General features: G+C 33.2%; 3 protein-coding genes and 1 non-coding gene across 13 annotated transcripts; 1 reads left to right on the top strand and 3 right to left on the bottom strand.

Moving 5' to 3' along the window:
• Positions 1–1,252: 1,252 nt before the first annotated feature.
• Positions 1,253–16,140, bottom strand: LOC117684676 (galactoside alpha-(1,2)-fucosyltransferase 2-like). Its single transcript, XM_066067494.1, has 3 exons — positions 16,069–16,140; positions 14,164–14,212; positions 1,253–2,292 (listed from the first exon to the last, which is right to left on the bottom strand). The coding sequence occupies exons 2-3, from the start codon at positions 14,189–14,191 to the stop codon at positions 1,313–1,315; spliced, it is 1,008 nt and encodes a 335-aa protein (XP_065923566.1). The 5' UTR covers positions 14,192–14,212; positions 16,069–16,140; the 3' UTR covers positions 1,253–1,312.
• A 24,428-nt stretch (positions 16,141–40,568) lies between these two features.
• On the top strand, positions 40,569–55,732 carry LOC105317425 (uncharacterized). Of its 2 annotated transcripts, none has more exons than XR_010707936.1 (9): positions 40,569–40,644; positions 42,552–42,692; positions 43,096–43,181; positions 43,432–43,535; positions 43,755–43,921; positions 44,687–44,965; positions 45,441–45,573; positions 51,226–51,334; positions 54,718–55,732. It is a non-coding gene; the product is annotated as an uncharacterized protein (transcript). The 2 variants fall into 2 exon arrangements; XR_010707935.1 differs by having other exon boundaries at positions 51,226–51,379.
• A 4,721-nt stretch (positions 55,733–60,453) lies between these two features.
• LOC105327892 (galactoside alpha-(1,2)-fucosyltransferase 2) lies at positions 60,454–82,097 on the bottom strand. Of its 7 annotated transcripts, none has more exons than XM_066065668.1 (4): positions 81,971–82,097; positions 77,226–77,372; positions 63,087–63,135; positions 60,454–62,897 (listed from the first exon to the last, which is right to left on the bottom strand). In XM_066065668.1, exons 3-4 carry the CDS (start codon positions 63,112–63,114, stop codon positions 61,918–61,920), a joined length of 1,008 nt encoding a protein of 335 aa, XP_065921740.1. In that variant the 5' UTR covers positions 63,115–63,135; positions 77,226–77,372; positions 81,971–82,097; the 3' UTR covers positions 60,454–61,917. The 7 variants fall into 7 exon arrangements, with proteins under 7 accessions (XP_065921740.1, XP_065921741.1, XP_065921742.1 ...); XM_066065669.1 differs by having other exon boundaries at positions 77,255–77,372; XM_066065670.1 differs by lacking the exon at positions 77,226–77,372 and adding an exon at positions 79,655–79,751 and having other exon boundaries at positions 81,971–82,030.
• Positions 82,098–92,855: 10,758 nt separating this feature from the next.
• LOC105332210 (galactoside alpha-(1,2)-fucosyltransferase 2) lies at positions 92,856–113,644 on the bottom strand. 3 transcript variants are annotated; one of them, XM_066065664.1, is made up of 4 exons: positions 113,368–113,644; positions 101,369–101,578; positions 94,640–94,688; positions 92,856–94,015 (listed from the first exon to the last, which is right to left on the bottom strand). In XM_066065664.1, the coding sequence occupies exons 3-4, from the start codon at positions 94,665–94,667 to the stop codon at positions 93,024–93,026; spliced, it is 1,020 nt and encodes a 339-aa protein (XP_065921736.1). In that variant the 5' UTR covers positions 94,668–94,688; positions 101,369–101,578; positions 113,368–113,644; the 3' UTR covers positions 92,856–93,023. The 3 variants fall into 3 exon arrangements, with proteins under 3 accessions (XP_065921736.1, XP_011433022.3, XP_065921738.1); XM_011434720.4 differs by having other exon boundaries at positions 101,381–101,578; XM_066065666.1 differs by lacking the exon at positions 101,369–101,578.
• Positions 113,645–121,347: the final 7,703 nt, after the last annotated feature.

The raw sequence follows: 121,347 nt of genomic DNA, 5'->3' as shown, positions 1-121,347 counted from the left end.
ATTTGTATACTGGCCTCACTTGACCGGACACACGTGTGTGTGTGTGTGTGTGTGTGTGTGTGTGTGTGTGTGTGTGTGTGTGTGTGTGTGTGTGTGTGTGTGTGTGTGTGTGTGTAATACTTGCAAAATGTGTAGTGAATCGTAGATGCGAAATGAAATATACTGGTATATTCAAACTATGTTAACCTTTTCAAGATGTCATTTGCGATAAATAAGTACATTTTAAAAAGGACTGGTTATTTGTGGCACTTTTTTAAACTATATTTAGTTTTCTTGATACTATTAAGATATTAATTTATATATTTCGCGATTGAAGCCTAAAACATAAGAATATTTTTTAATAAGCCTCGAGAAATAATGATACATGTACTAGTTTTATCAATAAATGTTTTTTATTTCAATTTGAAAAAAAAATCACACAAAAATCCATAACATATGAAAAAAAAAAATGGTATCTTATTTGATATGCCAAAGTTTAAAAGTCAAGTATCTCCATTCTAACATACATGAAAATGATTTGAACGATTTATTTATTTCTGTTAATTTTCAGAGAATTTATTTAATTTATGAGAACTTTCAGCTTTCTTATTAGCTTATAAAACAAGACAAATCAAAGTACTGAAGAACTGACGGGAGTTGATTTTGTTGATGTTTATTTATTTTAAAAACAATGATATGTTATTTTGCATGACAATTACATGTATACGTAGTTTCTAATTTGAATTACGCATATTTTTATGATATGAATTTTTAAACTTTTCGACTAGAATGTCGAGAAACCTCCATATGAATCACGTTAAATAATATTTAAAGATAAAATTAATTCAATCAAACTATGTATCAGTGGTAGAAATATTTCTCGAAAATTGTATGGATCCAAACAATATTGAACTCTAGTCTCGTTCAACCAAACGCTCGGCTGACATCCTAAATCTCCGACAAGGGTTTACGGAGACAGCCGAGCGTCGAGTTGAACAAGACTATATTGAACTCTGGCGTAGGAATACATACGACTACAAAAAATATTTAAATTGTTCGTACCATTTAAAATCTGACTATTTTTAAGGTATTTGTAAATAAGTTTCCTTGAAAAACAATGCTTTAGCATACATTTCATCGAATTCATCAATTATTTTCAAGATCTAAGTCTTGTCAGGAGCAATGATTTGTGCTGAGGTCCAAACACTGTTTCACTTTCAGTTTGTCCGAGTGACTGCATAGGAGAGTTGATTAAAAATCAACTCCCAAAAATTATAATCATAGTGTCCGCAGATAATAATTCAACACACTTATCATAAGGGAATTGAAACTTTTATTCCATTGGAATCCACCCAGGATAGATAAAATCAGCAATAGAATTATTTCGGAATTCTAAAGAAAAATTTGATTGAGGTCTGAAAATGTTCTTATAGAATACACTAGTTCCTTGTGCCATCCATCCGATCCACCAACCAAAAGTACCGACGGACATTATTGTATGATTAGCTAGAGAAAGCAAAGCAATGTCTTCTGCCGGTGAATTTCCTGTCGAGAAATACACATTTTTCTCTTTGACCAATGCTTCTTTTGACCAGTCTATATCGTTAGATCCTACAACAAATAATACGTTTTTGTGCCTTGTTTTGAAATATTGCATGGCGTTTGCGTAATAAGTTTCATTGGGTGTCAGCTTTCCATACTCATAATGCCCCTCGGTTGCGTAATCTCCCCGTCTGATGTGTATGCTGACAATAACATTCTCCTTGTTGACTTCAAACTTCATTTTTTCTATAATATCTCTCATTTGGGTGAAGGCCTTTTGTCTAATCGGATTTTTAAACCGTAAAAGTTTTCGAATTTCATTTTCGTACTTAATCCAATACTTCCATGATTGAAAGTACCCATCGAATTTCACGCTCATGTAGGGTGGGACAGCAAGTAACTTTTCATCATAAGAAAGTCCCCACCTCTCTTTGTATTCGGGTAACTTGGCACACGAATCTGGTGGTTTTCCGATGGCGGCGAGCGTTGTTTTTTCAATGTTAAATATTTGGAACAATTCAAAGTTTTCTGGAACAACGGGATACAAATGTTTCATTTTTGCTATGACGTAGAGGAACACGTACTCCATCATTAAGTTCCCCAGGCGTCCTTGGAATTTCACGCACGCTATGTCCTCAAATGTTTGAATTCCAAACATTTGACCAATCACTGTTTCATTGATTTCCCTTTTTAGAACTGTTTTTGAACTAGGGACGTTCCTCCACACAATCAAAATGAATATCAATCCTATCCCAAAAAGAGGAATAACTCCTGAAAAAAAATCTATGCGTAAATTTTATGACTGATATAATCAAACGAACAATAAATATCATGAATAACAGGAACATGTAGGAAGGAAAAATGAAAATGTGCAATTTTTTTAATGTAAGATGATTAGACCAATATAAGCCGTTTTTATCTCAAATTTTGCTATGTTGAAAATCAGTCAATAGATGAGCTGTACATGTATTTGAAAAACTTTGACAAACAGAACAGCTTATTCATTACACTAAGTATTAAGTACTTTGAGGGAAAACGAATATTTTTTATGCATATTTACAAAAGAATCACTTACATGTAGATCTGTGCAACTAAAGTAATCGAGAGAAACAGCGTGGGGAAAGAGGATGAACACAAGTTTGTTTACAAAATTAATTAGAATAATAATTATACTTTAAGATGTTGGGAAAAAAAATATTCCTTCATAACAAGAAAGCGTTAACAAAATCAATACACATTAAGACTACCAGAGACAATAAATAAAACGGAACATCGATATTTTTCCTTCGGGAGGCCCCTCGACACAAAATTTTTCTTATGTCTTGATCTATCTTCAGTTTGTCTTTCGGGTTGTTTTTTTTCAAACACTACTATATAAATAGTGCCTGTTTGGGAGGGTAACAGTTGAAATTGACACCCCGAGAAAACCATTGTCAACCGACATTGTCAGTCCTCCCAAACAGGCACTATTTATTTTGTTATACTGAATGTCTTAATTTTTTAGAAAATTTTACTGCTTTTATATAGGAATAACGTGAATTCTACAGCGAACCGTACGCGCATAATTTTCGCGCATGTAACATTTTTTAATGTTACCCGTTGCTAAGTGCGTTGCTAACGCTGAGGGTAATAGAAAATATTATTAACTGCGTCTTAACCAATCAGATTTCAGTATTTAACATGAAAGTATAACAACAACATTTATATGCCGATCACGCTTTTGCGTCTATTTCTTGTTTACATACTAAAAGCCTTGTGGCATCATGTGATAAACTGATCATGGTATTATAAACAGAGACGTTTACAGTCCGGACCGGAATGTAAAAAAATAATCAAAATTTTTTTTAAATACTTATAAATGCGTTTGAATCAAAATGTATAATTTGCAGAAAGTTTATAACAAATGCAGCTTTATAAAAAAAACCACATATCTTTCTTTAAAAGCATAATACTGGATACGGCATATATTGCATAAAAATTATAGATATAACTTATAATTAATATTTAAAAAACAAAACAAAACAAAAGGCCCCAGGGCCACATTGCTCACCTAAACAACAGTTCCTTGTAACATTCTATTTCGTAGCTTATGCTAGATCTATATTAAACTTTGAATCCCTCTTGGGGCCCCAGTTTAAATCGAGGGTCACTGCTTTTATAATTTAGAATCTACACTATTTGAGAATGCTTTCGTAGTAATTTGACAAATTGAAGCACAATAGTTCTCGAGAAGATTTTTGAACATTTTCCCTATAAACTTCTACGTCAAATTTTGAACCCTCGCTTGGGTTCTAAGAATAGTTCAAGGGGTCACTATTGTTAAAAAAATTGTATCTCTATTATCCAAAGATGCTTGCATAGTAATCCCACAAATTTTAGTTCTCGAGAAAAAGGCTTTTAAACATTTTCCTATTTACTTTTATGTTACATTTTGAACCCCTCTGGGGACCCCAGTATTAGTCTGGGGGTAACTTTTTTACCAGTTGAGAATCTACAACAACCACGGATGCTTGCTTGATATCCAACAAACCGTTGCACTGTAGTTATTGAAAAGAAGATTTTTAGACATATTTCCTAAACGGTACATTGTATATTCCTTATTTTACGAGAGTTCTTAATTTCGTGATTTAATGGTTTTGCATGAAGTAGTGAGAGTCGCAATCTTTTTTCATAATTCAAAATAGTTTACATCTGCCCATAACAGAGAGCAAGATTTTAAAATCCGTGAGATATGCTCCTCGCGTTTAATCAGATATTTACAGTATATTTCTATGATAAACTTTAAACCTCGCCTGGGGCGAGTATTAGTTTGGGGGTCACGGCTTTCAGAATTTAGAATCCTTACAATTTGGGGATGCTGAATAATATTCTCACATACTGTTGCATTGTAGTTCTCGAGATAAAGATCTAGGCCACCTGTGTAAACTCAGTATTTGTGAAATTCATGGCTCTACCCCCACAGGTAACAGACAGGGCTAAATATGCAAAACAAGAGGCCCACGGGCCATATCGCTCACCTGAGCAACAATAGGCAAGATAAAATCAGCTTGATGGAGTCATAATACAAAATATCTGGACAATGTGGTATAATGCATGTAGATCCTATACAAAAAATATGTATCCCCCTGGATATTCTTATATCTAAATCAAGTGGCTTTTCTAACAGGATGATTTTATATTCATATCACATTCAGCATTGTAGTTCTGAAAAAGACCCTTGACAATTGTTTATATACAGGATATAATCCTACATCAAACTCTGACCCCTTGTGTGGCCCAATAATCGTCCAGGGGCCAAAGTTTAAACAATTTTAAAGAATCAGTAATACATAAAAATGCGTGCATATAAGTATAAGCATATACAAGTATAATAACATTTTAGTTTTTGTGAATAAATAAAATGTTTTCATTTGTACAACTAAATCCCCAATGTTGCCTTACACTATTCTGCTCCTAAAGATTGTGATTTGAAGAAATTTGAAACTACACTATCTGAAACAGCTTTTCTAGGTAAATGGTTTTTTAGAAAAAGATTTTAAAGATATTTTTTTTATATACTCCTATGTAACCCCCCCCCCCTTTAGACCTCATGCTACCCCCGGGAATCATGATTTGAATAAACTTGAAATCTCACTACCTGACGAAGCTTCCAAACAAGTTTCAGCTTTCTTGGCCAAAAGATTTTTAAAGATTTACTCTGTATATTCCTATGTAAAAAGTCGACCCCCAATTGTGGCCCCACCGAACCCCCAAGGGTCATGATTTTCACAACTTTGAATTTTCACTACCTGAGGATACTTCCATACAAGTTGCAGCTTTCCTGGCCAAATGGTTTTTGAGAAGAAGATTTTTTAAGATTTACTCTATATGTTCCTATGTAAAAATGTGTACCCCCCCCCCCTCCATTGTGGCTCCACCCTACCCAAAAGGGTCATGATATTCACAATTTGAATCCATACTGCCTGAAGATGATTCTACGCAAGTTTCAGCTTCCCTGGTCTCATGGTTTTGAGAAGAAGATTTTAAAAGATTTACTCTATATATTCATATGTTAAAATGCAACCCACCATTGTGGCCCCACCCTACCCAGAAGGTTTATGATTTTCATAACTTTGAATCTACACTATCTGAGGTTGCTTCCACGCAAGTTTCAGGTTTTCTGGCCTAATGGTTCTTGAGAAGAAGATTTTTAAGGATTTACTCTATATATTCATTTTAAAAAGTCGACCCCCTATTGTGGCCCCACCCTACTCCCAAGGGTAATGATTTTCACAATTTTGAATCTTCACTACCCGAGGATGTTTCCACACAAGTTTCAGCTTTCCTAGCTGAATGCTTTCTGAGAAGATTTTTAAAAGATTTACTCTATATATTCCTATGTAAAAAAAGTCGAACCCCCCCCCCCCATGTGGCCCCATCCTGCCCCCAAGGGTCATGATTTCCACAACTTTGAATTTACACTTCCTGAGGATGCTTCCACAAAAGTTTTAGCTTTCTTGGCCTAATGGTTCGTGAGAAAAAGATTTTTGAAAATTTCTTTAAAATTTTCAATAATTCCTAATTATCTCCCTCTTCAACGGGGCGTGGTACTTAATTTTCACAACTTTAAATCCTAGTAGCCCAAGGATGCTTTGTGCCAAGTTTGGTTAGAATTGGCCTGATGGTTCTTGAGAAGATGTTAAAAATGTAAACAATTTACAGATAGACAAACGGACAGGCAGTAGGACGGACAATAAAATGAGATCAGAATATCTCACCTCAGCTTTCAGCTCAGGTGAGCTAAAATAGACCAATTTTTCAAAAGTATTCTTCTCTTCTCCCACACATGTGAGGAAAAATACTGATTGCATGGTTATAATTCCGTGAAGCCCTCTACCAAATTATGAAATTCATGGCCCCTGGGTCAGTGGTTCGGGGTGTAGGGTGGGGCTAATGTGGTCATATAGTAAAAATGTATTAAATCTTAAAAAAATTTCTTCTCTACTCCAAAATATATGTGTAAAAAACTAAATGTATAGTTATGATATCCATGAAGCCCTCTACCAAAATTGTGAAATTTATGAGAAGAAAATGTTTAAACACTACCTATTTCCACGTGCAATTTTTAACCCCACCTGGGGCCCAGTTTTTGGATCGGGGTTCACTTTGTATACAAGCTTTTGTGTAAATTACGGGTATTTTCTGTGGTTGTTCATTTTCTGAGATATTTTGCGTACAATAAATCCGCAAAAATTCAAAACGCAAAATATTCTTAAAAATCATTTTAAAATCACTAATTTTGACGCTATAACTTTCATACGTGATCAGTCCGCTATTAGGGGGCTGTGCGCCGTATTACACACGTCCTAATTATCTCGTTACCTGTGCGATATCAATTATAGCTAAACAGATATAAGGACCGTGTGTTAAGTCGAGTAAAAAATAAAAATGATCTGAAAAAAAGTTCACACGCAGTATTTAGTAGACATGTAAAACATTTGAGAGTTATTTCTCATTCACCGCGAACACGGTAAAAATGTCAATTTTAAGAAATGTAAAATGCGGAAGTATTCTTCAAAAACCCTAACGGACAGCTATCGGCAAGTTTATTCCCTAGATAGACCAAAGAGTGTAACACAAGGGTGTCTGAAGTAATCAAAGTACTGAAAGTACTGTTAGACGGTGGCGCCGTTTGAAAGTGGCATATCACATGTATGGTAATTATTGTTCTCGAAAATCCACAGCCAGTATCTCATACATGTACTAATACTTAACTCATACTCGCACAACTGGTCGTGAGTTTCATACATGGATAATTCTGTGGAAATCGTAGTTGTGATCACAATCCACACTTCACAAATGTTGTGTCTCTTTATCGTCATCTTTTGGGGAAAACCCATAGATTTATCACAGTAGCCTTTGTAGTATAGAAGTTCGTATCCATATGTTTGTATCTATATGTTTGTATCTATATGTTTGTATCTATATCAGTTGACATTAAAACTCCGTTTTGGGTAATACATGTACTACATATATGTATTTTGATTGCCCCAGAATGACTCATTAAATATGTGGGTTGCCACCACATATTGAATGAATAAATCAAATCCAAAGCGATTTCATCACAGTACGCCCGAATTGTATAAAGAAGGGGAATTTTGTTTTTTTTTCCTTTTGACCTTTGGCTTAACACCGCAAAGGGGAACAACTTTTGAAAAGTGTGGATTTGACTATTGTGCTTTAAAGATATTGTAGACTTCTCAAAGTAACGAGAACAAATAAAGCTTTTGTATAATAAAATACTTATCAGGTTTTTACTAATTATTTGGGCATACATGTAGTATGTTTATTGTCCCTCTCGACAACATTTTCCTTCAATTTCTTCACGGGGAAAAAGTTGCAGTCTCGTGGACCATCACACTTACTTTTGTCCTCATAGTCAGTTAATACATTTAGGTGTACAGAAAACGGAATGGTTTACAAGAACCTGTTTGATAAAACTGGAATTGCTTTTGGATTGCACGTCATCATGAAACAGAAGAGTCAATCAATTTTTTTATCTTCGACTTTAGTAGATTATTTCCATTTGCTCACTAAATTTGAAAAAAAAAATATCATACAATATTCAGTCGCGGCAGTTTCATTAATTAACGTTTTAAAGTACATTTGTCCTAGCTGTTGTATTTAGCTATAGATTTATTCAAATCATTTGAATGAATTTGGTAAAGTCATATGTATATTTTATCGCTCCTCAGAACACTTTAACACGCACAATTTTCTTGCTACATTAAACTTTTCTAGTCATTCAAAATTAGTTTTTAAAAACACCAAAAACAAAAAAAAATCCAAGTTGAACGCATGTTTTTCTGACCGTACACCTGTGTATATAAATTTTATTTTATTCTTTGCATGTACTATTCAATAGATCTAGGGTTCGCAAATCCCGGCAATATTTCCGGAAAGCTATGGTTATGTAGCTCAGCAGAATACTACATTCATCTATGAAGCACATTGTTTGCCTTCATGTTTCATTATTTATCGCAATTATAGCATGGATACGCTACGATACGCTACGGCCGATGTAGCATTTCGTTGAGTGATGACACTTTCTAACTGGTGTGTATTTCGATTGCGAGTCGCAACAAACTGACGCATTTATATAGGCCCGCCTATTTGTAAATGCTCATAATAGAGTTGTACTAGCGAGTTAAAAATTATTTGAGAACAAAAGGGGCGATATTTACATACATAAGTAAATAATTTTATCTGTTAGTGAAAAAATCCCCCCAAAACCAAAGAAAAGGTTCTCTAATAGCAGAGACGGGCCCATATGGATTAAAGTCACAGATTGTACTTCGCTCATCAAATTGCGTTATTTAGTTTATTGTGAAAAAATTCGTCAGAAACTGTTTAGTGAACAAAATTATTATATCTTGCATTACCGTTCACAATGTACCATAAATGTATATGGAATATTGCATGACTTGAACCGATTGGTTTTTCTCACAAAAAGCTAGCGTTTGATGCTGCAAACTAGAGATACATGTACAGTAGCTGACAGGCCGTGAAATTCATAAGACGTTTTACAGCATATGTCTTTAATTCCTTTATTTCTTTGAAACATCGTAAAATGTGTTTATACACGTATATATGTAAAATGGCGACTCGATTTGCACGTGAATTTTACAATCCGAGGTCGATCGATTAGCGTGTTTGAGAGAAAGTCAGCAGCAAGTAAAGCGTTAACATCAGTTGTAAATATTGTCTGGTGAATATTGAGGAGCCTGTAATAAAATTAATGTTCCTACAGACTGAGTAGGTTACAAAATTTGGTACATCATAGGTCAGTCAAAAATTAAACACATTTGTATCGTAATTTTCAAGTTTTTTGTAAGTTTAAAAAAAACCATGCACACTTGTAGAGGAAAGCGTGCCATTGATCGGTTAAAGTTCAATAAAATGTAATTTATTTAATATTCATTAATATTGTCAGTATTTGTTGCGAATTCTTTGGAATGAGCTACATCAAAATAAATATATTTCTTCAACTAAAATTAATTCGTTGAAAATGACTGAATTTATCGATGAAGCCTAATTGCTGAAATATGAAATGGCAAACCTGTTTAAATTGTGTGTTTCTGACAATTGTTTACATCATAAAAAACAAGAAGCGATTATTGTGAGATCTCTTAGCCAGTTATCGCAGTGATATAGTTTATGCAGCCCGATACAGAGTTTAACGGCACAAGTGGCAGTTGGTGCATAGATTATCGATACCGCGTAAGCAGACAGGGTAACGGCTCATTTAAAATAAAACACAATTTCATAAATTATTTAAATGTATGTACAAAATAATTAGTTGCTATAATGCTTAAAATATCTGATAAGATTAAAATTAGTTCTCATACTGAAATCGACACAAAGATAAAACACTGCGTGTAACACTGCATGCCTAACAGAGTTATCGTTCCTTATCCGCTAGGGTCCCCGTGAAAAATACTCTTCCGGTCAGGACCGTAGCAATAGACCGTGGCTATTTATAGCCACCGCCTAAAAACGAGTAAAAACGTTGTTCATATTCGACCTATTTACCTAGGGACCGAGCCATAATCGGGAACTACACCGCTGAACATGACCTGTCGCGGCTGTGGGAAAATTCAAAGCAGATTATCCACCCCGACAAGATATTTTAGAGACTCAGACATATAAACGCGAGATTACAAACAGAAAAAGAAAATTGGACTTTGATTGTTCTGAGGAGTGCCAAATTAAAGAAATTAAAACTTAAAAACGCGGCCGTAAAACTCTGTTGTCAGACGATATGGATCATCATGTTCAGATCTATATTACTAACTTGCGAAAATATGGGGGAGTAGTGAACATGGCAATAGTGCGTGCAGTTGGTGTGGGCATTGTTTTGTCTGAAGACAAGCAACTTCTCTCGGAGAATAGGGGCCCAATGACCCTTACAAAGACTTCAGCCTATTCTTTATTACAACGAATAAACTTTGTTAAAGTGGCTCACTACACCTTGAAATATTTTCTCAAATCAGCAGAAAATTACTTGATTGTGATAGATATCAAAATGGACAGGAAGTATTCAAGCCAAAGAGGCAAAAAAATGTGCAATTTTGGATGAAAAATTACATTTTCGAAAATTTAATTTAGTAAACATAAACAAAAGCTCCAGGCGGATTCGAACTCATGATCTGCGGTTCAGAAGCCCAATACGTTCATTACTTGTCTACGATGACAATCAAATCGAAAAACATAAACAATTAAACAAAACATTTAAATCGCCATCTTGTAACGTAGTGTCTTAAAAAGTATAAGTCTGGGTGTAGTGAGGTACCTTAAGCGCCGCGGAAGCTGTACTGCGAAAACACTTTCCTGATGAAAAGTTTGATGCAATAAAAACAGAGATTTAAAACTACTGCCGTCACAGAAAATGACATATCACCTGATTTTATTTATAATTGGGACCACACCAGCCTACACTACGTCCCCGTATCAAACTGGACCATGGAAATTCAGGGTTCTCAGAAGATCCCGATTGTTGGGTTAGACGAAAAGCGCAAGATAACGGCAGTTTTTGCGGGTTTGTTTTGTTTTATCGGTTAATAATACTATGTAATTGTTGTTCTTACAGATTCACAGCTAGATCAATGCACTCAAAGATTAGCTACGTAATTAATGACTGTATGATGTAAAAAGAAAATTGTCTTGATAAATATAATTGCTCCATTATATAATTTGTAGGCACACTGACAGGGGAATTTGTTCCTGCACAAGTAATTCACAACTTCAGCTTGGCATACTCTAAAACCTGGCCTGGCCTGGCCCCATTGGCCTGGCCTGGCCTCAAAGTTGGCCTGGCCTCACTTCTGGCCTAAAAATTGGCCTGGCCTCAAATTTTGGCCTGGCCCCTAATTTGGCCTCTTTAAAATTTTTGGCCTCAAATTTTAAAATTTTTCTTTTTTTCACTTTCTTAGAATTTGATTGATTTTTTTTTAATTTCTTTAAGAAATTGAAAATTCGGTGCTTTTTTATGTTAAAAGAATAATCATATGAAAAAATATATACAACAAGTGACTGATTTTTCAAGTTTGATTAATTTCATCCATGTTTAAACACACAGAAAATTCCTAAGACATGCATGTACAGCACTGCTCTTACTATTGTTAAGGAATAGATTATGCCAATACCAAAGCTATTTACTTTAAAACTAAGAGTCGCCCCCCCCCCTCCTATTTAAAAGTTAAACATCATTTTAAGAGACAAACCTGATTGATATCCAAAACATTTGTAAACTGGTTCATATCATTAAATTGTTGTCACTGTGTAAATTAAATGCACTTTAAAATTTGCAGTTTGTTTACATTACCTGTCAACACCGATCAAGCCCAAATTTCCCTCCCCAGCAGAAATTCAATATTAATCTTTTCTGTCGCTAATCTGCTACATTGGGGTCAGATTCATCGCCTATCCTGTCATTTAACGTTTCACACGGTCTAATTTCATTAATGGCATTTGTGAACAACTGCAACATTGCGTCCTCCGATACCTTGACCCAGCAATGGTCATTAATCATCACCTCCTAATTAGAGTAGAGTTTCATGCATGTGTTGCTTGTATATTTAGGAAACAGTGGGGAATTGTCATTATCAGAATTTGAACAAAGCAAAACATTTTGTGACCTTTGGTGTTGGTTAGAACAAATATTGGCCTCTTCCAAATTTTTTTTCTCAAACAAGTCGTTGGTTAAAGATGAGTTACATAGATATTGTCCAATCCTGAGAGCAGTTTGATCTAAATACATTGCAAAAACATGCCATGGTTATACAATGGCAGGGCAAAAATCACATTCTTAAGTTCTTAAGAATTTCAAACAGGCTGATTGCTGCTGAATAAAAATCATTTAGAATGGATTACTCGATATACCTTTGGTCATAAATATACATTGTTAGTACTATATTTTCAATTGTACAAAAAAAGTCATGTTATTTTTGAAAGACTATCACAGCCACCAAGTAAGATGTTTAATATGGATTGAAAATAAATCAATAAAAAAGCAATAAAAATCATCAAATATGTAAAGAAAATATAAAAATAAATTTGAGGCCAAAAATTTTTGAAGAGGTCAAATTTGAGGCCAGGCCAATTTTTGAGGCCAGGCCAAAATTTGGGGCCAAGCCAATTTTGAGGCCAAAAGTGAGGCCAGGCCAACTTTGAGGCCAGGCCAGGCCAATGGGGCCAAGCCAGGCCAGGTCAGGTTTTAGAGTATGCCCTTCAGCTTGTCACCCAGCGTATGATTTTCCCCTGGCTTGGCATATTACATGTACACAGTCCAAACCACTGGGCTAACAATACCACACAAATAGAATATATACCGCAAAAATCATCAAGCCTCAGATTCCGCGTACAAAAATGCGTCTGGGATTTCCTGACTCACAGAAACCATTGTGCATTTTTGACGTATTCAGGATGCAAACGGGAGAAGATTTTATAAATGATTGAAATATAAAGAGTAATACTATATGTATTGTGTTCGTACCCCCAAGTTGTACCGACCGACTACAGCTGATGGATTTGGCCGTGCAAAAAATCGTCAAAAACAAATCAAAAGAACGCTTTCAAAAATGGTACGCCAATCAAATATCAAAACGGCTAGTGAACGGTAACACTGACCAAACTTTGACACCCGTTGATCTGCGACTTTCATTAATTTTCTAAAGCCATTGTCGGCAAAATGGCTTGTCCAAGTTCATGCTATTAACTAATCCGACAAAAATCATGGCTACAAGTTTCCATCATGTGAGCAGTGATCTACATGTATTGTGCCCATTGATTATAGATACATTGTGTATAAAACTGCACTCATTTTAGATGGAATTATCTACTGAAGTATTTGAATCTTGTCTTTTAACAGTTATGAAAGAAACTTGTATGCTTGTGTGAATACTAATATTTTGTATTAATACGGAAATAAAAACGCTACAATAGTTTAAGTTTGCTTCTTTAGTTTACGTTGCCTAAGTCATATCCATGTAAGCATATGTATTTTTTTGCGGTCTTATGTACCCGCAGAAATTGAAAACGCAGAATATAATTTGATACTTTTAAGAGCTTAAACCGCCAAAAGTTTGAGCCGCAGAAAATACTCGGTATGCGGTATTGACATTTCTGGTACAGTGGCGCTTGAGGAGATTTTCACACATTTGTCCTACGTATTTCTATCTCAAACTTTGAAACCCGCCGGGGCTTCCATTTGGTCTGGGGGTCACGAACTTTACAATTTAACCACTTCACTATATGTACAAGCTTTTGAATAAATATTGATTTTTCTGGTGCAGTTCTTCTTGAGAAGATCATTTTTAAAAACACACACCCTATACACTCACTGTTTCTTACTTATCTCCTCTTTTAAAAGGGATTATTTATTTTTATAATTTAAAATTCCTTTTAGATAAGAATGCTTTGTATCAAGTTTGGTTAAATTTGGCCCAGTTGTTTTAGAGAAGAGGTAAAAAACGTAAAAAAAGTTACAGACGGACGGACGCCGGACAACATGTGATCAGAAAAGCTCACTTAAACCTTTGGTTCAGGTGAGCTGAAAAACACAATCCAAATAAAATCAAGTAATATTTTACGATAAAGTCTTACTTGTTCGGAAAAATCTTTTTATTTTCATTCTTCAATGCTACAGCTTTAACTGCAAAAGTGAGTTGGAAAACATGATTGTAAAAATCATTCTATATTTTTTTGTAATATTTTGAGATGTTGATCTAATTATCAATCTATAAACGCAGTTTACAGAGTCCGGACCCTTCCCCCTGGAAAATTCAATTTCATCAAATTATCAAATAATCGTATTGAATCATAAATTGGCTATACATTAATCTATTCAGTTTGCAAAAAAGTTGAAACGTTCTAGGATACATCTAAATAGGAAATATACATTGATGATCATGTCATGTGAGCTTGCATAAGCGTTTTTATCTTCCATATTAGATTAGCAATTACAAGAAAAATATGAACTTCATTGATTCATTGAATTCAAAAGAGGAAGATTAAGTGATGTTTGCTCTTGTCCGTTACGCAAGTGCACTGTATGCATACAAGACACAAAAAGACTAAATTGATAGCTTATCATACAATTACCAATCGGTGTAGTTATGGGGCCCGTTTCTCAAAAAGGCCTACGTCCAGGCGTAAGCTTAGTCCGGACTAAATCAGGGACTAGACCTCAAAACCAGACTAAGTTGCGTTTCACAAAAAGGCGTAAACTTAGTCGGGACTAAATTTGAGTTTAAATCTACGCCTGCTAATGGGTAGGCGTAAGTTCTTAGTCTGTGCAAAAAAATGGCGAGTGTTTTGTTTCTAAGGCAAAATATACAGATAATTTTATTTTTTGGTTTGTTTTATGTGTTATTTGTACATGTGCATATAACTTTAAGAAATACCTATTATTCGATAACTGTCTCTATTTCTAAAAAAAATAAGATTAAATCAATTTGATAAATAATGGGCTCACCTTATTAAACGTATGTAATATACATTACTACTCGTAATAAAATTTACCTAAAGTGTGAAGAATGGGTTTACCCCAATAAATGATATAAACACAATTATTCAAAAAATGCTTTATTTCTAAATTAAACATTTATTCCCCAAGAAGATAGATGTATATAAGTACGAATAGATTATATTTTATTGTTTTTTTTTAATCAATTCTCAGTAAGCATGAACTAGAATTTAATGTTTCTAATCAAATTTGAACCTGTGAAACGAAACTGATTTCAAAATTATGAATAGGAGCAACTCAAAACGTTTACATTTGTAATTTGTCCTTGTGTGTGGTTGTTTGTTCTTTACATATACATGTATTACTGAAAACTTTACAACACGTAAGCATTATCATTTTCATTTTTTTTTTTTTGCTCCTAGTATCTTTACAAAACCGTATGAAAGCTACATGTATTTTGGAATGTTTATGAACTCGCATTTAGATACAATCAATTTTTGTTTGTTAAAATATTACTTAAAAATATGTTTTAGAAGCGTGCAGAGTGTGCATCAATTTTAGATCTGTTGACAAGCGTTTGTCAAGGTTATCGATTGTTATTAAATTTCACATGCACACCTTGAATTTTTGGAAATCAAATTTATTAATCTTATTAATTCTAGGATGAAGTGATCAATTGCGTTCATATTTAACATCGATCGTAATTCTTTTTAAAAAAAAGTATGGGGCACATGTACTGTCAATGATATCCGTGCATATTCATATGCATTGTTTATTTGTACTCATTTAATTGAATTGATCTTTAATTACTTGAATTCATGATAGTTTTGTTTCATCACATTTAAGATGTACGTATATCAAGGGATTTTTCTTTATTTCGAAGTTGTCGACTTGCAATACAAAAGCGTTGTTTTAGCAGTTTTACAACAGTGTGCATTATTTACAAATTTAACTAGCTTGCATTTGTCATACTTATTATATAAACAATTGTATACACCCAATCCCAATAACCTAAAGCAGATAGGATAAAAAGTAAAACTCACGTGCACTTATTAAAACAGCAAAGATGACAAATGTCTTATCAGGAAGGGGATGGGGGATTTTTTAGATAAGGCATCTAAAAAAATTCCCTATCCCCTTCCGGATAAGACATTTTGCATTTTCCATTAAACTTGTAAAAACCTTTTATTTATAAAACTTTCTTTAAAAAGGAAGAAAGTAAAACTCGCATGCACTTGTTAAAATCGCAAAGATGCAAAATGTCTTATCCGGAAGGGGATAGGGGAATTTTTAGATGCCTTTTCCATTAAACTTGTAAGCCTTTTATTTTTAAAACTTTCTTTAAATAGGAAGGGTGTTCTTAGATAAGTGCTTTTATATCTTTATTTTAATCAAGATACTGTATACATGGTTATATTTCCGTCCTTCTACACTTACAAACAGTTTCACTCGGTCGTGACTTCGCCAAGTCACAGCTGTTACCTAAGTTACTTAATATTAGATATTGAAAATCAACATAAATTTGCCCGCTGACAACGAGGGTGAAATGATTGAAAATGAAACAGGGCGAATTATTCCCTGTTTATGGAAGGTGTATATTACTTTCACCCCCCCCCCCCCCCAAAAAAAAATAGATCGATGTAAACCCAAAACAGGAAAGGAAGTTGGGGAGACCCCGGCCTCAAATGTTGATAATTCCTGTCTTGTTAATTGTTGATATTAATATCTTTCAAAACTATTATCATTTGAATCGCAGAAAATCAAGAATCGTTTCCATGTCATTGTCTACATTCTTTCAATATTGGAACAGAAGATTGACAAGGTTCATGTAATATTATTTATACAGTAGATATTTTCGATTTCAGTTGGTTGCTGTTATACTCATGGTCATATTATTTTCTATAAATGATATAGTGAATTGATAAAAAAGAATCAAGCCTTATCCCAGCATCTGAAAATATCTAAAGATCTACAGTATCTATGAAGCATACTTCTCATTCTGCAGACGTATTGGGGCATATCCACTGTACCTTGTCCATGTATTCTATAAATATTTGAAGTTTACACGAACATTGAAGTTAATTTCTATGTATTGTTTCGTTCAATCAATATGTAAGATTGTGCCTCAATATCATCTACAATGCATTTAATTGTCACATATTTGGTTTCTGAAACCTCTTGTACTACATGTACTATGAATTGGAAAATTGATCCACCACATATAACCATAGCCTCAAAGCAAAACAAAATACGATATGCGCATGCTTAGTACTCAGCGGAGATGTCTAAGTTTTTCGACATTTAAACCCTAACTTACGCCTTTTTCAGAAACGCAACTTAGACCCGACTAAATATTGGCGTAACTTTGTTAGTCGGACTAACTTCAGCCCAGATTTACGCCTTTTTGAGAAACGGGCCCATGGAATTCAAGTTCATGGCAAACTTAGGTAATCCTTAAATAAATGTTTTTGGTTTATTCATAGAATGCCCGGTGCTTCTCTTCTCAAAATATAAAATCAAGGATTGTATTAGATGTACATGTAATACTTTACTTATGGTTTTCCGATCCTAAGCTTCAAAGTATTTTTATACCCCCGATCCGATGGAGAAGGTGGTATACTGTTTTACCTTTGTGTGTCTGTCTGTCCTTCTGTTTGTCTGTCTGTCCGTCCGTAATAAAAAAAATTCTGTCGCATTTTTCATCGCAGATGCTTGAAATTTAAACACACTTTTTCTTTAGGCATGCCAGATCGTGGGAGATACTATCGTACCAATCCGACCCGTCTAGGATTTCTCAGCAAATATTTATCGCAGATGCTCTAAATTTTAATGCACTATTTGTTTAGGAATGCCATATTGTGGGATATATTTTTGTACCAATCGGATGACAACTTTCTGTTAAATGTCGACTTTGCTTATTTTGCATATTCACATCAGAGCGGGGGTATCACTAATGAGCATTGGCTCACAGATATCTTGTTTTATCATAAAAATCTTTTTTTTTCTTCAAACTTTTTTAATGAAATGAAATGAAAAGAAATTAACCAATGATATCCATGCATTTTTTGCAATTTTGCCCACTATGAATAGTATATAATAAACGTACAGGTTAAAATCAAATTAGAAAAAAACCCACAGTTGTACCGGTGCATCAGAAGGTCGAACCCCTTTCCCAGTATGAAGTAGTTCTCCCACCTTGAATAACTGAATGTAATATTACATGAAACACTACAAAACTAATTGAATTTGTCTATTTAAGGTGGATCGCGGGTTTACTGCTTGTGAGCAAACCTACTAATAATGTTATCGTGTTTCAAACACAGTGTCGCTGATCAAATCAAGCAACGCCATTTAAATGAAATATATAGTAAAATGAATATCTTAGTCGGGAAACGCATTTCAAAACTATGCTCCAAACTTTTAAATGATTAAGATGAACTTAATTTAACTCAACACGACTATAGAAGATATGATTTTGAATCAATTCATTAAAATAATCAATAAGTGTTCTCGGCCAATTTTTTTGCAAAACAACTTACAGATTTCAAAAAATCTTATATTTTCAGTATGACGCTAGTCTGATGTCATCATTTTCTTACGCCTGAGAACCAAAAAATGAAATGCAATGATTGACATGACTAGCTAATTACCACGTAATAGAACATGCAGAATATTAATACAAAATAGACATGATTCTATATATGTTATCGAATGCACAAATGCAATTAATATAAGCTTGTGAAGAGAAGTAAATGGCTATTTCTCTTTTCATGAAACTCCGAATGATTCAATACAAAGATAATTACTATACTATTATTGACATCAGAAGTTTGTAATCGTTGTGAAGAGAAGTACATGTACATGGCTATTTTTCATTTCAAGAAACTCTGAGTGAATCAATACAAATATAATTATCATACAACTATTGACATCAGAATTTTGTAATCGTATACGATAATTAGCTAAAACTAGAAGAATTTTTAAAGTTAGATCGGTAGTTGAAAATACAGAAGTTATTATTATTGTAAAAGAGGCGAAGTTAATGCATACGGTTTTAATTAATTTATTTCCTTGTTCAAACATGAGTTTAAAGAGTATGAACGCACACTCGTCCTCGTTGAACAGGCCCAAGAACACTTCGGTATTTTATTCATATGCGATACTTGTCATTAGCCAATCTGCTTACATGTAATTAAAATCATATTTTCGGTCCGCTCCAACCTTAACGAACAAGTCTAAGTCGACAAAATTGTCGGAGCAGATCAAAGATCTGATTTAGATAAGATTGGTGTTTTGCATATCAAATTATACATATAATTTATTTAGCGCGCAAATAAATATAAATCTATAAAACATATCAACTCTTCCTAATTTAATTTTTAATTTCATACTGCCTGCATTAAACAATAATTCAATATACAAAATATTTTATAAATTAAATGATTACATAATTTTGCCGGCATCAATTGCCCAATAAGATGGTGAAGAAAAACTTCCGAAGCCGTGTTGTTTATAAAACTTCCAAACACTACTAGTCATGACAAAGAAAATGACTTAGGCAATGTTTTATTAACTAAAGATAAACAAAAGAAAGTAGCAGACTAGACGGACAATATACACCCGAAATTTCTTTCCTAAACGAGGTTAACTTAAACAAATTCACTTTTAAAACTACAAACCTATGATTATTCCAAAATTTCGTCAAGGTATTTCTCAATAGAGTCCTTTGGACCGACGTCTAATTTTGTATCTTGTTCTTGGGTAACAGATGTGTTTTCGGACGATGGGAAGGTGTTGGAAAGGTAGTCATACAGCCAGAGAAGGGCGAGAAAACAGCAAAACACTAAAGAACCATGCTTCAGTCTCTTCATCATACTCTGAAAGGAAAGAAAAATTATTTTTGACAAGTTTTTTTTGTGTTTTTTTTTGTTGGTGCAAAAACGTTATTTTTAAACTGTTTACCATTCATAGAAACCCATAATTTTGCTACTGATTTGTTTGTTTTAAGAATCACAGTGAAGCAAACTCGTCTTATTGTTTTTATACCCCTGTGTATTTTTTTTGGTATTTTTTGTCGAAAATCGAAAAATTTTTATTATATTTTCAAAATCATTATTAATGTGGCCCTATTAAAACTGTTAATACATGTACAACATGTATATGACGTGACCAAACATGGATACGTTACAATGACTAGTGTACCTCTGCCAGTACTTGATATAATAGAAAAAGATCTAACGATTTTTATAAAATTTGTTAAAGTATTGGAATAGAAAACAATAAAATGACTTCGTTCAATATTGCAGCACTAAGATGATATCAAGTGTGAACACGTACACTACGGCCAACGCGGTTTGCGTATTTACCGCGAGTTCTCGTGGTGTGAAATTGATCGCGGTTTAGCACAGGTAACTCAGGTAAAACCGCACATCCTCGCGGTACAGTTTCTCACCTTGTCCACACCGTCGCGGTACTGTGAAACCAGTCCCAGGTGAAAACTGTTCTTGTTTTTAACGCGAGTTACCTCCCCCAATTCCTTCTCATACGGGAAATATAATTGAGGGAATTATGAATAATTATTCATATTCCTTTATTTTATAAATGGAGTTGATTGTTACAATTTGTTATTATTTTTAATAAATGGGAGAAATAAAAGGAACGTGTAATTTTGCTAATACAGAATTTTGTGTACTATTTTATAAACTCGATAGCGTTACATACAAATTAATTTTGGCACATTCATCGCTGACAATATATATTTGGTCAAATATTAAAAATAATTTGGAAATTCCAATACTAGAAGTATTTTGATCATATTATATACTTTTATCCACGTTAATTTTGGCAAGTGTCCCAGATTTTTTTCCCCGCAAGTCAATAATCGTCGACAAAGCGAAAATTTGAAACGCGCAGGAAAAAACCCTGATATAAGGCATTTGATAAAGAAATGGATAAATTGGTATTGTCATATCTTGATAATAGTTTGAGTTAAGAATGTTTAAAATACACACAATGGTAATACAAAGGCAGTTTCTAATAATTGTTAAGTACTCCGGAATTTAAATTCAGATTGGATCAAAATCTACTAGAATCATCTATCCATACCTCTAGTGATATGTTTCATATCGATAGAAATACGATCAACCTATTGAGGCCAAAGGCAGGGTTTTAAGAGTATGCCAATTTTGCATTGATGTCTGTTTATTTTGCAACTGAGTCTATGCTTGGTGTCTGGGGTTTGGGGGGTTTTTCCGGGTATTTGTTTTGTCATTCGATTAAGTCAGTATTTTTTTTTTTCACATTAACCGTTGCCCATAGTGAATTGGGTTTATTTTTTGTTCACATTTAGTTATTTTTTGCTTTTGAAGACAACGCATTTTAACCATTTGAACGTCTGTCTGTTTCAGAGTAGTTTCTGTTTATAATTGATAATATTTGTTGCAACTGAACGTCGTAAAATTGTATGCATAATCATAGTGATTGTACATATTCTTTACCCGTGGAACTAATAAAGTAGCAGTTTTGGATAAAGTACCCGTCATTATTTTTGTAAAATTGAGAATTGCTGTACTTGAAGGCTTATGAGTACATATAATGCAGGAATGGATGTTTGTGATATATGAATGGACAGAATATGCATTGAAACTTTAGAACTACAAAGACCAACGATGCGGCTTCTGGAGAAAAAAACCCCCAGTAAAACATGATAGCTTCATAAATAAAAACAAAGAATAGGTTGATCGTATTTTATAACCTTTCGATAGAACATAATATACAACATGCAAATACGAACGATTAATGCACGATAGGACACATCAGTTAAACAATTATATCAAGGAAATAAAGTGTTTATGCTTTTCCGGCGACATTGACTGAAATAGTATTTTTAAAAAGCAAAGAATAACTTTATCAAACTTTAGATCAGTGGGGTGAATTTTGAAAATCCATCACCCAAAAAAGCCGAAGCCTAATTCCTGACTGCTGAAATTTATATACAGAATTATATAAAAAGAATTGTAAACAATAGTATTTAGCACTGTAAGCAAAAAGTGACAGAAACGAAGTCCACAGAGGAAGAATTAATTTAAGGTACCTCACTACATCAAGACTTAATATACTTTTGAAGACACTACGTCACAAGATGGCGATTTAAATGTTTTGTTGAACTGTTTATATCGTTCGATTGGGTTGTATATCGTCGTAGCTCAGTGGCTGAAGTATTGGGATCATGAGTTCGAATCCGCCTGGAGCTTTTGTTCATGTTAACTGAATTAAATTTTTGAAAATTAATTTTCATCCAAAATTGCATATTTTTTGCCTCTTTGACTTAAATACTTCTTATCCATTATGATATTTCTCATAATCAAGTAAATTTCTGCTGATTTGAGAAAATATTTCAAGGTGTAGTGAGCCACCTTAAGACGATTAAATATTAGGTAAACAAAAAAGTTTTTAAAAGAGAAATATATTATAAAATTATAAGACTTTAATAACTAATAAAGGAATAGAATCTGAAGTTTCAAACAAAATGACTTCAAATGAAGTTTAAGTTTAAAGCTCAATATTGGCATTCCCATTGGCATTTGTCATAATCGGAGACCGAGTGATCAACATAAGATCTACTCAAATACTTCTAACAGAAGTGAAAAATGAAATACTCTGGTGCCAAATGTTTAATCACAAAGACAATCATATTGTTTAAAAGGTTCTTATCCACTTATTGGTTTTACACTCGAAGAAACCCCATCTTCGCTAGCCAAGGGTTTTCGGTCCATTCTGCTCCCCATATCATAAACCCTTGGCAGATCTCATTACGAAATCGAGGTGATGCGGTGGCGCTATCTAGCTAGCAACTTGAGTTGCGCCCCTTACATATAATTTACAATTATTTGAAGGAAACAGTGGGTCATATAAACGCTACGGCATAAATACAACTTGAAAACATGTTGACTAGTGAGAATCGGAATATAATTAACGATGCTATTAAATAGGAAAGATATAATCTACAGGAAGCTAGGAATGATTTATTTATAGTGTTTGTGGAAACCTGTACCGGGAGTGAAAAAGTCGCTAAAATATGACAACATTCATGCCATAAAACCAGGTATCGTCGCCGTGAATACTGCAGACAATAATTAAATTTAATGCATCTCATTGAACATTTAATAGCAATAACCATAATCAGGGACTTATATACTAACGGGATAGGCAACTTCTACATTCGCCACATTTACTTCCCATACTATCACGCGAGTCTTGCATGACAAGTTTGTAAACCCATGCAGTAAATTATATCGTTTTCTCAAAAGCAATCCAGTTAGACCACAGTTAGGGTGGCACTGTACTCGAACACTTGTGCCTCAAATTGTTGAACGCACCGATTCCTTTTCCAACGATCACACGTTTATTTACAAGCGCCCAGGCTTATAATACAAAGATGTAGTTGCCACGTTCCGATCCGGTGTTTTATATTATTTAGTTTTTAGTTTAGTGCTAGTTTTTTTTAGATGTTTTTCTTTCACATGTTGTTTTTATTTTGTTGTCCTGAAGAAAGGACGGGTTGTCCCGAAAATTTGACAATATTTTACTTTATTGTTTGTGGCGTTGGTTATTTTTAGTGCTTTTTTATATCTCATCTTATAACCGTGTATCTTTTGATCCGACACTATAGATAATGAGTGTTGTTAGTTCGTTAGTGCTATATATATATATATATATATATATATATATATATATATATATATATATATATATATATATATATATATATATATACACACACACACACACACACACATTAATGTCCAAATGCAAAACGGGTCTGTTTACCGGGGATACGAATGTTGAATGTCTAAAGTTTTTTATAAGATACTAGTATATATTTTTAAAATAGCAAACCTTGGGAACGCGGTCAAGACCGCCACCGCCAGCTTCTCATACACAGGCATAGGGACCAAGCCCGTTGGAACATAATTTCAATGTAACCATAAAAAAGAAAGGGGTCGAATAAAAAAAACTACCAGCTCGCTTCGATTCAATAGCCTAATAATAAATCAATAATTTTCTAATAACATTTGCAACATGCATGAAGTATCTCTGCTATTTTAAGACATCAACTTGAAATTCGGCATGAACTTTATGCATATTGCAAATGTTATAAAAAAAAATAATTTATTAGGTTGTTGAAACGAGCTGGTAGTTTTTAGCTAGAGTTCGACCCCATTCTTTATGTTATCAATAAATAACGAGATAGCGTTGAATAGTTTAGAGATCTTGTCAGATCTTGGTAACAGTTTGAGTTAAGAATGTTCAAAATACATACAATGGTAATACAAAGGCAGTATCTAATAATTGTTGAGTACTCCGGAATTTAAATTCAGATTGGATCAAAATCTACTAGAATCATCCATTTATACCTCTAGTGATATATGTTTCATATCGATAAAAATACGATCAACCTATTCTTGAGACCAATCCAAAATTTCGAGGCACAAAATTGAGGCCAAAGGCAGGATTTTAAGAGTTTGCAAATTTTGCATTGATGTGTTTATTTTGCAACTGAGTCTATGCTTGATGTCTGGGGTTTTGGGGTTTTTTCCGGGTATTTGTTTTGTCGTTCGATTAAGTCAGTTTTGGTTTTTTTACAATAGCCGTTGCCCATAGTAAAATGGATTTATTTTTTGTTCACATGTAATTATATTTTGCTTTTGAAGACAACGCATTTTAACCATTTGAACGTCAGTCTGTTTCAGAGTAGTTTCTGTTTATAATTATTAATATTTGTTGCAACTGAACGTTGTAACATTGTATGCATAAACATAGTAATTGTACAAAAAGTCATATTCTTTACAACTGGAACTAATAAAGTAGCAAGGGACAGTTTTGGATAAAGTACCCGTCATTATTTTTGTAATAATGAGAATTGCTGTACTTGAAGGCTTATGAGTACATATAATGCAGGAATGGATGTTTGTGACATCTGAATGAACAGAATATGCGCATTGATACTTTAGAATTACAAAGACCAACGATGCGACTTTTGTAAAAAAAAAAACCCAAAAAACTCAGTAAAACATGATAGCTTGATAAACAAGAGGCCAATAGGCCTTAACGGTCACCTGAGTAGCATATAACCCATACACAAACTTGTCGAGGAGTCTCATATATTCATTTAATTGGGTTTCATTCTGGAGTAGAAAAATTGAATTTTAAATGATGACCACCTCCCTGCCTGAACTGTGAAACCCTTAATTTTGGCAAAAAACTTAAAGATCTGGTCTACAAAATGATGAATTCACTTTTCGTTTCAGGTATGTGGGAGTAAAGAAGATAATTTTTAAGCATTATATGCATGAACACCTATACATCCATTTTGGCCCTGCCCTAGAGTCAAAACCCATACTCCAGGGGACATGAAATTTCAAATTTTAGTAGAGGACTTCCTGGTAAACATAATAATGAAGTCAGTTTTTCATACCGATGTGTGAGAATGGAGCAGATTTTAAAACATTATATGCATTAACACTATATTGCCATATTCCCCCCCCCCCATGTCCTGAACCCCTGACCCACGGGCCATGAATTTCACAAGTTAGGTAGCGGAGTTAGTGGACATCATAACCATGTATTCATTTTTTTTGCCGACATGTTTGGGAGTAAAGAAGATTTTTTAAGATTTAATACATTTTTACTATATGGATATATTGGCCCCACCCTAGAGCCTGAACTCCTGACACAGGGGTCATGAATTTCACAATTTTGGTAGAGGGCTTCATGGACATCATAATCGTGCATTTAGTTTTAAACAAATATATGGGAGTAGAGAAGAAGATTTTCTAAGATTTAACACATTTTTACTATATGGCCATATTGGCCTCACCCTAAAGTCAGAACCCCTGGCCCAGGGGCCATGAATTTCACAATTTTGGTAGAGGGTTTCATGGACATCATAACCATGCAACCAGTTTTTTTCGTCACTTGTGTGGGAGAAGAGAAGAAGAGTTATGAAAATTTGGCTTTTTATTGCATATTTGGCCCCACTTGTGGTGCCCCGGGGGTGGTAGAGCCACGAATTTCACAATTTAGATTCCTCTTACCATAGAAATGCTTCACACCAAAAATGGTAACAATTAGCCATGTAGTTTTTAAGATGAAGTTAAAAAGGTAAAATTGTTAACGGACGACTCACGACGATGGACGAAAACGGATAGCAAATAGGTCACCTGAGTTTACTAAGGTGACCTAATAAAAAAAAAATAGGTTGATCGTATTTTATAACCTCTCGATAGAACATAATATATAACATGCAGATACGAACGATTAATGCACGATAGGACACATCAGTAAAACAATTTTATCAAGGAAATGAAGTGGTTATGCTTTTCCAGCGACATTGACTGAAATAGTTTGTTTTTTTTTAAAGCAAAAAATAACTTTTTCAAACTTTACATCATTCAGTGGGGTGAATTCTGAAAATCCATCACCCAAAAAAAAACCCCGAAGCCTTATTCTTGACTGCTGAAATTCATGTACAAAATTATATAAAACTATTGTAAACAATAGTATTTAGCACTGTAAGCAAAAAGTGACAGAAACGAAGTCCACAGAGGAAGAATTAATTTAAGGTACCTCACTACATCAAGACTTAATATACTTTTGAAGACAACGTCACAAGATGGCGATTTAAATGTTTTGTTGAACTGTTTATATCGTTCGACTGGGTTGTATATCGTCGTAGCTCAGTGGCTGAAGTATTGGGATCATGAGTTTGAATCTGTCTGGAGCTTTTGTTCATGTCAACTGAATTAAATTTTTGAAAATTAATTTTCATCCAAAATTGCATATTTTTTGCCTCTTTGACTTAAATACTTCTTATCCATTATGATATTTCTCATAATCAAGTAAATTTCTGCTGATTTGAGAAAATATTTCAAGGTGTAGTGAGCCACCTTAAGACGATTAAATATTAGGTAAACAAAAAAGTTTTTAAAAGAGAAATATATTATAAAATTATAAGACTTTAATAACTAATAAAGGAATAGAATCTGAAGTTTCAAACAAAATGACTTCAAATAAAGTTTAATTTTAAAATCTTAATACAGGCATTCCCATTGGCATTTGTCATAATCGGAGACCGAGTGGTCAACATAAGATCTACCTTAAAAGGTATTAAAATAAATAAACTGAGAACACGTCAAATAAGCGAACAGTTTGCATTTCGGGGATAAAAAAATGAATGTCTATAAATTTAATTCAGTAAAAAACAATAAAATCCCTCCGCAGGATTCGAACTCAGAATGCACGAATCAAAAGCCCGACTCATTGTCCAATTAGCTATAGAGTAAATAATGATATGTTTTGCCGTTGATAAAATCCTTTTCATAGAACGAAATGTCGTTTCGATCAGAGGTCATTCATTTTGTGTTTATGTGTTATTCCACCTTAAACTCCTCCGGATTTTTTCTTTGGTACAATTTTATTACGTAAAGAACAGAATCGAATATGTTTAGTTAGCTTCAATATTTACACATTTCTTTATATACAGAGCTCTTCGTCTAATTGAGCTAATTAAGTCGATAGATCCGAAAAATGGACACAGCCATTCAGACCCGATTTTAGAACAAAGTTTTATTTTTTAATTTTTTTAATCTTTAAAGTAATTAACTTCCGTATCTCGAATGATTGACCACAGTTTGACTGTTAGAAGTCAAGTCATTAGAGGTAAGAATTTTATTGTTATGGAAACAAAGTCCAAGTCTAATATTTCTTAACAAATAATGTTAAGTATGGAATTATTGTTATGTAAACAAAGTTGAAGTCTTATATTTGTTAACAAATAATATAAAGTATAGAATTACCATTTCTTTGATAAAGTGACGTTGGCAAACAAGGTAAACTGATACAATATGTTTAAAAATATTATAATCAACATAAGAAAGACGCATTTAATATGATTGAAAGTTAAGCAAATATATCACATATATAACTAATTACAAGGCTCGAGTTTTTCTATCAAAAAATAAATTGGGAGTGTTGGTCAAGATAGGGTGGAATCAATTTATCGCTATTTTATTCCTTAGCGATTTCGTTTTTCCAGTTTGTCATTTACTTCTCAAGGATTTTAAAATAAACCATAGCAAGAGGTCACATTTCAATTCTAATCAAACTGGGTTTTTTTTATTTGATGGACCCAGTTTAATTTAAACTAAAGTGTGCATTCAAAGCGATTTAAAAATAAAACAGAGCTGGGGATGTCACATTTCAATTCTAATTGAACCGGTTTTCTTTTATTTGAAGGACCAAGTTTAATTTTTTTTAAAAGTCTGCATCCATAGCAACAGTAAAAACGAGAGTCTTGTTTAGCAGAGGGATCGTCCTATCTCCAGATCTATAACAAAAAAGCATATGCTATGCTGAACAGGTAGTTGGCATTTAAAGATAATAAACAGGGAACAAGTCAATAATTATACAAAAATGTAGGAAATATCCATCATATTCGTACTATATTGGGTTAACTCCAGCAGAAATGCATGGTAATGTAATGAATCTCGGCTGACAATATTGACTAATTTTTTTACTGAAAGAGGTGGCAGTTCATATATCATGTTTGGGAACTTTTTTTGTTAGGGAAATTTTAATGCCCTAGTCATTATATATTAGCATGAATTTATCGCCTTAACTACGTCATTCCACCAATTTATCAAGCAAGATTTTAATAAATCCGCCTTGTTTACCTTTTTTAAAATAAAAAAATTCCCATAGAAGCATTTTGATTAATTCAATTTACATTATCAAGCATAAACATCTATTGAAATCAACCACACTTAGTCTAATGAGTATATTGAATCTGTGCCGTCAGAAATTTTATAAACAAGAGACCAACATGATTTGCTAGTCACTCGAGTACCATAGCCATTAGATAGACATGTCAGAGTTTTTGCATTTTAAGCTTCATTTTGAAGTCTTATCTTGGACTCCTCTGACTGAAGCCCCGCTTTTATTATTTGGTGTTTGAAAAACATTTATTCATTAAAATTTGGGGAAGGTGGGGTAGGGGTCAAAAGTCGTTATATGGGAGTAGAGAAGAAGATTGTTTAAGGTTTTATATGTTTTTACTATATGGCCATATTGACCCTGCCCGAAGCCCTGAACCCCATGAACCAATGGCCTTAAATTTTACAATTTAGGTAGAGAATTTCGTAGACATCATAACCATGCAATATGTTTTTCACGAACATGCATGGGAGTAAGGTGGAAGATTTTTTAAGGTCTAATTTATTTTCACTGCATGGCTATATTGAATCCACTCTACGGTCTGTACTCCTGACCTGGAGGTAACTAGACAACATTTAGATAGTGACCATCTCAAAGGGCCTCGCTTAAGTAATGGACACTAGGATGAACATACCGGTAATTTGAATGAATTTTGCTTTGACCTTGACCTACATACAACTTAGATATTTTCCACGTGGCATTGAACTTCTAATTTAATCTCATTACCCCTTGCGTACAGGAATTTTTGTTCAATCTGAGCAAGTTAAATCAAATGGAAAATAATCTACGGTCTAAAACTGATTATAAAGAGACACGCTAAGACCTTCTCATTGACTTGGTTCAAGGTCACTGCACGCCATCACCCAAAAAGCTTTTAAGTATCAGCCAAATAGGGCTAAGTGGAGAGTATATTTATGCTCTTAAAAGGGATATTTGTGTGATTCGATATGACCTTCACACTTGACCTACAAACATCATTCAAGGTCACTGCGTATCTTATGATCAAAGGCACTATATTGGTGATGCAAGAGGCAGATCTTATTACCTTTATATTTGACCTTAAAAATTAGTTAAAGGTCACAACACATCCTTTACTCAAAGCTCTGTTTATGAGAAGTACCAGCCAAATAGGGCTAATGTGAAAATATAAATGCTCTAAAAAAAGGAATTTTTGGTGGTCAGAAGTGACCTCGACCCTTGACCTACAAACTTTAATGAAGATCACTGCACACCCTTTGATCATAGACACTCTGTAAGTGAAGTATGAGCCAGATTGGATTAAGGGGAGAGAGGATATGCCCCGGACAAGAAGTCTATATATAATTCTGCTATGACCTTAACCTTATATCTAGAAACATGGTTCAAGGTCACTGTATACTCTTTACCCAAAGTCACTCTGTGGCTGAAGTATGACCAAGATTGGACCAAAGGGGAGAGAATGTATGCTCCGGACAAGCGATATCGGACGGACAGACTGATCACTATAGGGCGCTTCATGGACATTTATTATCATTAATTTAGTTTTTTCCTTACATGTGTGAGAGAAGATTTTTGAAAAGTTTCCTTCTTTTTCATATTGGTAAACACCTATGATACCCTGAGGTGGTTTGAAAAGTTTGCTTCTTTTTCATAACGGGCCACACCTATGACGCCCGGGGGCGGGGGGGGGGTAGATCCATGAATTTTAAAAGATAATTTCCTTCCACCATACAGATGCTTCACATTAAAATTGTAATAATTGGATGTAGTTTTGAAGAAGTTTTCATGAGGAAGTTATAAACGTAAAATTGTTAACAAACGGTGGACGACTCACGACGACAGACAAAGACCAATTGCTCAAGGTCACCTAATGACTCAGATGACCTTAAAAAACAGACGAGAAAAACCAAAAGACGTAGACATTGAATGACAGTCGTTGATTTGACAATAAGAAAGCCTGTATAAAAGATTTTGAAGAAGTAACACGAAACGGCTACGATTTAACCGACCGCTGGGGAACTTAAGAATGAAAATGGTGCGTTCCCGTTTTGTACACATTTGATAATTAGGCACAGAACAACAGGTATTCTTTACTTAAACGTAGAGTAATGCCCAATTGAGCACTTGATTGAAAACAAGGTGAATGCAAAACAAATAAAATTATCAATGAAAAAATTCAGCTTAACAAAAACGTCCATACTCTGTTTGTTCCATACGACAATAGAAAAGGTGCATTGGTGAATTATGTCTTCGGAAGAGCTCATTTTAGGAGACGAATTCAACAGACAGAAAGTATTTTGTTACTTAATACACTAAATGAGAAAAAAAGCTACTAAAGGGCAACTGTACTTGAAACTGTACAATGAACTGTTTAATTTTTTTTTTATAAGTGAAACTTTTCGATTGTTAAATTTGAAGGGAATTATACTTTGACCAATTTTTGTATAAGAAAAGAGAAAGGAAGAATATAAAAAGTTGGTTTAGACTGTTCAAAAAAAATTTACATTTGTTTTAACAATCAACAAATTGTTGGAAAAGATGTTTCTGTGTTACATGAATATGCAACTGCATTCACCTTGTAGTTGATGGATTTTTAATATCTACCCTCTCCAAGACACCCCCTTTAAACATAATTATATTCTCTCACATTTTCTTTAACTTTTTCTGTGAAAAATATTTGGCTGCTTATAAACGCTAAAGCATGGACTTGACTAATTCATTTTCTTGTTAATTTTTTTAATTACCGAAAAAATTCGTTATTTACATGATGCTATATAAGTAAAAAGAAGTTCTTTGATAAAAAGTCAAAAAAACCAGTCTAAAGAGTTTTTATTTTTAAATAAAATTATTATTCAAATTTTACCTAAGATCGTTGTAATACAGTTACATTTTAGTTTTAGTCTGCCCACGTTCCCGTTTCAGAAATATTTTTTGTTGTTGGATAAATTCATTTGTCAAAGAACAGTAAAATTCGATGTTACTTAAAATTTTATTTCTGGGTGTGCATAGAAGAAGACGTTTTATAAGATAATGGAGTTGTAGTTTGGACACAAATGTATTTATGATATCTAAGTATTAGGCAAAAATTTTTTGAAACTGTAACTTGGGACAGACTGTAACGTGCAATTTACTTTGTGTACATAAAAAATAAATTACCAAATCTTTATATTTTTTTTGTATAATTCTATTTTGTTTTAATTTTACGCCAAGGTTTAACTGACTCCTCAAATTAAAATTCCCTAATATTTTCACACATAGCACACAAAATGGATAGAAGTTCTTGCGGCTATATACATTATATACATTTAAAACACCTGTGACAGTCCAATATTAGTGAGGTTCTTAATATCAAAACGTTACCAGTGGTTACGCTACTGAAAACTTTGAAAATTACGTAAATCGACAATGAAATTCATTGTCAGTGTTCTTAGTACTATGATATAAACCTCAAACACTTCTCTATGAAAAAAATATAAGACAGTTATCGGGCCTAATTTTGATATTTTTCATACAAAACTGTTTGAGGTATATACAGTGTATCCATAACGTATAATTAGTTACAACCATACCTAATTAAGTAATATCACTCGTTGATAACATTGATTTCGAAAGAAAACATCGTTTTAACTGTAACATCACAGGGCGCCATTTGCACTGCATTGGCTCACAAATGCTTCAAATTTATAGGCCTGCATAAATCACAAAGGACGAGATATGCATAACATTTACCTATGCAAATATTTGTTGATGTGCATCCTTAGCGAGGTATAAATAGTCGCTTATAATCGTTGTAGGACTGTCGAGATCGAAAATCACAAAATTTTCCAGACAGTAGAAAATGATGGATGTTTCCAAAATGACCAATGACTGCATATGCGCAGACTAGCCGATATTCGAATTTCGCAAGTGCGCATGTTTAAACTAAAAATACCTATTACTCAAAAAATACCTCATTTAACAATAAGGGGTTGTTAGGGCCGGTGTAACGAAGAATTTTGACCCAGGTTGAAAATTGACCCGGGGGTCATTTTTCAACGTTGAATAATAAGACGAAAGGTGTTGAATAAAGACCCTAATCCGTTGAAAATTGACCCGCATCGTGGAATTTTGATCATGAAACCGGTTCAAAATTCAACCGCAAAGAAGCACAAAATAAGGAATCAATATTATAACTTGAGTTTATTTAATAAAAAATTATCAGTTTATACATATTTATTCTTTATATTTACATGTTTCAACGGGGGTGGGGGGGGGGGGGGGTTAAAGATGAAACTTTATAAATGAATATTTTTTAATTTACATATTATCCCTTTAAATATGTAATAACTATTTTATTCATAATAAAATTTTCGCGTATAATTGCTGTTTTGTGTGATATCTATATATTTCTTTAAAAAATATATGTTTTTTAAGATAATTTGTATATGTCACAGAATTAATTATTTTAGTTAATAAGCATTCATATTTGCGTTCACTTATTTCAACATTTCATGTTTTCATTTCCCATTGTTCATTTGTTTACATTCACACCGCTTCATTCATTCATACAATCATTCATAGTATGATAGTAGTACGAGAGGTCACGTGGTTACGTTTGGCGGGTGGATCAGTGAATACATGGGTGTGTTAGACTAGTTTTTCGGGTTTAAGTGAGTGAGTGCGCATGTCCGTTTGCATTATCGAATCTTTAGCACGAACTTTGATTTAATATCACGACGCCACCCAAGACAGACTGTTGAATTATTAAGCTTCATAGCTTGTCAACCCGACTATGATCTTAGTTCATATTGCTGTTATACTTGGTGAGTTATTTTAATCAAATATGTGTTATTTAAATATTATTTAACTGAAGAATGAGAGTGTTTTAGTAATATTATAATTGTATATGATTATAGATCACCTAGCTGTACTTGAGGAAACCATTTATTCGATAATATACAAATACAACAATAAATATTCAGCGTCATTTCCACAAAAGGCCTTGGAGTTCTTAATTGTTCCCAAATGTGTCCCAGAATAGTATATATCAGCTACCCCTTGACATATACATAATTATACATTAATTACACGTTAAAATAGTCAATGCAGTTAAACTCCATTTTTTAAATTCGCTGGAGAAGTGTACAAATGTAAATATTAAAAAAAATTACAATACATCATATTGTTTAATTTTGGTTTTACGTTCACCCAGTAAATTGAAACTTTGATATTGTTCATTGTAGATTTTCTGGGTGTGTGCAAATACAAAATTTAGAGTATCTCATATTGAGATTTTTGTGCTCGCACCCACTCAGTTTGTTAAAACTGTGATTATCTTGTATTCACACCTACCCAGCCAATAACAGTGTACAAAATGATAATATGCTAACATGTACTCTTTCATGAACAATGCTGTAGTAACTATATCTTGAAAGCCATTTTTGTTTAAATTTTATTTGTTATGTAGTTACCAGGGTAACTAGATATCATCAAATCGCTGATATTTTTAGGCATAAATAATTCTGCTTCATGGAATCTGTAGCAAGTTAGCAACCTAATCTTTGTACAGGATGACAATAAAATAATTTTGCTTTAATAGTTTCTTAATTGCTTTGATTACAAAAAATTATCATAAATACTAACAGTAATTGTTTTCGTCAATAAATAGGTAAATTGCATTTTTTGAATAGAAATATGTAGAAGAAGATCATACAGCAGCGTTGGAGTAGATGGTTGACCCTCCTATTACAGCCACCTACATAATTTATTCAATTTAAACGTGTTTTATTGAACGGAATGTTCAAATTATTGAATGGATTAAATAAGAGTCATAGCCTATGTAAACCCTTTCAAACATACAAAGTCAAGAAGAAATTATATATAGTCATAAGAATATAGTATTACAAGTTTACAGAATATTATTGATATTATGTGCATATAAGTTAGGGGATACTTGAATATTAAATAATTATCTGAATATTTATCATATACATGTGTATGATTGTATGAGATATTGTTGGTAGACATGTTGACTAACACCTACATTAACAAACCTATCACTTTCATTTATACCTGCAGGGATACAAACATAAGAATGCCATTTTCATGATCCAGCCCATTTGAAAAGAACAGTAAATAAAAGGGGACTATATATTAAGTAAATATGCATGTATAATACTTAAATAGGTTTAAACCGTGTAACCTAAGAGAATCAAAAACGCTTTGAAGCTCGGAAACAATTTTACAATTTTATCTATATGAAAAATCAGAACTACCATAAAGTATATAGTTCATATAAAAAGGTACACTAATGTCAATAAGTTGTTTAAAAAGTTCGTCTCTTTGTTGAGTGTATCTTGGATATCCAGGGGGAAAAATCACATTTCCTTCAGATGCAGACCTACACTATAAACATCGACTCCCATCAGTTTAAAAAATCCTTAAAGTAAGCTTTACTAGCTTTATTCCGTAATTGACGTAAAATAATATTGTAATAAGTATGTAGTGGTAAATAGTAAAAAAGCTCATTCGACCTAAGATTATATGTATGTTCAGTTTGAAAATATAATTCAGATTGAATTCAATCTAACATATCTTGTGGTGCTAAACCATTTATAATCTTGGAGAATATAATTAGTTTATGTTTATCACTTCGAGATTATAAGGTTTCCAAATTAAGCTCACAATATGGAATGATTTTAGAAGAATTAACTCTGATCCCTGTCACTGTCCTGGTTGCTTCAATTTGTACATGTTTAAGCAATTCGGATTTTCCTTGATACAGCTGCTCCAAACAACATCACCATATTCCAGTCTAGGTCTGATAAAAGCCGAATTTTAACAAGTGTTTATCTATCAATTGTATGCTTGAGTAATCTTAATATATTCAACTTTTTGCATGCCTTTTCATGTATACCGTTAATATATTTAGATCAACCATCCTCCGACTGTATATTTAGATGCAAACCTACTTTTTTTAAAAATTGATAACATTTTTACTGTATGCAATATGTTTTTAATTTTGAGAAAATATATTACGTCAGTTGCCCGTGTTTCTCATTTACTGGTAATTAATGCAATTGAAAACTCAAAATGATAGTTCTAAATAAATTGCATTTTTTTTAAAAGAACTATGACTCTGCATATGCAGAAAATTGGATGGTGCTTCAATAAAGTTAATCCGACAAGTTTATGAAAAATTATTGTTAAGTATATATGTATAATACAGTATACATGAAAAAGATAAAAATATGACAACCATTCATTTATTTTTTGTCAGGGATGCTGACTTCTTCAAATTAAGCATAGGTATCTGACATTATACCCTTTTGTCTTTATATATATATATATATATATATATATATATATATATATATATATATATATATATATATATATATATATATATATATATATATATATATATATATACCCTGTACTCAATAAAACAGTATAGAGGTTATATTTTCAATTATTAAAAAATACAACGCCAGGTGCTTGTCGAATAGAGCTCTGTTGAATTGCCTTAAAAGTGGCAATAACGGGCAATACATTTGTTAGATATATTTATCAGAGATTATGACGAGTTGAAACTTAAAATTCTGTCACATGAGGGAATGAAAACCATGTCATCTATGTCAAAAAGTATTCTAGCCCTACTCGCCTGTTCCATTCCGAAGCAAACGGTCATTTTCTTAGCTTTATTTACATAGTATAGTAATAATAAATGGATATCATATTTTCAGTCTCAAAATTAAATGATTAATTGGACCTATCAACCTAAAAGAAATTAGCCCGTCCGCATATGTATCGGACAGTATGAACATTTTAAAACTAAAAATTTCAAATAGGTGCATGATTGTACATTTTAACTGTGTAGAGTAAGTTCCAGTTCATATCAAAACTCTGAGGTTGGGGTCAATTCTCAACAGGATCAGTTTTCAACGTGTCGATGTCTTCAGAGTTTAGAAAAATCTTTCTCATACCGTTGAAAAATGACCCCGGGTATAAATTTCACGATTTTGGTCTCAATTTTCAACGTTGAAAAATGACCCCCCCGGGTCAATATTCAACGTTGAAAAATGACCCCCGGGTCAATTTTCAACCCGGGTCAATATTCTTCGTTACACCGGTACACATGGTAAGGTTTGACTTACAAGTCAAAAACAAACGATTTTGTAAGCCTTGAAGAGGGCGACCTATGCGTCCCCGTGGTAACCATCCGTGTAACAACCATGCATTTTGAGCTAGTTTATCGAAAATAAAAGTAGTTTTTTTATTTATTTCTCAATAATTATTTATAATTCAATCATAGCTTATGGACATCCTGTCACATGTTTTGAAATACCATAAGTATGCGCAGTTACTCTGTACTGATGCTGGCGTTTCGATATCTTGGCGAAATGTCTTAATCTATAAGTATAGATATTTCTACCGAATAAAAGAGAGAACAGCAAGCAGGTGGAGTGAAGTGGAACTTAATTTTACCTGAGTTAAATTACACAATGATTGGTTTAATGATTAATCAATCAACACTTCCTAATGAAAATGACCCGTGCAGGCATCAGTGATATACCACGGGCAAATAAGTGGAAATTGGCAGTCTCTAGAGTAAAACCATGCGACAAGAACTGATTAACATGCATAACAAATTTATTGAATTATAATGATAATAAATATGTGTTATTATTTTTGATTAAATAAATACACGTATTACTGAAATATTTTTAGTACCTCTTAAAGCATCAAAATGATTGAAAAAAATTACAACCTAATCTTAAGGACGTTGTTTACTCAGGGTTTGAGTTATCAAATCCGGTGTTGTATAGCAGTTTTTCCCCCATGGTAGCTTTTCCCCCCGGAAAACCTACTATATAGTAGCCTTTCCCCCCGGGGGGAAAAGCTACTATATAGTAGCTTTTCCCCCATAGTAGGGTTTCTCCCTCACGTTTTTGGTTCAGATTTTATAAAAAATATTTATGGAAATCCAGTTAGGATTAAAATCAATGTTTCTACACTCCCAAGTTGCATACATGTATATCTGCATTCATCTGTACAGGTTAAGTTTCGTTTTGCCGATTTATCATTTTATAGACAATGCTGAAAGTTGAACATGTATGTAATGGAATTACACATAGAACTTAATTTAGGTAATTTATTGAAAAAAAGTTTTACAAGTTCTGAATTTGTATTAAACGAGAATGTTTTAAGAATTTCTTGATAAATCTATCAGACTGTTTGTCTGTTTGTGAGAATTTCATCCAGGCTAAACCTCCGTTTTAGAGGAAAATTGTTTCCGATGTTTCAGAGCCCGATTCTTAAAATCCTTTTATAATAATTATAGTGCATATTCTTTAGGGTCCAATGTCTCATAAACTAGAGATGACCATATTACCATATTTTTATAGTGGCAGTGGTTTACCACTTGAAGATGACTCTGAAAATTTCAGCCCTCAGGGTAGTGGCCCTTGATGTTTCAGGGCCCTATGTTTAAAACCCCATTAATATGATTGAATAGTGTTCTATAAGTGGGGACCCGAATCTCAAATTCTAGAGATGACCAATTAACCATATTTTCACAGTGGTAGTGGTATACCACTAGTAGATGTCACCAAAAATTTAAGCCCCCATGCAGGGTAGGAGCCTTTGTTGTTTTCGAGCCCGATGTTTGAAATCCAGTTATAAAGAATATGTATTTTTAGGGCCCCATATCTCAAAAACTCTAGATAACCACATGCACATATTTTTACGGTCATTTAAAAGTAAAAACATCATTTAAAAATACACAATCACTCATATATTTCTTTATCAAAATGATTGAAAATTACATTTAATTCTGCTGCTTTTTTTTTAAATTTACGAACAAAATTTTTTAAAAAGGTACCCGGGAAAAATTCATTATTCTTCAAAACATTTAATCAATTCATAAGATGACTAATGATATAATAAATAATTAGATAAATAAATCAATGAAAAGGAGAAACCGAAAATCAAAAATAAATAACCAACCTAAGCGCATATACGACTTTTTTACTTGTTAGTTGATTAGAAGAACAAGCTTATATTTAAAAAAAAGTCAGCTCATCACAATATATGTGTTGGTTGTTTTTGGGGTTTTTTTTGTTTTTGTTTTTTTAATTACCCTTGTTTAATTGTTCGTAGAAATAATATGGTACACAAGTAAATTTTAATTGCAAAAATATGAAACAAATTATTATAGTATAAATTTTTAGGTAATTGAATCGTATATCTTGATTTATATGGCATTGATTTCAAAATTGTATATTTATAAATCAAGTTGCAAACATAAAAGTAGAATAATTAGCAAATGGTGAGTGACAATATAAACATAAAGTTAGTTCAGGCTCCATTTCACATTTTCCAAAGTAACCAGCAAAGATACCGACATTGTTCTGGTTGTGAAGACATTTCATTGTTTTTTAAAATGTTTACATCATAATTTCTCGCGTTTCGTAGAAATGTGCTTAAAAATATGAATATGCGTAACTTTAAAACGAAATTGTAAACACTAACTTTACACATGCTTTTAATACATAATTAAAATACCCCTCACCCATGATTTCGAACCCCATCAATCAAAGTAAAACTAAAACATTTCAGTTTCTCATTATATCATTGCACCCTGTCTCCCGTTTGATATTTAGAAGAAGAAATATATTATAATTGTTTTTAAGCTTATACATTGATGATAATACATTGGAAAATTAAATTTCCAAACCGGCGTTTTTTCACTCAAATGTGTTCTCACGTGTTCATAACGTCGAAGTCAAAACTGTAGATAAGCATCGATTAGATGAAAAAGATTCGAGGTATTCCGAAATCCGTGTAAAAGGTGTTCCAAAAAGAGGTGAGAACAGGTGAAATAAACGATGATGACATATGCATGTTATGAAGGCGCATGCCTTAGTTCATATTTGGGGTTGAAAAAAATAAATGCCATGATTATCCTTTTTTGTGAGAAATTAATATCATATCAGTTATTGCAAATTATTGTCACGAATGGTCCGCAATAAAGATGGCCGGAAAGTAAAAATGGGGGGAAAATCCACTATATAGTAGGTTTTCCGTGGGGGTAATCTGGCTATAAAAAGGGGGAAAGCCCACTATATAGTCAGCTTTCCGTGGGAGAAAAACTGCTATATAGCCATTTTTCCGGGGGGAAGAACTGCTATATAGCCATTTTTCCGGGGGGAAAGATGGCTAGGGGGAAAAGGCACTATATAACACCGGATTGTGAAAAAGTTCAATTTCATGAGTAAAATTTGTTTTAAGGTCTTACGCAAGGAAATCGCCAATCAAACTTGTAGTTCCATATATATAGAGACAATTTCTTTTCTTTTTTCCTTTTTTGGCACCTTATTTTAGGCCTATAGTATTGATTTTGGACTCAGTGGCTAGGAGAATTATTACTTTAGGGGAATTGTCACACTAATTTCAGTGGAACTATTTTTTTAGATGCGCATGATGGATGGTGCTGAGCCTGTTTGTCAACATGTGGAACCCACGTGTACTTCGGGGTAGGTATGTTTACTCTCAATTATTGCCTGACGACGTCAGGCATATCTAAGGTTTAAAAGTTGCAATCTCCGAAACAGTGCAGACAATGGGACAAGCAATATCATGATATTTCACAAAAAAGATTAGCCGATGCATGTTTAAGATGTCAGCATTTACATTCACAATTGATGAAAATGTTATATGGCATGTAATAACAACAGCGAGCAAGAGTTTTCAAGTAAAAGGGACGTTCACCATGCAGTACACGTGTGTAATCCTGATTTAAAAATAGATCATTTGAACGGTGAAAAAGGGGAAGGGGGTCATCGCAACAAGTTGTAACATACATGTATTGTCTATTACGGTACAATGTAAGTAATACTTTGGTGTTGGATTATCATTATTACAAGAGAGTCATCAGTTTGGATTCATTTATACAGCTGGAATGTTTACTGGAGGAACTATAAATCGCCAAAGCGGGGTGTGACCCAATTTTCGTTCAGTTGGGCGATTTCATTAATCTTGAAAAGGGATCATAACTCGCATGTCTTACTAAACGTACATTACTACATTTAATAATTACTAATCAAATGTCTTTCTTAATTCGATAGATTTCTTCCAAAACATCCGAACCAAAGTATAATATACATGTATATACATGTAGCTGTTACAAAACAAATGTCAAAAGTTCATCTGACCCCCTCCCCATGGCTCTCGGTAATAGCAGGATTTCGCGCCATAATGTCTCATTCATAGTTTTTGCGCGCGAGTTGACGAGTCCGTTAATTGGGATCATGCGAATACCCCAGAGCACACCATGTGGGAGTTGGGGTGAGGGAGGCTGCTTCCCCCTCCCCACTTTTTTGGCAGCTGGCACTTTTCTTAACTTTATAGGATAAATGGAACTATCATGGATTTGCCCCCCCCCCCCCCCCTCCACTTTTGTAGGAGCATGCAATAAATGAAACTGCAAATAAGGAATTCTAATTGAATTGAAGTTACAGTTAGGGTTTTTTTCATGAATTTGAGAATTCACCCTTTTTTAATTGCTTGTCAAGATGATTTTGATTAAGCTGCCCACACACATTCAAAATAAAAACGTGTTTGTATACCCTTTCATATTTCATATGGTTGGTAATTTTTAAAATGCCTTTCAGTTGATTTCGCATCTTAATTAATATAACAAATACATGTATAATAAAAAAATAACCGACTATTTACTCTCCAGCTTTCAAGCTTACATAAACTTAAATGATATGTGTACATTCCTAAAAAATGAATTAATAAGATAAATGAATTTCAATTGATATATATTTACATGTTCTAGATCGAGGAAAAGACTGACATTTCGTCCTTAATTTGCACGTTCCGTTTATAAAGGACTATACATGTGTATATGGTATGGGTCTAAAATGGCCCCCTAAAAGGAATATCATTATTTTACTGTAATTCTTTGTTTTCTTTGTACAGGGATATATGTGATGTTTAAACTTAATGTTCATTTTGATTCAAGTGCCCACAATTTAGAAATACGGCATTGTAAAGACAACCTTTTCCCGCCATTTTTGCATTTTAGCATAAAAAATCTTGTTTTCAAGCAGTTTTTCTTTCAGGAAACATAGAGCGCATGCTTGAACTAACAAAATATTATAATCAGAGATGCATCTAGCCAAGTCTAATAAGTGACAAAAAATTTGTCCTGGTTCAAGCATGCGCTCTTTCCCATTCGTAAAAAGATAAGAAAAATGTCAATTTTCGACTAATTTTGATTGAATTATAGAAATAGTGTCACTTCTGACGTCATACACTGCAAGTGAGTGCAAATAAATCAAACAAATAGGTAAAAAATATATTTTATATCAACTCTTCTAAATTATAACATAACATTTTATTGTACCCGAAACACTTTAAAAAATAGTGAATTATGGGGGCCAGATTAAACTCTTATATAGTTCTTTATGATCAGCAGCGAAAATTAAAATCCATTTCTGATAATATAGCCTAATTGATACATGAATGATTCTATTGAATAATTTTGTTTAGTCAGGCAAGCTTTTTGGAAAGCTATTACTTGTCTCTCTTAGAAACCGCATAAGGCGTTATTTTTCTGATCTAAAATTTTTCTTGAAGCATTTCTCTTTCATGAATTATATGCTGAGAGTATAGTTAATTAATTAACTGAATTAAAGCTATATAGTAACATTTAGTGAAATTAATTGTGTGAGACCTAAAGAGAAACATGTAACTTTTTTTTAAACTGCATTTTTTCGAATTTCAGGAGTTGTCTCCCTTGTTACAGATCAACAATGGCGGATAAACAATGCGGGATGCTGTCTTGTCACCAACGGTGAAATTTGACACCTGTATACCCGTATTTCAACCAATTGTCTCAGTCCTCTTTGTTGTGTACATCAGACAGGTAAGAAAATCAAGATAATTGTTTGCAATCATTTTAATAAGAGAAACAATGAAAAATATAACATATTTACATGAACTGAGCACCCCTTAAAAGGACATTTCACATTTTACACACATCATTCACACATTACCATACATTCAGTGCACATTATTTAAACAGAGCAATCATTGAATGTAATACAAAATTCATATGATAGGTATAATATAACAAACATTTCAAACATGCTAACTACACCCTCCCCCCACCCACCCACACTTAGCTACTTCCTGTTTAACTTTGGATCTTTAGACTTTTTATCATAGAGCTGATATCTTTAAGATCTGTAAAATTTTCTTTCGTATTTATATTTTAATAGTTTTTGTTTCATTTTAAAGTAATTTTGCCTATTTTGCTGTTGTTTTAGATGATGGACCACTCTACTTCCTTTTACAGCAGGTGCCCTTACAGATTCACAAAGTTCCAATGTTGAATTTCCATGACCCTGATTGAGTGAGTGCACAACTTTATGTATTCTACTTTCAAAATTTCTACTACTTGTAATACATCTTGGATTTGATTTTAAATATGCCCTATTAACAGATTCAGATTTTTGTGTACAAGTGTGATATTTAATTCTATCAAGATTATTGGGTCCCAAAGTCAGATTTATACAGTCTTTTAACAAGTACATGTCTTCTTCTGTCATGCTTAATTCAAAGTCACAAGGCAACACTGAAGAGTTCCACTTGTTGTTTTTCAGTCCGCGACAGGAGAAGGAATGAAGTTGGCAGGACTTTCCGCACTGTCCTTGGTAGCAGCTGATGATGGAATGGACAGCGGTTGACATGGCCCGTTTCATCAAAGGTAAGTCACCGGAGAAGTGTTTGTAGCAGTTTTCGTACTCGGTCCTGCATCTAAGCTTCAGGTCCAGGGCAAATCTCCTCTGCATGGATTCTCTCATAGCTTTTGTTCTTCCAGGAAACATGTGACTGCTGAATGGAGCTTTAGCAGTCTGTTTTCTCTGAGAGTCAAAGAAGTGGCGCAGGTCTTTGAGGTTTTCAATCATATGCCCTTGCTTTTCAGATGCACCGGAAACAGCAGCACTATCTCCATCACTGGTGAAATGGTAAATGATGAGTGGACGGTCATCACTTTGCAGCTCACTGATGCATTCCGCAGCCCATCTCTTTTCGTCTCCAATGGTGGTCTCTGGAGGAATGGTTGCAGTGCAGCCTTCATGTCTGGGGCAGGTAACTTCCTTTCCCTTGGCTCTAAGATAGGTGCCTTTCTTGCACAGTTTATTGCCACAAAACACTGTCACAACATTCTTCTTCTTGGTAACAATTACTTAAAGTGTATGTCACTTGTGTGGCAGCTTGGAATGGTGTTTTCCCTATTGCACTGAAGGTGGCATTGTTATACCGGGCATCTCCTTCCGCTCTCAGGGTTTTTTTTAGGGGTCGTAGGGGGCCTGTATTCGGCCCCATTCCCAACGGTAAAAAGTACGTGTTTTTCCCAATTTCATCACAGAAAATTCCTAAAAGTTAAAAGCAAATATCGTCATGAAAAAAATAAACGTGTCCTGAAGTTGGTGAAAAGTAAATCGGGATCGGGGTTTTAAAAATCTAAACCACATACTCCACATAAGAGCCTCCATATTGTGACTGTCAACCATGTCGCACAATTCAAATTATTACAGAAAAAAAATTAAACTGGATGATTTAAAAATGGTTAAACCTATATTTACACATACTTTTCTAACAATACGGTTATATCTTATTTGAAATTATTTAGAAAAATGTAACGTAAGACATTTTTCCCAATTTCATCCAAATGTCGCTATTTTTCCCAAATGGAAAGGCCCAGGCCCTTGTTTTAGGGACCTGAAAAAAATCCTGGCTCTTATAGGTGTATTGGCAAGTCCATATTTCTCGTTAAGCTCTTGAATGTCCTGCCTTATTTTCTTCATGCTGTTTTTGTTCACGTCAGTGATGATTTTGCCTACTTTGTTGCAGGTCTGATGAATGTTGGTGGCTGATGCTGGTTCGATGTTTGCGCCAAGAAGCATACCACGCATACCCTAGTTGTAAGGCTGGTACCCAAGTGGCCGACAGCCATGGCAACATTAAGCTGTGCGGCTCTCCGTCCCCTTCCTGATCGACTGACTTCCTCGTACAGCTTTTCACTGTTGTAATGGCACTTCTTACATCGAATGGAAAGGATCCATGCCAGGTCTCTCTTTTCCTCCCCATGCTGGTTCCAGTCCAGTGAACCGTCACAGTCCGGGAATTTCTGTGAGTGCTCTTTAAATGCATGGTTCCAAAGTTTAGCAGTTTTTTCTTGATGGAGCACTTTGTAAAGTCTGGAATTAGGGTTTGGTGACTCTTCATCCATGTAGGAGTCTACCAGCTGCACTTCACTCCACCCGGGTCGCAAAATCTTCGTTTGACTGCCTCTACGCTCAGCATCGCTTATTGTGAATATTCCATCCTTCTGCTGCTGTACAACATCCTGAAACTCTTCTTTACTCAGCCTTCTTATAGGACATAAACACTGTACTGGAGTGGTGGTCCCTGTACTTTTCTGGCCCTTGTTGTGAGGAATGTTTCCTTAAGTTTTCTGTACTGATGTTGATGCAGCCACTTTGGTCCTTTCTTTGGCATGATTTATATTGAACTGTACACTTGTAGACTTTTTCTAATAATATGATGTTGTGTGTGGTGCAAATTTTTAAGTATTGTAAACTTTCATACTGTTTATTTATTTCAGAGCTGCCATGTCTTCTAAGAGGAACCCCATCTTTGATGACTGATGGAAAAGCCTCATCACCCCCCATTGCTTAAGAACCTCTTATCTTAATCACTAGCCATTAATCAGTGACCACCGTTATCAAAGCTCCAAGGTACATTATTGAAGACTCTTCTGGCACCATTTTTTCCAGTCTCTGTCTTTGTCTTAGAATTAAAATTAACAACTTTTTGCTAATTAATTCCAATATTTAAGTCATTTTCCTGTTTCTTAGCTAATTAATGTCTATTAATTAGAGATGAATTTTTTTTAAAGCACATACACATAAACTCTAACATTTCAGGTTTCATTTCATTCGAAGCTATTTTCTCAATATCTCACTAATTAAATTTTATTGAGTTTTGAAAAGATGAACTGTAAATGAATTTTAACAGAAATTTACTCCAGAATTCAGCAATCTGTTAAGAAGAGTTATCTCCTATTTTTAATCCCTTAGGGTCAAAAGTAGATTTTCATACACTAGCATATATAGGAGATAGATACCTACTAGACATTTTCTGCAAATTTCATTAAATTTCATAAACTTTTAGTTGTCTTAAAGTACAAAAAGTATTTATGAAATGAATTATTATTGATATAACAATTGATATTTTTACTAAATTATGGATATAGGCTCTGACAAAGTTTGACTTTTAGCGAAACAGAGGATATTCGGACTAGATTTTTCAGATTTAGTTTTCCACTGAAATATTTTTGGTAGTACTATAATTTTTAAAGTTAAGATTTTATTTGTTAGTCAACAAAATTTTGCATAGGTTCTGTTGGTTTTATCTTGCTTTTTCGTTTAGATAATCGCATGGCTCACACTACAAAAATTATATTGAAAAATGCTTAAAAATGATAAAAGACACCATATCTCAAAATTTTGATCATTGACCTCATATAAATTTTATGCCAGCAGAAAAAGATCAATATACTCAGTTTAATACTAAGAATGTGTTAGCATTATCATCATTCATTTTTTTGTTATATTGAAACAAAAATGGGTAGTAATTTGAAAACTGATAGAGGAAATTCGGACTAGAATTGTGAATGAAAAATTAATGCTTTTTATCTATTTAATATCTCTGTCATTCATAAACTGTATTTCATTTGTTAAAGACAATTTGTATTATTTTCACAGTGTAAAATTTTTATGGATTTTTCTTAAATTTTCAAAAAATATTCAATGGCCATTAACTCAAAAAGTATGTCATTGACCGACTTTTTTGAAAGTGAAGAATAACACTACCATGTAAGGTCTATAACACACAATAGTTGATTTTTCATTATCATCAGTGGAATTTTTTTTCATTCTGAGTAAACGTCATCCTTAATGATTAATTTTTATAATATACTTAAAATACATTAATATTTATAATTGTTGGTGATAGTGATGAAAGAAGCGCACACTTCGACGAAATGGGATGTATATCTTCTGACAGGCCAATATACAACATGTTCAAAATCACTTTCTGTAGGCATGTCTCTTATGTACTGTGCGATTATATATATTTAGTTGTATGTAAAAAAAAAATAATAATAATAAAAACTAGAGCAAAGCTCGTTGCAAAGCAACGAGTGGGTCTTCCGATAATGTCGAAGGTAAAGCTAAAACTGTCTCTAAGAAGCAGAGTTCTTAAACCAATAAGTATAAGTAAATAAAACAAAAAGAAAAAAAAATCGAATTATTTTTGGTACGAGTTCACAAAATCAAAATGATTCTAGGTACGAATTAGCAATAACATTATCAATTTCAAGAACGACTTAGCAAATACAAATCCGAATGTGTTTAAGTACGATTTAACAATTATCGATATATTTTAGGTACGAGTTAATTAAACTATGAACATAACATTCTTTTCTTTACCAAGAATGTGGAATCAAAATTTCCAGAAAAGTCAATTTTCAAACACCTACATCTTTGTAATGCATCGGCCGATTTTAAAACGGATTTCAGTTTTACATTAAAATTAATAAGCTTTTATTTTTGCTTTTATGATTAATAACAAATTATCGCTCTAAAAAAGGTTACTATAAAAAGACTTTGTAGCATAGCCCTCCTGGCCCCTAATTTGAAGGGTCAGCCCCTTTTTCTTGATATCAAATTAAAGGTCTCGCAAATATAAACATATTTTATTCAACAAGTGTTCACGAATTATTAACCGTTATAGAGATATCGGAACAACTGTGCTTTAGGGGCCGACCCTTCAACTCCTTACTGGGGCCACCAACGAAAAATGTTTAGGTATCACAATGTTCACAACATTATTTTCAGCAACTTTTGTTATACAATGTTTTTCAAAATATTTCTCCTTTTCAAGATAATATTGATCAAAGTTTTGGACTTCTGGCCCCTTCAAACCCCTAATTATGTAACATATGACTTTAGTATGGTCCAGAATAGATGAACAGCTGTACAATGAACATTTTTGCTTCTATAAATAATAACACATTATTTTTCAGTAAAGAGTTATTATATAAAGATTTTAGAGCGCTCTTGGCCCCTAATTTGAGGGGCTAGTCCCTTTTTCTTAATATTAAATAAAAGATCTTATTAATATAAACATATTTTGTTTAATAAGTGTTCAGAAATTGTTGACCGATTTGGAGATATCTTGACAACAGAGTTTTAGGGGCCGACCCTTAAACTCCTTACTGGGGCCACAAACCATAAATTTTAAGGTACCATGTTCTAAAGAACATTATTTTAAGCAACTTTTGTTCAACATTGCCTTTCAAAATATTTCTCCTTTTTAAGATATTAATGATCAAAGTGTTGGTCTTCTGGCCCCTTGAAACCCCTAATTACGTAACAAATGTTTAAAATAAGGTACTGTGTAGATCAACAGCTGTACAATGAACATTTTTGCTTCTATAATTAATGACAAATTATTGCTCAGTTAAGAGTTAAAATTAAAAGACTTTAGAGCCCTCCTGGCCCCTAATTAAAAGGGCCAGCCCCTTTTTATTAAAACAAAACAAAGCTCGTGTAAATCTTAACAACTTTTGCATTACATGTTTTAACAAATTATCAACAGGTTAAAAGATATTTTGCAAAACGTGTTAAAATTTTGCCAAAAATTTTGGTGCCAATTTTTGACTTCGGGCGAGCTTCGGCGCCGTGCGCATTTTCCACAATGTCAAATACAGAGGATCATCTACAGACATTCATCTACAAATTCCTGAAAGTTTCACTTTTCTATACCCTTTAGTTTCGGAGGAGTTACGTGGACAAAATGGTCCTTAAAAATTCACAAAATCCTCAAAATCTCAAACCGGATGTGACGTCATCAGCTCAAAATTTTACATTCGCAAGCACGTTTTATGTTCTATCAGTCCTGTCAATTTGGTGAAAATCGACCAAATAGTTTTTGAGTTATAGCTCTCGAAAAATGTCAGAGGAAAAATGTAGAATAATAATAAAAAGAAACCGTAGAATAACAAGAGGGTCTTCCGTTGGAAACGGAAGACCCTAATAACTTAATTACGATGTATATGAAATGCTTTCTTCTTTTGAGATTATTTACTTACAGGCATTTTGTATTTATTTGCATTGACGTGCAATCGATTAACCAGCTGCTAATATGCGCGAGCAATTTTTTTACATTTACTTTCTCATAGACCATTTGTTTTTCAAAATTTAGGTGTAACATAAATGTAATAGGTTTTTCCTTTGTTTTTTTTTTCGATTCTAAATTGTCAATGTTTACTCCTATTTTACATTTCTACCTATCTGTACGTACGGCACTATACGGATTACAGATCTCGTGACTCCCACCTATAACTACCGTACAGGACCAGGCACCGACTAACACATTTCATACCGTTACCTACTGTAAGGTGGTAAGTGCACACCCAGTTTTAAGCCAACTCCCCTAAAACTTGCCCATACCGAGATCAATTAAATGCCATTTGTCAATCAAATAAGAAACATTAGCTTGCACCCTGGTTGACAGAATAAACAAAGCGTGATGGCTGAATACCTGAGATTGTGTGTTGTAAGCAATCCGTCATTTCGTAATCATTCACTTTCCGACCAGTATCTCAACAACCGTTGCACACATTTAGCTCAGATTTGATATTTACCTGTAAATGTGTTTTAGAAATATACAGGTTGAGTTCGATCTTGGTTCCAGTCCGAATTATGCCTCTTGAAAAAAAAATGGGAAATTTACTTTCCGATCCTTATTTCAACAACTGTTGCACTTATTTATAAACTCAAAAATTTTATATATGAACGTGTAATAGAGATAAACAGGTTGATTTTGAATTTGGTTTGAAAAAAAGAGGAACTCTCAGTTTCTGCTCTCACTTTTGAAAGAATTGACATGTAAATCTGATTTTTCATATGTAAGTTATTTACAAGAAAATACAGATCAAGTTCGAATTTAGTTCAGGTCAAATAGTTTTTTAGAGTTATGCCTCTTGAACTTGGGGAAAAATGGGAAACTCTTTGTTTTCCGCTCTCTAACTTTTGAAGTGTTGTATATGTAAAGTTGATATTTCGTTAAAGGTTAAATTATAAGAAAGTACAGATCTAGTTTGAAATTTGCTCCAGTCCGATGATTTTAGACAGAGTATGCCTCTTAAACGTATAAGAAAATGAGAAATTTTCAGAAATTAATAACTTGAAATCTGATAAATCTTAAATCAAACAATTGTTTTACTAAATTTGGCATTTGAAATTTTGGTCGCCTTCGGGGGGGGGGGGGGGCACGACTACATGTAGTTTAATCATAAGTAAATAATCACATGTATCTAAATTTATAACTGAACACTGAAAATTAAATCGCTTACAATAACTCCTTTAAAAAATCACAATATAACTTTCAGAAGAAAAATTAGTTGCAATTCAAGCTTTATTTGCTTACCATGGCTGGGATTGGTATCCAGAAAGTTTCTCTGTCTGCCGTCCTGAATCCCCCTGAAGAAACCTTAAAAGGCTTTACAAAATGTTTAGATTGCATTTGTCGAACATGCGCTGTCGCCGAGAGTAACACACAATCCCAATTAACCAAAAGTAGCCTCCCGTAAAACATTTATATTCAAAAGCAAATATACAAAAAATTCTGGACAATGCTGTGCCACCGAGGGGTTTGGGTTGACGAGCGTTACTGTTTTGAGAAAATCTTGTGCAATTCAAATGGACATAAGACAGAAGCGATTTGTATGGCGGGCCTACTGAACCCAGCGGGACATTAAGCCAAACTGCGCAGTTCGACAAGTAATGGAATGGTTTCTGGATCCTGAAGGACAGCCGTGTATGGGACACATTGTAGAGGTACATCTATATCAATTGTTATTTTTGTGTTAATAAGCTGTAAATAAACTATAATATGTATTTTTGTCGAAACAATGGTTCAACGGCGGGGATGCCTCCATGTGGCTAGAACTGGAAACATTGCTGTTTTGAGTGATTTTTTATATGATATATTATTTATTACACTCAAAACAGCAATGGTTAACCTTCCTGAATGAAAGTCAATTCATACAAAAAATGTTAGCATATCAAGATGAATAATTTCATTAAATTACCTTAAATTTCACCACCACCATCCCACCAATTATGTCTGAGACTTCCTAAACGACAAAAGGATACAAACATGCACCCTTATAAATACCACCATCAACAGCTACCGAATAATCGTACACAGTTATCAGAGCACTCTTCCAGCTATACCTTTGTCAACATATTTTTTTAATGTCGCATTTTGATTGCAGCTCTCAATGAGACAACTCGTAATGGTGCTCCTTTGCATTGTAGCTTATTTTCCATCTACAACAAAACGGCCCGGAATGCCATGAACCCCAGGGACACCATACCAAATGCCCAGCGCAAAGTGGGTGTAAAACAGACCAGAACTACGAGCCAGGTAAATTGATTATAACGGACCCTGTTGCTGGAAAAACTTCCAAAGGTTATTTAACTTATCATATATTCATACAGCACTTACAAACATATTCTTTTTTTATTTTATCGTAATTTAACACAAAAAAATTCAATAAAATGTTTTATTTTTAATTCTTAATAATTTATAAATAAATAATTGACACGATTTAACTGGAATTAGCATTGAAAATCCAAACTTTTTAGGTCACCTGAGTCACTCAGGTGACCTATTGCAATTGGTCTTCGTCCGTCGTCGTGCGTCGTGCGTTAACAATTTTACATTTTTAACTTCTTCTTGAAAACTACCAGGCCAATCGTTACCATTTTTGGTGTGAAGCATCTCTATGGTAAGAAGAATCTAAATTGTGAAATTTATGGCTCTACCACCCCTGGGGTGCCACGGGCGGGGCCAAATATGCAAAAAAGCCAAATTTTCAAAAATCTTCTTCTCTACTTCCACACAAGTGAGGAAAAAACTGAATGCATGGTTATGATGTCCATGAGGCCCTCTACCAAAATTGTGAAATTTTTGGCCCCTGGCTCAGGGGTTCTGGCTCTAGGGTGGGGCCAATATGGCCATATAGTAAAAATGTATTAAATCCTAGAAAATCTTCTTCTCTACTCCCATATATATTTGTTAAAAACTAAATGCATGGTTATGATGTCCATGAAGCCCTCTACCTTAATTGTGAAATTCATGACCCCTGGGTCAGGTGTTCAGGCTCTAGGGTGGGGCCAATATGGCCAAATAGTAAAAATGTATTAAATCTTAGAAAATCTTCTTCTCTACTATCATATATATTTGTTAAAAAGTAAATGCATGATAATGATGTCCATGAAGCCCTCAACCTAAATTGTGAAATTCATGACCCGTCGGTCAGGGGTTCAGGCTTTAGGGTGGGGCCAATATGGCCATGTAGTAAAAATGTATTAAATCTTAGAAAATCTTCTTTTCTACTCTCATATATATTTGTTAAATACTAAATGCATGATTATGATGTCCATTAAGCCCTCTACCTAAATTGTGAAATTCATGGCCCCTGGGTCAGGGGTTCAGGCTCTAGGGTGGGGCCAATATGGCCAAATTGTAAAAATGTATTAAATCTTAGAAAATCTTCTTCTCTACTCCCATATATATTTGTTAAAAACTAAATGCATGGTTATGATGTCCATGAAGCCCTCTACTTTAATTGTGAAATTCATGACCCCTCGGTCAGGGGTTCAGGCTCTAGGGTGGGGCCGATATGGCCAAATAGTAAAAATGTATTAAATCTTACAAAATTCTTCTTCTCTACTCCCATATATATTTGTTAAAAACTAAATGCATGATTATGATGTCCATGAGGCTCTCTACTAAAATTGTGAAATTCATGACCCCTTTGTTAGGCGTTCATGCTCTAGGGTGGGGCCAATATGGCCATATAGTATTTTTAGGTCACCTGAGTCACTCAGGTGACCTATTGCAATTGGTCTTCGTCCGTCGTCGTGCGTCGTGCGTTAACAATTTTACATTTTTAACTTCTTCTTGAAAACTACCAGGCCAATCGTTACCATTTTTGGTGTGAAGCATCTCTATGGTAAGAAGAATCTAAATTGTGAAATTTATGGCTCTACCACCCCTGGGGTGCCACGGGCGGGGCCAAATATGCAAAAAAAGCCAAATTTTCAAAAATCTTCTTCTCTACTTCCACACAAGTGAGGAAAAAACTGAATGCATGGTTATGATGTCCATGAGGCCCTCTACCAAAATTATGAAATTTATGGCCCCTGGCTCAGGGGTTCTGGCTCTAGGGTGGGGCCAATATGGCCATATAGTAAAAATGTATTAAATCCTAGAAAATCTTCTTCTCTACTCCCATATATATTTGTTAAAAACTAAATGCATGGTTATGATGTCCATGAAGCCCTCTACCTTAACTGTGAAATTCATGACCCCTGGGTCAGGTGTTCAGGCTCTAGGGTGGGGCCAATATGGCCAAATAGTAAAAATGTATTAAATCTTAGAAAATCTTCTTCTCTACAATCATATATATTTGTTAAAAAGTAAATGCATGATAATGATGTCCATGAAGCCCTCAACCTAAATTGTGAAATTCATGACCCGTCGGTCAGGGGTTCAGGCTTTAGGGTGGGGCCAATATGGCCATGTAGTAAAAATGTATTAAATCTTAGAAAATCTTCTTTTCTACTCTCATATATATTTGTTAAATACTAAATGCATGATTATGATGTCCATTAAGCCCTCTACCTAAATTGTGAAATTCATGACCCCTGGGTCAGGGGTTCAGGCTCTAGGGTGGGGCCAATATGGCCAAATTGTAAAAATGTATTAAATCTTAGAAAATCTTCTTCTCTACTCCCATATATATTTGTTAAAAACTAAATGCATGGTTATGATGTCCATGAAGCCCTCTACTTTAATTGTGAAATTCATGACCCCTCGGTCAGGGGTTCAGGCTCTAGGGTGGGGCCGATATGGCCAAATAGTAAAAATGTATTAAATCTTACAAAATTCTTCTTCTCTACTCCCATATATATTTGTTAAAAACTAAATGCATGATTATGATGTCCATGAGGCTCTCTACTAAAATTGTGAAATTCATGACCCCTTTGTTAGGCGTTCATGCTCTAGGGTGGGGCCAATATGGCCATATAGTAAAAATGATTTAAATCTTAAAAAATCTTCTTCTCTACTCCCACACATGTGGGCAAAAAACTGAATACATGGTTATGATATCCACAATCTCCTTTACCTAAATTGTGAAATTCATGGCCCCTGGGTCAGGGGTTCAGGACATGAGGGGGGGGGGGGGGGCAATTAAGTGTTAATGCATATAATGTTTAAAAATCTTCTTCTCTATTCTCACACATCTGTATAAAAAACCTACTAATAATTATGTTTACCAGGAAGTCCTCTACTGAAATTTTAATTTTCATGTCCCCTGGGGTATGGGTTTTGACTCTAGGGCAGGGCCAAAATGGATGTATAGATGCTAATGCATATAACGTTAAAAAATTATCTTCTTTACTCCCACACACCTGAAAGGAAAACTAAATTCATTATTTTGTAGACCAGATCTTTTAGTTTTTCACCAAAATTATAGGTTTCACAGTTCTTTTTGAATTATATGTGGTTGTCATTACAAATTTATAATGTTTCTACTCCAGTATGAAACCTAATTAATTAGATGCATATATGAGACTCCATGACAAGTTTGTGTATTGGATATATGCTACTCAGCTGACCGTTAAGGCCAATTGGCCTCTTGTTTCTTATGTAGTTTAATATTACTGATAGTAAACAAATATTCATGAAATTAAATTTAATTAACAAAATACACAAAATAGTATTACATGATTTTACAGAATGGAAAGACGTGAATATTCATGTGTTTTGTGTGGTGGATACTATCTTCATTAGGACACCGTCCTGCCAGTTTTTTTTATCGAAATTTTGTAAAAACATTTTTCTGTAAATGTCATCGAAACTGATGTGTATTGTGCAATAAAATCGCTACAAATGCAATTTCAAGTATCAGCGTGATATATAAAGATGTTGCAAAGGACCCAACATTCATATCACCGATTAGAATTAAAATATCTCAGAATCTAGCTCGCCATCAATTGCTTTACCATTGCCATTTTCATCTTGGAATTAAGTTATTTCGTCTGCAAAATGCTTGGTCCAACGCTACTTTCAGTTACCTATCAAGCACAGATTGATGTATTTTGTGTAATTCGACCACGAGTACGATGCTGTTAGAGGCCATTTTGGATATTGGTAAACTGTAAGACGACGAAAAAATTAAAACCAATGATGATGTGTTGCTAAACAGGACTTCTGTGCAAACCATAATTCACAGTTTTTCAACTTAACACCAACTTGTTACAGACATGCGTTGAAGAGGAAGGTCTGGATAGGAGTTCGATGCACTGGATGAGGACAGCTTGGAGCCAGAGTTTTCTCGATATGTTGATACTGAGCTGCGAAAACTTTTTTGAGGGGTCTTTCATCTACATCAGATACGAATGTCTTATATCATCACCCAGGAACACATCGATGTTGATGGCAAGTTTGAGATATCTGCGAGTGATGACAACACCAGTTTTCTGTCGACCAAAATACAAAGCAGACATGTATCAGCGAAACAGTGTGAGTGCTGGGTGAGTTGTGTTGAAGGTGTCATATGTATGGTATTGTATAGATGTAAAGCACGCTGTAGGAGGGTGGGACTTGTAGCCACATTACTATAGTGTGATTATGGTATCTGTCATTGACGCGTCAAAAAGCGATGAGGACAATGTAGTTAAAGAGACCTTTTCATGTTTTATTGTTCAGTTAGTGTACTATAAAATATCTTCAAATACATTGTATTTGGGTTCTTTTCTAGATTGAAAGTTCGTTGCTAAAAACATGCATTAAAATGTTGGCAATTTTAAATATTATTTTTATTGTTTACCCGTCTTCTATTATTAAAAAAGTTGTTATTATCGTTCTTACATTTAAACTTCGTTAATTGCATCTTTTAACACCTACGGCACTGTAGCTTTCTGGTCGTCCTTCCGAGGGTTTTTTTCCGACCGTGAGCTTCAGACCTGCAGCTACTTTATGAGGAAAAACATAGGAACTGCAGCATCTTCTTTGTAAGATTGAAAATACGAAATAAGACAAGTATATTGAGCTTCAATTTATAGTCAATCAAGTAACCATTAAATGCGGTAGGAATAACTTATTTCTTTTTAATTTGTAGGCCACCTGAGACACTCAATTGACTTATTGCAATTGGTCTTCGTCCGTCGTCCATCGTGCGTTATAATTTTACATTTTTAACGTCTTCTTCAAAGCTATGCATCCAATTGTTACAAATTTTGGTGTGAAGCATCTCTATGGTAAGGTGAATCTTAATTGTGAAATTCATGAGTTTACCACACCAGGGGCGCGTCAATCGGGGCCCAAAAACGCCAAAAATTTTTAAAAAAAAAACGTCTACTGACACGGAATAAAAACTGACTGCGTATTTAGAATAAAAAATTAAGCTGGCATTTTTAATAATTATATTTCATGTAACTTAAATATAAGGTATGGGATGTGTGGCTGGGATGGGTATATTTGTGTCTAATTATTTAATTCTGCTCAAGAATTTCAGTGAAAAAAAATGGTTAATTTACATATTTAAAATAGAGAAAGAATGAAGCTGTCTAACAAAGTTAAGATATTGTTAAAAGTATATGGAAAGAGTTCGGGGGGAGAGGGCAGTTAATGGAGTTGTCTTCCCTTGCTTCTTCATAATGGAATTATTTTCCTTTGCTTGTTCATGTTTAGTAATTATAATCATTGAATATATTGTAATTAAGAAATTGTATAATCAAAAGAGTTATTTTTAGCTCACCGAGACGAAGTCAAGGAGAGCTTATGCTATACCCTCGGCGTCGGCGTCGGCGGTGGCGTCGGCGTCGGCGTCGGCGTCCGGACCTGGTTAAAGTTTTTGTTGCAGGTCCTGTATCTAAGCTATTACTTGTCCTGTCTTCACCAAACTTGCATGGATGATGCATCTGGACCTACTTATGGACTTGAAAGACTTGGATGCTGAATCTGGGTCCTAAATTTCAGATGCTGGAGGAGGTTAAGGTTGTTGGACCAGGTTAAAGTTTTTGTTGCAGGTGCCCTTTGATAGCAATAACTTAGTTACTGCTGGTCCGTACTTCACCAAACTTGCATGGATGGTGTGTCTTATGATACTGATGCACCAGACAGGTTTGAGTGCTGAATCTGAGCTATAGGTTGCGGATGCTGGAGGAGGTTAAGGTTTTTGGAGCAGGTTAAAGTTTTTGTTGCAGGTGCCCATTGATAGCAATATCTAAGTTACTACTGGTCCTAACTTCACCAAACTTGTATGAATGATGCGTCTTCTGATATTAATGCACCTGACAAGCTTGAATGCTGAATATGAGCAATACATTGTAGGTTTCGGATGCTGGAAGAGGTTAAGGTTTTTAGAGCTGGTTAAAGTTTTTGTTGCAGTTGCCCTCTGATGATTATATCTTAGTTACTACTGGTCCTAACTTCACCAAACTTGTATGGATGGTGCGTCTTATGATACTGATGCACCTGACAAGCTTGAATGCTGAATCTGAGCAATAGGTTTCGGATGCTGGAGGAGGTTAAGGTTTTAAAAGCTGGTTAAATAAAGTTTTTGAAACAGGTGCCCTCTAATGATGATATCTTAGTTATTACTTGTCCTTACTTCACCAGACTTCCATGGATGGTGTGTCTTATGATACTGATGCACCTGACAGGCTTGAATGCTGAGTGTGAGCCATAGGTTTCGGATGCTGGATAAAGTTAAGTTTTTTGAAACAGGTCACAAGTTTAATAGATGATAGTACTATTTCAAACTTGCATAGTTGATTTAACTGTAATATGAATGAATCGCAGAGGTAACTTCAGATGCAGAGCTTGATCTCCTTTATCAAGGATGCTAAAAAATAGTTCTTAGTTATTACAGGTCCTAACTTCACCAAACTTGAATGTATGGCATGTCTTATGATACAGATGCACCTGACAGGCATGGATGCTGAATCTGAGCTATAAGTTACGGATGCTGGAGGAAGTAAAGGTTTTAATTGCTAGTGCCCTCTGATGATGATATCTTAGTTATTACTGGTCCAAACTTTACCAAACTTGCATGGATGATGCGTCTTATGATACCAATGCACCTGATGGGCTTGAATGCTGAATCTCAGCCATAGGTTTCGGATGCTGGATGAGGTTTAGTTTTTTGGAACAGGTCACATGTTTTATAGATGAAAGCTTGCATAGTTGATTTAACTTTATTATAAATTAAACGCAGAGGTTGCTTCAGATGCAGAGCCTGATCTCCATTATCAAGGATGCTATAGAAATCTCCTACCTCACTCAAACCAGCTTGATAGATAGATGTGTTTGTTGATAAATGATATAACATGATTCCTATGATATTGTATGATATGAAACAATATTGTTTGATATGATATAATATGATATCATATGTTATATTATAAAAAGTTATACGATATGATATGATATTGTATCAATTTTTTTGATATTTTATGATATGATATTGTATCATGATATTGTTATGTATAGTATTGTATATTATGATACAATATTGTATAATATTATATTGTATTTTTAATATATTATTTTATCACATGGTACAATTACATAAGATATTGCAAAATATTATATTGTATCCCATGATACAATATTGTATATTCTATAATATTGTATCATACAATATTGTATAATACGATATTGGTTTCAGTAATATAGAATTACATCACATGAAATTGTATTATATGATATTGTAAAATTATATAATATTGTATCATACGATATTGTATGATATGATATTGGTTTATATAATATATTATCATATCACATGAAATTGTATTATATGATATTGTAATATATATTATTGTGTCATATGATACTATATGTATGATATAATAATGTATTTTATAATATTTTACTTTATCACATAATATTGTATCATTTGATAAGATACAATGTTGGAATCAAATTATATTGTATTATATGATATAATATCATATAATGTATCAAATATGTTTCAGTGTCACTCAATACAATATCATACTATATTATACAATATAATATCATGTTTCAATGTTATGATGTATTATGTAATATGATATTGTAATATAATACAATATTGTATTATATTTTATGATATTGTATTATGTGATCAAATACAATTAGGTATAACACAATACAATGTCATATCATACGTTACAATATCATATCTCATTATTGTTTATTACGGTATTTTATTGTATTATATGATATATATCATAAATATGACATGATGCAATATTTAGTTTTATATCATTGAATTGATTAACATATGAACATATGATTATCATAAAAAAATTTATCAGATGATATACGATATTTTGTCAAAACAGAATCCATGAATATCCAAGATCATAAAGTATGATTTTCATATAAAATGATAAAGGTGGTCTTATGAAGGTGATGTCTCATAAGGGTGATGCTCCGTCTCGGTGAGCTTAGTAATCTATGATTACCTATGTTTATAATTTGAAACAAAAACAGTTTTTAATCTTTTTTATATAAACAAGTAGACTTATTAATAGTAAAGTAATAACTTGGGTACAAGCCAACTTGTTTTAATCAATGAAAACATATACACTAAAAAAACTATCTTGAAATTTTATAAATAGGGATAAGTTATTTTCTACCAGAGTCTTGCACCTTTTCAATATAAGGTAACGCACACTAATATGATCTTTATGTTTTTCGATAAAATTATAGGTATCTTAGTCCTTTTTTAAAAGAGTTCAGGCAGGGAGGTGGTTATCATTACAATATTATATGTTTTCTACTCCAGAATAAAACTTCATTAATATATGAAACCCCTTTATTGATCAGTGAGGGGTAGCGCACATCTGGTACATTGTTATATGGATCTTTGGATTTGATTGTTTCAAATTGTCTAATTTTGAATGCTAGATGGAACGTATGCCTGGTTTAATAACATAATCTAGAATGTATTTATTTACATTCATTGTAACAACCCCCCCCCCCCCCCCCATGTTTGCTTTGAAATCCGCTACGTTCAATTTTCATGTTAAAACATTAAGCCTTTTCACGGCGCATGAGCACAACTAAAAATTTCAGCACGCGTTTAGAATATATCTCTTACTGTAAGATTAAATGAAACGTTTAAACTTACATAACCAATTTGATACGTACTTATGACTTAAAATCGTACAATCATATATGTTCGTAAATGAAAAAAAAATTCTCGACAGAGTCTGGCAGTACATTTCAAGTCGCAGATATGAACAATATAACATGTTAATATGCATACGGCTGCTCCATTTATGCCTCATATCCCTAAGAGCGTATATAATGGCTTTAACGCAACAATTAACAAATATTTTTACAAGCATTGAATGCTTATATTTTGATGTCGTTGGTCCTATAACACACCAGGCCATGAAGACAAATTATCACACCGTTTCACTAGCAACGCACAGATAGAAATTATGCAATAAAAATTTCAACATACTTAAATAGTCGCTGTACTACATTTATTTTTCAATTAGTAAAGATATATACATTTATTCAGAGGTATATGTACATGTATTAAAAACTTTTGAGAAATATTCAACTAGCTACAACGTACCTCGAATGAAATTAATATACATGATATTTATGAATTATTGCATTTAAATATATGCAAGAAATATATTGGAAAATTGCCAACTTTTAGTAAGAGACTCATGGGCCACATCGCTCATTTGAGCAACAAAAGCCATAAGATCAGTTTTGTTTAGTCCTATACAAATATCTGAACAATGGTTGTCAAATATATTCTGTATTTTAAAACATTGAAAATTTACCAAAGATATTTTTATGTTTAACATTGAGCCCTTTTTGTAACTGAATGATTTCAAAGTCAAATCACAAATTGAGCATTGCCGTTCTCGAGGAAATCTTAACGATCCTCGATAATCAGCAAAGTTCTATAACTCTAAGTTAACCTGATTTTATTCGTACCATAAACCTGCTTTTTAATTGAACGTATCAGTCTTCTAGTGATGGTATTAGAATCCGGTATTCAAGGAAATGCTTGACCGAGTGGTTCCACAGAGATCTACTACATATTTATTTAGGTAAAGGGGTTCAAGCACCCGGTGCACCGGCACAGCCTTTTTTTCTGAACTTGTATATTATATCCATAGTGGGCAACATTGCAATAACTTTGTAGAATGCAGGTACATGGATACCATTCAAAAACTCATCTAATTTCATTTCATTTATAAAGTTTAAAGGACAAAATAACTTTTTTGGATGAAAAAAATAGATCGGAGAAATTTAAACACTTGTTTATATTCATGTAAGCCTACATCAAACATTGAGTATATTGTGTATCCCAAATATGGTCCTAGGGATCAAGATTTGAACAAACATAAATCTACACTACCTAAGTCATAATTCAGAAAGTTTACAGACGGACGGGCGCCGGACAAAAAGTGACCAGAAAAGCTCCCTTGAGCTTCCAGCTCAAATGAGCTGAAAACATTTAGATTCCATGTTATGACTCACCGACTTGCCACTTATGAATCCAAATGTTATGATGTAAGTACCATGTATTATTTACATGTTACTGACGTATTGTTGATTCTCAGATGTCTAGACTGTGGCCCCTGAGCATTGCTTGGGCCCCAAGGGATTCAAAGTTTGATGGTGGTGTCTAATAAAATATAAACGATCTTGAAAACTGCAATGCTCCATAACTAGTTAGTCTATGAAATAAACCTGGTACAAAAGGGCTCAACGTTTAAATTAGGAGTAACTGTATCTGGAGAAAAATTTGAAAATCATTTTAAACAGGATTTACTTTGCTACACAGTGCAGATGTGTATTTTGTATTTAACTTCACTTGGATAAGGACAACAAACAGGAATCAAGTATCCAACAGAACCTGCTAAAATGCTTTGATAATTAACACAATATTCGTGAAGCAAGTCAAACTTTTATTCCATTGGAATCCATCCGGGATAGATAAAATCATCAATAGAATTATTCCGGAATTCTTTAGCAAAATCGGATTGAGGTCTGAAAATGTTCTTATAGAATAAACTAGTTCCCTGCGCCATCCATCCGATCCACCAACCAAATGTACCGACTGACATTATTGTATGATTAGCTAGAGAAAGCAAAGCTATGTCCTCCGCCGGTGAATTTCCTGTCGAGTAATATACATTTTTCTCTTTGGCCAAGGCTTTTTTGGACCAGTCTATATCGTTAGATCCCACCACAAATAATATGTTTTTGTGCCTTGTTTTGAAATATTGCATGGCGTTTGCGTAATAAGTTTCATTGGGTGTCAGCTTTCCGTACTTATAATGCCCATCGGTTGCGTAATCTCCCCGTCTGATGTGCATGCTGACAATAACACTGTCCTTGTTGACTTCAAACTTCATTTTATTCATAATTGTTCTCATCTGATCATGGGCCTTTTGTTGAATCGGATTTTTAAACCGTAAAAGTTTTCTAATTTTATCTTCATACTTAATCCAATACTTCCATGATTGAAAGTACCCATTAAATCTCACGCTTTTGTTTGGTGGGACTGCAAGTAACTTTTCATCGTAAGAAAGTCCCCAGCTTTCTTTGTATTCTGGTAATTTGGAACACGAATCCGTTGATTTGTTGATAGCAGATAGTGTTGTTTTTTCTATATCAAATATTTGGAACAATTCTGAATTTTCCGGAACAATGGGATACAAATGTTTCATTTTTGCTACGACATAGAGGAACACGTACTCCATCATTAAGTTCCCTAAGCGTCCTTGGAATTTCACACACGCTATACCATCCAACTTCTTGCTTTCATACATATAGGTTAAATTTGGTTCTCTTTCATATATTCCAGGTTGATTTCTCGAATGTTGAAATGTCTTCAAGATTGTCAAAATAACAAACAGTCCTACTGCAAGAAGTGGGACGTTCTCTGAAAATCATAAATCCAAAGACTAAATGTATTGATATTCAACAGAATAATGTAAGGAATGAAATCTTGTCATCTAAAACATATTACCAATGTGTTTTATTTGGATGTATAATGAAATATAAAAGAATAAATTATAAAACGTAAATAACAAAAGGAAATGAATTTAAAAAAATACTTTTTAAAACTTACTAATTCGGATACATTTTCTTATTCTCATTGTTGAACGCTACACTTATATCTATAAAAAGAAAATAAAAATGTGTTTTATTAACTCGTCTTTTTCTTTGCAATTTGAATAAAATGCTATTGTAAGTGCATCGGATATTCATTTCTTTACTTTCATTCTTTTTATACTGATTGAAAGATTTAAGAGTGTTATCTACTGAATTTTCAAAAACAAAAAAAAAAAGATATCTGTGAGCCACTGCTTAATAGTGATACCCCCGCTCTAATGTCAATATGCAAAATAAGCAAAGTCAACATTTAACAGATAGTTGGCATCCGATTGGTACAAAATATATCCCACAATATAGCATGACTAAACAAATAGTGTGCTAAAATTTTAAGCATTTGCGATAAATAGTTACTGAGATATCTTTGACGAAAATTTGTTTGAAAATTTTGGCTTAAAATATACAAAGTCGTCATTTAAGAGGATGTTGTCGTCCGATTTGTACAAAACTACATCCCACGATATGTAATGCCTACACGAATACTGTGTTAAAATTTCAAGCATCTGCAATTAATAGTTGCTGAGAAAAATGCGACAGAAATTCTTGTTACGGACAGACAGACAGACAGGCGGACAGACAGACACACAAGGGTAAAACAGTATACCCCTTTCTCCTTCGGAGCGAGGGTATAAAATCATTACTTAATATATGATTCAACTTTGTTTAGCGTCTCGGATCCAAGCGCTTCAGATTTGCCTAAGGAAGCAGACTTAACTTTCATTAGAATTTGGTATGAAATACCCATATCTCGTCTGAAAAAGAACCCATAATTAATTGATAAAGAAGTCTAACTCTGAACTTGGAAAACGATACCCACTCGCATCAAAAGCCTTAAAAACTGTAGCTCCCGGTCTGTAAAAATTCGGAGGGACGACTCAATTTTTTAATTTGTTATAGCAGTGTTACAACACACCTCGAAAAATAACGCACTTTAAAAAATGTTATCAGAGTGCGTTAATTTGGGGACCAAGTTAACGCTCTTTGAAAAAAAATATTTTTTCAAAGTGCATTGATTTCGAGTCGATATTACGCACTTTGAAAAAAAAATGTTCAGGGTTTATTCTAAATAATTGATACTTTTATATACAATAAATGATTGTTTTTAAACCTGCATAGCTCAGTGGGATATATTTAAAAAGAACCCAATGCATGCTCAGCTAACTTGATAAACAAGTTCTCGATTACAATTATTTTTCTTTTCTCATAAACTTACATAGTTTGATAATTTACACATAAGAACAATTCGGGATACTTGAATTATTAAAATATGACATGAACTGCATTGTCTAGCAACTGCATTTTCATTTTTTTGGCAAATTTACTTCTTATCTGATACATTGAGCTATGCCAGAAACGATTTTTATATTCTGATAATGAAGATCAATGTATAAGATGTTTTAACTGGCTTCAGGTGCACGTGCTTATAAACAAATATGATGTGAAAAAAAGGATACGTTAGCAATGTTTATGGAAATCAATATGAGTTTTAGAATATGAGTGCGAGAGAAAAACACCACACCCTATGCTTATTTTTCAGTTTTAAAAATTTAATGTTTGTCAGTGTTACTTTTTTTAATGAAATAATTTTTTTGGTAAGAATTTGAGAAGAGGGTTTATGTTGAAACAGATATAGATTCTTTGATATACCATTAGAGAAATTATTGCTTGCCAGCTCATTTTTTAAATATCGCTTAACTTAATTTACAACAAAAAATGAGAGAAACAGGCCTTCTTCCTTTAATCAATTCAATGACGTAATGGTAACTGTATCTTTAGTTGGTTTTCGACTTGTCAAACGTAAATTTGATTAATTATTCATTAAATCGATATGATAGTAAATTAAAATAGTAGATTTCTTCTTATTTTTCACTATCATACAACTTGGTATAGAAATAATAATCAATGTTAAGAATCTAACAAGGACTATATTTTTGGCGGAATTTTGGCGTAGGAAAATATCACATGTTTTGCAATTCATAATAGCTGTAGATTACTGAGTCTGTTTTAGAAATTTTAAAACAATAACATTAATGTTGGATTTTTTTAACTAATGTGAACTAATGATAGGATAATTGGGCTTTAGAATATGTTTTTAAAACATGATTTACTTATCAAATTACATTTTTATAAGCTTTTAAAACGCCCATTTTATACATTGATTTATGTGGAAAAAATCATTAAATTGAGTTTTTCTCTTATTTTATGTCAATATAAGAGCTTTTCTGTCAATTAATATCTTTATATAATGTCTTCAATATACAAAAATCCGAAATATTTTAATATTGGAAGCATAAAAAAATATCCAAATTTCTTCAAAATTTAGGAAATTTAAAAAAAAAAAAATGCGGGCTAAGCAATATCAATTTTAGTTTGAATATTTATTCCACTTAAGTAGTACATGCTGATAGAAATTCTGATATTCTATCTTTCATTGGAGAATAGAATCTTCATTTCTTAAACAGATGTCTACATAACTGCGAAGAACTAAGTTTAATTTTACCATCCTTTAAGTTGAGGAAAAAGGTAGTGACCTTGACCTGACCTTTGTGCAAAAACAAGGATGTCAAATTTGATTAAACTGATTTGATTGATAGGTTTCTAATTATAAGATGTATGTTTTATGAAGAGAAGACTCCTTCCTTACCATGCTTATATGACACTTTATCATAATACTGAGATATTTTTTTGACATTTTAACATTATATGTATATGCTAATACTTTTTTTATTACAATACATATTGATATTTTGTATTTATATAAGGAAAAAGAAATTCTTTGAGCATTTTCAAATTTTATTTTTATAACTCTCTCTCTCTCTCTCTCTCTCTCTCTCTCTCTCTCAGATAATTGTGTAGTATGCTTCATATGATATGTTCAATAAGGACATAATAAGTGATTATGACAATTTAGCAAGATGTCCTTCTTATTTAGGTCTTCATAAATCTTGATTGAATATTTAATATCAGAGAGAGAGAATTTTCAAGTCTTGGTGTTTTAAAATTTCAACCTTTACTAAGTCTATATATACATGTATATATACATGTACACTTAGCCTATAAAACTGTACATTTCAAAATCAAAATTATTTCAAATACCTGCCACTAGAAAGTTGAAGGATTTTTTTTTCAGAGTAATCGTTTTAATAACGATTACTTGTGATCAGAAAATTGGTATTCCATTAGCGCTTATAACATTTACCCCATCCCTACTGTGACAATTGAGAAGTTAAGAAAGTGGCGAAAATTGACAATCTACATAAATTTGATACACTTTTGCATCACACATACATGTATGTCATAGTGTACCTTTGTTGCATGGACAAGTACCAACAATTATTGTTCTTCAATCCAATACACTATAGCTTTAATTAAGGCGAGACTATCAGCTTTAGAGATTTGGTTGATTTCAAAATATTTCAGTTTTTAAACCACTATATATTGTTGAATATTGTAACCACAGAGATAAATTATTCATTAATGTATTGATATACAAGTAGCACATGTTTGATGTGAAATTTAAATTAAAAAGATCAACCTCAACCATAACCCCTCTCATTAGCCAAAAAGGATCTGTCGTTGGAGGTGAGAACTCATCTGCTGCTTTGGACAGGTGATTTTTAGAGTGAAAAAAAACCCCAATGAAACAAGAGAATTAAACTCTACTATTTCAAAAAAACGTTCCTTGAAATTAGGCATGCATAGAGATAAGACATTACTTTATAAAAGGAGATCTGCAGGTTATGTCTCTCGAACAGATTTTAAAATTGTTTTGGCGTTTAATGCGAGTGGGAAGTGTATTTCCTGGTTCGGAGTTTGATCCCTTTCTTTAATTATAGGTACATGTACGAAGAGTTATCTGTTTAAACGGATTTAAAAGGCCCCTAATGTAATAATCGATGAGGTTTTTTAAAAATTATCAGACCAACCAAAAAAAGTAGCTTGTTTCATATGTTGGTAATGTACACAACAAACAAAGAGCGTGATTAACAGAATAACACTTAGCGCATACGGTGTCGTATAATTTAAGGTCCGCCCTGTAAAATGGTCCGGGGCGGACCATAAATGTTAACATTTAAGGTCCGCCTTTGCACTAAAAAGGTCCGGCCCGTATAAGAAAAGGTCCGCCTAACATAAAAGGTCCGGGTATATTTTTAATTTGTATTTTTTTTCTCAATTTCGAGTATTTTGTTATAAAATAAGTGGCATCATTTTGTAACTCTTTAAAAGGAGCACTTACCCGAGGTGAATTGGTAAACATCCATCACACAGTGTAAATGAAAATACATTATTTTACATGTACATGTAGTTAGGACACACATAAACAGTTTAAAACTGGTGGGTTTTTTTTTATTTCAACATTAATTTTGCCAGTCGATCTTATAAAAACAGGAAATGAAACTGATTGGTGTCATTAATAAAACAATGGCTTCAGTTAGGTGTTATATACACACACACACCACCCTGCAGGTGTGAAGGGTTCACACCTTCGAATTCAGGTGTTTGACTTTTTGAAATGATCATGTGTTTTAACAATGGATATTTTATACGTCCTCTTTTTGCACATCTTTCCAATACGATACACGCTTAAAAACGTGACCCATTACAAAATTATAAGAAATTAAACACAGTCCTGTAAATTAGTAAAGAGCCACATTCCTTCGGATGTCTTAGCAGTTTGTATCTTAAAAGAATTTAAGGGGATTCTGTTCCTTAAAAAGAAAATAGTTGTGTGTAAAGGGCAAATGTTGACACTCCGTCCGGTAAAATTTTATTTTAAATTCCTGCCTGCTACACGCACATATAGTATTAGGTTTTTTTTCTCATAAGTATCATATAAACATTATGAAGTGCATTTCTTGGCCCCTCGCCCCAAAAAGAATAAGAAGGCCATTAGATGAAAATCAATACCGTCAGACAAATAGGACAAACCGACCGTAATATTTTAAGATTATATTGGATTTCAGGCCTTTGTCACATTTTTAAAAAGTCGTCGGATAAACTCAATTATAAATTTGTTTTACTACAGCAACTTCTCTTTCTTAACATTACATTAAGTTTCCGGTCTTTTTAGTGACACAATACATGTATATATTTATGTACCGGGTCTCATTCCTTTAATTGGAATATCTTACGATGAAAATCAATTATTTAAATACTATTATAAATAATGTGTAACTTTAATCTGAATAAATTAAAAAAAAAACCTATGCTAAAGTCACTTTTATGTCCACTCCAACAGTAAGAAGATCAAGTGAAAAATATCACTACAAGAATCAATATTAAAAAGTAGGGCGTTGGGGGTGGCCTTTCCCTGATGCTATGTGCCTAATGGTTAGGTCTAACTTTGCAAAAAATGTGGAGCCCCCCCCCCCCTCCCCGGTTCCGATGTCTATGCCATGTATGACTATGCAGTTCTTTTAATGAGGCTGACCTATTCTTGAACTATAATACTGGGTCCTACCTCTGAAATAAAAGATCATCGGGTCAACATACTGTGAATTTTTTTCGCATATAGCATTTCAATGGGGCGGACTTTTTCTTGTACTATGATATTGTGTCCTACCCTCTGAATAAAAAATAGTTATCGATAAACATCCATACATTATTAATATGTATTTACCTACTAGTACTTAATTCCTTGTTTAATTACATGTACTGACATGTTGATTTTTTTTTCAACGAGCGGACCTTTTCTTTAGCGATATTTTATAAGATCATCGGGGTATATCGGGGTATATCAAACCAAGTATTAATATTAGTATCAATTATCTGCATCCAGCATTTCAACAGGCAGACCTTTTCTTGGGTCCTACCCATATATTGAAAGAACATCGCGACCTTTTATTATTTATCTTAAACTAGTGATAAAATTTACCTAGATATCTATGAATTAAACACAGCACAAGCTAAAAAGACAATCTTAGTTGCGAAGAACACTATACAGCGGATACATTTTTTTTCTTTTTTAGCTCAGTGGTGTATTCTGATTAGCACAGGTGTGAATGCATGCATGGCTTCTTTTACCCGTGTTCACCTGTTGTGAAACCCTCTGCTAATACATTATACACACCGGAAGAGATTTAAAAACAAAGGGACTACATGGTGTGTGCAAATTATCGACAAAATACTCCTGGTTTTCTTTTTTCAGATTCTTAAACAATTGGTCAAAATCTAACCCGCTATCAATATTTGATATTCCACAAAGTAATTTATTAAAATAATACGGTCATACATAAACCATACGCAAATGGCCGACTGGATTATGTAATCAAAGACATCTTTAAGACACAAGTACATTAGCAAAAGAGAATAATTCATTCATTTAACTTTAATAAATGACTACGGGTAGGACCTTTTCTTATAGGGGAAAGCCGGACCTTAAATGTAAACATTAAGGATCCGGCCGGACCATTTTACGGGGCGGACCTTAAATTATACGACAACGGAAGTTACACATAACACTTGTGAACTGTTCTCCGGTCTTTATTTAATGATGTAGTGCCTCCTTCATACACGAAGTAGTACTCATAAATTGTTGTAAGTCAATTATAAGCAATATAACGTATACTTTAGAACCGAATCCACAACGAACCATATGTGCTTGACAAACAACGCTCTCTCTCTCTCTCTCTCTCTCTCTCTCTCTCTCTCTCTCTCTCTCTCTCTCTCTGGAAACTAAGCGCCATTTTGGCCAATGCTGAAAGAAGTCTGCAAAGCTGTTCTCAATGAGATGCAAAATTTTTAATGTAAATTTCTTGGTTTGTAGTCGAAACCTTTTTTTACAAGTTCGATTATTTATATCATGATTTATAATTACAGAAATACTTATTGTGAAAATTATTGTGAATCTTTTTTTTTTAAGACAAAAGGTCGAAAGAAAGACAAAAAATATACGTTACCCTTTATGACAACGTTAGCGTATAGTGCACCGGCAATCACAAGAAACTTTAATTTTGTGTTTTTTGTCGGAATTTTACAGGAAAACAGCAAATATCTCCTTTTTGACACCCACAGTACTGCTTCGAATGCACACCGGAAAAACTATTTAGATAATAATACTGCGACCTTTCGAGCAAGAGTAATAATGAGTGATGTCAGCTTTACTATAAACAGGAACTAACTTGTAGTAACAAAGGACTTTTGTTTATAACAGCTTTTGTTATATATCCTTTTTTTCTCTTGTTCATAAATAAGCTTAAATTGATTTGAAAGAGTAACATAAATACAATTAAAAGAAGGCATTTATTACCAAATACTCGCAAGAGGTCATCAATGTCTTAACACATGTAATAAATTGATTTTAAACTGTAAATACTATGAAAATTGTTCAGGAGTGATTCATGTAAAGAAAACGACAGAATTTCTGCAATATTGATTTCACTACTTTAAACTTAACTATATATGAGTAACTATACAGGCAATTAAACATGTATCACAGTTTAAAGGGACTTGGACACGATTTGAGCTCAAAATTTTATTTTTCCAATTTTAATGTTTAGAATGGTTATCATAAGTACTTTTAATGCTTTGTCAAAATTTGAAAGTCAACTATTGAGTTATAAGCAAGATACAGAGTTTCAAAATCTTTGTTTTGTAAACAAAGCTCGAGCTTTGTTATGTTTTACATATGTATTTTATTGGTAAAAGTCTCAAAGACATGTTGCTTGTTTCTCTTTATCATATAATCTATGAACACATTGAAGCAGTTTAACTTGTTTGCCACGAGTCATTTGGTCAAAGAAATGGCACTTCCATAGTTTACATTATTTGTATTAGTTGTAAACAAATATAAGACTCAAGCTTTGTTTACATTACAATAATTTCTTACCGCTGTATCTCTCTTATAACTTGACTTCCAACATTCAAATTTTCGCCAATCATTCAAAATGAGCAAGTAAACCATTTTATACATAAAAAAGGGAAAAAATATCTTAAATCGTGTCCAAGTCCCTTTAAAGCACAATTTTAACTATTTTCTTCGACAGTGATTGCCGAGATCGAAGAGACGACACGTCACGGCCATTATTAGTCAGCCTGTTCTATCAAATTAGGATGAAACTTCATATGCGCTTCCGTAAATTGCAATTCTGGTAAGGAATTATACGGCCCCTGCTTAAATAAATTCGAAACAAAATGAAACTCGTTTGTTTCTAGGCCAAGCTGCGCTCTAGGGAAGGTCCAGAGTCCGCCTACATATATCCCTGACTCACTTAGTGAGTTTAGAGAAGATATATATTGGCAGGGGATTGCGACAATGAAATTCAGAGGGTAAATTTTGCAAAAATAACAATTTAAGACAGCATGCACAATTGCTTTAGATTACTTTATGAAAATAAATAAATAATAACTAGACAACATTGAGATGGAGACTATCTGAAAGGGCCACGCATAAATAATGGCCATGGACAATAGGATGAAAAGCATTTCAGATAATTTTGCTTTGACCTTGACCTAAAACATAGAAATTTTCAAGCTGGCATAAAACTTTTAATTCAATCTCATTACCCCTTACATATATGCTCTGAAAAAAGAATTTTGCAAGATCTAATATGACCTTGACACTTGACCTACAAACATTATTTAACGTCATTGCTCACCCTTTGATCGTAGGCACTCTGCAAGTGAAGTTTTAGCCAGATTGGACCATAGTCAGAAAAAATATCCTCCGGAAAAGGATTTTTCATTTAATTCTGCTATGACCTACACATATGACCTTCAATCTTGGTTCAAGGTCACTGCACACCTTTTACTTAAAAGCTCTGTTTGTGTAAAGTATGAGCCAAATAAGGCTAAGTGGAGAGTATATATATATTCTGAAATTTTTTTTGCATGATCCAATATGACTTTGACCCTTTACCTTCAAACTTCATTCAACGTCACTGCACATCCTTTGACCATAGGCACTCTTGTGAGTAAAGTTTGAGCAATATTGGAACAAGGGGAGAGAAGATATGCTCCGGACAAGGATTTTGTACATAATTCTACTATGACCAGCTTTGACCTACAAACATGGTTCAAGATCACTGCACGCCCTTAACCCAAATTCACTAAATGCACACCATCATATTATGGTTGTTCTGGAAACTAAATATCTGGCATTTCAATATATTGTGTATTCTTCTTTGCTAAAGAGTTTATATTCCACTGATTTTCTTAGCTTTTTAAAATCTAACCTTGTGTTCCAATATACATAATTATACATGTACCACGAACGTCATTAGTAAATTATCAGGCCAGAAATACATGTAAGCCGCGCACTTATCAAACTATAACATCCAAGGTGAAAAGTTATTAAAACCATGTCAATTTCATGTCTTAATTCCAGTAAAACAATTTATATTACCTCATATATTTCGAAGAGCGCTATGGGGTGGTTACAAGAACCTCCCAGACATCTGCACTGTGTGTTTTTATATAAAATAGATATATTGAATAATAGATGTTAATTTAATATCCAACGAAAAATGTCGTCTGCATGTCATGTCAATCGGTAGCTTCTTATCGAGCACAAGTGAACTTCCGTTGTGGTTATACGGAACATCCGTCGCATGACCTAGATCGTGTAAGAAAAACGATCAGTGACAATACTGAGTTGTTTTTAGAATAGAAATAAAGTTCTTGTTATTGTGAATGTTCTGCAACATTCGTACTGATTACATTTTAAGGGGAAAAAATTGAACAAAACGAAGCATTTGTTTCCTTTCATTTCAATGATGAAATTTTAAGATTGTTAATTTCATCCGCATCTTTTTGATCCCCGCGCCTCGCAGTCTGTGTGTCATTTACTAAAAGAAGGAATAATTTAAAGTAAACGACTGTCGAGAGATTCATGATGTATCTTAAGATGTCCGGCTGTACAAGTGTATACAAGGATGCATTAGTACCTTTTGTATCTTTGTATCCATCAACTTAATGAATGGGTAACTTTATTTAAAACAAGAGGCCCATGGGCCACATCGCTCACCTGAACAACAGTTCCTTGTAACATTCTATTTCCTAGCATTCTATTTCCTAGCATATGTTATTTTTATTTTAAACTTTGAACCCCTTTCTGGGGCCCCAGTATTGGTCCGGGGTTTATGGTTGGCTTTAACAACTACACTAGTTGAGGACCCTTGCATTGTAATCTCACAAACTGTAGCATTGTAGTTCTCAAGAAGAAAATTTTTAAACATTTTCGATATATATTTCTATGTTAAACTTTGAACCCCACTTGAGGCATCAGTATTGGTCTGGGGGTCTTGGGGCCCCAGTATTAGTTCGGGGGTCACGGTTTTACCAATTTAGAATCTACAATAGCCAATGATGCTTGCATCTCACAAACTGTTGCAATGTAGTTCTTGAGAAGAAGATTTTTAAACATGTTCCCTATATATTTCTATGTTAATTTTGAACCCCTTCTTGGGCCCCAATATTAGTCTGGGGGGTCACGGCTTCCACAATTTATAAACTTTACAATTTGAGAATGCTTGCATAGTAATCTCACAAATTGAAGCATTGTAGTTCTCCTCCATTAGATTTTTAAACATGTTCCCTCCTATCGTTTTATGTGAAACATTGAACCCCTTCTCCTGGAGCCCCAGTATTAGATCGCTTCTATAATTTAAATTTTTCATTATTTGAGGATCCAAGTAAAGTAATCTTACAAAAAATGACATTGTAGTTCTCGGAAAAGATTTTTTAAAAACATGTTTCCTATATATTTCTATGTTAAACTTTGAACCCCTCTTGATGCCCCAGTATTAGTCCGGGGGTCATGATTTTAACACTTTAGAATCTACAATTGCCAAGGATGTATACATAGCAATATCCCAAACTGTTACAATGTAGTTCTTGAGAAGAAGATTTTTAAACATTTTTCTTATATATGTTAAACTTTGAACCCCGCTTTGGGGCCCAGTTTTTGCCAGAGGGTCACAATTTTAACAATTTAGAATCTTCACTATGCATACAAGCTTATGTATAAATATTGGCATTTCTGGTGCAGTGGTTCTTGAGAAGAAGATTTTAAAACATTTATCATATTTATTTCTATGTTAATCTTTGAACCCCGTTTGGAGCCCCAGATTTAGTACGGGGGTCGTGATTTTTACAATTTAGAATCTTCACTATATATACAAGCTTTTGTGTAAATATTGGCATTTCTGGTGCAGTGGTTCTTGAGAAGAAGATTTTTAAAGATTTTTCCAATGTATTTCCATGATAAATTTTGAACCCCGCCTGGGGCCCCAGTTTTGGTCCGGGGGTCATGATTTTTACAATTTAGAATCTTCACTATATATACAAGCTTTTGTGTAAATATTGGCATTTCTGGTGCAGTGGTTCTTGAGAAGAAGATTTTTAAGCATTTTTCCAATGTATTTCCATGTTAAATTTTGAACCCCGCCTGGGGCCCCAGTTTTGGTCCGGGGGTCATGATTTTTACAATTTAGAATCTTCACTATATATACAAGCTTTTGTGTAAATATTGGCATTTCTGGTGCAGTGGTTCTTGAGAAGAAGATTTTTAAGCATTTTTCCAATGTATTTCCATGTTAAATTTTGAACCCCGCCTGGGGCCCCAGTTTTGGTCCGGGGGTCACGATTTTTACAATTTAGAATATTCACTATATATACAAGCTTTTGTGTAAATATTGGCATTTCTGGTGCAGTGGTTCTTGAGAAGAAGATTTTTAAACATTTTTCCAATGTATTTCCATGTTAAATTTTGAACCCCGCCTGGGGCCCCAGTTTTGGTCCGGGGGTCACGATTTTTACAATTTAGAATCTTCACTATAAATACAAGCTATTGTGTAAATATTGGCATTTCTGGTGCAGTGGTTCTTGAGAAGAAGATTTTTAAGCATTTTTCCAATGTATTTCCATGTTAAATTTGAACCCCGCCTGGGGCCCCAGTTTTGGTCCGGGGGTCACGATTTTTGCAATTTAGAATCTTCACTATATATTCAAGCTTTTGTGTAAATATTGGCATTTCTGGTGCAGTGGTTCTTGAGAAGATTTTTAAACATTTTTCCAATGTATTTCCATGTTAAATTTTGAACCCCGCCTGGGGCCCCAGTTTTGGTCCAGGGGTCACGATTTTTACAATTTAGAATATTCACTATATATACAAGCTTTTGTGTAAATATTGGCATTTCTGGTGCAGTGGTTCTTGAGAAGAAGATTTTTAAGCATTTTTCCAATGTATTTCCATGTTAAAATTTGAACCCCGCCTGGGGCCCCAGTTTTGGTCCGGGGGTCACGATTTTTGCAATTTAGAATCTTCACTATATATACAAGCTTTTGTGTAAATATTGGCATTTCTGGTGCAGTGGTTCTTGAGAAGAAGATTTTAAAACATTTTTCTAATGTATTTCCATGTTAAATTATGAACCCCGCCTGGGGCCCCAGTTTTGGTCCGGGGGTTACGATTTTTACAATTTAGAATCTTAACTATATATACATGCTTTTTTGTAAAAATTGGCATTTCTGGTGCAGTGGTTCTTGAGAAGAAGATTTTTAAAGACATGCACCCTATTTTCACTGTTTCGTAATTATCTCCCCTTTAAAAAGGGTTGAACCCTTTATTTTAACAATTTAGAATTCCCTTTCTATAAGGATGCTTTGTACCAAGTTTGGTTAAATTTGGCCTAGAGGTTTTTGAGAAGAAGTCAAAAATGTGAAAAGTTTACAGACGGACGGACAGACAGACGGACGGACGGACGGACGGACGACGGACAACGGGTGATCAGAAAAGCTCACTTGAACCTTCGGTTCAGGTGAGCTAAAAAACACTGGTATTTTTTGTTTACGTCAAAGTAAAATCGCCTTCGTTGGTGTTTCGTTTGCGGTATATAGGGTTCACAAGATTTCTCTGCGTTTTGTTTTGTGGCATAATAGTTTGGATCGATCGAAACAAATGCATGAATATTGAATAGTTGTACTTTAGCATAAGAGTTCGAATTTCATCGTCGATTCATAGTCGTCGGAACCGGCCGGGGGGGGGGGGGGGGCACTTTTTTGCAATGTAAGACCTATAGTCCTAACTATTAGGCAACTACATGAACCCCCCCCCCCCCCCCCCGATTTGGATTTACATGATTTTGGGAATTAGGCTTGTGTTGTTTTTTTTTGCTTGTTAAGATTTCTGAGGATTAGTCTAGCCCCCCCCCCCCCCCCCCCCCCCCCCCACTTTCAATTTGCTTCCGACGCCAGTGCGATTTATGTAGAACACGAGTTCAATGAATCTTTTTTGAATATGATGCGAAATAAAATCAATGGTGCTTAATATTTTTGATTGTTATAATGTCAAATTATCATTCAAATTTAAAGTCGAAAAACAATGGTGTAATGCGCATCACAGTAAAAAAAACAGTTGGAAAATCAACTTCAGTGCTTAATCAGATATGCAAAGCTTGTACTTTTTCATCAAACAAAAGAACATACTTTGTTATTTGTACAATGTACCGTGCATCAGCAACACATTGGGGAAAAAATCACGTCCTTCGTTGGTAATGTAGAAAAAGACAGTAAGGTTATTGCACTGAATACTTACAAAGGAAACTACCAAATGGAATTTGATTGAAACATAACGCCGACTTTTCGTGCAAAGGGAAAATACCAAATAATCATAGTTACAGAATGCTTTTCCATTGATTTGCTTAAGATAGCCGATGTCATTTTGAAACGAGAGGCAACGTCCCGAATTGGTGTTTCAGAATGCCATCTGGTATCTATTCTAACGAAAATCAATAGAAAATCATAACAGTAATTCACTTGTAACATAGCTTCACTAAATATATACGTTGTTACCAAAAAAAAGCAAGTCAGTTTGAGAGAGAGAGAGAGAGAGAGAGAGAGAGAGAGAGAGAGAGAGAGTTTGGATAATTCGACTTCCTTTCAACACTACAGGTCCCTTACTGTTGGTAGTTCTGGTTTTCCTTTCATATAAACGCAATGTGTGTACAGGGTTGTTCTTCATTTCAAACACACAACACTAAGTTATTGACAAAATGATGAACGGTCTTAGCTATAATAAAATAATTCTCAAATAACCTTTAAATATGAATACATTAAGGGTTTATCCACATATCTAACACAAATTACAAATACTTACGACTTTAACACACCTCTTCATATACGCACATTTTATTGGTATTGACTAAATGGCTAGAGTACATGTTGTAGATGCGAGTAACAATCAGGATGCCTGTACCATGAATCAACCACAAGGATCCTAGACACACTATCAAACACCTGATCTCTGGTCAAGTAAAATTATATATCATTTATATATATCATTATATATTATATAATATTTTATTATATATCATTTCCCCCTTGTTTATCCAACGTACGAACAAATTATGGCGGAACAAAATAGAAGGATGGGAGAAAATACTTGAGTTATCCTTTCTCTATCTAGATTGGAGTTTCGACCAGGCTGAAGCTAGCATCCACTAACAGCAGCAACTAAGCCCGTAGAAGCTAGCAGCCAATAAGGAAATTCATCAAAGTACTGAGAGTACACGAACAGAAAATTATATTTTACTTAATTATCGACATATTTTAATTAATATCAAAATGGTTAATGCTCAATAATTTGTACGAGCATTGACAACTTCCGAAGCAGTAAAGCTCGCCTGGATAAGAGTTAAAAATGCGTCTTTGTTGGATAGAAATGAAATACGTTTATACGGGTCATAACATCAGTCATGAAAATAATGTTATCCTAGTAAGTGTAGTCTTATTGATACAAATAGAAAAAACTATATGCATCGTATAAGGTGATATACAAACGTATTATGATATAAAAGACATGATAAATTAAAGTAAATTAAAAGGCATAAAACGATACAAATACAATAAAAACCCCAAGCCAATCCAGTTGGGCAAGATTATTTGTTTACATCGAAGCTAAAAATGTGCGTGTTTAAAAATTTATGCTCTGGTTGCTTCACTCCCCCAGAAACAACATCAATCGAAAATTAAACAGACATCGTATTATTACGAATATGAGACAATAGAACACACAGCATTGTGATTTTATTCTCATAAAAAGATTATCATATGTCGCAGTCAAAAACAGAGAAAATCATGTGGTGAAATTAGGATTATTTTGACTCAACCATGTTTTGACGTGAACCTTCGAAGAATACAACAATGGGTCGGTTTAGCTCACCTGAACTTTGTCATATTTTAGCATTTCACAATGATATAGGGGTAAAAGGCGGGCCATTATCTTTTTTTATCTTTGAAGTGTGCATCAAACGGATACCAGGGCAGTGTAGGGGACCTATGGGGCTATTATTTCCCGGTCTCAAATTTGGGCTGTAGGGGTACCACCAAGTGGCTCCCAGGGGTTCTGGCTCATTTCAGGGGTTAATATCTCACTTGAGATTGACCACAAGGACTTGGAAACACTATGATGTCGTAATTTTAACCCCAATATTTTAAAAAGAGTAACGTATCTACAGTGATTTACATAAAATAAGTTCCTGGTTAATCAAGTTGACGATATTCGTCAAAGTCTCTTTTGAATTATAAACCTGTTCTTCTCTAAGTAATTCGTTAAAAAAAAGCCCGAAATCTGGCTCAGACGGCTGCTTGTTTTGATTATATTAGGGTGAACTTAATCTCCTTCTTGTTTCAATTTTTCACTTTGGGCATCCTTACAACTCCCCATTTCTCAAAAATGTTTGCTTCTTACCTTTATAGGGTCTACATCCAACAAAATATAAAGTTGTTGATTTGAAATGTTTACTTTCACGAACCGGAAGTCGTACAGAAAATTTCTAAGTGTTTTAATTTTTAACGATATTTTCAAAGATATAGAACAAAATTCCTTGAAAATGAATAGGATTTGTCCTTTAACCATGCTTATGAAGTATACGAAGTTTGATAAACATGCATGCGAGGGTTTTCTTTGAATCTTGCTAAAAAGGCTGAAATGGACACAGATACATACACACACACGCACAGCAGCGATGCTACATTGTATATCCCCATCGCTACAAGTTGCGAGAGGGGATAATAAAACGATGTTTATAAATGTTGTTAATTTTAAAAAGGAAAAAGTATTACCACAGATGGAATCGAACCAGGACATAAAAACATCACGTGTAACATAGCTAGCAGTTTAACATACTGAGCTATCCAGAACATACACTCTATAATGTAAATATAGACCATTAACGAATAAATCAATTTCCGAAATTTTTGTTGGTTTTTTGCAAAATTCGACCTCAGGGCCGGGGTGCCCCTAAATAAATTCTATCTTATTTATTCGTTTGAACTAAACCTATTAGAATATTTTAATTTTTTTTAGGGACAGGTTGGTCATGAAGGATATCTAAACCAAAGACCATGTACAAATATACCATTTTATTGAAAAAAATGCTTTGTGGGCCAACTTTAAAATTAATAATAAAATTGTAGTATGGTAAGTTCAAAATGCAAATTCGAAAAATTCAGAAAAAAGTACGGTAGAAAATAACAAAAAAAAATTTTTAAAAGTGGTTTTTTTGTTTTCGAAAGCCACCTTACCTACAGGTCAATTCTTTTGTAATTTGCAAAAGATCTTTCAGAATGAATACATACTCCGTGCCAACGTTTCATGTATTATTCCTGCAATGATCGCAACCTTCAAAAGTATAAACAACCGAAATCATTTATTATTCCTTTGAAAAGTATTATCAGAATTATTATTAAGTATATAAAGTATTATCAGTCTATCAGAAAGTTTTTTAGGGGCAGGTCAGTCATGAAGAATATCTAGGCCAATGAACATGCAGAAATATATCATTTTATCGAGAACAAACCTTCAAAAGCCGTATATACAACCGAAATACATTTAAATGTTTAGATTTACACCTGATCTTTAGTAAACTTCAATTTTTAGTCATAATTATTATCAGAGTAGTAGTAGTTGTTGTAGTAGAAGCCCCAGAGAGAGAGAGAGAGAGAGAGAGAGAGAGAGAGAGAGAGAGAGAGAGAGAGAGAGAGATGAAAAGTATTTAACAGTTTCGACGTGAAATAGGCATCATTTTTTAACTAGACAAGATCTCGTTGCGAGCACAAGGAGGTCTTCCGTCCTAATTTTCGAAGGTGGTATTACCTTTACTTTATACATGCATTTGACAGCGAAACATAATCTGTATAGAGTAAAACACACTTTACCGGGTAACTATGCCAGTGCCTTGGTGGCATTTTTGCACCCATCTAAGCTGTATATATCGAAAAATGCAAATATGCCATATATAACCCCTTTTGTTTTTAGTGTTTTACTTGACAGGTGAAATATTTACCTTTAAAAATTAATACCCCATAGAAAAATGATCATTCTCATAGGAAATATTTGCAATCCTCCAGATATAAAAATTCTACAGGAATTATATTTTCTTTAGAAGAATGGTATTTCCTTTAGAAATTTAATTTAAACAGGTAGTTAGATTTCCTATAGGATTCAAATCCTATCTGAATTGAAATTCCTATGTTTTTTCTATGGGAAAAATGATTTTCCTGTAAGAATTTATATGAAAATATCTCACCTGACAGGTGAAATACAATGATAACAAAGGTGGTTGTAAACTCTTTAAGCAATGTTCTTTCATACTCTCTAGACAATGGTCTATCATTAGGTATCATAAAAGGATTTTTCCGAAATTGTATCTTAAACGAGTGCAAAAATGCCACCTTGGCACTAGCATAAATATCCGGCACAGTTTTAAAGTCCTAATGATCTTCTATATTGCTTCTCAAAATATTTCTCGTTAGTTGAGAGATTATGGATTAAACCTTTGGACTTCTTTCCCCTCAGCATTTCTAATCATGTAACAAATTAGATTTTTTTTAAAATTCAAGGGTAAATAAATAATTCTGTTGAACAATTTTGTTTCTGTAACATAATTCATGTACAATTCATTCCTTAGTAAAGGGAGCTATAATTGATGAAAGACTTTACGCCATTATTTTATTGTTTATCTGACAACACTGTATTGCTTTCGGGCTACGTGCAGCATTACAATTTCTTAAGGTATAGTTTTGACAAAATAAATACCGTAATATGTCAATATGGTTCTTGAGAAGAAGATTTTTAAAGATACACCTCCTTTATCACTGTTTCGCAATTATCTTCCTTTTAAAAAGGGCTGCGCCCTTTTTTTAATAATTTATAATCCCCTTTCCATAAGGATGCTTTGTACCAAATTTGGTAAAATTTGGCCCAGTGGTTTTAGAGAAGAAGTTGAAAATTTAAAACGTTTACAGATGGGCGGACGACGGACAGCGAGTGATCGGAAAAGCTCACTTGAACCATCAATTGAATATCTTAATTTATCACTACAAGTTGAATCAATTTATTAGTGCCCTGCTCCGCTGGCGCCCAGTCCGTACGCGTCTGTCCGTCCGTCTGTTCATCGGAGATCGTTTGTACGGGGCATATCTTCTCTTTCCATCTTCTTATATTCCATCTTCTATTACATTAAAGTTAAAAGCCGTAGTCGTTGTTTCAATTGTAGTATGTAGGATTCACATTATTGAAATAATTTCAGTGCAAATGGAAAATTATATTCCGAGTAATAAAATCAATTTTACAAATCTTATTTGAATTTGAAACGAAATGAAATCAATGAATGCAAACCATTTTTACCTTATTAAAATGTTATTTAGTTAATTTGTTTAAAGGCAATTGTATTAACCACACTTTCTCTTCGGAAAGCTGACGGATGATCCGCCTACACATGCATAACAGTTAAACAATAAAGTTGAAAAATTATCTTCAGCTTTAAATAAAATAGGCATCCATTAGTTCGTGCTTTTTTACTCATCATTTTAATAAGATAAGAAAAGAACAAACGTTACCCTTTGTGACAATGTACGGTGCATCGGCAAATCTAACAAATATTCTCGTCCTCCGTCGGCAGTGCAGAAGAAGACAGCAGGGTATAACTTTGAATAATAACAAATGATACTACAAAAAGGAATTTGGTTGAAACTTAAAGCCAAGTTTTCGTGCAAAGATGTTAAAAAAAACAGCCGTACAATAAACCGGAACGTACTATTATAAGACATGAGGCCCAATGGGCCACATCGCTCACCTGAGCAACACTGGCTTTATATGGTTATTCAAAGGATATTGTGCCATGTGGCCCCTCGGTAGATAAACCAAAAATGAATATCCGAATTTTACACTTATTTTAGCATATACTTAATCTTTGACATATTTACCTTTATGGAATACCATTTTTACCAAAATAAGATTATATGCAATATAAATAACTAAATTTTCAGTTGGTGTTCACAGTTAACTTCCAGTTCCCTTTATTTTAGCCCCCCCCCCCCCCCCCATCACTTTATAAAAAGATTTAAATACATGAGAGCATAAAGGTACATTTTCTCCCTCTACTATTTACTAGTTATTGTATTTTATTTTTAAAAATCCTATGTGAAAGAAGAAAAGTGTACCTCAATGCACCAGAATAAATGCGCTTAATTCCTCAAATTAAAAGATTGGCCTTCTCCATTATAAACAATTGTCACTTACCAGGCATGAATTTATTTCGTATGACGTTTCATATCCTTGCTCACTTGATTGAAGAATAAACTTAACTGAAAAATGTTGTCACATATGTTAAAGAGCTATAATTCAAATCAATGTATTGACAGGCATGTCGCTCTATTGTACCAAGGCCCACCCATTATTTTTATCTTTATTAAAAACAACAAATGTCTACAAACAAAGATGATTTTCCGTTGCAATAGTTTTTTAAGAACAGCGATAATGCTTTTATTCTCATAATAATAATGTGTCAGGACTATGGGAGCTGTTTAAAAAGCGTCGTTTTCATATACTTGTGTTCGAAAAACTATCAAAAAGAAGATGGGGGAATAAGATGGTACAACTGCCCATTTGGTTTAGTCGTAAAATACAACTTCAAATTTAACACTTTTTTCAGTTAAATATATTTGATATGTTATAATACAGGTTTACAAAAGGGTAATTTCAAACTATATTTAGTTTGAAATTTTTCAAAAAATGATAAGAAAAAAAATAATAAGTTTTGGTGGTATTGAACCTACCTAAAAACCTAGTCTATAAAGTTACCTAATGTCTGGTGCTCTAACCTCTGAGCCATTTTATTCACAACAAAGTGTGTTGTTTAAATGCTTTATGAGACGTTGGCCACGAATTTACGGACTATTTTTTCTAAAACTTTCAATTGTTGGGCTACAAAATGACACTTTTAAAGTAAAGTGGGTCATCTCTCCACATTTTTGTTGATTAAAATCGGTTTAAATTCCATTAAACCGCATTTAGACTATACCAAAAATATGGAGCTCAGACCCACTCTATAAAAGAAAAGGCATTGAAGTTTTAAATGACATTATTTGGAGGTTTTGAGACACATACGCCAATTTGAATCAACCTATCACAAGTATTTAAAATAATTAAGGGTTACAATCCGATGTTACGTTAAATATACATTGTTTTTAATTATTTTGAAAACAATTATTAGATTTTAATGATATTTTAATTTTGCAGTATCTAATCATTCCTCATATGGGCATTTTGCACGCCTTATTTACCCATCTTCTTTGTGTAGATTTTATGCAATTCATCGTTGAAGAAGGTGCACCAGAAAGTAATTACAGCATATCATCCTTTTGGCAAGACATTTCTATTGATCAATCAAAATTTCAGCATCAATCGTAGAATGATAAGCAAGATACACAATTTTGTATTTCCTATTCAGAATGAACAAAAGCATGGCCTCAGTTCTGTGAGCAAAGCTCTGTATCTTGCTAATAATTCGAAAGTTGACACAACTGAATATGGTTAGTATTGAGAAAATTGTAAACAATTAAAACAAAAGAAACATGCACTAAATTAAAAACAAAAAAAGAGTACAATTTATTTTTCATAATATATTTATACATAAATATTTCTTGCAGCAAAAACAATCTCCGTTAAGACTGAAAATGCAGATTATCTTTACAAAACACGTTTCATTATAATCAACCATAACGTAGAGATCGTACCGAATTACCAATAGAATGTATAGTATTCATAATAAGATATGTTGTTAGTGCATCAGATTTTGCTCATTTTGCGCAGGTAACAATTCACTGTCTGATTTACCGAAGTCTATATTTGATTCGATACGTAATAATTCCAAATTACAGGCGATATTTCCATAAAGCATAAAAGAAATTCAAAACAACGTAAAAACACGGTCACGAGTCAAAATTGTCAACGCATTGAAAGATTTAACCTCATTTCACTTCACGACATCGGCACAAATATATTTAGCATGTTTCAAGTATCCCTTCGCACGTAAACTGTTTCACAACAAGCAAATGCATCTTTGTCAGTTTGACCCGTTTGTCATGCATCAACATTCAAACATGGCTGCCTTACACGATGAACTTTCGTTTTCGATATGGAATACCGAACCCAAATTTATAAACTGATTGACATCGATTATCTCTTTATTTTTATTTTCGTAAATTACTCAAATTTGAAACAGAATTCGCCGATAATTTTTGCAATTTATATTTTCCTTCCCGTAAGGATAATTCTTGCAAAATTTCGTTGAATTTGACTCAGTAGTTCTTGAGAAGAAGGTTTTTAAAATGCACCACCCTTTTTCTACAGTTTCGAGGTTTTCTCCTCTTTGAAAAAAGATCGGTCTTTTATTTCTGCAATTTATATTCGCCTTCCCATAAGGCTGCTTTGTGCCAGATTTGGTTTAAATTGGCGAAGCGGTTTTAGAGCTCAGGTGAGCTAAAAAAAACTGGGCTTTTCAGAATAACACGCCTTCTTTTGTTTCCCCCACTAAAAGTGTATCTTTTTACGTTCATTTTATCCTAGGGGTCCATGGCGGGATAGCATAGATACTTTTTAAATATAAATATCGTTTTATTAAAATTTCATAAATAAAGCATTGTAAATAATAAAAACTTTAAAATAGAATTTGACCAAAACCGTGACCATGCCCCTTTAATGGGTGCTATAATGATTTAAGTATTATAACAATTTCAATCAAGCGCCTACTGGGGCACTCAGTCTTAGGGTAACGAATCATAGGCCGCCAAGGGTAGTTGATTGGCGACCAAATGTTTACCATAAAAGTATTGGTCTCCATTATAGCATCTGTGCATTATTGATTAAACTTAACTAAATAATTACTACCCTGTTTGTTCATAAAAACAGACTGCATTTGTGCAGTATTGATTTACCTAACTGAGGGTATGTACTTCCAGTCTAAAAAAAAATTCGGATGGATAACACTTGTGCAGTATTGATTTCCCTAGGTGAAGGTATGTATTCTCAGTCCAAAAAAAAGTCACGGATGACCTGTGAGCTTTCAATTTACGGCGCACAAAAACCTGCGCTCGATTTGGACTAAAATGCTTTACTTCCGATTTCCCTTCTTTTAACACAGTGAAGTTGTCAAGGATATAAAGGAAAAAAGATGGCGACTATAAACTGTGATTATTTGACCACCTTGTAATGCCTATTCACTTCATGGAATGAAATGCAAATTGAGCTGATTGTCCAAGAGAAATCTTGATCTACTGTTAATCAGTAAATTATTAATATTATAAAAGCTTGCCGTTCCGTCTCGAATGTATTTTTTTTTAAATAAAAGGAGGGTACATTAAGCGGTTTGCAATCATATTACAATTAATACTAGCAGTTGATTTCATTTTGATTATAAAAATTACTAAAGTCAATATGTCTATAATATACCTTGCAAGTCACATCATGTGTATCTTTTGTATATAAGAATCTCAAATCACACAATTGAAATACCATTGCATAGTGTTAAATGTTTACAGCATATAATTCTGAATTAAGATTGATTGAGATAAGATTTTAGTACAAAATAAACAAAATGGAACAGTTTTTTATTCATTTCTATTTCATCTGCAATGCACGTAATTCCCTGAACGTTGTATAGTTGTGTATGTATGCTAAGGGGTGGTGGGTAAAATATATGCCAATATATTCAGTGGTACAGTATAGTCCATTTAAAACCATTTAAATCATCAGCCATCTTCAGTACTGTTATATATTCCTGTTAATGTCACCACATCTACCCCCTCTCCAACACGAAAATGTTTAACGAGAATTATCTTAATATTATGCTTAATGAAATATAAACTAAAAAATATTTTTACCATGCGAATATGTCAATTGCGTTTAAAAGGACTTGATGGTCGGATCAGTTCACTAACCTATATCAATTTTTCTTAATACAATAAAAGTATAAAATATGATTTCGATTTAAGCTTAAAGTAGTCCGAGTATCGCACTACGTCATAATACGGATTTTACAATATTGGTTCGACTTTTACAAAGCGTTTTAGAAACCCGGTATTGATTTTGCTCTACATCGCTGTTGTAAACAATGGCAATAATAAGCAATTAGAACGGTAACATATGTATTCTATGAGAGATAGAAATGATGTATGTTGAGAAACTCGATTCTGTTAAAGTAAAATGAAAAACGAAGTTTTTGATTAACCAGGATCTCAGGTATGCTTATATCTTCTTTGTTTTGACCCCCCCCCCTCCCGAATTTTTCTTTTTCTTTTACTAAAACCGGTTTAAATTTAGAGACAGAAGCTATTTCGAATTTAATCAATTGTCAATTAATTAATGTTTCAATGATATCTAACATTGTTGACAGATCTAGGCAGAAAACTGTAGCAAAATGTGATTTTTACGGATTTTTTCGTCAGGGTCTACTTGGTTTAGAGCTTATAGCGTGAAAAGTAATCCGTCAACATATGATTTATTTTACCAAATCTTTTTTCTAAGATGTCAATCTATAGAATAAACACCATGAATTTAAGTTTGAGTCCATAAAATAGTAAAAAATTACCAAACGCGATACTAGCATTGCATTTTTTGTATTCCCTTTTGATACATCAGGTCCATAAAGCGTACTTACTTACAATAACTTGCGCAAAATTATTGATGAGATATGGCTTAAATAAATATTTATACTCTATTTTGTATGTTCAGTTCTAATTTTCCCAAAATTGGTAATTATTTTTAGGAAAAACGAACGTCTGCCAAATTTCATAATTGTCAATAATTTTCGCAAGGGGGTACACCCTTCTGAGAGGTGATAACAAACAAACTAGCATGTAAACATACATATTTTCTTTTGTATATGTATTGCTAGAATGTATATTTATCATTTAAAGCTAAGCTTTTAATGATTGAGCCCATTTAGTGCCGAGTATAGGACTACCTTAAAACATATGAACATTTTTAATAATCCTCGGATCGAGAAATATTTATACTAGTATATCAAAATATTGCTTTCATTAATAAAAAAAAATTCACAAAAAGTCCACAATTCATTAAAAAATAGTATTTTTTTATATGCCAAAGTGTAAGTGAAATATAGCTGTTCTAACGTGAAATTAAAATGATTTGAGCAAATTATTTATTTCTGTTTAAGTTAAATTTGTAAGAAAAATTGTTATATCTTCCAACAGACACCTCAGGTAATAAAAAAATAATATACATTGTATCCGCAACAGGTCACGATCGGGTTAACAGATCATTCAAAACAAGCTCCATTTAATTCCATTGGAATCCACCCGAGATAGATAAAATCATCGATAGAATTATTCCGGAAATGATTAGCAAATTCGGATTAAGGCACAGGAAATTGTTTCTGAGAAACAAATTTATCCTATAGTATAATAATATCACAAGGTATCTAACTCCGAATGAGGTAAACCACCCCCTCCCGTGTGTTGCAGTCGTTTTCGCTTTTATACGAAATGCATGCAAAAGTGTTTATTACCATTTTCTTCTACAATAAATTATCTAAACAACCATATGTAGCATGCTTACTTTTGTTGTATTCTAATGTGCATAATCTGCGTCCAAACATGACAGACTCTAATTGAACCGTAGGCACTGACATGATAGTATCGCAGAGAATAGTAATTCGGATTCTAATTGGCTAGGAGTCTGTTTCTAAAATTACACAGGAAAACTGAACGAGTTATTTATAACCTCGAAGGAAAAACATGGATGCCAAACATGCACTCAGATTAAAAAAAAACCCTCATTGGTATTATACAGAAATATAAGCATTGTATGCTGTAGGTTTTTTTTTTAGTAAAATCAGAACCGAGTGACTGTGATTTTTTAAATTGCAAAATACACACAGCCCATTGTAAACAATGTAACGTTAACTATATTAAAAAAAATGTTTTTGTATTTTTCTTTATATGTGTAAGCTGTATATTATATAGTTATTCATTTAATTCATAGTTAATTCTTGTATTTAATTCATACCATGAACAAAATACTTCTTTATGCTCCATATCAAAATTCACTGTGTTTTCAAATTCTACCGCCTGAAATGTTTTCAAAATCCACTATCCAGTGATTATCTTCTTCTTTCTTTCAAGGCAATGAAAATTCCCGAGGTATACCGAAAACCTTGGAATTCACCAGTAGCTAAAAATAGCAACTAACAGTGGCTGATCATCAATTCATATTTAATTAACGAAACGTTTATTTTGCAATATTTTATTTGATTTAAACATCATTAGTTTTTTGCAAATTTTAGACACTGAAAATGTTTTTTAAATTACGTTGTTTTATTTTTTTTTATTCTCTGCGATACCATCATGTCAGTGCTTACGGTTCAATTGGAGTCTATCATCTATCGTATAAAATCGAAAACGACTGCAACACACGGGAGGGGGTGGTTTACCTCATTCGGGGTAAGATACCTTGTGTTATTATTATACTATAGGTTAAATTTTTTTCTCAGAAACAAGTGCCTGTGGATTTAGATCTGAAAATGTTCTCATAGAATATACTGGTTCCCTGCGCCATCCATCCGATCCACCAACCAAATGTACCGACGGGCTTTATTGTATGATTAGCTAAAGAAAGCAAAGCCATATCCTCCGCCGGTGAATTTCCTGTCGAGAAATACACATTTTTCTCTTTGGCCAAGGCTTTTTTGGACCAGTCTATATCGTTAGATTCCACCACAAATAATATGTCTTTGTGCCTTGTTTTTAAATATTGCATAGCGTTTGCGTAATAGGAGGCAGCTATTTATGTCACTGCTATTTTTAATTTTATTTTTATTATCTAACCTTCATTAAATTATCATATAACAAATAACGGACTCTATATTTTCTATTGCTATAAGAAAAAAGTAAACAAACAAATATATTCTAATAAATATAAGAATTTAATCACCTAAATCTACCAGTTTTACACTGTCAATAGAAATACAGTATCCGTTTAATTGATAAATATGTTAAAAATTATCTAAAATACAACCCCCAAAAACATATGATTATAAAATACACAGTATGAGGAATGTTTTTAAAAGTAAAAAATATGCACCCTTTCTTTCATTAAAGCCAATACAATATCAAATATGTCTGTACATTAATTCTTTGTCATTGGTGTAACCGATTTTACTTTGTTGGAAAAGAGTTGTCATTCTTGATAAATGACATCATAACTAGTCCTAAGTTATAAGACATCACTTCCTGTAAGAGACTGCAGACGCCATTTATACATTTCGTGGTTTTTGTTATTAAAACGAGCTTCTTGTCACAAAATGGTAAGAAATACAATAATGATATGTCATTGGTGTTGTGGTAATTATATCAAAACATTTGTTGATAGAACTGTAATTATCATACTAAATATTTTCAAGATGTTTACTAAACAAACTCTGAGGTTGACTTTTTTCTATCTCATAGGGTATTTAGGTATAGCAGCCCATTTATGTACTTTTTGTCATTAGTGTTACTGTCATTGGTGTAACTGCTAAATAGTAACACCAGTGATTAGTTAAGTTACACCAATGACAGAAGATATACATTTAACTACACATTTCTTTATATTTTGAAATTTATTTATAATTTACAACTTTTATCAATTTAAAATTTAATAAAAGGGTATTTCATTTCATTTTTAACAACATTTTTTCTAATCAAAAACAATTTTAGGTACAATAGTAACACTAATGACAAATGCAAGTAATACCAATGACAAAAGTATTAGAAATGAATGTTTGTTTTGTAAAATAGTGAAATGTTTACTCTATTAAGTTGGTAAATAGACAAGGGTAACATCCATATCACTTGACATAATCAAAGTTTATTATTTTTTGGAAATTTATCTCATAAAGAGAATTTTAGGTACAATAGCAACGCCAATGACATGCTCATGTTATACCAATGACAAAAATATTATAAAGTGAATGTTTGTTTTGTAAAAAAATGAAATGTTTATTTTATTAACCTGGTTAATAGACAGGAATAACATACATGTCGATTAAGATAATCAAAGTTTATCCATCTTTGCTATTTATCTCATAAAAGAAATTTAAAAGTACATGGTAACGCCAATGACATATGCATGTAATACATGTATGTACCAATTACCTTAGCATTGATTTTATACAAACACATTTGCTTGTATAATATATTGATCATTTTATAAAGCTGGTATAAGTTGTAAAAGGAAAGTACATACCTATGCCGTATGTCAGTTTAAATAATCACTAATGATAAATAACAATAATATAATAACGTATGATTAAAGAGCCAATTAGGGTTGGATCTAAGTACGTTGAAAGTAAAAAAAAAATGAAAACAATTGTGGAAATGTATGCCGAGTTAAGATTTGGGTTAGTATGTAGAGATACCAAATTGAATGAACATTTGTCAAGGTTTTATAAAGGAAAAAAAGAGTGTTAATAACAATCTATGTATGATTGCATTTTGTCATTGGGATAACTAAATGTCATTAGTGTTACTTTGTCATTTCTCGCTTTTGCAAATCATTTAAAAAATTAGTTTTGATAAATCTTTTTTCATGTTTGTAATTGAGCAAGGTTAATATATGAAAGATTAAGGTCTTTTTAATTCTTTGAGATGTTTTAGACTTAAAATTTTAGTTCATAAGTCATTGGCGTTACTGAAACTATCATTGGTGTAACTATAGAGTCATTGGAGTAACCAGCCGAAAAAATGTTCCTTCATCTAAAACTTTAGGTATTTAGTGGTTTTTAAATCATACTGTGGAATCATTAGATTTCGTGGTGGCTCAATTTTCGTGGAATTCGTGGGAACCTCTCAACCACGAATTAACATCCTCCACGAATTGATAATTTAGGGTAATAAAGTCATATTTCCTTTGTAGGTTTCAGAGAATACACGAAATGACGTCCCCATGAACCTGTAAAATTTAAGCAATCCACGAAAATTGGCCCCCACGAAATTTAATGATTCCACAGTAATAATTAATGTATTGAAATTCTGGATGGATTGTATGTGTTGAAATTTTGGCTATAATTGCCATTTTAATGTTAAAACATATTGAAACAGGTATGTCTTACAAGATTGTCTCATATTCATGTCAAAACTGTAAAAAGAAACTTACTATTATAACTAATTGCTATTAATTTTTATTCTTTGTCAAGTCACATAAGTAAACATTTATTTGTACCTCAAATTTATTCTAAAAAGTTGCTTATTTTTTATGTACAGTGTATTGTTTACAGGTAACACCAATGACAATAAAACAGCTATTGTTCATTTTCAAAAGAGCATTCTGACCAAGTTACACTAACTACTGTTTGGAAAATGTGTCTTTTGAAAAATATAGTGTTGTATTATTACTGTTAGTTCAAAAAAAGTGCAGAAATATCTACTATTTTTCATCATTTTCACCTGAACTATTTAGCTGTTTTTTTTTATATTGACCCAATAAGTTTCAGTTCTCGAGAAAAATCTTAACGATCCTCAACCTCAGCATGTTCGATAACTCTTAAGTTATCCTAATTTGATTTTATTCGTACAATAAACCTGTTTTTTAATAGAATCTAATCAGTCTTATAGTGATGGTTTTACAATCCGTCAATTCAACGAAATGCTTAACCTAGTGGTTCCACAGAGATCTGTTACATATATTTTTGGGTAAAGGGGTTCAAGCACCCGGTGTACCGGCACAGCCTTTTTTTCTCAACTTGTATATTTACTTCTTTTTATCCATCGTGGGCAAAATTGCAATAACTTTGTAGAATGCAAGTAACAATTTCATCTAATTTCATTTCATTTATAAAGTTTGAAGGACAAAATAACATTTTTGGATGAAAAAAAAAATACTTTAAGGTTTAGGATCGGAGAACCTTAAACACTTGTTTATATATATGTAAGCCTACATCAAACATTGAGTACCTTGTGTATTCCAAATATCGTTCAAAGACCGCAGTGAATTAACTGAGAATCAAAAAATAGGTCACTTTGGGATCAAGATTTGAACAGACTTAAATCTACACTACCTAAGTAAAAATGCAGAAAGACGGACAGACAAGTAGATGGACGGGCGCCGGACAAAAAGTGACAAGAAAAGCTCCCTTGAGCATCCAGCTCAAATGAGCTGAAAACATTTAGATTCCATGTTATGAATCACCGACATGCCACTTATGAATCCAAATGTTATGATGTAAATAACATGTATTATTTTTATGTTCTTGACATATTGTTGATTCTCCGTTGTCTAGACTGTGGCCCCTGGGAATTGCTTGGGCCCCACAAGGGATTCAAAGTTTGATGTTGGTTCATAAATATAAACGATCTTCTTGAGAACTGCAATGCTCCATAAGTAGTCAGTCTATGAAATAAACCTGGTACAAAAGGGCTCAACGTTTTAATTAAGAGTATCTGGAGAAAAATTTGAAGATCATTTTATACAGGATTTACTTTGCTACAAAGACCAGATGTTTAATTTGTACATAACTTCACTTTAATAATGGCTCAAACGGGAATCACGTCTTCGACAGAACGCGCTAAAAATGCTTTGATAATTAACACAATATTCGTGAAGCAAGTCAAACTTTTATTCCATTGGAATCCATCCGGGATAGACAAAATCATCAATAGAATTATTCCGGAATTCTTTAGCAAAATCGGATTGAGGTCTGAAAATGTTCTTATAGAATATACTAGTTCCTTGCGCCATCCATCCGATCCACCAACCAAAAGTACCAACAGACATTATTGTATGATTAGCTAAAGAAAGCAAAGCTATGTCCTCCGCCGGTGAATTTCCTGTCGAGTAATATACATTCTTCTCTCTGGCCAAGGCTTTTTTGGACCAGTCTATATCGTTAGATCCCACCACAAATAATATGTTTTTGTGCCTTGTTTTAAAATATTGCATGGCGTTTGCGTAATAAGTTTCATTGGGTGTCAGCTTTCCGTACTTATAATGTCCCTCGGTTGCGTAATCTCCCCGTCTGATGTGTATGCTGACAATAACACTCTCCGTATTGACTTCAAACTTCATTTTATCCATAATATCCCTCATTTGGGTGATGGCCTTTTGTGTAATTGGGTTTTTAAACCGTAAAAGTTTTCGAATTTCATTTTCGTACTTAATCCAATATTTCCACGATTGAAAGTACCCATCGAATTGCACGCCCTTATAGGGTGGAATAGCATGTAACTTTTCATCATAAGAAAGTCCCCACCTCTCTTTATATACGGGTAACTTGGCACACGAATCTGCCGATTTTCCGATGGCGGTTAGCGTTGTTTTTTCAATATTAAATATTTGGAACAGTTCTGAATTTTCTGGAACTACGGGATACAAATGTTTGATTTTTGCTATGACATAGAGGAACACGTACTCCATCATTAAGTTACCCAGGCGTCCTTGGAATTTCACGCACGCTATGTCCTCAAATCTTTGAAGTCCAAACGTTTGACCAACCACTGTAAGATTTGTTTCCCTTTTTTGAAATACATCGAACTGATTTTTTGAATTAGAGACGTTCTTCCACATCATTATAATCACGGTCAATCCTACGCCGAAAAGAGCAATAATTCCTGAAAAAAAGTGTAGGCTAAAATTCTATGACTGGTTTAATAATACAATAAATGTCATAAATTACATGTAAGAAGAAAAAATGCAAAAGTAATGTTAAAAATCCCATTTTTGAAATATTCAAGATATAAATATCTACATGTAACAACTGAAATAGTATTGATTGGCTTTTCCATGACATTGAAGCTTCGACCTTGACATTTGCGCCTACCAGGGTCAATGTCTTATTGATTTTATTTGCTTGATTCTTCAATGACTTTATGTGTTAAACTTTGACCTTGAGTCATGCACCTCTAAGGATCAAGGTCACATGCATTTGATGAACTTTGAATTGTTGAATATTTGATGATAAAGTTTAATGTACCTTTTGGGCTTGCTGAATGAACGCAGCCCACATTTATGATTTGCTTTGAAACAATTTGATAAACGTATATACATGTTTCAGTTGTGCACTTTAACGACAAATAAATATATAATAACGAATACTTTCTGTTTTTACTAGCAATATCTGAGATGATTTATGAATACAGCATATAGTGCTTTATATTACTTTTTTTAAAATATTGTTTAAAAAGGATTTAAAAAATATCTAAATAAATGTTTAAAAGAAGATGATAATGTCTTACTTGTTCGGAAATATCTTTTTGTTTTCATTCTTCAATGCTACAGCTTTAACTGCAAAAGTGAGTTGGAAAACATGATTGTAAAATTCATTACAAATTTTTTCAATATTTTGAGATGTTGATCGAAATGCATTGACGCATAAATGCTCATAACCACACTCTTCAATGCGCAGATTTAGAAGATGGCGGAGGGGGTCCAGAACCCTCCTGAAAAAAAATAATATGGATTCGCGCACGCCTCCCCGTACACTTTACAACACCAATTTGATAAACATTTATTCCTTAAACTTTTTTTTAAATTGTTAAACGTTCTAGGACACATCTAAATAAAAAAAAATATGAATTGGTGACAGGTCAAGTATGCTTACAGTGCCGTTTTGATCTTCAATAATGGATTAGAATATAATATAAACTTCGTTGAACCATTGCGTATTCACAAGCAGAATGTATTGTGATATTAGCTGTTTTCCATTACAAAAATGCACTTTTGCATCCAAAACACAAAACGCTTATTATGCATGTACAATAACTGATAAGTGTCGCTATTCAATTCAAGGTCGTTGTAAATTTTAATAGCCATATTTAAACTAAACCGAACTTCAAATAGTTACCTTGAGATAAAAATGTCCTTGATTCATTGATAGATTGAACGGTGTCACTCTTCTTAGAATTTAGGATTTTATTTAAATTAATCACCAGTAATTCCACGTGTGATCCAAAAACTGATTTTCATACTTTACTTGATAGCTTAATCACATCGATATTTTATGCTGTTTTCCGTAGAAGATGGCCAAAATATCTAACAAAATATGAGGAGCATTTAAGAGACCAACTTAAATGTTGATTGTATATGGAGAGTTATTGATTTTATGAATACAAATCATGTAATAAAACATGTTGTTATACTTTCATGTTAAATACTGAAATCTGATTGGCTAAGACGCAGTTCATAATCCGTTCTATTACCCTCAGCGTAAGCAACGCACTTAGCAACGGGTAACATTAAAGATTGTTACATGCGCGAAAATTATGCGCGTACGGTTCGCTGTAGAATTCACGTTATTCCTATATAAAAGCAGTAAAATTTTCTTAAAAATTAAGACATTCGGTATAATAAATTAAATAGTGCCTGTTTGGGAGGGTAACAGTTGAAATTGACACCCCGAGAAAACCATTGTCAACCTCCGCTTCGCGTCGGTTGACAATGGTTTTCTCGGGGTGTCAATTTTAACTGTTGACAATTGTTTTCTTGGGGTGTCAATTTCAACTGTTACCCTCCCAAACAGGCACTATTTATATAATGCATAAACGCTTTGGTTGTGTTTTTATAAAAGAACTTACCGAAATAATGTGTCCCAATACTTTTATTTCACAACCAGTAAGCATTATTAAATAATTTCAACTTCGAATCATTGGGCTAGTCTTGTTTTATAAAACTTCAATAACTGTTCTTCGTCCGATTCAATTCAAACTAACGAGCACTCGCAACTTTGTGTATGTCAACAAACTTGATTTTTCAAGTCATCTGAAAAGATTTCCATTCTAAGAAAAAATATTTAGAGATAGAAAATTATTTCAAGGGTTATTTCAGTGAAACTTTTATATAAACAGTTAGATTCATCTCCAAAATGACGTACTAAATTGTATTGCACAAGGTCACAATAACCGCATAACACAACGGTGCATCATCGTTTAATCTTTGCAAAAAATCAATTCGGGTCATATAAGGGGCTGTCTCAAAAGATACATACATGTAACATAAATCAATTTGTATGATCTATAATTGTGTGAATTTATATTTGCCTTATCTAACGCGTTGAAATGGTTATATTCGCTTGGCAAGCCTCGCAAACATATACACCATTTCAACTCGTTGATAAAGCAAATACTGTAAATTCCTAATTAAACGCGAGGAATTAATATCCGCGTAAAATCGCGAAAAGCCCGTCTCGCGAATTTTAAAATCTCGCTTTTAATTTTCAGACATGTAAACTAAACTTATACATGAAACTATGATAAAATTTCGGCATTCGCGATTTTATGTTCTCGCGATTTGATGGAAAACCGTTGAATCGCGGAATTAAGTACTCGCGTAAAATAAGGAATCTACAGTATAACATCACACAATATAGATATCCTCTATATAACTCTGAATTCAAAACTCCGCTTTGAATTGCTTCCGATTGTAATTCGTCCCTGTTATTTCATGCGCGATCTATTTGTTTATTTATTTTAAGAAGAAGAAAAAATATTTTATCATCAACATTTAAACAATATAATTATTCTGAAGATGTTACATTAAAGTTGTTTAATAGTTCAAATTTTTTGCGTTGGTAATTTTGTGTATATTTCTTGTGGCCTATATTCACCGCGCAATAGTGTTTTAAATGGACATAAGAGACCGCTAATACTGGGACAACAAAGGCAGGAAAAAATTTAATTAACTATAAATGTTTTGTCGTTGAATACGGAAGTTATTTCGGTCGTGAAACAAGAATTCTTTTCACTCGTACTTAGCATTTGTGAAATTATTTGAAAATCACTTGTGAAATAGCTTCCGTATCCAACAACAAAACATTAAATATCTTCTTTATTTTACTTTTAAGTAGTTTATGAGAATGATGATAGATCAGCGACTCAAAAAAATAAACTACATCTATTAGTATATCAGAGGTCTGTTCAGCAAAGCCCGTCCTCGTTCAACAAAGCGCGTCCTTCTTCAGCAAAGCGCGTCCTCGTTCAAAAGACCTTACAGCACCTCGTTATTATATTTAATATGCTTTTAATCGGATTAGCTAACAACCAGTATACATGTACTAGATATGAATATAAAAACTGTCGGAGCGGATTTAAGATCTGAATTAGATAAACTTAATGTTTAGCCTTAAGCATATACATACATATGTTTGTTTTACCCGCAAATAAATCAGTCTAAAAAGAGTGGATAGAAGTTAAGTCCTTCAATTCTCTTTACCAAATGTGTTTTTAAAAAACTATATGATTGCATGATTTGGTGGTGATCGATTGCCCAATAGAATGCAAAACTTTCCAAGCAGTGTTGCACGGGGATGTTAAGGAAGCATATGTGCATTTAGCGTCTTATTTTGACTGTCATATTCAAAATCGTGAAATTAAATAACTATTTTGAATAAGACCAAAAACTTAAATTATCCTTTGAAATAGATGTCAGTGCAATAAAATCGGGTAGTACATTACTGCCACATTGGTGCATTAACACGTGACAACTATAAATAGCTTATGTATATTCCTTAACATAAAATGAGATAGAACAACGCTTCCCCGGCTCGCGGTTTCCAAAATAAAATAAACATACCAAGTGAAGACATAACATCTCAGTTTAATCAAAACGCTGCTAAAATTCTATGTTCTTCTTAAATAGTTATTCATCCGGCTCTCGTAAAACCTTCCCAACTTTTATAAAGTTTGCACGGAAAACGGTATGTTGCATCAAAACATGGGATTCTAGCAGCACTTTTCAATTTAAGCATTGATCAAAGTAACGATACGTATAAAATTTCAAGTTCACTATATACGGGGTAGTGTTGTTCTAGTCGAATTTTTATATCGTAAACAACGACAAAGGAAAGCCTGGCCGAGAAATAAAAGCAAATTTACATACCTTTTAGCGATTGATTGATTAATAAAACTAACATCTCTCCCAGTATTCTTATGTTCAATTCTCAATAAATCACACCACAATACTTTATTGGAGTTCTTAAATTTGTTATATTTTGAATATGTTTACAATGCTTTCCGATCAAATTCACACGGCATTCAACTTTCAGTCATGACGTCAAATCATGATGTGTTAATCTACGTAATACAAACTAATTTCTTGGGAAAAAAATCAGTATTCAGTATTTTTATTTGTTTTTGTCTACGTTTCGTTGCTTAGACATTTGAATATATGCAGAATAAATAAGATTTGTGAATTCACGTATTTACATGTAACTCAGATTCCATATGCTTCCTTAACACCCCCGCGTGTTTATAGAACTTCCAAACGCTACTGGTTGTGTCCAAGAGGCTGATTTAGCTAGACATGTTTAATTAAGGTGGCATGGGACACCTCTATATTGTGGCGTATTTTTGATCGAAATAAACAATATAATCAAGCATAATTTGATGAAAATTTTCTTTCCAAATGTTATCACCTAACAGCGTAGTGAAATGGATTAGAGCATTAACTAGAAGGCTGAAAGTCAAGAGCTAGAATCCCGCTGGAGCTTTTATAATTTTTACATTTCAAAACTTTTCAAAACATTCGGGTTATTTTGGTTTTTGTCATATTTTGTAAAATTTGATTTTTTTTTAAAATCCGGTGAAAGTATTTTAATTATAATGTACTTTTATCCACATTAATATCGACAGGTGCCCCATACCACCTCACAACGAAATTATAAAAGTAGTAGACTACAGGCCCAATAAATACCTAATAACGAGCGCGCCGGTGTAATGAAGAATAATGACCCCCGTAGAATGATGACCGGGGGTCATTTTTCGACGTAGAATAATGACCCCCCTAGTTGAAGAATAATTGGATTTTTCTGAAGAAAAAAGACCCAGGGGTTATTTTTCCTCATGTTAAACATGAAGAAACATGACCCCAATAGAAAAATGACCCCCCCCCCCCCGTAAACATTGGTTACCCCGTATCAAAGATATGACTTTGAAATTACTTAATATTTCACTCTGTTCAACTGATTTTAAAGTTATAAACACAGAATGTGTAAATCAATCGCTGTATATAGTTTGTCATATCCGTAGCAAGCACACACAAAACACTCTTACATTGCCACAAATTGATTGTTAACAGTTACGTCACTTCTCTCGTCGACATACGGCGGGAAATGACACAAATAAAGAAAAAATTATACACAATGAGGATATTGTGTGATAATTAACGAACAATAATTATGAAAAAATAATTGTTGTAATAATATAGGCAATATTCATTGGTGAATGAATTGTCAATTTTAGAATGATACATGTATATATCTTTATGGAAAAAGACTAAGGGGCAGGTAACGTAGGAATATGAATTCTTCTTATTTACATTTTTTGAGGAAAGCAGTTTTTAAAAAATCATTTTGGGTTAGTTTTGTTTTCTTCTACGTAATATATGAACAGCAATATTCTAAACATTTGTTGTAATGTTGTATTTGTGATCATGAATAGAGCAAATGTGTGAAGAGTACCTGACTATAGTAAATCTTAATGGATAATAGACACTGATCGATTATAATAAGAAAAGATTGTTTATGAAAGCGTTGATAAGAGGTTAGGGCCCATGTTAGGGGTTTATATCCCCCTTGATTTTGATCACATGATCTTTATTGTATCAAAAGTTACCAATAATGCTCATACAAACTATTCATGTAATAATCATATTGATATTAACTAAACTTACTCAAGAATGCCGACAATAAAGTAAAATATATTTTCTGTACGAGTACTCTCAGTACTTTGACGATTTTCCTTATTGGCCGTTCACCTCTACTGGCGTAATGGCTGCTGTCAGTGCCTACTAACTTCAGCTTAGTTATAATGCCTAACACTGGAGTAAACTTTTCATAATTTTGGTTTCATCATTAGTTTTGGGTGATGCACTTGCATGCCCAGCAGTTTGTTACAGTGGAAAAACTCAATGCAAGTATAATTCATGAACAATATGAAGAATATAGACGATGCGACGGGTCATTATTCTTCATTACACCGGCAAGCGAATTAAGCGAGCTCTAAAAACCAGTGTGCGCGGGGAAAAGAACGAGCTAAACCTACAGTTCATCAAACAAAATTTTTTGACTACGTCCCATAATGCCCTCTAATGTTTTCACCCGTGGTGCTATGCCAAAAATGGCCGACTTTTAACTCGTAATTTACGGTGACCGTGTCTTATGATTTGAAGATACGTTTTGAGTACCGCATATGCTTTGGCGAGACTCAGGAGATTTGTTACATGCTTCCATACCGTCGTATTGAGTCGAGATACGTAAAGAAAGACGAACAAAGTCATGGAAAGTGGTCTCGCACTATGTTTCCCGCGATAAATTTAGAGGTGGATCAAACATCTGTGATGCGTCTACTAAAAGTATTTAAGTATAGACTGCGATACCTGTCTCATTGACATATGATTTGTTTTATATTTTTTTGATATAGGGATTATATAAATATATACTAGCAAGAGCCATACTTTACTGTCTTATCGATCCATTTTTAAGCTAATTGTGCATGAATTTACAGTAGACAGGTAAGTATATGAGTAGGGAGAAAATAAACAATAGGATAATTTGAACTAAATAAAAAGATATAAAAAGAAAAAATAAACAGTTAAAAAATTTATGTTGATATTGCATACAATCAAACCATTAAATTTAAAAGTGGGAAATTAAACACCTACAAACAGGGCCTGAGCACTCTCTCTCTCTCTCTCTCTCTCTCTCTCTCTCTCTCTCTCTCTCTCTCTCTCTCTCTCTGTAGAGGGGTAGGGTGTTGCGCTGTATGTATCGTAACCATTAAAATTAGTACATTTGGCATACTTATTGTAGAGCAAAATACTCTCTCAAAAATTCTTTGACGTTCGTTGATAACACGTATTAGGTTGACAATGATGCAAGGTATGTGTAATTCTTGCTGCGCTCGCCAGAACGGTAGCACCGTAAAACATTTTATTTCTTTAGAAAACGAGGTTAGTTTAATAAATTCACTTACAAAACTACAAACCTTTTATTATTCCAAAATTGCGTCAAGGTATTTCTCAATAGAGTCGTTTGGATTGACGGCTAAGTTTGTATTTTGTTCTGGAAGATCAGAAGTGTTTTTGGGAGATAGAGATGTGTTGAAAAGGAATGCGTACAGCCAGAGAAGGGCGAGGAAACTACAAAACACTAAAGAACCATATCTCAGTCCCTTCATCATACTCTGAAAGGAAAAAAATATGTCCTTTTATATTTATTTATTTTTGGTGAATAAACATAATACGCATGTAGTATATTATTTACTATGCTTAGAAATGAACAGTTTTGCATTTTATTCTGCAGCTGTTTCAAGAATACAAATGATGCAGACTCATTAAATGAATTTATTCTAAAATGTACATTTCTGTAGAAAATCCAAAACTTTCTACACATTATAAAAATCAAACTACTGTGGTACTATCAAAACTGTTCATACACCATGCATATTACGTGACCGAACATTGAAACATGTCAAAGATGTTGCTAAGAGGACTATTCCTTCCACTATGTTTCAAATATTGGTGTACTGCCCCTTCTAGTACATGTCAAGTATTGGTGTACTGCCCCTTCTAGTACATGTCAAGTGTCGGTGTACTGCCCCTTCTAGTACATGTCAAGTGTCGGTGTACTGCCCCTTCTAGTACATGTCAAGTATTGGTGTACTGCCCCTTCTAGTACATGTCAAGTATTGGTGTACTGCCCCTTCTAGTACATGTCAAGTGTCGGTGTACTGTCCTTTCTAGTACATGTCAAGTATCGGTGTACTGCCCCTTCTAGTACATGTCAAGTGTCGGTGTACTGCCCCTTCTAGTACATGTCAAGTATTGGTGTACTGCCCCTTCTAGTACATGTCAAGTGTCGGTGTACTGTCCTTTCTAGTACATGTCAAGTATCGGTGTACTGCCCCTTCTAGTACATGTCAAGTGTCGGTGTACTGTCCTTTCTAGTACATGTCAAGTATTGGTGTACTGCCCCTTCTAGTACATGTCAAGTATTGGTGTAGTCCCTTCTAGTTCATGTCAAGTATTGGTGTACTGCCCTTTCTAGTACATGTCAAGTATTGGTGTACTGCCCCTTCTAGTACATGTCAAGTATTGGTGTACTGCCCCTTCTAGTACATGTTAAGTATTGGTGTACTGCCCCTTCTAGTACATGTCAAGTGTCGGTGTACTGCCCCTTCTAGTACATGTCAAGTGTCGGTGTACTGTCCTTTCTAGTACATGTCAAGTGTCGGTGTACTGCCCCTTCTAGTACATGTCAAGTGTCGGTGTTCTGTCTTTTCTAGTACATGTCAAGTGTCGGTGTACTGTCCCTTCTAGTACATGTCAAGTATCGGTGTACTGCCCTTTCTAGTACATGTCAAGTGTCGGTGTACTGCCCCTTCTAGTACATGTCAAGTGTCGGTGTTCTGTCCTTTCTAGTACATGTCAAGTGTCGGTGTTCTGTCCTTTCTAGTACATGTCAAGTGTCGGTGTACTGTCCTTTCTAGTACATGTCAAGTGTCGGTGTACTGTCCCTTCTAGTACATGTCAAGTATCGGTGTACTGCCCTTTCTAGTACATGTCAAGTGTCGGTGTACTGTCCCTTCTAGTACATGTCAAGTATTGGTGTACTGCCCCTTCTAGTACATGTCAAGTGTCGGTGTACTGTCCTTTCTAGTACATGTCAAGTATCGGGTACTGTCCCTTTAAGTACGTGTCAAATATTGGTATACTGCTCCTTCTTGTATGTGTCAGATAATATTATAAGACGTTGACCTTGTTTATCAATCGTTTATATATATATATATATATATATATATATATATATATATATATATATATATATATATATATATATATATATATATATATATATATATATCGATGGATGTATGTATGACTTGGACGTAGAAACAGGAATTAATGTTACAACCCATTCTATCTGAAAGATATTGTCGACATTTCTGCACTTTGAAAAAATAATTAAACTTTCAAAGTGCCTTAAGATGGTCCAATATTTAACGCACTTTGAAATTTTTTTTCAAAATACGTAATTTTTCCCGATGCTTGTCATTGGTTTTTTAAAAAGATATACTCCGTATCGATTTCAAAGGTGTATAATGTAAAATAAGAATAAATTTTAAATAATTACTAAAGTGGGATGTACACGGTAGAATGGGTCACCTGAAGATATTGAAAACGCTGAAAGTACTTCATACTCTAAATATAATTAACGTTTTAAATTTTCAATAGTATAATGATTATGTACGTAAAAACATTTTGAACAGTATTAGAATGTTTAACGTTAGCTTGTCTTTAACCCCTTTCGTGCAGATTAGTATATGTCGCTTAATATTATTGCGCGACACAGTTAGATTTTCTTAATTATTTGAGTAAGTCATAATACTGAGATGTCCTAAAATACTTAAACGCCTTTTTCAGTACGTCCACAAAAGTTTTATTAAAGAGATCCAAAGACTAGTTTCTTTTCCTAACATAATTATCTCTTTGAAAACCTTCCACTGGTTGCATATATCTATGGTTGCGGTCATCTAGAAGGCGAAATTAAAGATCAACAACGCGGACAAAAGGGCCCTGTCATTGTTGGAAAAGATTTTAAAGTCGGATAAAGCTTTGCTGTGAGGTGTGTGTAATAGTCGCTGAAAATATTTTTTCTTCGTTTTATAAAGTTTACACTTCTGATTAGCAAGACACTGCCTTGAAATAAAATTCCGCCATATTTATCTTGATCTTATAAAAACTGATCAAAGAATGCTATTGTTGTTAGAGAATCAGACATTTGTTGACTTGGGATTTTTTTCTCATTACAAAGCTTACAAGATCAGTTCTATTTGATACAGGTGAAACTATATAAATTCTATTAGCACAGAGAAATATTATTTTGTCTTTACAGCACATTCTACGATGAAAATCAATCGAAGACTGAAAAAAAAATGTTTCTTGATTGAAGAGTCCTGGCTGTTTAACAAATTACTCATCAAATCTTTCTTTAAATTTTATATTAAATATTCTTAGCTATAAATTAATCTATTTTGTAAACATAATATTACAAAATAAAATTAATATTAAATATATATGATATTAATATAAAATTATTTTACCTCTACAATTGCGATAGATATCTAGTTTATCTTTATACACAGTTTTTCTTTTTGAGAAGATTAAAATACATGTAGTATAGATATGGCCGTGACCAGTCAGTCAGTATCAAATCATTCCCGTATATCCTCGTTTTGGTAGAACTATTTCAATTAATAATATATCCTAACTTTTTTATATTGCATGTAAAAATACACAGGAGTGTATTATATATTACGAGAAAGGGTCAGTACTTACGTATTCTGAGAACAACATTCTTCAACGTTTACATTTAGGTCAAAATTACACAGGAACTGCAAATTATTCAAACCAATCAAGAGGAAAGTTTTGTGAACATTCATTGAAACTCTTTTATAATTTCTACAGAGCTAAGGTAAACAACCTCCAAAAAAGAGGGCATACTTTTTTGGTTAGGTACATTTCCATTCAAAACCAACAGTCTACTCTTCAATTCTATTTACTGTAGTTTGCATATAATACCTTACAACTAGATTAATGTATTAACATAATGAAAACTTTTGATTGAAATCATTTAAGAAATGAATTTAATAGCTGCCTTATTTTATACGAATATAAAATAGGTAGAAGCGGTTTATAAAAAGGCGTAAACTATTCCAACCCATTTCACAAATTTACGAGGGTTGTTCGGAAATAACTGAGACAGCCCAGATATTTTCCTTTCTAAGTTTCGTATATCAATGAAAATTGGCATAAATATTGAACATACTGCAACAAATAATTTAACACAGTCATTTTATGGTTCACAAACTAGTCAATGATTGGGGTACCCGGCGCAGACATAAACTCGGCAATTAAAAAAAACTTCTACTTACAGAATGTCTGTAGACCTCAAGTTTATTATAAAATATATCAAATTATATATGCTCATCTTGCTTTTTATTGAGTGTAACCTTTGTGCAAGTTTCACTTGTGCTCGAGTTGAAATACGGAAATAGTTTAAGTATATATGTCAATAAACTATACCAGGATATAAAGCCTGGAAAAGTGTAGTTTCGTGCTCGTATGCAATTTCAGTAATAATTTTCTCGGTACAGGTCAAAAGACGCATATTATTAAAGTACAACAAGCATTCTGAGGGTATAACAATGCACTGTTACGCAGAATATCGAACCCGAACATTAAGAAATTGGAATATAAAAAGTTAATTTTCTCGAAAATATGTCAACCAGATGCTAAAAAAGTGTAAACTTGATCTGTAGACATTTTGAAGCAGTACAGCAAATTTCATTATTATTTCTCAAACGCATAAAGAAAAAAAGTGTGGAAAACTGAAGTGGGACACAGACGGACGGACGGACGGACAGACAGACGGACTGACGGACGCAGAGGAAACCGGTGTAAACCGGTAGGGGACTAATAAAGCGTTGTGTCACGCTGACATTGCAAGGTCACCAAATCAATTGAACCGGAAGTTGAAAATTTAAACGCATTGGCAAAATTGAATTGTACATATGTAGATAGATATCATTAACTCCTCTCTAATTGCATATAATCATATAATTATAATGAAAACATTGCTTTTGTGGACGTACTGAAACATCAGGTTTGTTATTTAATTTTTCGTTTGATTTGAATTTAGAATTTTCAGAGCAGAATTTAAACCTGTTTGCAGGCATTGTCAATGATCTTTGATGAAAAACATTAAATTAATTTTATTCCTTGTTACAAGAATTTATACCGTTTTGCAAAACAAGTTGTTAAGACACAAAAACAACAAGTGAAAAGCTGTCAATGTGACAGCAAACCGGGTTTTCTTTTATGTGAACTTTATCCATAATCCATGTCAACCCAGTGAAATGGAGTACCCTATATGCAATATTTTGCCAAAAAATGACTAAGTCCAAAAGCTGGTATTTTTTTCATAATTTATCGGAAATCAAAATTCTAGCAATATGCACACCTCTGATATAAGTACAATTGATCTGCAAAAGAACAACTTCCTATCTTGAAAACTGTAGGAGGTGTTATCCGTACAATGAGGGTACACTTTTGGCAGCCGCCCACCCCCCCGCCCACCCCCCCCCCCCCCCCCGCCCTTTTCACCATTTTAATAATTGGATTTTTCCGTAGGAAAACCCGGTTAAAAACCAATTAATGTTTTCTAAGATATGGACTTGACGTTCTTCATGAATGTCCTTTAAGTTTATTCTCATTGCTCTGAATGCAGTTTTTAAAATTATGATGTTTTATTGTTCATCCACTAAAATTTAATGTATTTTATCAAATTTGACACAAGTGGTGGCATCCTTAAATATCTCTTTTAATCATTTTTTTAAAATCTTATTATAAAAGTACTTTTTTCTAGTGCCTTTTAGACCCCCGGACCACCCCACCCCCACCATCATTTTATCAGTTATTGGACATATGTGAGCATAACTTTAATACGATCTAAAAATTCCGTCAATTATGAATGACCATGAACTGCATTTTTTCTGTTGCTGTTCTGTTGCTGTAAATTGCAAAGTAAAATTCCTACAAAAATATAAATTTTTGATTACTGAAAAATATTTCTGCCAGAAAAGTTACGCTTCCTTTTTGAATATCAATGTATCATGGGAAATTGACAGCTAATTTTAGACAGGGAGAGGGTCAACACCTTCATAGGATAAAACTTCGTAAGCATGGATTTATCTTATAAACAATTACGAACAAAATAGACCCAAAAAAACAAAGTGGGTGAGTATGTGTTTTCCCCTAAAGACTAGTTTCTGTTCGTATTAGTTTTTTCCTAATGTTAATGCTATTTAAAACTGGCAAGAGTTGGGGTGTCGTAAAAAAAAATACATGTACTTTGTAGAATGTTATTTTACACCACTTTACATTTTTCTCAATTTATTTCAACAGCAAAACAATTTGTATCACGTGTATAGCTTTAAAAGTATAGATCTATTTGTGAATAATGTATAAATATTCATAACATCTTTATATACTTTACACTGTATTGTGTATTGTGTAATATTGTGTATGCCCCTGTTGGTATTTTATTAGAATTAGGGCTTTTCGACTTTCGGTCGAAAAGATGATGAAAATCGTCTATTGGAGTTTCAATGTTAAATTGAAATCACGCGTTCCACGTTTTCTTATAAAGTTTTCAAGTAAACATTACAATATTTCACTATTATAATGACACACACAACGCACAGACTGGAAAAAGCTTTGGGTACATAATTTTAAAACATTTGGGATCTGTAGGGGTCAACGTTAAAAACAGCCCTTTTGCTGTAACTTTTTTATTTTTCTTCCGATTTTCGAAATCTTTTCAGTCTATTGTTTTCAATAAAGAGTACAATCTTAAAATAATGGTCCGAGGGGCCACTTTTGGACACCCTATAGGGGTTTTTAAGGCCTAAAGATCACAACATTTAAGGTGGCTCTATACACCACTTTTTGATGACGCAGTACGCAAAAAAGTAAATCTGGAAGCATGCAATTCCGGTACTGGCTGATTTAAACTGAGGCGAATTGTGTGGGGACCGCTCTTGTGAAAAATTTGTTAAATGAATAGATTGAATTTCATAATTGGAAAGTTCATTACTTACAAGTAATGTGGTATGTGACACCTTCACGTTGTGTCGTATTATTTATCGAAATAAACAATAAAATGAAGTATAATTTTTTAAATAGTTTCTTCCCAATCATCGACATGATGCAGCGTAGCGCAGTGGGTTAGTGGGTTCACTACAAACCTGTAGGTCATGAGATCGTATCCCGTTGAGGACGATAAAAATTTCAATTTTCAAAAATTTTCTAAAACATATTTTTGGGTTGAATAATGTTTAAGAAAATTCTAAACCGGTGAAAGTATTTCAATTATAATATACTTTAATCCACAATAATGTCGACAAATATTCCTTACCACCTTAAGGGGATGGAGATGGGGGGGGGGGGGGGGCTTTGAATTTCTCTCAGGTTGGGATACATAAATCCTATTAGTTAATTTTACCCTTTATAATTTGATTTAGTTTTACATTAAAGCGAATATATTCACTTATATAGGCCTATAATGAAATATGTATGTATTTATCATTCCAACATGATATTTAGGAAATTTTCTTCAACTCAGAAATAAACCGTCCCCAAGGTGTTTGGGCCTTGGGACTTAGGAACGATAACTCTTACCTGAGGAACTTTCATTCCAAATAAAATTTAAAATTTTTTTTGTGTTCATTTGCAATGATTTTCATTAAAAAAAAAATTATGTCACATTTATTAAAATACATTTCCTTATAACATGAAGCAGCTTTTTCAGATGATTTGTGAACAGAGTAAGAAAATATGAACAATTATGTTTTGGGGAAATACAAAAAAAAAATTGCAATAATAACATTTTTGAATGTTAAGAAGTGCTATATTTTTTTTAGATGTCCGAAGGAAATATCCATCATATGACAAAGAAAATTCTCTCAATTTGTTAGTAGTTAACTTTTTAAAAATCATTTTACAAAAACACGAAAAAACATTAAAAAATTCTTTAAAAATACTTATCGTATCTCTATCATCATTTTAATATTTTATAAGTATATGTTTTGTGGTCTACTATTGAAAATTGGAATAAACTGTGAGTGTATAGAGCCACCTTAAAAAGTCAAAAAAAAAATTTCGAAAGAATTATCTTGCTTTGCTCTTAGAATGCAAAGCATAAACACTCTCAGCGTTCCAAGTTTTGTGCCCGAGGAATAAATACTTACTTTTATATGATTTTTTGAAAATATTCCATCAGAAATTAAAAGTAATTCAACTTGTAAAAATCTGGAGTTATCTTTCTTTTGTATAAAAAAAAAGAAGTGATTTTTCTGACTTTTTTAAAATAAAATAGGAAAAGGGGCTGTCGAAAAGCCCTTACTTTTTGTTGAAGACAAAAAAAGTTCTAGTTATTATTGATTTTTTTCGAATATTTATTATAACTTAGTATATTACTCGGGTGTTGAACTTTACATATTTGTATTTTCAACAAATAATGATACTTAACAGTTCCTCCTAACCAAATATATTAAAAAAAAATTTTAAACGCGATTTTTTTTAATTTTCCTTTGTCTGTTCAAACTGGTTGTATTTCAATGCAATATTGGAAACTATTACCGGATTCAATGCAGTAATAATCTTTCTTTCTCTTTTTCTTTCTCTCTTTCTCCACGGCATTGCCTCATTTTTCAAGGTTGTATAAAGGGTTTACTGTTTCTATTTTTTAAATGTTTAGTTATTTGTTCAAATCTTGGCAACGCTTTCCGTATCGTATATTTCCATACAGCGTGTAACTTAAATTCCATTGTAACAATAGTCGAGATATATACAAAATGCATGAATCAAGTTTTAATTAATTTGCATTTCGTTTCAATCGAATCATAATCAAAAGTACTTCAATCCGGTTACAGAAGAATAGAATAAACACTGTCTTTTAAACATATTTTATGAAATCTCACGGTGCGTTTCAAGCATTTAAAATCTATGTTAGTTAAATTGATGCATGCGTTCAAGACTCTTTAAAAATCAAAGTACCGAAGAACTGACGGGAGTTGCATGATTTTGTCGATTATCATTTATTTTAAAATCAACTTATCTTGCATGGCAATTACATGTAGTTTCTAGTCTGTATTTGAATTACGCACTTTTTATGATATGAATTTTATACTTTTCCAACAAGAATTTCGAGAAACCCCATATGAATCATGTTGTGTAATATTTAAAGATAGATTTCAAACTATGTATAAGTAATCGAAGCAATTCTAAAAGTTTTATGGATCCAAGCACTATTGACATCGAACTCTAGTCTCGTCCAACCAGACGCTCGGCTGTCTCCGTTAATCTCCGACAAGCAAGAGAGCCTTTCTGTTTGTCGGGAATTTACGGAGACAGCCGAGCGTTTGGTTGAATGAGGTTATATTAAACTCTGGCGTAGGAATATGTGAGACTTTAAAAATATCTTAGTTGTTCGTATTATATAAAATCTGACTATTTTCAAAGTGTTTATTGATAAGTTTTCTTGAAAAACAATGCTTCAGCATACATCACTTTAAATTTTTCTATTATTTTCAAGAACTTACTGAAGACTTGTCAGCGGTGATGATTTGTGCTTAGGTCCAAACACTGTTTCACTTTCGGTTTGCCAGAGTAACTGCATAGGAGAGTTGATTAAAATCAACTCCCAAAAACTAAGTTTGCCTTGCATGGAAGTATCTTTAAACCTACCTCTTTCTACATGTACCATTGTTGAAAACAATCCAAATTATGCATGTGCATCCAGAAATTAAACCTTACTTTGATCAGACAACAAACACATTTGAAAATGGAAACCGTAAAACAACTTTAGAATTATTCCTATAGTAGTAGGTCTCAGATCTAAAATTAAGAGATGGTGCTAATTGGCGCGAAACACCTGGTTCTAAGTTCCACGTTCCAATTCACTTTAGAGACAATTGAAAATTTGTTTATTCCTTAACTAGTTTGGCTTTTTCTGTACCGTTACAAAATGATAGGTTAAGCGTTATTACATGTAATTACCAAAAAGAAAATATTTTAGGTTTCTGCCCCCCCCCCCCCCCCCCCCCCCCAAGGTTACAATTACTTTATTCCTAGTTGCGCCATATCAAAATGACATTCGTCTTTAAGGTTAAAGATAAAATTTATAGATGCTAGTATTTTACGATCGAAATTGCAGATTACATTGCTGAAATTCATTATGCCTCACCTATTGTGTTTTGATATGGAAATCATTCTTAAAGAAAAATTTCAACGATCATGATATTTTATTCTTAACCAATGGTAATCTTACTTACACAAAAAACACGCACACACTGATGAGTTTGAAAATAAAGCAGATGTTTTAAACTTTATTTCAACTTTATAACCAGTGGTCGCCTTCAAAACTTTCTGTCGATGATCGGTATGACCGAGCGACAGTTTACGTTCTGGTTGACATCCTTAAATTTTAACTGAAGATTATTTTCTCCCTTTGGAGTGCGATAAATTCTCTACCAAAGACACTATCATTGCACGAATGAATTTGATATTGAGTTAATATCACAAAGTTGCATGATAACATAAAAAGTACCATAAAAACATAAATAAGTTGCATGTTAACATAAATATAACATAAATCTACTGCATATCAAAATATTGATCTCGCATGCCAGCAAAAAATACATGTAAGTACAATAATGTTTACGGATAAAAGATGAGAATTTTCATTTTTACATTAAAAGAAATGAATTTTATGAACTTTTATACAGAAAAATTACTTAAGAAGACGAATTCTGTTTCAGAATATAATAAAACATTTCAATCATATCGTTAAATCTTAATCATTCAAAAATAATTATAACTCTAATTTTTGTTTACATTAAGGTTCATGAAGGTCTGATAGGTTTGACCACCCAGCCTCTTTAAATGAAAATCATCGACGCTACATTCTTAATATGATCTCAATAACGGTCCACTAAGGCCAACATTTTTTTGAAATTTCGGTTTACAAACCCACCGACCAAATTTTTTTTTAAAACTCGAAATAAAAATAAAAGGTCCTGAACAAGCTATCAATTTAATTTTTATTCCGCCGACCCGAAATTTTCTTTCTTGTAAAATTAAAAATAAATGTTGATGCAATCACATGTAGTCAAAATTATTGTTGTTCATATATTGATTAAAAAGACCGAGTTCTTTACGATCAAGTCACGGACACTAAAAGTTACCAAAAAATTAAAGACTCCTGTTTGCTTTCGCCCAACCCTACAGTTTATGACCCTATTAATTTTTGTGATCGGCATCTTAGCCAGAATTTCCTCAAGATAGAGAAGTTGAAGTCTTTTTCTGTGTTCACAATTCCATAAATTAACCTCATTAGCAAGGAAATGATAAGACATTTTCACTGCAACATAAATACTAAAAACATCATGATTTAACCGTTCGGAAATAGGTCATCTAAATAACGGTTGTAAGTAGGTCATAGGGTTGGACTAATAACCCTAAACACACTGAAGCACAGGGGTTTGAAGTAAAAAGAATAATTTTATTTGTCATTCAGCAAACATAATAACGAAACATTTTCTTTATTAAAGGTTTAATTACATTAGATAAATAGAATTTTACAAATTATATCAGCTTTTTAAAATTAAAAAAAAAAATATGTAAAACTTTGATTTTTACTGACATTTGAATCTGGACATGCTTCTAATTCAATTTATTTTCAGAAACATTATTTTAGAATTAATTATAAGTTTTTAAAATGTGCATAGCACTGTTAACTTAATCAAAGGAATGATTTCTCAAACTTCCCCCTATTTTTCTGCAAGGAAGAAGTAAAAACTCCCCTAATTTTTTTGCCTAATTGTATATGTACAATATGTGCTTGTATAAAAAAAAAAAGAAAACCTTTCTTTTTTATACATGCATATTCACTATATATAAACTATATTAACGTGAGTTTTCAGTGCCAATGAATAAAATATGTTATAAGAACATCAATAACAACCAAAGGTGCTCATATATTTATGAAATGGCAGCTTCTGGACATGTGTTCTTATTTTGAAAATAAAAAAATATTGTTGAAAAATTGTTTTATTTTTTTCTCGATGGAGAAATTTTTCGATTTTATTTTTTTTCTCTCTCTCTCTCCTCCTCCTCAAATATTTTGAAAAATAATTCGTAAACCTAAAAATTAAAAAAAGCTGGCCTAACGCTAATTTTGCATTCGTCAATAGCCTCTGACCAGGTAATACTGTAAATCTTAAATTGAAATATCTGAATTTTTTTTTACCATTTTAACATTTGTTTTAGAATTATATTATGTATTTCCGTTTTAATTTTATGTCCTTTCTAATAGAAATTCTACAATCATGCGATAATAAACCTGACTTACCGTCTTTTGTTATTGAAGTCGACTGGCAGCTAAATCCAATGTCCTCAAACATCCGCTACATACAGGACCGGAAACGCCACTTAATTCTAATTAAGTTGTGCACTGAACACTGGATTTATTTCAAAAGGCACTTACATAAATTGGATGTATATCTGTTTATCTATTCGTTTTAAGAACTTGTTTGTCAAATTGCAGTAATTGGGTTTTAACCATTTTCTAATAAATCTACAATGAGAACGTACACCTTTCAGCACTGTCACTCACGCCAGTGTACTGGACTGTTGACTGCGACGTATCCTAACTACGCACCTCCACACGGGTGTATTAACCCTTCGAATTCGTTACATCCGATTGCACATCAGAAACTCGTGGCCGACGCGTAGTATTTCTTTTGCGGTCTTTATAATCGATGCATTTATTTCTTATCTTGTGTGCATATTATTTTATTTATAAATAATGCAAAGACCTGTTCGTTTGATGTTGGTACTTTTAGTCGAAAGCTAGCGCAATTTTTTGTGCGCCGTTGTAACGAAGAATTTTGACCCGGGTTGAAAATTGACCCGGGAGTCATTTTTCCACGTTGAATAATGAGACGAAAGGTGTTGAATAAAGACCCTAATCCTTTGAAAATTGACCCGCATCGTGGAATTTTGATCATGAATCCGGTTCAAAATTCAACAGCAAAGAAGCACAAAATAAGGAATCAACTTGAGTTTATTTAATTAAAAATTATCAGTTTATACATATTTATTCTTTATATTTATATGTTTCAACGGGGGGGGGGGGGGGGGGTTAAAATAAAACTTTATAAATGAATATTTTTTAATTTACATATTATCCCTTTAAATATGTAATAACTATTTTATTCATAATAAATTTTTCGCGTAGAATTGCTGTTTGTGTGATATCTATATATTTCTTTAAAAAATATATGTTTTTTAAGAATATTTGTATATATCACAGGATTAATTATTTTAGTTAATTAGTATTCATATTTGCGTTCACTTATTTCAACATTTCATGTTTTCATTTCCCATTGTTCATTTGTTTACATTCACACTGCTTCATTCATTCATACAATCATTCATAGTATGATAGTAGTACGAGAGGTCACGTGGTTAAGTTTGGCGGGTGGATCAGTGAATGAATGGGTGTGTTAGACTGGTTTTTCGGGTGCGCATGTCCGTTTGCATTATCGAATTTTTAGCACGAACTTTGATTTAATATCACGACGCCACCCAAGACAGACGGTTGAATTATTAAGCTTCATAGCTTGTCAACCCGACTATTATCTTAGTTCATATTGCTGTTATACTTGGTGAGTTATTTTAATCAAATATGTGTAATTTAAATATTTTTTAACTAAAGATAAATTTAATGAGTGAATGTAGAGAATGAGAGTGTTTTAGTAATATTATAATTGTATATGATTATAGATCACCTAGCTGTACTTGAGGAAACCATTTATTCGATATACAAATACAACAATAAATATTCAGCGTCATTTCCACAAAAGGCCTTGGAGTTCTTAATTGTTCCCAAATGTAGCCCAGAATATTATATATCAGCTACCCCTTGACATATACGTAATAACACGTTAAAATATTCAATGCAGTTAAACTCCATTTTTTAAATTCGCTGGAGAAGTGTACAAATGTAAATATTTTAAAAATTACAATACATCATATTGTTTAATTTTGGTTTTACGTTCACCCAGTAAATTGAAACTTTGATATTGTTCATTGTAGATTTTGAGTATGTCATATTGAGATTTTTGTGCTGGCACCCACTCAGTTTGTCAAAACTGTGTTTATCTGAATTTTGTATTCACACCTTTCCAGCCAATAACAGTGTACAAAATGTAACATGTACTCTTTCATGAACAATGCTGTAGTAACTATATCTTGAAAGCCATTATTTTTTAATTCTATTTGTTACGTAGTTACTAGGGTAACTAAATATCATCAAATCGCTGATTTTTTTTAGGCATAAACAATTCTGCTTCATGAAATCTGTAGCAAGTTAGCAACCTAATTTTTGTACAGGATGACAATAAAATAATTTTGCTTTAATAGTTTCTAAATTGCTTTGATTTCAAAAATTTATCATAAATACTAACAGTAATTGTTTTCGTCAATAAATAGGTAAATTGCATGTTTTGAATAGAAATATGTAGAAGAAGATCATACAGCAGCGTTGGAGTAGATGGTTGACCCTTCTATCACAGCCACCTACATTATTAATTCAATTTAAACGTGTTTTATTGAACGGAATGTTCAAATTATTGAATGGATTGGATAAGAGTCATAGCCTATGTAAACCCTTTCAAACATACAAAGTCAAGAAGAAATTATCTATAGTCATAAGAATATAGTATTACAAGTTTACAGAATATTATTGATATTATGTGCATATAAGACAGGGGATACTTGAATATCAAATAATTATCTGAATATTTAAGGTCTTCCGTTTCCAACGGAAGACCCTATTGTTTTTGTTAGGTTTCTTTTTCTCTATTTTTCACTATTATTATTATTATTCTTTTTTTTCATAACATTTTTCTTAAAACTCAAATATCTCAAATATGCTACAATGACTTTTTATGAAAATTTCACGAATAATACAAAATATCAAGGTCTTTTATCATGTACATTTTTGTTGATGACGTCACTTCCGGTCGGCCGTTATATTAGTTTTTCTTTTTGTAAAAAGTGATCTTGTCCTCCCTTTTTCGCAAAAACGATTAGAGATAGAAAATTGAAAGTTTCAGGAATGATAGATTTTTGAATTTCTAGGGCCGATCAGGTAAAACTACGATCGTCCGTCACTTCCGGTCCGCTCAAACAGCATTTTTGGAAAATTGTGTTTTAAAGATTTTTTAAATCAAATAATCTACAATTTTTTTCCATCAGAATATGTTTTAAACTTATCAAATTTTAATATGAGCAGGTCGACCGTCACCTCCGGTCGTCACCTGAAGTGATTCTAATATTTCGATTTTTGGAATTTTAAAGCATATGCGTTTTGTTGACATTTTTGTACTGAATACAAAACTAAAAACTGTTTTAAAATCGGACAACGCATTGCAGAGATATAGAAGTTTAAAAATGACGTTTTCCGGAAATCTGCATTTCGCAGTGTAGGTTGAAAAATTAGTTTAAAAGGAAGTTAATATGATAGTAAATCGTACCAAATGTCAACAGTTTAATTGAACCCTATCAATTCAAAATCAAACGAAAGACCCAATTGATGCTCGCAACAAGGTGCTTTCAGGTAAATCAGGCATTCTACAGAAATTAAGCGTCAAAGTTCTGAAGCGAGAGTCTGAGTACCTCAGTCGATAGAATCGTGGACATGGCCAAGGTGACCCGGGTTCAAGCCCCGATTGCCGCCAATTTTTTTTTAGCTATTTTTCGCTTAGATTTACGATTTTATCTTTGAAGTGATAAGTTTAATCTAATCTATTCAAAAATCGGACGGAAGACCCACTCGTTGCTCGCAACGAGATCGTGTCTAGTTATCATATATGATTGTATGACATATTGTTGGTAGACATGTTGACTCACACCTACATTAACAAACCTATCACCTTCAAGTATACCTGCAGGGATACAAACATTAAAATGACATTTTCATGATCCAGCCCATTTGAAAAGAACAGTAAATAAAAGGGGACTATATATTAAGTAAATATACATGTATAATACTCAAATAGGTTTAAACCGTGTAACCTAAGAGAATCAAAAACGCTTTGGAGCTCTAATATAAATATAAACATGGGAAACAATTTTACAATTTTATCTATATTAAAAATCCGAACTACCATAAAGTATATAGTTCATATAAAAAGGTACACTAACGTCAATAAGTTGTTTAAAAAGTTCGCCTCTTTGTTGAGTATATCTTGGATATCCAGGGGGGAAAATCACTTTTCCTTCAGATGCAGACCTACACTATAAACATCGACTCCCATCAGTTTAAAAAATCCTTAAAGTAAGCTTTACTAGCTTTATTCCGTAATTGACGTAAAATAATATTTCCTATTGCCTTAACTGAAATTTTTGTAAGCTTTAGGTATATTTTGTTTTTTTAAGTTTTGACTTAAAGAAGGATAAAGTTAATGAAATTTTCTTTCCTGCATGAAGATTATTCCATAATTTACATGTAGACGGAGCAAAGCTATTGTAATAAGCATATAGTGGTAGATAGTAAAAAAGCTCATTCGACCTAAGATTATATGTATGTTCAGTTAGAAAATATGATTGAATTCAATCTAACATATTTTGTGGTGCTAAACCATTTATAATCTTGGAGAATATAATTAGTTTATGTTTATTCCTTCGAGATTGTAAGGTTTCCAAATTAAGCTCACAATATAAAATGATTTTAGAAGAATTAACTCTGATTCCTGTCACTGTCCTGGTTGCTTCAAATTGTACATGTTTAAGCAATTCGGATTTTCCTTGATACAGCTGCTTCAAACAACATCACCATATTCCAGTCTAGGTCTGATAAAAGCCGAATTTCTACAAGTGTTTATCTATCAATTGTATGCTTGAGTAATCTTAATATATTCAACTTTTTGCATGCCTTTTCATGTATACCATTAATATAATTAGATCAACCATTAGATCAACCATTCGGATTTTCCTTGATACAGCTGCTTCAAACAACATCACCATATTCCAGTCTAGGTCTGATAAAAGCCGAATTTCTACAAGTGTTTATCTATCAATTGTATGCTTGAGTAATCTTAATATATTCAACTTTTTGCATGCCTTTTCATGTATACCATTAATATAATTAGATCAACCATCCTCCGACTGTATATTTAGATGCAAACCTACTTTTTTTAAAAAATTGATAACATTTTTGCTGTATGCTTTATATGTTTTTAATTTTGAGGAAATATATTACGTCAGTTGCCTGTGTTTCTAATTTACTGGTAATTAATGGAATTGAAAACTCAAAATGATAGTTCTAAATAAATTGCATTTTTTAAAAAGAACTATGACTCTGCATATGCAGAAAATTGGATGGTGCTTCAATAAAGTTCATCCGACAAGTTTATGAAAAATTATTGTTAAGTACATGTTTATATGTATAATACAGTATACATAAAAAAAAGTTAAAAATATGACAACCATTCAATTATTTTTTTGTCAGGGATGCTGACTTCTTCAAATTAAGCATAGGTATCTGAAATTATATCCTTTTGTCTTGATATAAATATATATACCCTTTACCCAATAAAACAGTATAGAGGTTATATTTTCAATTATTAGAAAATACAACGCCAGGTGCTTGTCGAATAGAGCTCTGTTGAATTGCCTTAAAAGTGACAATAACGGGCAAAACATTTATTAGATATATTTATCAGAGATTATGACAAGTTGAAACTTAAAATTCTGTAACATGAGGGAATGAAAACCATGTCATCTATGTCAAAAAGTATTCTAGCCCTACTCGCCTGTTCCATTCCGAAGCAAACTGTTATTTTGTTAGCTTTATTTACATAGTATAGTAATACTAAATGGATATCATATTTTCAGTCTCAAAATTAAATGGTTAATTGGACCTATATCACCTAAAAGAAATTAGCCCGTCCGCATATGTATCGGACAGTATGAACATTTTAAAACTAAAACTTTCAAATATCTGCATGATTGTACATTTAAACTGTGTAGAGTAAGTTCCAGTTCAGATCAAAACTCTGAGGTTGGGGTCAATTCTGAACAGGATCAATTTTCAACGTGTCGATGTCTTCAGATTTAATAAAAATCTTTCTCATACCGTTGAAAAATGACCCCGGGTATAAATTTCACGATTTTGGTCTCAATTTTCAACGTTGAAAAATGACCCCCCGGTCAATATTCAACGTTGAAAAATGACCCCCGGGTCAATTTTCAACCCGGGTCAATATTCTTCGTTACACCGTAAATTGCAGATTTTTACTATGAGAGGCACTGTAGTCCCTAGGTCGTTCAGACCGGGAGCTAAAGACATACAGCTATATTCTGTCTTACAAAAAATTACTTAAAATTGGATACTTTCATCGCCACCGAGAAACACGACGAGGCAAGCTGTGCGTCCAAACGGGTGAGACTTGCACAGCGAAATAATTTCAACTGTTAAGTGGTTTGCAGCTTCTTCAGGGGTCGTACGAATAACAGCGATACAGTCCCTGAAAAATTCTACTTTCCCAATTGAACGGTGAGCGCACTCACCAGGCTGAAGCTAGCAGCCACTAACAGCAGCCACTAAGCCCGTAGAAGCTAGCAGCCAATAAGGAAATTCATCAAGGTACTGAGAGTACTCGAACAAAAAATTATATTTTACTTAATTATCGACATATTTTAATTGATATCAAAATGATTAATGCTCAATAATTTGTACGAGCATTGACGACTTCTGAAGTAGTAAAGCTCGCCTGGATAAGAGTTATAAATGCGTCTTTGTTGGATAGAAATGAAATACGTTTATACGGGTCATAAGTTATGAAAATAATGTTATCCTCGGGTCTTTTCACTCCCCAGAAACAACATCAATCAAAAATTAAAAAGACATCGTATTATTACGAATATAAGACAATAGAACACCCAGCATTGTGATTTTATTCTCATAACAAAATTATCATATGTCGCAGTCAAAAACAGCGAAAAGCATCAGGTGAAATTGGGATTATTTTGTCTCAGCCATGTTTTGACGTGAACCTTTGGAGAATACAACAAAGACAATAAAATGGGTCGGTTTAGCTCACCCGAACTTTGTCATTTTTTAGCATTTCACAATGATATAGGGGTGAAAGACGGGCCATTATCTCTTTTATCTTTGAAGTGTGCATCAAACGGATACCAGGGCAGTGTAGGGGACCTATGGGGCTATTATTTCTCGGTCTCAAATTTGGGCTGTAGGGGTACCACTAAGTGGCTCCCAGGGGTTCTGGCTCATTTCAGGGGTTTATATCTCACTTGAGATTGACCACAAGAACTCGTATAGACGTATTTCATTTTTATCCAACAAAGACGCATTTTATAACTCTTATCCAGGTGAGCTTTACTGCTTCGGAAGTCGTCAATGCTCGTACAAATTACTGAGCTTTAATCATTTTCGATATCAATTAAAATATGTCGATAATTAAGTAAAATATAATTTTCTGTTCGAGTACTCTCAGTACTTTGATGAAATTCCTTATTAGTTGCTAGCTTCTACGGGCTTAGTGGCTGCTGTTAGTGGCTGCTGTTAGTGGCTGCTAGGTTCAGCCTGGTAGCGCACTCTGAGCGTACGGTGAGCGCACTCTGAGCAAACAATGAACGCACGCTGAACGGAATTTGGTGAACGTTGATGAACGGTGAACGATGAGCGAACGCAGGGCGCAAACCGAGCGCAAAGTGAACTGTGAACGCACGGTCAACGATATGTGAACGCTTTTTGAACGCAAGATGAACGATTTATTCGGCTAAAAGTGCATGGTCAAGATTCTACCTTTTATTCATTCATTCATTCTTTATTTCTTTAAGCTTTGCAGCTCATCATATTATACAAATTAAACATAGTAAAGTACAGAAGTGGGTATTTTTATTATTTGCGTAACTTTCTTATCCATCCTAATTCTAATTCTAGATTTGCACCTGTCAGCATTACAGCATTCAAAACTAATGATTTATTTGTATTTCATTAAGTGTACTTTAACTGTTATAAATGTTAACTGAAAAGGTATCATTTACATTTTAGTGAAAAATAATAGAAGTAATCGATTATTTATCGATTACTTGTTTTAAAGTCATCGATTACAATCGATTACATGACAAAAATGAGTGTAATCGATTAATAAACGATTACACAAAATTCCACTATGTAATCGATTACATTTTCAAGTAATCGTGCCCATGCCTGCTACATGTACAGTGGTGATATCGTGAAAGTTGACAAACTTAATATCCATACCAATATCTTATATACTGCATCAAATCCTGCAAA

This window comes from Magallana gigas, chromosome 7 (genome assembly GCF_963853765.1).
Source record: "Magallana gigas chromosome 7, xbMagGiga1.1, whole genome shotgun sequence".
NCBI classification, from domain to species: domain Eukaryota; kingdom Metazoa; phylum Mollusca; class Bivalvia; order Ostreida; family Ostreidae; genus Magallana; species Magallana gigas.
This window is presented reverse-complemented; position numbering and strand designations above follow the sequence as displayed.

Excerpts from the sequence above, each read along its gene's own strand:
- LOC105332210 (XM_066065664.1), bottom strand. The coding sequence starts at position 94,667 with ATGAAAACAAAAAGATATTTCCGAACAA. Across the intron at positions 94,016-94,639 it reads AAAAAGATATTTCCGAACAA|GAATTATTGCTCTTTTCGGC; the intron begins GTAAGACATTAT and ends ACTTTTTTTCAG.
- LOC117684676 (XM_066067494.1), bottom strand. The coding sequence starts at position 14,191 with ATGAAAATAAAAAGATTTTTCCGAACAA. Across the intron at positions 2,293-14,163 it reads AAAAAGATTTTTCCGAACAA|GAGTTATTCCTCTTTTTGGG; the intron begins GTAAGACTTTAT and ends ATTTTTTTTCAG.
- LOC105327892 (XM_066065668.1), bottom strand. The coding sequence starts at position 63,114 with ATGAGAATAAGAAAATGTATCCGAATTA. Across the intron at positions 62,898-63,086 it reads AAGAAAATGTATCCGAATTA|AGAACGTCCCACTTCTTGCA; the intron begins GTAAGTTTTAAA and ends TATGATTTTCAG.